General features: G+C 36.9%; 2 protein-coding genes and 1 non-coding gene across 4 annotated transcripts; 2 read left to right on the top strand and 1 right to left on the bottom strand.

Annotated features, from left to right (window-relative positions):
• Window positions 1–9,920: 9,920 nt before the first annotated feature.
• ATP6V1A (ATPase H+ transporting V1 subunit A) lies at window positions 9,921–74,191 on the bottom strand. The gene is given in 16 exon segments (XM_047099069.1): window positions 9,921–12,277; window positions 15,416–15,587; window positions 17,415–17,509; window positions 21,986–22,189; window positions 24,020–24,083; window positions 24,636–24,750; window positions 25,111–25,233; window positions 30,876–30,984; window positions 31,521–31,683; window positions 35,617–35,768; window positions 38,179–38,238; window positions 38,240–38,317; window positions 38,599–38,813; window positions 41,872–42,000; window positions 45,415–45,509; window positions 74,052–74,191. Coding segments are annotated over 15 exon segments (1,857 nt in total). The 5' UTR covers window positions 45,500–45,509; window positions 74,052–74,191; the 3' UTR covers window positions 9,921–12,184.
• A 691-nt stretch (window positions 74,192–74,882) lies between these two features.
• NAA50 (N-alpha-acetyltransferase 50, NatE catalytic subunit) lies at window positions 74,883–101,814 on the top strand. 2 transcript variants are annotated; one of them, XM_047099337.1, is made up of 5 exons: window positions 74,883–75,206; window positions 96,706–96,839; window positions 97,264–97,383; window positions 97,812–97,878; window positions 98,846–101,814. In XM_047099337.1, the coding sequence occupies exons 1-5, from the start codon at window positions 75,199–75,201 to the stop codon at window positions 99,021–99,023; spliced, it is 507 nt and encodes a 168-aa protein (XP_046955293.1). In that variant the 5' UTR covers window positions 74,883–75,198; the 3' UTR covers window positions 99,024–101,814. The 2 variants fall into 2 exon arrangements, with proteins under 2 accessions (XP_046955293.1, XP_046955292.1); XM_047099336.1 differs by having other exon boundaries at window positions 74,884–75,206; window positions 96,703–96,839.
• On the top strand, window positions 90,903–91,005 carry LOC124527402 (U6 spliceosomal RNA). Its single transcript, XR_006965857.1, has one exon. It is a non-coding gene; the product is annotated as a U6 spliceosomal RNA (small nuclear RNA).
• Window positions 101,815–108,135: the final 6,321 nt, after the last annotated feature.

The raw sequence follows: 108,135 nt of genomic DNA on the forward strand, positions 1-108,135 counted from the left end.
TCTGTGCTGACAGCTCAGAGCCTGGAGCCTCCTTCAGATTCTGTATCTCCCTCGCTCTCTGCCCCTCCCCTGCTCACAATCTGTATGTGTGTGTGTGTCTCTCTCAAAAATAAATAAACATTAAAAAAAATTTTTTTTAAAGGAGCTAAATACATGCATTGCTAAAAAGTATTAAATGCTTAAAAATAAATGTCATAAGAATTGTACTTGGCTTCTTTAAAATTTTTGTAATCGATATTAAGAAACTTTAAAGAAGATAAAAATAGGGACGCCTGGGTGGCTCCGTTGTTAAGCCTAGGACTTGGACTCAGGTCATGATCTCACCTGAGATCGTCTGTGAGTTTGAGCCTCATGTCTGTGGTGACAGCTCAGAGCCTGGAGCCTGCTTCTGATTCTGTGTCTCCCTCTCTCTCTCTGCCCCTCCCTGGCTCACATTCTGTCTGTCTGTCTGTCTGTCTGTCTCTCAAATATAAATAAACATTAAAAATTAAAAAAAAAAACAAAAGAAGATAAAAATAAATGGAATGATGTAGTATGTTCACAGATTGGAATACTCAATATTTTAAAATGTCCAACATCTCTCAAATTTAGATTAAATATAAGTCTAATTAAAATTACAATCTTGTTCTAGAACTGCAACGAACAGGCAAAATAAGAACAGCAAAGTGGTAAGATTTATCCTATTACACATCAAAATTTATTAATAAAACTATAGTAATAAAAACAGAGTAGTAATAGCACAGAGATAGACAAACATAAACAATGAAAAATGGCAGGGACCCCTGAAATTCCTCACTTATGTGAACTCTTGATTTATGACAGAAGTGATACTGCATAGTCATGGGGGAAGGATGGACTTCATAGTCACTGGTTCTGTGAATATAGGGCATTCATGTGGACAAATGAAATCAGGTTCTTATACCTTCCACCACACCAAAATGTGACAAATGATTTTTTTAACTTTTTTTAAATGTTTATTTTTGAGAGAGAGACACACACACACATGCACACACACACACACACACACACACACACACACACACACACACACACAGAGCGTGAGTCGGGGAGGGGAAGAGAAAGAGGGAGACACAGAATCCGAAGCAGGCTCTAGGCTCTGAGCTGTCAGCACAGAGCCCTATGCGGGGCTCAAACTCACGAACTGTGAGATCATGACCTGAGCTGAAGTCGGTCACTTGACTGAGCCACCAAAGCACCCCAACAGACAAATAACTTAACTTTCAGAAGGTAATATTAGAGAATCTCTTCATGAATTCCAGGATTTTCAAAAAAATATACAAAAATGTACCAATAATGAAGGATGAATACATTTGATGATATTAAAATTCAGAACTTTTCATGAATGTAGGAACAGATAATTATAAACAAATTCTTAACCTATGTGAATTTCCAGTGGAATATGTGAAATTCAGGCAGAATACAGGGTGATTTTTCATTCCTTTACATTTCAAAATATTTACATCTTTGGTCTTGCCCATTAAATATCCCTGACCAAAAATTCCCCACTCAAAAAACACTCATGTGCACAAACACACGTTCAGGGTGACAAATTTTATTTTCATTTTCATTTTCATTTTATTTTTTATTTTATTTTTAAAAGAAGAGTAGTATCATTTTTTTAATGTTTATTTCTTTTTGAAGTAGAGAGAGCAGGGTGGGGGGGTTGGTGATGAGGCAGAGAGAGAGAGGGAGACGGAAGATCTGAAGCAGGTTCTGTGTTGTCAGAACAGAGCCTGATGCTGCGCTTGAACCCACAAACCATGAGATCATAACCTGAGCTGAAGTCGGATGCTTAACTGAATGAGCCACCCAGGCACCCCAGGGTAACAAATTTTAAAGACCTTCATAAATTTCCCAAACACCCCTAGGGATGATGCCACTGCCATTGAGAAACTCTCAACTTTGTCTTGGTTCATGGCTGCCTGGAATAAAGGTTACATCTCCCAACTTGTTTTACAGATAGGGCTTTGTAACTCAGTACCGGTCAGTTATGTGTTAGAAATGTCCTTAAAGGAAAAGGATATGTTATTCTTATTTCTGTTGGATAGAATATGCTTTGTAGGCTTGATGGCAGGAGCTGGAGCAGCCATCTTGGACTTGAGGATGAAAGACACATATTAAGGATGGAGAAGAGCAAACATACTTGGGTAGCTGAAGATCATTATCTTACTCACATGTGCTTACACTTGTGTAAAAGAAATAAGCTTTGACCTATTTTAACCACATTATTTTAGATTTCTGTCACTCAAGCTAAACCTAATCCTAACTAAAACAGGTAGATATTTTCATCATCCCTATTTTATGGATGAGAAAGCTGAGAGGTTAATTGTTCAAGGTCACACAGCTATCAAGTTGCAGAGCTGGTATTTGGAACTGGACAGTCTATCTTGAGATCTTATGCTCTTAGTGACCATGATATTTTGTCCCTGCTATCGGACAAAGAGGAAAGAGCCTACTGGAACAGGAGCAACTGGTGATAATTTAAGTATGAGATAATTGTTGGAGTGAAGTTCTCAGGAGATGATGAGGATGGTAAGGAGAACAGCTGTTTCAAAGCTCTAGTATGAAATACACATATACATACATTTAGTTAAACATATTATGTAACTGTAATCCAGGAATTCTTTTTTCAAAAAGCAAGCCCATTGTTCTTGTCATGTTTGTGATATCACCTATACTTTGATTCATTTTGCTGTAAATTCAAGGTGTATCTCTCCATTTCGCTCAATATATAGACTCTATAGCCTGTGTTTCTGTTTACAAAGTTTCTAGGGATTAGTTTAATTTCATGAAAATGTGTTTTGAGAGGCACCTGGGTGGCTCAGTCGGTTAAGCATCTCACGGTTCAGGTCTGATCTTGCTGTTCATGGGTTTGAGCCCCATGTCAGGCTTTGTGCTGACAGCTCAGAGCCTAGAGCCTGTTTCAGATTCTCTCTCTCTCTCTCTGTCTCTCTCTCTGCCTCTCCCCTGCTCACGCTCTGTCTCTCTCTCAAAAATAAGTAAAAGCATTTAGAAAATTTTTTTAAAAAAAGGAAAATATGTTTTGAGGATATGGTAAAGTGACTCTTACTATAGGCCATTGAAAAAAATTGTATTCAAGTATAATTAATTACCATACAACATTATATTAGTTTCAGGTATACAATAGAATGATTCTACATAGGCCATTTTTTTAAATGGGCAAAGAATTGTGAATAAAATTATTATCTAATAAATGGAGGGCTCAAATAAATTGATCACCGAATTTGGGGTAAAATACAGGCAGTGTGGCACATCCAAAATTCCTATTGGAAAGTCCAAAAGACACCTCCAAGAAACAAAACAGCTTCAGAAGTACATTGTGTTACTTCTTACTTGAGCAAGTCTTAAATAACAGGAATTTGGGGTGCCTGGGTGGTTCAGTCGGTTGAGTGTCCAACCTTGACTCAGGTCATGATCTCGTGAATGTGAGCCTTGCATTGGGCTCTGTGCTGACAGCTCAGAGCCTGAAGCCTGCTTTGGATTCTGTGTCTCCTTCTCCGTGCCCCTCTCCCGCTCACACTCTCTCTCTTTCTCAAAAATAAATAAACATTTAAAATAATGTAAAAAAAAAAAAGTATTTGGCAAGAACTTACATTTTAACAGGCACTAAACCAATCAGTCTGGTTTTTAACTTACAGGCAGGGTTGCTGAAGTTTCTGGCTTAAAGTCTACCTTCATGATTTTTGTTGTATCTTTTTACTGTCTATAACTTTCTATATTTAAGATTTGTCTTTAAAAATAACTCACTTGGGGTGCCTGTGTGGCTCAGTCGATTAAGCGTCCAACTCTCGATTTCGGCTCAGGTCATGGTCTCATGGTTTGTGAGATCAAGCCCCGTGTTGGGCTCTGTGTTGACAGTGTGGAGCTTGCTTGGGATTCTCCCTCAAAAAAAAAAAAAATAATAAAGGAAGGAACTTAAAAAAAAACCTCACTTAATGTTTACTGGTTTGGCTTCCTCCCTACGTAAATCCTTGAAACCTTGGATATGAAGTATTAAATGTTTGCCTCTTATACGTTAAAATGTATACTACGCATGTCTGTCTCTGAAAACCATCTCACGGACACAGAGCCATGCTGTGCAGATATCCCTTCAAGGAGAGACGTGTGATGTGTCGCTCCGCTGCCAGGAGAGTTCAGCAGTCTCCTGCTGTTAGCTCCTTCTGGGTCAGGTCTGCAGATGCCACCTCACCTGAAGTCATGTCCTCACAGGGCAGCCTCAACCTGGAGTGCAAGGGAGGCAGGACTACTAAGGCCCAGCCATGTCAGCCAGATGCATGTCAACTCTGACAGGCAATATTTGCTCCAGACCTTCCCGGCAGGAGTGGTCAAGGTTTCGTCAGGCCTGCTTTGTCTTTTGATTTCCACTATGCACACCCCGTTTTGCCCCTTCTTTTCTCAATGTTAATTCCAAAGGTACCACTCATACCCCCATCTCCATCTCAGTAGGTTTCCAATGAATCCAACCTGCAACACCATGCTACTGTCCTACACTGTATTTTTAGGACAAGTGTCAAAGGTCTTTCTAATGACTTTAAAATAAAGCATGAAATTTAAAAATAAGGCCATGAATATGATTTTATGTAATTGAAGGCGATCTGGCTTTTATACAGGGTATCCAAAACTTTTAGTGCAATTTTAAGTCATCTAATAAATGCTTGATGTCATTGGCTCTTTGGGAGTTGTAACAGGATAGGAGCTATTCAGATGATGGTTGAAAAATCAAACTAAAAAAATTGTCTTAGTGGATTTTTTTTATTTATTTTTTTATCTAATGTTTACTATTTGAGAGAGAGAGAGACAGAGCATGAGCAGGGGAGGGGCAGAGAGAGAGGGAGACACAGAATCCGAAGCAGGCTCCAGGCTCTGAGCTGTCAGCACAGAGCCCGATGCAGGGCTCGAACTCACAAACAGTGAGATCATGACCTGAGCCGAGGTCAGACAAATGCTATTTTTTAAAAATGGACTAAATTATATTCTTTTAGAATTATATTCACAAACTAAGCCTGTGTGCGGCAAAATTCGAATATGTCACAGAACTTTGATTCCCTTTTGAATTTTCCTGCATATAAACAAATGCACAGGAGAGAAACAGCTGATGCATTCAGTAAATACCCACAACTACTATAACAATCCTGCTTGAAATCTGTACGTGTAACAATTGCGGCTGTTGAAATGTCATGATTTAGGAACATTCTGTCCTACTGTCAGACTATTCTGAATCTAAATCAGTCAGAATACATGGAAATCAGCAGAGCAGTGCTTAAATTAAGGTCAGTAACAAGGGATGGCTCATAGGATAAAGAGTTCAACAAAATTTTGTAACACTGAGACTGTGGTAAACCTAGTTATCATTGGGAGAATACTTATTTAAGCCTCCTTTGTTACTTTTCATATCTAAGCATGAATAAAAATACTTGTTCCACAGAAATTGCCCATGGTAAGAATTACCTGGGACGTTTGTTAAATTGATTCCTATATCCTTTCCCTAGAATAGATTTCAACTCTGTTCATTTGGGGTGGGCCTGGAAATCTCTGTCATAAATACAGCCCCATAGATTTCTTCAGAGCTTTAGAAATAGCTAATTAAGACACATGTGCTTACTTAAAACATCAAAACTTTTTAAAATAGTCATCCATTGCTGCTTTGAGGACCATGATATGTATTCAGGAATGTCTGAACACATACTTGTTTCATTTTTTTTAATTCAAAAATTTTTTAATTTATTTTGAGAGAGAGAGAGAGAGAGAGAGAGAGAATGCGTGGGGGAGGGGCAGAGAGAGAGAGGGAGACACAGAATCTGAAGCAGGCTCCAGGCTCAGCTATCAGCACAGGGCCTGATGCGGGGCTTGAACTTGTGAACTGTGAGATCGTGACCTGAGCCAAAGTTGGACGCTCAACTGACTGAGTCACCCAGGCACCCGGGCACATGCTTGTTTGTGAGTGGCTATTGTATTTTATGATGGTGTGCTTCATTAGCTTCACTGTTTTGATTACAGACTATTCCCCAATTCCTGGTCACCTGTGTGACAAATTAAGTTACTAGTTGCAAAGAGAATGGAAAGTTCCTGAGTTGAAAGATTGAAATCTATCACCACTTCTACAAAAGTGCAAGTTTGAAAATTAAACAAACAAAAACATGATTTTATTATTAGGTAGAATTTAAGAGAATTTTATTTATTATTATTTTAAGTTTATTTATTTAAGAGAGACAGAGAGTGCTTGTGGGGGAGGGGCAGAGAGAGGGAGAATCTGAAGCAGGCTCTGTGCTGAAAGCAGAGAGCCTGAAGCAGGAACCGGGAGATCATGACCTGAGCCGAAGCCAGACACTTAACCGACAGTCACCCCAAAGCATTTAAACCCACCATATTATCTTAGTGCAAAACTACTTTAAACAAATAGAAATCCTTCAGTGTAAGCTTTTTTCTTTTGGTCACCTATTACGTATGACATATATACAGAAAAGTGCGTAAATCCTGTGTGTGAATTTTTACAAAATGAACACCCCATGTAATCCAGACCCACAAAAATCAGAGCATATTCAACACCCCAGAATTCCCCCACATCCTAGCCTCCTGTTGTAACATCCCCTTCCTTACCATGTGTGACTGCTATCCTGACTTCAAACACCATGTACTAGTTTTATGTTTTTGAATTCGATATAAATGGGATCATATAGTATATATTGTTTGGTTTCTTTAACTAAACATTGTATTTTTGAGATTCATGCACCTTGTTGCATTAACTCTGGTTTCTATAAAGTATTTCATTGTGTGAACATGCAATTTGCTCATCCATTCTTCCAAGCTTTGGGGCTTTTACAAATAGTGCTGCTATGAACATTTTGGTACATGTCTTTTGGTGAACATACACGTAATCATTTCCGTTGTGTACAGACCTGTGAATGGGATGCCTACATTAGGCATTCCTAATTCAACTTTGTAGATACTATCAAAACGAACACACAGATTTATGTTCCCACATGTGTGACAGTTCTGGTTGTTCCTCAAACTCACTAACACTTGTATTCTCTGTTCTTTCCATTTTAGTCCTTTGGGTGGGTATGAAATGGTATCACATTGTAATTTTAATTGACATTTCTCTGGTGACGAGAAGCTAAGCATCTTTTTCATGTATCAATGCACCATTAAGTGAGGTGCTTGTTCAAGTCTTTTACCCATTTATCTATTAAGATCTGTCACTTTTTTTTTTTTTTTTTTTGTAGCTCTTTATGTATTCTGGATACAAGCCCTTTGGAAAATATGTCATTGTTTATTCTTGTTCCTCCACACTTCGATGACTTCTTACAATTTTGATTAAAATGGTTATCTATTTCTAGGGGCGCCTGGGTGGCTCAGTCGGTTAAGCGTCCGACTTCAGCTCAGGTCACGATCTCGTGGTCCGTGAGTTCGAGCCCCACATCAGGCTCTGGACTGATGGCTCAGAGCCTGGAGCCTGCTTCTGATTCTGTGTCTGTCTTCCTTTCCTCTCTCTTGCCCCTCCCCCGTTCATGCTCTGTCTCTCTCTGTCCCAAAAATAAACGTTAAAAAAAAAAATTAAAAAAAATAAAATGGTTATCTATTTCTAGACTCACCTCTCTAAACTCTGGCTCAAACTCTAACAGTTTCTCAGTCACATTTTCCTTTTTAAATAAGTGAGTCACCACACTGTCTATGACCACCTTGTTTGGCCAGTCATTTCTCCCTACTTTTCTTCTGGTTTATCTGTCTTTATGGCTCACATTTATTCATACCAACTTCCTGGTTCTTTTTTTTTTTTTTTTTAACGTTTATTTATTTTTGAGACAGAGAGAGACAGAGCATGAACGGGGGAGGGTCAGAGAGAGGGAGACACAGAATCTGAAACAGGCTCCAGGCTCCGAGCTGTCAGCACAGAGCCCGACGCGGGGCTCGAACTCATGGACCGTGAGATCATGACCTGAGCCGAAGTCGGCCGCCTAACCGAATGAGCCACCCAGGCGCCCCGCAACTTCCTTGTTCTGAATGAAACATACATACATAAGGAAAGATATATACAGTATGATTTAGTGTAGACACTAAAAATCAGGAGGCCTGAATTTTATTAAGTAGCAGTGTGACATTGGGCAAACCAGTTAACCTCTCTGGACTTCAATTTGCTCTTTTGTGTTAATGAGAGGGTTGGAATAAATGACCAACATCCTCATTAATGCAAGAAGCTGCTTTAAACCCCACATCTATTTATAACCATACTTGGTGTGTATACTATTTTCTCTTTAAAAAAAAAACTCTTCAAATACAGAGGCAGAATGTAGTGTGGTGATTAAGAGTATGCTCTCTGGAATCAGGCTGCCTGGATTCAAAGTGTATCTAGATCCTTTTATTGGGTGCTTCCTTATTTTGCAGAACAATGGCTTTTCAGTGACTTATTGAATGATCTTTTTCACCCTGGGTTCTTAAGAAGCCTGAAGCAGTTGCTAGCAGTGTCCATCTAAATCTCCTTGGCCATGACTACCATTTTGGTGCACACCAGCCCAACCTCCCCTAACTACCTGCACCCAATCTCTTTGCAGGGGTTTCTGTGGCCACCAGTGCCTGATCTACCTACATGCAAGTGCTGGGCATTGACTCTCCCAGTCTTTGTGGGAACAGCCTTCACTGGAAGACTGACAGGAGCTGGCTATCAATCAATGACTGATGAAAGTCCCCCAGTTCTTTTGTACCACAGGTGGGATACCTGAGGTGCATATACTTCGGTTGTTCCCAGAATTCCCCAGCAGCATTATGCTTAATATTCTGAAGTGTTGACTTGCTTGATAATGAATTTTTATTGGCTTCTTTCAATTTTGTCTGAATTCTCTCCTCGCCTACTGGTGTGTCCTGAGATCACATCCCAAATAAAACTCCCTGCACTCAAGCACTTGTCTCAGAGTCAACTTCTGGGGTAACACAAACGAAAGGGAGGCCCTTAAAACAACTTCAGTGGCATTTTATCACAGCTCATTTGGGAAAGTTACTTTCCTTCTTTGTGCTCTTATATTGTAGCAATATATTAAAAGAATAACCCAAAGAGACTGGGATATTACCAAGTGGACTATAAATTATCCAAACATTCTATAATGAATATGCTTTCCTATGGATTTTTAAGTATTTCTCTAGATAAACTTGACACTTGATAGTAATACAGAGTTGTTCACTTCACACTGTTTCTTTACTCCCTTGGAAGTTGTTAAAAATACATTTAAAGAAATAAAATAGGAGTGCCTGGGTGGCTCAGTGGGTTAAGCATTCAATTTCAGCTCAGGTCATGATCTCACAGCTCGTGGGTTGAGCCCTGCATTGGGTTCTGTGCTGATAGCTCAAAGCCTGGAGCCTGCTTTGGATTTTGTGTCCCTCTCACTCTCTGCCCCTCCCCCACTCACATTCTGTCTCTGTCAAATACAAACATTACAAAAATTTTTAAAAATAAAGACATAAAATATGTCCCAGTAACATGCTGTTACATTGGATCTTAACTGATTTAGCTTGAAAAATCTATGAATGAATAACAAGGTTTTAGTCATTTGTCAAAAATAGAAATGAGAACGATTGATCTCCTTTAATTTGTAAGTGCATTTTTAGAAACGATTCACTTTTTCAACTTAAAGTAATATTCAGAATGGCATGCGATTCTGTGTACTACATTTCCAAATCATACTGGTTATGATTATAGGGCTTTTTATAGTTAGCTTTATATAGTCTATAGTGAGAGTCCCAACTCAATTTCATGATCTTAAGGAACAATCTATAAAGAAAGGGAGAAACAAAAAATTTAAAAGTTCACACTGAGAACAATAAAAAAAAATACAAGGTGGTATGTTTTTTAGCAGATCCTGCCACACGCACACACACACGAAAAAATGTTAATTTAAATCCACTTTTTATTCTTTCATAGATTTTAACAATTATACACAACTTTTAACATAAAGATAGTGAAATCTCAAGGATAAGGAGGCAATATATATGGCCTCTTCTATTCGTTCTTCAGGATGGAAGGAAATTTCCAAAGGGTACAATGTGTGAGATTTAACACTGGAAAAATACATATGAAACTTGTTTAACTGGCTCCACTTAGGACCAGGCATAGCACAATAAATATAGAACTGCATCATCTTTTTAAAAGATTGTTGTAATTTTAACACGTTCTTACTAAAGAAATATGATCAGTGACCAATTTGAAGTTCTACAACATACAGATGAAGGGACACTTACAATGAGTATCAGAGCATCTTCTGTCTCCAGCATCTTCACACCCATACATCAGCATTCTTCAAAGGGAGTAAGAATTACATTGCAAACTCAGAATGACAAAAAACCAAGCTTGGTCAAACTTTCTTCATTATATCACTCATTACTATCATAATCCTGGTTTGCTGGTAGATTTAAGGTAGGAATAGAACATTTTTGAAATCCTTTTCAATTCCACTGGTCTTCGGGCCTCTAGGTGCGAGGCCACATTGGAAGCAAACTGATTAAGCAGCACCATTAAGTCCACATCTCAACGAATCATTGCATAATTTTTATATTTTCCAATATTTGGAAAAGTTAAAAAAAAAAAAAAAAGCTACATATGGAAGAATATCTATCCTGAACAGCAAGCCACTGTAAAAACATGCAGTCTGCAAGACTGAAACAAACCACTGCTGAATTCTCTTACTTTCCTTGACGGACCAAAAGAAATACATGACCTAAAAATTTAAATAATAATATACTGAGGCATAAAATAAATACTTTATTTATGCTATTACATTTGGGTATTTGAGGTTGTTAGGCATGTTCACATGCCCTTTCCTCTTCCTAAAGAGGAAGCAATGGTGCCAGCACTATTGGTCAGAAAGAAGTAATGAGAAACTGTTGCTCTTAGAGCTGTTCTGAAGTGTGCCTTACACAAAGACAGAAATTATTACTTTAAAACATATACTTAAAAGACAGGATGAAATTATCTTTTTTTCACATGACCCAGATTCTGTTATTAGCAGATAAAAGAATTAATTTCATCCTTATTAAACAGGATGAAAACTGCTATGCTATTGTTACAGATATTCTGAAAAGTCTTTTGAGCCAGTAAGCTGGCAAACTGGTTGTTCAAAAGTTCACTGAGCAAACAAACATGCAAACACATGACACACATCATTATCTTGTAAAAATGTAATGCCGCTCTGGCCCCAAGAATCACTACAGTCCAGCTGGTCCTTAATGGTGCAAACAGCCTTAACCACTACTGAATATCTTCTCTGTGGCATTTTACTGCCCATCACACTGCCACATGATTCTTAGAAGCTTCGGCTTCTAAGATGTTTGAGGAAAAGAAAAAGGGCACGAAGTGGATCAAGTTCCCCGTGATTGTTTTAAATGTGATTTTAAAAAGACTTTCCTAGTAATGTAGTAGGGTAGTCCTTGATACTGCATTTTTCATACTGAAATAAAATATGCTTTAACAAGATGATGTTTAAGTTTGACCACCTGGCTCCTTTTCCACTTTTTTAGAGGGTACTGATTCATATACTGTGCTGAGTCCCACAAATGCCTGTTTTAAAAACAGTAGAGTTCCCAACAGTTTCCTATAAACATTCCTGATTTATACTGGGGGAGGCAATGCATAATTGGAACATTAATCATTCATGGTTTTAAAAAAGTAATTATATCCTGCAAAGCAGCTACTTAGCAAAATGCTAAGCTGCAAATAACCTTACCACATAGATATTGAGTCATTTCACAAAGTACCTGTCAAAACGTGTAGAAATCTGGCCTTCCGCTCCAGATCTATTGCAAAGAGAGTACATGCAATAGTCCCATTTACAATTTAATGGTGATGAGGCAAGGGCAAACCTAGGACAAGGAGGCATGTCACCCTACATATGAGTTTACAGTAGTGTAGCCATTATATATCATATTTACTACATTCACCATTCGGAGAAAGGATCAGGGAGGCCCTTCAAACACTGGAACAAAGGAATGTTTGTTTCATAGAAGACCCACCAGATAAACAGGGGAACAAGCGATAACACACATAGGCACTAGTCTCAAAGCTGCACAACAAAGAAGTAAAGGGTTTGGAGATGAGAAATTTAGGAAACTATACACAGAGGAGAGACTGCTGAGGAAAAGAAGGAAAGAAATCACAGTTCTAATCTTCGAGGCTACGGAATGCGTTCTGCATGTCTTCAAGAAGTTGTGCGTAGTCAGCCTTAATCTTTGCTTCACCGTCTTTTACCGGATCCTGAAAAAAGACATTACAGAATTCAATTTACCTTTGGAAAAGAATTTTCAGAACAGGTAGTAAGTTACGTATGTTTAATATATTTTGAGTATTAGGTTAAGTGAGGTACACTGCTAAAACACAGGCAGGGGTCAAAATTATCCTTATTTTCCTATAAGAAGAGAAATGTATAAATGGAGTAATACTCCAACCTAACAGAAAGAAGACAAAATTTTGATTTTGTATTTTGCCTGCTAACTGTATTCAACGACCAATAGATGATTTATCCTCAACAATATGCAAAATATGGGAAAATTATGCAGTATCACACATTACATTCATTCTCTAGCATGTACAAGATAGTTGGAATTAATTTAGTCAAAACATAATTTACTGTTCATGGTCTCATAGTATCACATTGGAACAAAGGAAGTAAAATTTCTAAAATAATCTTAAAATGTGTATTTTAAATCCTTATGGAAAACAACTTAATTGAGTAGTATGTATAAAAGAGGCTTTAAAATATTTAAGCCCTGACTCAATCATTTCACTTCTGGGAAGCTATAACAGGAAAATACACAAAACCAACAACATAAACAAAGCTGTCCATACCAACAACTGGAAATTTCCTATATACCTAACAATAGGCAAATATTATTCTCCAGCCACAAAATAATGTTACAGAAGAATATTTAATGACATAAAAAATTACGGAGATATTAATTTGATACAATGTGCATGTAAATAGAAAAAGAGATATCACCTTGAATCACATGATCAGAAATCATCACTATATTATTTATCATTGCATATATATATATATATATATATATTTATAAATTTTTTTTAAAGTTCACCTATTTATTTTGGGAGAGACAGAGAGAGCATGAGCAAGCAGGGGAAGGGCAGAGAGAGAGGTATAATCCCAAGCAGTCTCCATGTTGTCAGCGTGGAGCCTGACATGGGGATTGAACCCACGAACTGTGAGATCATAACCTGAGCCACGACGAAGAGTCAGCCGCTCAACTAACTGAGCCACCCAGGTGCCCCTTATCACATATATTTTTAATCCTCTTCCTATGAATGTATAATCCATTTATTTATTTAAAGTATAACTAATATACAGTGTTATATAAGTTTTAAATATACAATTATAGTGATTCAACACTTCTATACATTACTCAGTGCTCATCATAGTAGCAGTGTGTTCTTAATTCCCTTCACCTTCCTTTCACCCATTCCCCCAACCCATCTCTCCTCTGACAACCACCAGCCTATTCTCCACAGGAGTCTGTTTTTTGGTTTGCCTCTTTTTTCCTTTGTTTGTTTGCTGTGTTTCTTAAATTCCACATATGAGTGAAATCATATGGTATTTGCCTTCCTCTAAATGACTTACTTCACTTAGCATTATACTCTCTCAATCCATCCAGGTTACAATTGGCAAGATTTCACCTTTTTATGGTTGATTAATATTCCACTATACATGTGTGAATGTGTCTGTGTATCACATTTTCTTTATCCATATGAATGTTTAATCTTTAAAAATAAAATTTGGATCAAATTACATATAGAATTTTTTTGCAACCTGATTTTTTTCACTCATTATACCATAAACATTTGCTCAGATCTTTGGATATTCTTTGAAAAAATGATATTGATGTCTTCATAATACTCTTGCTATAATGTACATGCCATAATGTACTGTTGATCCTGTTTACCCTTGAATGACATTTAAGAAGTTTAATAAACAATCTTTGGGGCGCCTGGGTGGCTCAGCTGGTTAAGTGTCCGACTTCGGCTCAGGTCATGATCTCATGGTTCGTGGGTTTGAGCCCTGCGTTGGGCTCTGTACTGACAGCTCAGAGCCTGCAGCCTGCTTCAGATTCTGTCTCCAGTTCTCTCTGCCCCTCCCCCGCTTCTGCTCTGTCTCTAAAATAAATGAACATTAAAAAAAAAACAACAACAAAAAAAAAACCTTTTACATACATTCATATCAAAAGTCTCTGATTAGGTGCGCCTGGGTGGCTCAGTCAGTTAAGTGTCTGGCTTTTGATTTTGGCTCAGGTCATGATCTCATAGTTTGTGAGACAGAGCTCTGTTGGGCTCTGTGCTATCAGTGAGGAGCCTGGTTGAGATTCTCTCTCTCCCTCTTTCTCTGCCCCTCCCCGGCTTGTGTGCTCCCCTCTTTTGGGAGGCAGCTGGATGGCTCAGCCAGTTGAATGTCTGACTTGGCTTACTTAGGTCATGATCTCGTGGTTTGTGAGTTCGAGCCCCACATCAGGCTCACTGCTGTCGGTGTGGAGCCTGCTTCAGATCCTCTGTCCCCTCTCTGTGCCCTTCCCTGCTTTTGTTCTCCCCAAAATAAACAAACATTAAAAAAATTGTTTAAAAAAATGTTTTTTCTGATTATTGTATGTCAACTATACTTCATTTAAAAAGAAATCTGGTTATTGGGTCATATGTTTTGAATTGAAGCGAAAGGACTCATAGAGTGTGAATATTTTAAAATTCTTGTTACAGTGACTATTTTTACAGATTTACTTTCAACCTATAGTGTAAACAAACACTATATATATAACGCACTGTCACAGAATCGTTCTCAATTTCTCTAAAGGTGATTAGCAAATATACTTGGATGTCTTAATTTAGAAATAATTAAATACAACCCAACTGATCAAATATTTTAAAAACAATCTTACACATTTGGATTTCTACTGATAATCTCATTTAATTACCTATTTATGGCTAGAGTAATTAAGAAAAAAAAGAATCCACCTCAAAGTTAAAAATGATGCGTAACAGGATACTTAGAAGTAAACAGCAGAAGTCATTTCAGGTGAGCATGGGGGTAAATTGGTAATAGGTACTTGAGGTAAAGTAATTGCTGCCCAGCTATGATTTTAGCTCTAAACTGCCCGGCAGTTAAGACAAAAGGGAAAACGTGTCAGCATTTATTTTAGACATGACATACTATAACTTTTATCACTAGAATTCTTATTTGAACATAACTTTAAGGTCTGTTCTGGTCCTGAGCCTGTATGAAAATGATAAACCCAAGTTTCACACATTAGGTCGTGGAGAAATAGATTGTTTGTAAATAGTTAAATAATTCAAAAGAAACATTTCCTACTAAAAAAGTTAAGTAGAAACAAAATATACCTTGAATTTCATGGAGGAAAGTTTATAGAGGATCTCCCCCATGTGCTCACGGATAATGGACCATGTGATTTTATTGTCACTCTGTGCAGTGGTTTCAACAGCTCTACGGGCCATATCATAAAACGCAATCATGTTGGACAGCATCCCTACTGTCTTGTAGAATGGGCAGAACCTAGGGTAAAAATGAAAGTGAAAATAATTAACAAAATAAAATCCAAAGCAGGCTCATATTTCATCTACAAAATAGCAGAGCATTAGCTTCTTTATTTAAATATGCAGACTACTTATATTTATCAGATAATAAGGAATGAAAAAAAAAGTGGTAAACACTAACAACTACGTATCCAGAGTTTTTGGGTAGAGATGGGATATGGAGTGAATGCATAGATGGAGATATATATTCATTTATTTATCTTAAGGTGATGTTCTTTTTTTATCTATTAAAATAACTAAAGATGGGGCGCCTGGGTGGCTCAGTCGGTTGAGTGTCCGACTTCAGCTCAGGTCATGATCTCGCGGTTTGTGAGTTTAAGCCCCATGTCGGGCTCTGTGCTGGCAGCTCGGAGCCTGGAGCCTGCTTCAGATTCTGTGTCTCCTCCTTTCTCTGCCCCTCCCATGCTCATGCTCTGTCTCTCTCTGTCTCTCAATAATAAATGAATGTTAAAAAATAAATAAAAAAAAAAAAGAAAATAACTAAAGAGGAAGAACAATTAAACAGTACTGCTATAATCTAATGACCGAGTACTGCTATAATCTAATCTCTGAGGGTCTGTTTTCATACAGTGCAGTTAAAGGAGTAACCCAAATGGTAAAATAACTGAGTTGCAAAGACTCCCTTGTGATAGTGGGGTGAAGGTTTAATGAATAATAGGAAAACAGAAAACTGTAATTTCCTAAAATGAACAGTAACCCCCTCCCCCATTAATGTGGTCATTTTCACTTACCCATACCTTTTAATAATGAGGACACACACATTAATACTCAACTTGGATCACATGCATTCTTATCAACTTCCTGACACATTCAAACACACTTGCATGCACAATTTCATGAACATTCTGTATTATGCTTTCCAAAGAATTTTCCCCCGGTTGAATTATTTTTGTATGGGTGGCCAGAACTTAACTTCCTGATACAGATTTTTGAGATTTATGTTATCATATTTTCTGCTTGTCCTACATTCTCATAATCCTATTTGTTCAGTTCCTTCTTCAGTCCAACTATGATCTGAGGGAGAAAAGCTAGCCTATGATGAAAGGGCTCAATACTATCAAAGTTTAAAAGAAATAGGGACTTGGGCACCTGGGTGGCTCAGTCGGTTAAGAGTCTGACTTTGGCTCAGGTCATCACCTCACAGTTCATGAGACCCGCGTCGGGCTCTGTGCTGACAGCTCAGAGCCTGGAGCCTGCTTCGGATTCTGTGTCTCCCTCTCTTTCTGCCCCTCCTCTGCTCACAGTCTGTCTGTCTGTCTCTCTCTCTCAAAAATAAACAAACATTAAAAAATTTAAAAAAAAATAAAAAAAAAGAAATGGAGACTTTAAGCCACAGTAGATACAGAGACAAATGGGACATCTAACAGAGACTAGCAGAAAGAAAGAGACTAAGTCTACTGGGAAATGAAGCACGAAAGTAGGACATACTTATTTAGGAAAAGAATAGAAGAGGCATGGGCAGTTGTAAGGGGTATTGAGAAAAGCTTCTGAAGGAGGCAATGATCCCCTCATTCTGCACACTATGCCATAATCTAATCTACTTAAAGATGGCTGGGCAATGAGTGAAAATACTGTCATAACTGCACAAATAAGCAAAATCAAGACAAGGGTACATATTAGATCGTTAGATGTTTGCTATAACAATCCAAAGAACATAAATTGAGTCAGAGTTGCGTCTGCATTTGAAGAAAAAAAAAAAAAAGAATTCTAATGTGAAGGCAGCTCTTTCTTCAAAATCCAACAGAAAATCCTCAAATAAAAAAAGAAAATAATCAGGATAGGTTACCTGTCATAAGGAGTATACCCATTTTGTTGTAAGAAATCATCTTTGATAAGTTTTGCTACTTCCAGAGTGATTTTATCTGTTTCTGCTAGAGAAGCCTAAAAGAGAAAAAAATATATTTTTAAAAATTTACTTCCATAATGCGGGATCAGTGATTATAAGCAATTAAGCAAACAAAAACTATATAATCAATACACAATCACCTATCATTAATAAATTTCACTTTATAACTGCTTGTTAATTTTTTTTTTATTGTGGTAAAAACCATTTAAGATAAAAATTTCCATCTTAACCAGTTTTAAGTGTAGTTCAGTAATGTTAAGTATATTCACATTGTTGTGAAACAGATTACCATAACTGGTCATCTTGCAAATCTGAAACTCTACATCCATTAAATAGCAACTCTCCTTCTCCCCCTCTCCCAGACCCTGGTAACCACCATTCTACTTTCTGTTTCTATGAATGTGACTGCTTTAGACAAAATCATACAATATTTGTGTTTTTGTGACTACCTTATTTCACTTTACATAGTGTCCTCAAGGTTCATCCATTCTGTAGCTGTTAGAATTTTCCTTCCTTTTTAAGGCTGGATAATATTCCATTATATACATACATGCACCACATTTTGTTTATCCATTCATCAAAGGACAGTGGGTTGTTTCCACCCCTTAGCTATTGTGAATAGGTGCTACTATGAACATGGTACGTATACAAATAAATTAACTTTCTTCTTTTTTTTGAAATACTTTCCTCCTCACATCCTGCCTTCCTAGCTTAATTATTTGAATTTTGAGCCTTAAGTTTGTTTCAAGATCTATACATTTCATAAACAGTTAATTTTTAAAAAACATTACATGGTGTTTACAACTATATAAATGCAAAGTATAGGAAGCATGTACTTATTTATGTCGGTGCTATTTTATTGGATTTGCTGTTAGAGCTTCTTTAAATATCACTGCCTCAAAAACTTTAACTCTTGCAATCACCCTAATTAGACTAACAGGTAAAAATTTCTTGGGAATTGTGGGAAAGGGACAGGCTCAGTAAGTTAACTATTTTTTTTTTTTTTAATGACTGGAATGCAGCGCATTTTTTAAAAAATTTTATTTAAGTAATGTCTACATCCAACATGGGCTCAAACTCTCGACTGAGATTAAGAGTCACATGCTCTTCTGACTGAGCCAGCCAGGCGTCCCTTAACTGTAGTCTTTTGTTATCTTTTTACAACTAAGATCCTTAGAGATAAGGATCAGGTCTTGTTTCTTTTCTTTTTCCTGCTTTTTAAATTCCTTTTATCCCTAATCTCCTCTTCAACCACAGGCAAGTATTCAAATGTTTTATGTGTATTCTTTTATGTGCATAAATTCATGTGAAATGGGTATTTTATTTTGTAATAGTATTTTTAATTATGTAAGGCAGTTTTATTTGTGTCTTTGGCACTTTTTCAGATCCAGCCATGTTGCTGTGTGTCACACAGTCTGCTTCTAGCTCTTGCATACCTCATTTTCCACAGTATGCTCCTTCTCTATTTTTATTTTCCATCTTTGCCCCCGTAGAAAGCACTGAGATTTCCTCTAACTCCCTGCCACCACAAACGTGTCCATTTAAGGACCTGTTTGGGAATTTCTTTTGAGATAAATATCCGGAAACAGAACCGCTACATCACAGGATATACAACCAAGTACTGTCACTGCTCTCCACGATGCCAGCCCAGATGACACTCCCACCAACAGCACACCATTCCTCTGTCCTCACACCAGTTGGCGTTATCCAGCTTTCTGATATTTGCCATTTTCACTGGTATGACATGATATTTCATTATCGTTTGAGCATTTCTCCACAGGCTTCTTAATCTTTTGTGTTTTTCCTCTTCTCCTCTTCTATAATCTGTCTGCTACTTCCTTTGCCCACGTCTGTTGGGAGTTCTTATCTTCTTGTTAACTTAACTGTTAGGTAACAGTTCATCAGTTTTAGATGTTGCAAACTCCCTCACAATCAGTCATCTGTTTTGTCACCTCTATCCATGATAGGCCTTTGGTGAACAAAAATCCTTGCATTTCATATAATCAAAATCTTTTTTTTTTAATTGCTTGTGTGTATGCATGGGGGTTTGTTTAAAAAGCCCTTTTCCAACCATTGATCACAGAGATATTCTCTTAACGTTTGCGTCTATTAACTTGAAAGTCTCATCTTTCACATTTAAATTGCTAATCTGGAGTCTAGTTTTGTGTGTGGAATTAGGTAATGCTGCATTTTTATTTTTCTCCAATTTAAAATAGTTTTCCATCATCACTAAAACAATCCATCCTCCCTGCATTCGAATTGTGATACCATCTTTGCCATATGAAAAGTCTATATATACTTGAGTACATTTCTGTTTTCTTTCACTGATCTATTTGTCTGTTATTTCACCAATAACACATGTTTTTATCACAATGTTTTGTATTGATATCCAATAGAGTAAAATCTCCCTTTTTATTATTCTTTTTTAAAGAATAGTATTTGTGATAGCAAATGAATTTTTGAATGGTTACTAATTTGTACAAAAGATGTAACCAGGAATTTGACTGGCATCACATCAAATTTATAGATTAAAGTGCTATCTACCTAATAAGTCTATCTAAGACCTTGGACTGTCTCTCTATGTCTTCAGATTTTGTTTCATTTGTTAGTTTTAAAATGTTTTCCACAGAATAATGTTATTTTTGATTAGTTCCTACATTCTCATTTTTGTTACTATTGTGGACACCTTATTTTTAGTTTTACTTTCTAACTGCTATTGCTAATACAGAAACATTTTCTTGATTTTTTGTTTATCTTGAAACCCTCACCAAACTTCTATTAGTTCTAATCGTTTCTCTATTAATTGTTATTTTTCTTATTATATAATGATATTTTAATTTCTTTCTTTACAAGTTTTCTCTTTTCTTATATCATTGATTAGGTCTTCTGGTATTTGAGCATTAGCAGTGATAGTAAGTATTCTTGTTTTAATCCTGATATTTAAACAGAATGCATCAGAAGTTTTTCCTTTAAGTAAAATATTTTCCCTGGGTTTTAGTATATTACCTTTAACAAATTAAGGAAATTCCCCTCTATTCCTTGCTTACTAAGAGATTTTTAAAAACTATAAATAAGTAATGAACTTCAAATGCTTTTTCCACATTGGTTGAGATATCCCTTTTTCATTACATTAATTACATTGGTGAGTTACAATAACAGATTTTGTGTTGAATCATATTTGCATTCCTGAGATAAACTTTACTTGTGTTATTTTATTCTTTTAATACCCTACAGAATCTAGTAAACAGTAATATTTAATTTAGGAATTTGATATCTATATTCACAAACAAAATCCCCCTGTGATTGTCTTTTCTTATATTGTCTTTGGTTCTGGAGGTATTCTGTTTCTACTTCCTCTTAACCAGGGCCATAGTACTCATTTATAAAAAATGAGTATTTAATATGTGCTAGTTAGCTAATAATACTATCGGTTGTGGAAAACAAATTAGGAGGTGACTTTATAACATATAATAAAAAGAACAGAGCCAGATAGAGAAACGGACATCCTGACTAGCACTGCATACCATCTGAGAAGTCATTCAACTCTAGAATTTAATCTGGCTAAATTTAATTATACCATCCTCCTTTGAAACATCAAGACACAGACACAAGAATACAAGTCACGTGTTGAAGGTCACACAGCTATTATCAAAAAAAAAAAAAACTAGCATCCAATCCTTCTGATTCCTAGCTTTGGTGCTCCTGCAAAAATAAAATTGATCCAAAGCACGGCACTTCTAATTTGGTTGGTGATGGGTATGTTCTATTTCAAGAAATAAAAGTAAATCCAGTGTTTCTTTCTCATCTACAATATAACCAGGACCATGCAAAGCACTATAGAGGATCAAAAAGAATATAAAGGCTCTAACAATTTAGTTCCTCCTTCTGGTTGACCATTTTGAAGTGCAAGCCCCTCTTCTTTAACCTAGGAAAGCTCTGTGCCTGCTTTGACCAGAACATAAAACAGAAGTGATAGATATACTAGTTTGGGGGCCCCAGCTTATGAGGCTGTTGGTTTCCACTTTCTTTCTTTTTATATACTCTGTCTGACAGCCCTAAACTGCGATGTGGAGACACTACATGGAGGGACAAATGTCCAGCTAACCCATAGCCATTCTAGCCATCCCAGCCCAGGCACTAAACCTGCGAGGGAAGAAACTTTCAGATGACTCCAGCCTCAGCCACCATATGACTGCAACTGTATGAGGGGCCCAAGCAAAATCAGCCCCGAAACTATGAGCAGTAAAACACTGTTCAAACACTCAAAAGTATTGGAGTGGTTTGTTACTCAATAGTAGATAATCAAAACAATAATCATCTTTCTACCTTCCATAACATAAATAGGACCCTCAAATATCTACTGGATAAAGGCTAAGCTAAAATTCCATTATTTTAAAAAACATTTAATAAAGACTCATTTTGCTAGAATCCAAGAATCCAAGGTTCTCTCTGTCCTTAAAACACACCAGTATAACTCCTGGATCTGTCCTCCATGGGGCTTAACTACTCACCTTTCCGACAAGTTGTACAATTTCTGCCAGGTCTTCTTCTTCCTGCAGAATCTCCTTAGCTTTGGTCCTCAGAGGAACAAATTCTGTGAAGTGTTTGTCATAGTACTCGTCCAACGCACGCATGTACTTGCTATAGCTGATTAACCAGTTGACAGAGGGGAAATGCTTACGTTGAGCTAGTTTTTTATCTAAGCCCCAAAACACCTGATGTAAAAAAAACAAAAACAAAAACAAATTCAATGATTTTTCTTAAATAAGTAAATAAATAAAGCCTTGAAGTATATTTGCTTGTTCTAAATATGCAATTCTGTAATTTTTTGGTTAAATTATCTTTTTAGTATATACCATGTGTAACTGAAATAGAATAAAACTTAGAATTAAAAAATGTATTTCTTTTAGTTTCAGGAGAATTATAGTCAAATTCAAATTGTATCTGAATTTCCTCAATAGTATGGCAAATCTGATAGAAAAAAAAAATTGACTCCTTTGAAGATTTATTATGGTACAATATAAACAGAGGAACCAGAAAATGTCTATAGAGAAAGAACAGATTCTTCCCTTTGATTAAAAACCTGGAAACATTCTGATTAACTTGGATTCCCTATCATGAAGGGTCAACTCAATAAGTCTACCAATCATTTTTCAAAGGCCAAATGTTCATGTATATTTTAGTCATTTTTTAAAGTTTTCTACTACTTTTTTAAAAAATTTTTTGATGTTTATTTATTTTTGAGAGAGAAAGAGACTGCCCGAGTGGGGGAGGGGCAGAGAGAGACAGGGAGACAGAATCTGAAGCAGCTCCAGGCGCTGAGCTGTCAGCACAGAGCCTGATATGGGGCTCAAATTCACCAACCGTGAGATCGTGACCTGAGCCGAAGTAGGCTGCTTAACCAACTGAGCCACCCAGGCACCCCATTTTGTTTTGTTTTTTAATGTTTATGTACTTTTGAGAGACACAGAGTTAGAGCCGGGGTGGGGCAGAGACAGAGAGGAAGACACAGAACCTGAAGCAGCTCCAGGCTCTGAGCTGTCAGCACAGAGCCTGATGCAATGCTCAAACACACGAAAAAGATGTGAGATCATGACCTGAGCCAAAGTTGGACGCTTAACTAAGCCGCCCAGGAACCCCTATATTTTATACCTTCTTGACTTTACTTCTCCTTTCCCTGCAATTTAAACTCAAAATGTTAGCAAAGGTTAAACACCTTGAGAGCTGTACATTTAGCCTGACATTTCTTTTTATCAGATACTGACAGAAACGTAAGCAAATATTCTTTTTCTCACATGAATAATACTTATGAATATATCAACATTTATTTTCTTTACTATAGTCCTGATTTGTATACATCTTTCACTTAGGCTTCTCTTAATGGCCAAGTTGGCTAGCTATCCACTACCATTCATGCCTTGTCACTGGGAGGCAGCTGCGTAGGCAGAAACTACACTTTCCAGCTTTGCTTTCATCTGGGTGTGGCTAACAGAATGAGTGGGGGATTGCACTGGAGCCCAAAGTTCACAGAGTGGGTGTGCCTTCTCCACAGTTTCCACTTGTGGCAGCAAGATGCAGATGGTTAACAGTCTAGGTGATGATGGTGGAGCCCAAGCTGGAAGGACCTCTGGTCTGTGAATTATTAGTATATGGAAAAGAGCTGCCCTCTGATAGGATCATCTGCTTTAGACCATACTATGAGGAAAAAGAAACTTCTACTGGGTTTTTGTCATTATGCATTTTTAGGCCTATTTGTTTCTACAACCAGGGTTACTCTCATTTAAAGGGTAGTATTATTCTAATACTAATAAAACTTTGCTATTCCAGATATATTTTCCACTTACAGAAATTAAATTTCATAAATCTTCAGCAAAGAGCTAAGAAAGAATGGACAGAATAAAAACTCTCAGTGACAAGAATGTTCCTAAAACAAACCTTCCTACTGCCTACTTTTAATGAGTAAATTTAATACTTCACGATGATTAGGTAACATTAGGGTAAGGGTGGGAAAGCTCAGAAGTTGACTATGCTAGGAAAAGGTATACCTGAACAATACCAAGAGTAGCGGATGTAACTGGATCAGAAAAATCACCACCAGGTGGAGAAACCCTAAATTTAAAACAAAAAAAGTCATTAGAAAAGCTTAAGAAAACACAGCCGGTATATGAAAGTAAAAGTTTTTTAGAAGTTAATTTTAATGTAAATAACTTTAGAACATTTGAAAAGAAAATCTACATACAAATATTAATAAAAATCAATACTAAATTGCAAATAAGAATGGTAACTATTGAATGCCTTCAAGTGCAAAATATGAGAGACATAATCAATTTCATGACTCTAATCGAATAGATGAAGCAGGAAGGAAGAAAAAACTCTAAGAACAAAGTATGGCTTTAGGTAGTGATCATGGATCTTCACTTTGTTTTTCCATACAATCTTACTTAAACATGTCTATAATTTTCTAAGCTACTCGTAAGATATTGTGACTTGAATATAAAAAAATCAGTGCAGAGATAACCTAAACGTGTACATTGTAAAGAGCTCCTCGGGTGACCCTGCAGTGGTTAAGAACCACTACCCTCAGAGGAAGCTGAATATTTTCTCTTTAAAATATATGACTTTTTATTCTTTTTTTGAAGAGTAAATAGTTTAGGTGCTTACGCTCCTACAATGCTGACACTTCCTTCTCTTTCAGGATTTCCAAGACATTTCACCCTGCCTGCTCGCTCATAGAAAGAGGCCAGACGGGCACCAAGGTACGCAGGATATCCACTATCTGAAAAGCAAAAAGAAAATTTTTTCTTTAACTAAAAAAAAAAAAAATTTTTAATGTTTATTTTTGAAAGAGAGAGACAGAGAGAGAGAGAGAGAGAGAGAGAGACAGAAAGAGAGCGAACGGGGGAGGGGCGAAGAGTGAGACACAGAATCTGAAGCAGGCTCCAAGCCCCATGCTGTCAGCATAGAGCTCGACGCAGGGCTCCAACTCATGAACCATGAGATGACGACTTGGGTGAAGGTGGATGCTCAACCAACTGAACCACCCAGGAGCCCCGTGAAAAGAAATTTAAGGGAGGTTCTAAGCCAGTCCTAAAAATCCTATCAGCCTTTTAATATAATAAGCAATACAAAGACTCACCTGCAGGCATTTCAGCTAAGCGACCAGAGATTTCTCTAAGGGCCTCCGCCCATCTAGAGGTAGAGTCAGCCATCATACTGACGTGATAACCCATGTCACGGAAATATTCTGACAGCGTAATTCCTAAATTGGGGAGAATATTACAAGTTATAATTCTATAATGTAGAATCCTGACTTGGCATCATTAAGAAAACTTTAAAGCAATAAATACATGAGGCAGACTGTTAGCTGTTCACCAAAATCCCCCTTCTTTTGTGCATACAGCCAAATTATATTTCCTAGCTTCCTTTGTATTTAGATATGACCAGGTAACTGACCTCTAGCTAACAGAATGAAAGTCGAAGTAATGAGTTCCATCATCAGGCATGCCACACATCCTTCCATGCTCTTTATTCTTTCTGGCTTACTGAGATGGACAGGACTCCCAGCAGCCCTGAAAGTCAGGAGTTGAAAACGGAAGAGTACTTTTCAGCCTGGGTCCCAGCCCAGAATGACAGAATGAAGAAGAGTCCCCCTAACCACTTAAAAAAACATCTGTTATCCTGAGCAATGACAAATTTGGGTTTATTTGTTGCCATAGCCTATTCTAATATTGTGCATTTAATTTTTTTATGTTTATTTATTTTTGAGAGAGACAGAGCATGAGTGGGAGAGGGACAGAGAGAGGGAGACACAGAATCTGTGTCCAGGCTCTGAGCCCGACGCAGGGCTTGAGCCCACAAACCGTGAGATCGTGATTTGAGCCAAAGTCAGAAACTTAACTGAGCCATCCAGGTATCCCAATATTGTACATTTTAAAAACCAGGAAAAGACTTTTTCTCTATTTTTTGTTGAGACAATTAAGTCTGAAATTAATTCCCATTGTAGCTTTTGTCTACGTATCACATACACATATACCAAAAACTATCAACTAATTAGCTTATTTTTCAAATGCAACAAATGTTAACACAAGTAATATCTTAATTATCCAGATCATTCTCCTGTGTATACCAGGTTCTGTTCTGTTAAATCACTTAGAGTAAACCATTTAGAAGAAGCTAATAGACAGAAAGAAGTCCTGGGTTCTAGCTCCTGTTCTCTGATTAATCTCCACAACTAACTTCATTTCCCAGTGTTATTTCCTAATCTGTTAAAATGGAATAACTCTTGTTCTACCTACTTGTGTATAGCAGATGAAATGATATGTATAAATGCCTTAACTAAATTATAATAGTCTCAAAATCTAATGCCCTGATTCCTTTATTTTACCAGTAAAGAAAAAGTCTTATATAAGTAAAACAAAATAGTGCTCGAAAATTCAGCGCTTTACTATTTATCATATTGTACTTTCAGAATAAGAAATCGATATCTGAGGCTTCTAAAAAAATGATTCCATGAACAAAGTCTTTAAAAAAAAATATTGCTTCTCATTATTAAGTTTTTAAAAAAGGGGTGCCTGGGTGACTCAGTTGCTTAAGTGACCAACTCTTGATTTTGGCTCAGATTATGATCTCAGGTGTTATGAGATAGAGCCCTGAGCACTGTGTGGAGCATGCTTGGGATCCTTTCTCTCCCTCTCTTTCTGCCTCTCCCCGGCTTGCACTTTCTCAAAAATAAATAAATAAACATTTTAAAAGGCTTAAAAAAACAATAGTTATCACATCTTTCAATCTGATGATAGGATCAGATTCTCACTTATATGAGCATACATAGCTGCACTTTAAGCCTCTGTGATAATATTCTGTGATAACGTATTAGGGAGACTTGGTGGAAGAAACAGATACATATGAGTAAACTTCAAAGAGTTTTCAGTGCCTACTAGTTAAAAAAAAAAAAAACAAACAAACCTCAGACAAAATAAAAAAATGAACAAACTGGGAAAACACTGGCCAACTCATGACAGATAAAAGACTAATTTCAAAGAGCTTTTATAAATCAGTATGAAAAATAACTCCTATCCAAAAGGAAAATGGACAGAATGCAGCTTTCAATTAGTTAATACAGATAGGAAAGATGTTAGCTGAAAGAATTACAGACTGAATCAGTATCTTTATTTTAAAAATTTTTAAATGTTTTTTAAAATTTATTTTTGAGAGAGAGAGAGACAGAGTGTGAGCAGGGGAGGGGCAGAGAGAGGTGGAGACACAGAATCTGAAACAGGTTCTAGGCTCTGAGCTGTCAGCACAGAGCCTGATGCAGGGCTCAAACATGTGAACCAAGAGATCGTGATCAGAGCTGAAGTCGGATCCTCGACCAACTGAGCCACCCAGGCGCCTCCCTGCCCTTTTTTTTTTGTTTAATGTCTTTTTATTTTTGAGAGAGAGAGACAGAGTGCACTCTGAATACGTATCTATAGAGTAGGGATAGTAAATTGTTAAATCTAGGTGCTGAGTACATCAGCGTTCACTGTGTGTTTGATAATTATCATTAGGAAGCATTACAAAACATAGCACTGGTGAAGATGTGGGGAAACAGAACTCTTGTTCACTCATATCCTTTTTGAAGAGCTATCAATATCTAAGATCCACATTAACAGTTGTATGCTTAGCAATTTTACTTTTATAAACTTACCTTACAAAAATGTACAAAGAAACACATGCACAAAACATGAAAAGAAACTGTAAAAAACATACACAAGGATGCTTTAGTGAATCAAGGTTTGTGATAGCAAAAAAAAAAACCAAAAAAACAAAAAAACAAAACAAAACCCAAAACAAAAACAAAAAACAAAAAACCAAAAACTGTGAATAATTTATGTGTCTACCAGAAGGATGCTGGTAAAATAGATTATGATACAGCCATACAGAAGGGATACTGTGCAGCCATTTAGAAGAAGTAGGTAGACTTCTTGTCTTAAAATAATAGGTGAATATGTCCCTTTTCCCTTCTCATAAAAGTAATCACTAAACAAGGAGAACAAGAAGTATAAAAAACACAAACTCTATTACCAAAAACTAGGGGACATGTTTAGCTCCACAACAAAATAATGAGGAAAGCCACCTAAATGAGGTAAAACCCAAACAAGGATGTGGGAAGACCCCAAGAATTCACCTGAAGCTGAACATCTCAGATTATGCTTTTGTAAAACTGGGGCAAAGCCAAGAATCCTTTGTTTGGAACACTGCACAAGGGATACTGGGTACTGGCAGGAGTTCCTTGGATCCAGTATGGCATCAAGGAGAAGCAGGGTGATGGGGACAAACAAAATGCAGGTAGGCACTCTTTTACAGTGAGGAAAAAGTGGATGAGGCAGGGTAGAAGAGAAAGAATGCACTGTAAGTGACCTTGTGGCAGTAGATTTCTGTTGGCAGAAGAAGATCAAAGTAACTTACACAACTCCATGCCACAACAAACTCCACAGATTGCCATGAAGCAATCCTGTCTCCCTTCCCATCTCCTGCAGAGATGAGTAATAGTAACAATACATATCAGTATGGGAACTACACAAAATACAAGAAGAAAAAGGACAGAAGAGCAAATACAATGATGGCCAAAGAACCTGCCAAGGAACAGGTGAAAACTGTGACCACGATAAATTAATGAAAGAAACTGTTAATAACGCGTCCTACCACACAATAAAATCTCAAGGAATATACAGTAAGGTCAGAAAAGAGGTTTCATGAGCCAGCAGAGCTCAACAAAGAGCTGGAAGAAAAAATAAAGCCATTACAGAAATGAACGTTTCATTAGCAGCAAAGCATAGAATAACCACTGAATATCCTGTGAGCAAATGAACAAAAGGCTAAATAAAAAGGATTAGAAAGGATAAGATATATAAGGTAAACAGATAAAGGAGATCCAATATGTCTAGTTTGAAGAAGATAACCATAGCAGAAGAGAAAAGTTTGGGAAACAATTCTTGAAAATTTTCCAAAATGAAAGACACGTTCATAAGCTGGAAAAGTAACTACGCCTCAGGAAAAATTTATCAAAACTATCAATATTGGCATATATCTTAATAAAGTTGTAAAACTTTATTATTTTTTTAAATTTTTAATGTTTACTTATTTTTGAGAGACAGAAAGAGACAGTACATGATTGGGGGAGAGGCAGAGAGAGAGGGAGACACAGAATCCAAAGCAGGCTCCAGGCTCTGAGCTGTCAGTACAGAACCTGATGCAGGGCTTGAACTCAAGAACTGTGGGATCATGACCTAAGCAGAGTCAGACGCTTAATTGACTGAGCCACCCAGGTCCCCAAAAGTTATAAAACTTTAAATTGAAGGAGAAATTCCTTTGGGGAAAAAAAAAAATCTTCCATAAAAGGAAAAAAAAGCAGGTTGGCTTCAGATCCCTCGCTTGTATTTAGTGCTACAATAAAAGTTCTCAAGGAAACATACATTGATCCAAAATATTTTATACTCAACCAAACTACTATTAAAATTTAAAGGCAGTATTGGGGTGCCTGGCTGGCTTAGTCGGAAGGGCATGCGACTCTTGATCTCAGAGTCATGAGTTTGAGCTCCATGCTGGGGGTAGAGATTCCTTAAAAAAACAAAAACAAAAACAAAACAAAAAAACAAAAACAAAAACAAAAACAAAAAAACAAAAACAAAAACAAAAACAAAAACAGGTGTGCCTGCGTGGTTCAGTCAGTTAAACATCTGACTTAGGCTCAGGTCATGATCTCATGGCTTGTGAGTTCGAGTCCCATGCTGGGCTCTGTGCTGACAGCTCGAAGTCTGGAGCCTGCTTCAGATTCTGTGTCTCCCTCTCTCTCTGCCCCTCCCCTGCTCACACTCTTTCTCTCTCTCTCTCTCTCTCTCTCTCTCTCTCTCTCTCAAAAATAAACATTAAAAAAAAAAAACAAAAAAGAAAATTTAAAGGCAGTAGAAAAAAACAAACTTATGAAGAAATAAGAATTCATAGAATGTAGTTTCCCTGAGACTTTCTTGAGGAAACTTTCAAAAGTCAGATTTTAGCCAACCACAAAATAAATGGAGAAATTATAGCCAAAAGAGTGCCTGTGGGGACTGACTCCATTTTACTCTAGGTTTAAGGCTAATAGAATATTGTATGCATGGTTACACATAGAATGTGAATATCATAAATCTGAAAATGTAGAAATAAAAGTACCAAAAAGCGGGGATAGAAGTGGGAGCAAATATGGGAGGTAACACATAAGTGCACTGATTTTCTTATCTTTTATAACTAGCCATCAAAATATACTAATCCAAAGGTCATCATTAAAGTTACAGACATACAGATTTATTTGGAGTTTAGAACAATGGTAAAACATGTAATGAAAAAAAAATGGTAGTAGAAGATAACATCATTTTCTGGTTATTAACAAGATTGAGACAATTCTAGAAATATACTGACATATCCTCATATGTACATAAAGCTATTTTATAGTACATAAAGCATTTTTTATTTTTATTTATTGATTTATTCATTTTTTGTGCAGCATTTTTTTTAAATTTTTTTTTTTTTAACGTTTATTTATTTTTGAGACAGAGAGAGACAGAGCATGAACAGGGGAGGGACAGAGAGAGAGGGAGACACAGAATCGGAAGCAGGCTCCAGGCTCTGAGCCATCATCCCAGAGCCCGATGCGGGGCTCAAACTCACGGACCGTGAGATCATGACATGAGCTGAAGTCGGACGCCTAACCGACTGAGCCACCCAGGCGCCCCTGTGCAGCATTTTTTAAAAGCTAGGAATATGGTTGTACACACAAAGTATTTTAGAATGAAAGGAAAGTTCTTTGGAAAAAGAAAAGGTTTGGTGCTAGCTTTAAAGTTAAGAACAGATGTACACTGCTTTTATTTCAATTCATATACTCACCAGTATAAATAGAAGCTTCTCTAGCAGCAACAGGCATATTGGAGGTATTGGCTACCAAAGCTGTCCTCTTCATAATTGATTCCACCTTACCATCGACTTCCATCGTGAGCTAGAAGCAAACAATTGATTATGACCCTCCCATTTCCAAACAGAACATTTTAGTCCCCGCTTTTACAACTTACCCATATTTAATCCCTCTTATAATCAGTTTTCCCAAAGTAATATTTCTCATCACTCCAACCTCTCCCCCCTGCCCCACTGTGCTGGAAAGAAGATAGGCATTATTTCCACTGCATAAACGAAATCCATTATTTTATGGAAAAAGGAATATTACTTTAGCAACCTAGTAGATCATATAAAGCCAATATAAAGTTCCCATCTACAAATATTTTGTCTATTTTATCTTTCTCCCAATAACTGAAAACCATCAGACCACAAATAGAAACTTTAAAGTATTTGAAAAATTCAAATTCCTTTCCTGGAATATACAAATTGAATCACAAATATAATCAGAAAATTCTTTAAGAGATCCTTGACAAATCAGAGCATTGCTCTAGGTCCAAGACAAAGCTTTTTTAATTGCCAAAGGAAGTCGGTTAGTGGTATTTTCTCTAAAATAATATTTGAAGCTTTGTATGTACAGACCTCTGGGAAGTCCCGGAGGACTTCAGACATCTCATTTCCTCGTTCACCACATCCTACATAGATGATCACATCACTATTGGAATACTTGGATAGAGACTGCGATATCACTGTCTTTCCACAGCCGAAAGCCCCCGGGATTGCAGTAGTTCCTCCCTGTACACATCTGAGCGGAGAAAACAAAGTGTGGATTACTACACTTGCTAATTACTACTAACAAATAAAGTAGGTAAGTGACACAGAAAAACAAGTTGAAGAAACAAAGCACTTTGAAATATTTTCATCTGTATCTATATATATACAAAGATAGATATACAGATACAGTAATTGCTTCCGCAGCTGGTACCTGTAACAGTGTATGTTTTTTATTGTCGTTAACCATCTCTACCACCTTTAATAGCTAGATTGGGAGGGTACATGCCATAAAGTACTTGGGGAAAAGGAATATGAAAATAAAACAGTACTAATGATACTTGGAATGTTTATATAAATTAGTTCATGTAAGCACAATATAGGAATTACAGCTAAAAGAAAAATTTAAACAACTTTTCTAAGTTGTCTTGAGGCAAAAAATAAGACCTAAGAAAATCGTATCTTGCTATAAAGGTTAATGAACAAAGAATTTTGTTAAGGTGTTATGTCAATCCCCTTTTATACACTGAATAACTATTTATAAAGTATTTCCTAGGCACTAAAAACTGTTTGAAATGGCTGGAGAGACACCAGCAAATAAGATAGCCATGTTTCTGTAGGCAGAGCTCACATTCCAGCGGTGTAAACCAAAGTCAGCTGGTGGTTATAGTGCCATTTAGCAGCTACATTCAAACTTTTCCTAAGAAGTGGCAAGAGAGAGTGAAATATCCTTAAGGGCAGGGCAAAGTGAATGGTGTGGTATGTGTCTGTGTGTGTGTTCACACGCCAAGTGTGCATGTAGAGCAGGAGGGTGTGGGCAGGAGAAATGAAATTTATTGCTAAGGGAAATTTCTTTGCAATACTATTTTATTATAAAATTCACAGAAACATTATGACCTTAATAATAATGACAGACTTCTTCAAAATTAAACTAATACACATTAAACATTTTTTTTCTTCTTCAAACCTTTTTTTTTCTTTTAATACTTATTTATTTTGGGGGGACAGCACAGGTGGAAGAGGGGCAGATAGAAGGGGACAGAGAATCTGAAGTGGGCTCTGTGCTGACAGGCTGACAGCAGTGAGCCCGATGTGGGGCTTGAACTCACAAACTGTGAGATCATGATCTGAGATGAAGTTGGATGCTCAACTGACTGAGCCACCCAGATGTCCCTCTCCTTCAAACCTTTCAGTGACTCTGATAAACCACGAGGGCATGTCCATTCATCCTATGGCTTTGTATACCTCTCTCAAATCACTTTTAACTTGGATGGGGAGGCAGGGCTGGGTGTACCCCAGTTTGGAAGTTCAACAATTCAATGTGAAACATGCTATCAAGAGAACATCCGAGGTGCTAGGGGAAAACACAGGAAGGGGTGCAAAGTCTGACACTGGATTGGAGTAGGGTCAGGAAATCCTTCTGAAGGGAACGACCTGAAAGGAAACAGAAATTAGCCAGACAAAGGGAAATAACATTCTAAGCAGAGGAAATAGCATATCCAAAGGTCCAGGGGCAAGAGGGAGCACTGCTTGAGGAACTAAAAGTCCTTCAGGATGCCTGGAAGATGATGCATAAGGAAGCTGGGCCATCGAGTGGCTGACATGATACTGGAAAGTAAGCAATAGCCAGATCACAGACCAGATGGTTTTATAAGGAGTTAAGGAGTATATATTTTTTTAGTATTTATTTATTTTTGAGAGAAAGAGCATGAGTGGCGGAGGGACAGAGAGAGAGGGGGACACAGAATCTGAAGCAGGCTCCAGGCCTGAGCCGTCATCACAGAGCCCAACATGGGGCTCAAACCCATGAACTGTGAAATCATGACCTGAGCTGAAGTTGGACACTCAACCGACTGAGCCACCCAGGCGCCGCAGGAGTATTTAAGAGCAATAAAAAGCATTTTGGGGTTTCAAGCAAAACAGTATAGGACCAGTTATGTGTTTTAGATGTGTCATTATGTAATATGGACAATCCTTTAGAAAGGAGGCAAGACTAAGGAGAAGTCTAATTAAATGTGATTATGGCAGGAACAAGGGTAAGATCCTTAATTAAAATCATGGAGTAGGGATGAAAGATGTAGATAAAAAATACCTGGGTAAGAGAATAAAAGCACTTCTTCAATAATTAGATGTGAGCAGGTAAGAATGATCCTTGAGAGAAATCATAGATTTTAGATTCAGCATTCACTGGATGGATAATGATAGCCATTGAAACAGGCAACAAAAAAAGATGAACAAGTTTCAAGGAAGGGAGTGGTGATTAAGATGATGATTTTAGCTATGAACATATTGACTTAGAAGTACCCATTAGATGTTCAAAAGGAGAGGCATGATCAGAAGTGAAATGTGAGTCTGGAACTCACACAAAATCTGGGGGAAGATACAGATTTGGAAGTCATCATATGTAGAGGAAGATTTAAGTCATTAGAGTGGACAAAGTTATCCACATAACTTTGGGAAAGGGAAAAATTCTAAGAAATATCAAAATTAAAGGAGAAGGAACTTGCAGTGGAGAATAAGGACTTGTGTATAGAAGCTAACAGGAAGAACAAAAACAGGGTATTTCAAGGAGGAAGGAATCAGCAGTAACATTCAACATTCAAAGTCATAGAAATTAAGGAAATACTAAAACTTATTTATTGAATTATCAGTATGGTAGTGAGTGAGAATGTTAGTGACAGTAGTTTCAACTGTGGGCAAGCCAGCTGGGCAGGCACTGTGAATTACAGTGGGAAAAGTGGAGATGGCTAATTTATTTTTTCAAGGAGTCTGGCTGTGAAGATGAGGAGACAAGTAGTGGAAGACAGAAAGGAGAAAAGGACAGAAGGTAGATATTTTTTCATGAAATGGGAAATAAAAGGAAGATAACCTACAGAGGGAGGTCCCTGAGGAGACATGAGGTAGGATAAGCTCCAGAAAGAGGAAAGATGAGAGGGGACGAATGGAAGTGTACATTAATGGAAGGAGTTTCACATGTGAAGGCTCTAGTATGATCATTTGTTGCTAATGAAGAAGGAAGAGTAGAGCCCAGGACCTGAGGCAGGTGCAGAGGTCTGAAACAGCTGCTGAGGAGAGCAGGAAAATGGGAAAGAGAGAAATGCAGTAGGATTTGGGACCCAGCAGTAAGATTCCACCTTGCACTGATTAACTGAATTTCTCAGCAGCCTGTGTGTAGACTTGGGAGCAGGAGGTGGCTGGACAGATTCAGTTGGGATTTTGCCGGGTGAGTGTGACAGAAAACAAAGGAACAAGAAAATATAGTCCATTGGCCAGTATCCATAAGAGTGACAGACTATTAAGCTTAAGCTGGTTCCTGAAGGATATGGAAACAGGAGGTGCTGACTAATAAGTCACAAGATCGAAGATCTTGTGAGAAATAGAACAACTCAGAGGGTAGGTTTGAAGGGTTTAAGTGGGACGTATGTGGGTTCGTGATTCAGAAGTTGAAGGAGTTACTGTATCACAGCTTCTGTCTTTTCTGTGAAATAAATGATGAAGTCTTTTTGTTGAAAGTAAAGCAGAGTATGGTAAAGTCTGAGATTTAAAGACAAGAGGTTTGAGGTTTTTAAGCAGCTGATGAAGAAAATGGCAAAGAGCAGACTATAAATTAAGAAAGATTCCTGGGCAGCACAGAGAGCCCAGTTGATTTTAGAAACCATATTTATAGTGACACCAGTCTACTAATTCCAGGACAGCTAAATAAAGATAGCTATATTGTTTGGGTACAGATTTTCTGGAAATTTTATTTTTTCAAAAAGTGTTAGAAGTAATGCTCTTTTTGCAACTGTGTCAATGATTTCACTCCATAATAAACATTGGCAATATATGAACATTTTTAACTAATTTACTATTATTTCTCTAGATAAAATTTATTATAGCATTAGCACATAAGATATCTATAAGGCAGGGAAACAATAACCACATATAATCCTCTGAGGAAAAACCACAGGACATAGCTCAAACTTACGGAAAAAGGGCATCAAGGACCCTCTGGCCAGTCAACAAGGGATGATTAGCTGGCAGCTTCTCAGTGACAGGCCGAACTTGACGTACAGGCCACACTTGGACCATGCTAAACTTTTCCTTTATACCTTCAAATTCAAGTTCCAAGACAACATCCTATAGAAATACAGTAGGATGTTAAGTACAGTCAAATTTATGAACATTTCTTCCTCTAACATCAAAGTAACCCCAAATTCCTCTTGGGGGTAGAAAGCTAGTATGTGGAAGTGGAGGAGATTTATATTTCTTATTGCCAATCTTTTTTTATGTATATGTTTATTTATTTTCAGAGAGAATGTGTGTGAGCAGGGAAGAGGCAGAGAGAGAGGGAGGGAGATTATACCAAGCAGGTTCCATGCTGTCAGCACATGGCCCAACACAGGGCTCAATCCCATGAACTGTGAGATCATGACCTGAGCCAAAACCAAGAGGTGGACGATCAACTGACTGAGCCACCCAGGTGCCCTGCAAATCTATACAGTTCTAATTTTTTTTTAACCAGGTGCATTTATTAGTTTTAATGCTTAAAAAAATAGGAGTTGAGAAAGACCTATTTCAAATAATAGAAGAATAGTTAAAAAATTGATACGGATATGCACAGGGACAGGTCTTAAAAAGATACAGAAGATACACTTGGGACTGAGGGAGAAATGAAAGTCTTCGTATTACTCTTTCCTTTGTTTACTTTATTATAGTGCTCTTATACCGATTTAATAAAAAATACTTAAGAACCCTAAAATATCTAATAAAATATTTTTAAATATTTACAAAAGCAAAAAGATAATGAGTAATACTCTAACATTTATGAACACTGAGATGGTTTCAACTACTCACAAATAATCCCAATGTCCACAGACTTATAGCAATCTATAATTTTGTTACTCCATGAATTTGAACTGTCTACCTCAGAGTGTTCCTTCCATGTGTGTGAGTCTTTAAACTGGTAAGGCTAGCTGATTGCCCAGAATCCCAATCTAAATCTTTTGTTCTCTATATTTTGTAGAGCAAAGACTTACTCTTGAGAAATGACTAGAAAATTGTTTTCACTCACATTTTATCTGGAATAGATTATTTGTTACAATAGTCTTAATAAAGTTATCTTCATACCCACAAAGACTATTATAAGTCTACTGTATTTTACTGACTAGCAATAACATTAAAGGACTAAGTTTTAACAAACCTACCCAGAGTTAGAATTCATATAATCCATTATACAATTAATTATGCAAATATAGATTAACAGTTAAAATCAAAGACTACTCTATGCCTAAAGAATCAGGGCTTTAAGACGAGCATAAATTAAGAAGGAGGGAAAATGTTATATTAGATATTGCTTTCCTTTAAAAAAACAAAAACAAAAAATAACTATGTTCTGCTTTTTGTATTCCCAAGCCCAAGTTCCAAAATAAAATCTTTATAAAAAATAATTATGGCAGTTATATACAGGAAACAACAGGTGTTGGCAAGAATGTAGAGAAAGGGGAACCCTCTTACATTCTTGGTGGGAATGCAAACTGGTGCGACCACTGTGGAAAACAGAGTGGAGGTTCCAAAGGTCTAAAAATAGACCTACCCTATGATCTAGCAATGGCATTACTAGGTATTTACCCAAAGGATACAAAAATACTGATTCAAAGGTACACATGCACCCCAATGTTTATAGCAGCATTATTAACAATAGCCAAATAATGAAAAGAGCCCAAGTGTCCATCAACTGATGAATGGATAAAGAAGATGTGGTGTGTGTGTCCTAGCAAGAAGCTAAAACACACACACACCCAGTGGAATACTACTCAGCCATAAAAAACGAACTCTTGCCATTTGCAATGATGTGGATGGAGCTACAGAGTATTATGCTAAAAGTGAAAACAAATCACTCAAAGACAAATACCATATGATTTCACTTATATGTGGAATTTAAGAAAAAAAACCCAAAAAACAGATGAACACAGAGGGGGGGAATAAAGAGAGGCAAACCAGAAAACAGACACTTAACTATAGACAACAAACTGAGGTTTATTGGAGGGGAGGTGGGCAGGAGGAGGTGTTATAAATGGATGATGGGTATTAAGGAGGGCACTTACTGTGATGAGCACTGGGTATTAGTAATGCATCACTATACTCTACACCTGAAACTAACATTATACTGTATGTTAACTAATGGGAATTTAAATAAAAACTTGAAAAAAATGAATAAGGGGATCCAATGTACAACATGATGACTGTACATAACAGTATAGTACTATATACTTGGAAGTTGCTAAGGAGTAGATCTTAAATGTTCTCACTGCACACACACAAAGGTTAAGTAGGTAAAGTGCTTTGATGGAAATGTTAACTAACTCTATGTGTTAATCATTTTGCAATACATAAGGGTATTAAATCATCATGATAAAAAAAATTATGGGAGTTAATTAAAACTCGTACATTAAGTATCATTTCTATGGCTGTTTAGGACACTAAAATGGGTACTCTTGGGACTATCAGGGAGGGCCACACTATGAGATAAAGTGTATATACTACTTACTGAGGTATCATAATTTCCAGGTGGAGCAATGTAAGTTACAGTTCCTCTGTTCCGCGGGGGGTAACATGATTTTGTGTTTGATGAGTGAGTTCTCATTGACAATTCCATAAATATCTCCACCAGTGATGTGACTACCAACCTAGAGAACAAATGTACTGGCTGTTTAATGTTCAAATAAACATCAAGCTGTTTAACATTCAAATAAATATCAGGCAGATTCATCCTTGCTGCTATTACTTAAATCATTTGCTTCATTTATCAATAAAACATATTCTATAATTCTTCTAGCAGATTTAAAGAAAAAATTAAACTATACTTCTGTGGTCTATTTTTATTAGACTAAAGAGTACAAAATAGTTCATTAAACATCCATTTCACATTCTTTCACCAATGTTAGAAATCTTGGTTTCAAAGACATACCCGCAGGTTTTTGCAAGGTGTAAAATCCCATTTGACATCTCTGCTAAGAGCAGACACATTTACTCCTCGGGGAATGTAGATACTTTGGGTCTGACTGCTGATATCTGACAAAGGTCTCTGAATACCATCAAAAATAGCTCCCATGATGCCAGGCCCAAGCTCTACTGAGAGGGGTTTACCAGTGCGGAGTACAGGATCTCCAACAGACACACCCGCTAGAAACAGTAGTTGAGGAAAACTCACTCTGAAAGTTTAGAGACTCTATAAAAAGGAAGTATCACAGTTTAACAGGAAATGATACTTAAGAAGCTAAAACAGAAATTCTCAAACTTTCTCAGTTCACAACATCCTTAGTGTTCCATTAACTTTTTCAGGCCACAGGTCACTGTGACAAAAGATGTATCTAATAATTCCACTTATTAAATAGTTCTATCCAAACAACTTAATAAATATGTATGTCCTAATAACTGAATGACACTCTGAGAGAAAAATATATAGACTGAGAGAAAAAAATATTTTAATTTCATTTTTAAACAACATCAATTCTTACAAATGGGATGTAAGTGCTTACTGGGCACTGTACCATTTTCAAACCTTGGAATCAAACTGAATACCTGTTCCACATTCATTTTTGTACAATACTTGCTTTTCAGCTTAGCAATCACCAAACGCTCAGCTTCCCAAAGATATGACATCATTGACAAGAATACAGTGCGGCCGAATAATGAAAGTGTTTATTAAACTGAAGCTACTGATTCACGTGATGTCTGACAACATGTCTAATACCCCCGTGTTAACCTCAAAACTTTTAAATATCCTGGGGCATCACATGAGTTTGTTGCAGCTGCCCAGTATGCCTTCTGCACAGTCTGGGAACCACAGAGCTAACAACAGCAGCAATATATGGTTAATACATTGTTCCAACTCTCCTTAATACATGATTTCAGCTATACTACTGAGGAATATCAATCCCCTAGAAAGGATACTAGTACATGGCACAAAAACTTAAAATCTTAAGAATTAAGAAGTGGTTTTGGAAAGCAAAAGAATACAACCTGCAAGTAAGCACACTGAAATCACGTTGCTCTCACATACTTGTTGACAAGAGTAAAATCAGCACAACTTTTATTGACAGCAATTCAGCAAAATCAAAAATTTAAATGCATAAATCTTGACCCAAGAATCCAACTTCTGTGAATTCATCCTATAGTTACACTATAACACTGTTTATAACACATATAGATTAGATACAACCAAAATTTCTATCATTAAGGAGATCAATAAATTATATATATTCATATGATAGAATTCTATGTAGCTGTAAAAAAAGAATAGGAGCTTCTATGAATTGCTCTAGAAAGGTCTCCAAAATATATTTTCATTTCCATTATGAAACTTTTCAAACCTAGAGCAAAGTTCAGACTTTTACAGTGAACTCTCATATCTACCAGTTAGATCCTACCACTAACATTTTCCTATACTTTTCACATACCTATCCATCTTGCATAAAAAAAAAGTAGGGTACAGAACAGTGCATATAGTATGCTGTCTTCTGGGGAAAAAAGGGAAGAAAGGTAACCTATTTATATTGGTTCATATATGCAATTAACAACCTAGAAGGGTATACAATAAAAGGAATTAATAAAAATGGCTGCACGCATGCATGTGTTTTGAAAATTGGCTAAATACAGGATGACAATGGTGAAGAGGGTTGTCACTGTATACACCTTCATTTGTTTTTATCTTAAATCTTCAAACCACATAAAAGATTGAATAAAAGATAAAGCTAACAATAGAAAAAGTCTTTTAAAAAAGTCTTTTTGATTAGTCATGATTTCATAGCTACAAAGACTTCTAATTTTATTTAAATTTCCAGATGATTTTGTTTTGATTTAGCACACCAGTACACACACAGAGAGACAAATTACCTGAAAAAATGTATTTTAGTATGACAAAAAAGTTGTACCAAATAAATCTTAGTAAAATAGTCAAAAAACTAATGCCCCTATATTTCTTGCAACATTATTTACAACAGCTAAATATGGAAGCAACCTAAGTGTCTACTGATAGATTTAATGGATAAAGATGATGCAGCATAGCTGTGTGTATATATACATAAAACACTGTAACATATATGCATATGTGTATATTACACAAGAGAATATTACTCAGCCATAAGTAAGCATGAAATCTTGCCATTTGCGACAATGTGGGTGGACCTAGAAGGTATTATGCTACATGAAATAATTCAGAGAAAAATACAAAAAAACAAATACCATATAATTTCATGTATATGTGGAATCTAAAAAATTAAACAAATGAACAAACAAAAACAGAGACAGATTCATAAATACAGAGAACCGGTGTTTGCCAGAGGGGTGAGGGTTGAGTGGATGGGTAAAACAGGTGAAGGAGATTAGAGGTACAAACTTCCAGTTATAAAACAAATTGGTCATAGGGATAAAAAGGTATAGCATGCGGAATATAGTTAATAATATTGTAATAACTTTGGTAAGATGGTAACTATACTTATAATGGTGAGCATTTCATAAAGTATATAATTGTCAAATCCCTATGTTATACACCTGAAACTAATATAATATTGTATGTCAACTGTACTTAAACAAAAATAATAATAATAAATAAGGAGAATTACTACTACCTAAGAGTCAATTTAAGTAAAAACACATAAATTAAGTTGAAAAAAAAGTAGTTTCTCTTCACAAAGTTTAACACATTATCTCTTTTTCATAGAAAACTGAAAATAAATACTATGCCTAAAAGCCAAAATTATGATAACCAAACAAGAAGTAAAGATTTCCTAGTGCTAAAACCATAATGTAACATGTCATCTAGCATTATTTGTTAGAATACAGGCAGACAGTAGTGACTGATTTATTTATGAATTCACTATTTTAAACAGAAATCATGACTGGAGAATTTTAACCATATAAATTGATATTGTTAATTCTGTTTATGCTTTCTTCTACAATATGCGTCACTCTTAAGAAAAATTCTAATTGGTTTCCCCTAAAGTTTGTGAACTACCAAAATACAAAGAGCAATGAACGTTCAGAAGATAATATTAATTTCTTAAAATAAGATCATTAATTCCTAGTACCTTTCCTCAAAATTCCTGTAAAGATCAGGTTTCTTTATAACACCAGCATTTCATGTGTCTGATATCATTGGTTGTTGCTACTTCCACCTTTGCTATAAATCCCTAAATTCTGACTTGTAGAAAGTGGCAAGAAATTGAACCAAAAAGGATACAGGTTTCTTCATACACCTGGATAGTAGCCATGTCACCCTCCAGTCGGATAATCTCTCCAACCAACTCACTGTGGCCCACTCTGACCAGCTCATACATGGCTGCACCTGCCATGTCACAGGCTGTAACCACTGAAAAGAACAAATGAGTGTTTTGAAAACTTAAGATCCTGTGAATAGTTACAGATAATTAAAATATCCGGTTAACCCAAATATACACCTCTCTTACATACTCATAAGAAAAAGAAAACACCCACTATGAAACATACATACAGTTTCACAAAAATATGCATTTTTAGCATCCGATATAGAGGTAAACAAAATGTATGTGTTAGGCTAAAGCTTGTTCATTTACAAAATACAGATGAAAATTATTTTCAAAAAATCCAAAGTTCTCTTTGGCAAACCTAGCAGCATCGAGACACACTTTGATCATGCCGGTTGCTATAATATATGGAATGATGGATTTGGGAATAAAAAAAAAATGTTTAAACTAAAACTGGAACAAGAGCTGCATGGCAGAATGCCACACAAGTATCAGTTTGCTGTGTTGTTTTGAGAAACAAAACTGTGTTGTTTATTCCTTTGAGAAATAATATTTAAAACAACATCTTTACTTTCATTTCTAACACTTCACATTAGTGGCTCTTAAAACTCTTCTGAGACAAGGACCTCTTTGATAAACTAATAACAGCTCTACCTAGAAAAACTCACATATGCATCCAAAAAATTTTTTTCAGGGGTGCCTGAATGGCTCAATCAGTAGAACATGTGATTCCTAATTTCGGGGCTGTGAGTTTGAGCCCCATATGTTAGGTGTACAGATTACCTAAAAAATAAAATCTAGAAAAAAAAATTGTCTTTCATAAGGATGTTCATAATTAGTCATTACCACTAGGTGAAGTCCTGATTAAGAATTCCTATTTCTTAAAATCTGTTTTTACTGCTTATTTGTTTTTGAAAGACAGAGACAAAGCATGAGCAGGAGAGGGGCAGAGAGAGGGAGACACAGAATCTGAAGCAGGCTCCAGGCTGTGAGCTGTCAGTACAGAGCCCGATGCGGGGCTCGAACTCACTGTGAGATCGTGACCTGAGCTGAAGTTAGATGCTTAACTGACAGCCACCCAGGTGCCCCAAGAATTCCTATTTCTTATAAATACTGAACCAGAATTTATACTTACTATTTTAGATCACATTGTCTAGTAAGTAAAAGTTACTTTTCTGGTAGGTGGGGAAAGTTGTACATTTTCAGATCTGTGTAGCAATAACTTTATTTTTATTTATTTATTTTTTTTAACGTTTATTTATGAGAGAGAGAGACAGAGCATGAGCAGGGGAGGGGCAGAGAGAGAGGGAGACACAGAATCCGAAGCAGGCTCCAGGCTCTGAGCTTACAGCGGGGCTCGAACTCACAGACTGCGAGATCATGACCTGAGCCGAAGTCGGACACTTAACTGACTCAGCCACCCAGGTGCCCCATAGTTTTATTTACTTATTTATTTTAATGTTTATTTATTTTTGCGGGAGAGAGAGCATGTGCACATGCATGCACACAAGTGGGGGAGAGGCAGAGAATCTGAAGCAGGCTCTGCACTGTCAGGGCACAGTCAGTGTAGAGCCCAATGCAGGGCTCAAACTCACGAACCATGAGATCATGACCTGAGCTGAAGTCAGATGCTTAACGGACTGAGCCACCTAGGCAACCCAGAATAACTCTATTTTTGATGTATTTAGCCTCCTGATACAATTAATTAGAACCATGTACTAATATCCAAGGGGAAACTATTAAAGTATTAATATTTAATTAACTTGTGTTAGAACAATGAAGATTTGTTAATTTCGTAAATATTTACCTCTATACCTACTATATAAGAGTCAAGATGCACTGAAATGTCAGAGATAACTAAAATTTTAAATCATATTTCATAAACCCAAAAGTATGCCATTTTTCTATCATTTTATTAAGTACTTAAGAATTAGAAATAGGTTCTAGGAGCAGTTTACTACAAGTTTCACACAAATATTTTTACCTAAACTCTTTTGATGGTATTCTTTTTTGCCTTTTCCCTAAAAGTTCTTGAATATAGCCTGCCTTTCCTAAAGACCCTTCTGATCATCAAGGGGAAAACTGTTACTTGGAAAGGCAAAAGAAACTGACAACACTGAAATGTGTTTTTGCCAATGAGTTCAAGCTCAAACACCAAGTTCTAAGCTATAGAAACTTCTTAGGGAGAAATAAACACTGTGACTTACTGACCTCATTTGCATAAACACCAGAAAAGGGTCATTACCTCCACTGTGATTAGAACAAAAAGACTATAGCATGAGGTTTATAAAAAGACATAAGGAGGGGCACCTGGGTGGCTCAGTCAGTTAAGTGACTCTTGATTTTGGCTTAGGTCATAATGCCAGGGTCGTGAGATCAAGCCCTGCACTGGGCTCTGTGCTAAACATGGGGCCTGCTTAAGATTCTCCGTCTCCGTCTCCCTCTCCCTCTCTCTCCCCTGCTTGTGTACACACACTCTCCCCTCTCCCCTGCTTGTGTACACATACTCTCTCAAATAAAAATTAAAAAAAAAAAAAAAGAGAGAGACATAAGGAAAAATAAGTATCCATGGCACTAAGGATTATAAATCAATGAGTGGCTTTTACCATGGAAACTATGAATCATATTTTGTAGTTGGAGTAAAATGAATGAAAACTAGAATGAGATATATTATTTAAAATGCAGTACCCCAAGTTTTGGCAGAATAAAACAAAGTTTTTAACTGCTTTCTATTATCATTCTCATGTCATAAAACTTCTTTCCCACAGATACCTAGTTATGTGAAAATGTAAAATAAACATCCAGAAGCATTTATATATTCAAAGAGCCAAGGTTGATATTGTTGAGAAATGCTCTGAAAAAAATTACTGACGTTCAAACCACATTAACATATATTGACTGAATGCCTATTATCTGCAAAGTATTACATACTAAAAGCAATAAATTTTATATTATATAGTCTTATTTCACCTCACATTTAACAAAAAATTAAGACATATCTAAAACTCTGAACACCAATTACACACATACATAATAAATAGGATATCACAAATTAGTGCCCAATAATTACCAACTTAAGATAATGAATGCAAAAGGGGTGCCTGGGTGAATCAGTCAGTTAAGTGTCCAACTGTTGATTTCAGCTCAGGTCATGATCTCATGGTTCATGAGATCAAGCCCCACATCAGGCTCTGTACCCTGCTTGGGATTCTCTCACTCCCTTTCTATTCCCCTCTCTCTGCTCCTCCCCCACTCACCTGCACACATGCTTTCTCTCAAAATAAATAATAAACTTGGTTAAAAAAAAAAAGGTAATGAATGCTAAAGAAGCTCTTATGATGGAGGTATTACCTCAGTCTTATAGCAACTATGAAATCTTTTAGGGGCAAATAGAACTTCTGTGAGTGAACAGAAACTTGCGTATTTTACCTAAAATGCCCTGAAAAGACATTAATTGAAGTTAGGAATCTTTACTATTGAGATTATTACATATTACTTACCAGGTCCTGAGACCCCATGCACATAACCAAATGTGCTTTCTTTATCTTCATCAAGTATTTTGGGTAGCTTGGAGAAATCCATCATGTTAATTTACCTATGGTTAAAGAAAAAAAGTTTTAATTACAAACCATAAAACAAAAGAACTAAGTTAACTCTCATCATCGGTATTCTTGAGTTATTACCACTTCTTCAGAGAAAATATAAAGTTCTTAAAATTTGCCTAAAAGTACCTCATTCTTGGATGGTCTACAGTTATTATTAAAATTCAAAATTACATATTCCTATGCAAAGTACTCCATAGAAAATACCAAGGAGTGTAATAAACAATGTGAAGTCTTTCCAACGGCTTACCTAGTCCTACAATATCTTGTCCTCTCTGCCATTGCCACTGTGATCTTTCCAACTACTCTTCCCCTTAATCATTCTGTATATAATATATACAAACTATAAATATATATACATATATGCTTACATATAAATACATATACATATACACATACATACATTCTGCCCCAGGGTCTTTGCACATGTTGTCCTCCTGGCTGGAGTACTCTTCTCCCAGATAACCACTCCTATATTTCCTTCAGGTCTTTACTCAAATTTCACCTTCTCTGAGGGGCTTCTCTGCCTATCTTTTTAAAATTGCAAGAAATAGGGACTCCTGGGTGGCTCAGTCAATTGGCTGTCTGACTTCAGCTCTCTCACAGTTGGTGAGTTTGAGCTCCACACATCTGGCTCTCTGCTGTGAGTGCAGAGCCCACTTCAGATCCTCTATCCCCCCGGCACTCACATGTGAGCACTCCCTCTCAAAAATAAATAAAACATTTAAAAGTAAAAAATAAAGAAAATTGCAACTTCCCTGCTTTACTTTTCACCATCTGACACATTACATCTTACAATAAAAAAATATTAATGTATTAGCGATCTTTATCTATCTTTACAATTTTTCTGGGAGCAATTTTCCTTTTTCTTCTTCTTCTTTTTGCAAAACACACAACAGTTTAAGAAATTCAGTTCGCCTTCTTTATTGATGTGCAATCTCAAAAACCAAAGGAATGAACAATTCAAATCCAAACAGAAAACTGATTGCGGATTCCAAAGTAGAAAGTTTATTTTTGACTGCTGGTCTCACTTAATAATTATTGGCAATTTAACAAGGGAGATAAAATACACATACATATAAAATCTAATAATGTCCCAAAACAACCATAAAGTAAGGGTCATGGATCAGTAAGTAATAAAGTACCAAATAACATATACTTATTTACTAAAAGTACAAATATTAGAATGATTAGGGAAGACTTCTTGAAGGTCAGGTAGAATTAGCATCAACTAAGAAAAGAAGGACAGTAAAGGCATTCTAGGTGGAGAAATAACAAGAACAAAAGAATGGAAATAAAAATTTCAGGAACAGTTAATAGACAGTATGAATGGAATAAAAGGTTTATATTAAGGCAACAGTGAAAAGTAAGGATGCAATGGTAGAGAGACTAATGTGTGGGTCTTGAAATGAATGCCAAGTGGACTTTAGCCTATAAACAATAGGAAAATAACCAAGGGAGAGCTGTTATGAGAAGAATGATGCTTAATTCATCTAACAGATTAAAGTAGAGGAGGGGATGGAGGCAAGATAAGAAGCCGGAAAGCTCTGGAAATGGTTATGGGTTGAATGTCAATGGAATTCAATTTATTAAATGTTTATTGAGCTCCTACCAAGGAAAAGGCCCTGTCTTGAACTTAGGGAATAGGATTGTGAATAAAAGGGGCTTTCACTGGCTTTAAACAAAGGACTATAAAGCAAAATGACGTTAGTATTCAAGATGACAACACCCTGGGAGCAGAGGAGAAACTAATTCAGATGTGGGAGAAGTGCAAACCAATGTAGATGAGGTAGGGGGAACAGGTAGCTGGAAAGAATACAGAAAGACAAAGGAAAAACAAACCTTGAGCTCTGGGAATTAATTCAAGCACAGCTGAGTTGTGTTTTTGTCTTTTGGAGCCATGAAGGATCACTACAGAACCATATACTCCATGGGACACAATTTGTAATCCATTAACCAAGATACCAAAGAATTGGGGAGGAGAGTATAACAATGAAGTCATTAACAGTGAGTGGAGTTCTGTTGGATACACTTTGTGGCTTCAAAAGGGTAACCGTGGATACGGCTAACAAGGAAGAACTCAGTGATTAAAGAAACAAATATGAGTGAAAATAACGATGAAAACCACACGGAGATATGGGAGACCTTACAAATGAGAGGAATATGATCAAGGTACCAAAAACTTGAAGATGGCATCAATGATAAGGTAGAGACTATCATCAGGCCGGTAAATTTATGGTTAAAGGTAGGTTATACTTCTACTCATTGGAAACAATGTAAGTGAATTAGAAAAAAATAAACCAGATACCACAGTCACAAATGTCACAATAAAAGAGCAAAGATTTTTGTGTTCTCAATAGGAAAATTAAATTAGAGGAAGGGCAGTTGAGGGAGGAAGTAATGAAAAGGGGAAACTGGCTCACAAGGATTTTCCAGCTTCCTAAAGATGCAGTAGAAGGGGCTGTTAAGTAATCAGGTATGAAACTGCAAAAGACTGGAATACAAAAAAGAGAAGAACAAGGTTTTCTAGAAACCACTTAGATAATAAGGGAAAAAACAAAGTTTAAAGACAAACATTTATTTGGGAAATGGGTTGGGCAAAGTCTTCAAAGAAGTGAACAAACAAATGAGGTCAAATTTTCATCTTCAGAAAATAAGAAAATTTCAAAGTCAGAAAATAACTTGATAATCAGTCTGATTTCTTCCCCAAATATGAGTATTTCTTATATAGCTTGCATGATACATGGTCACTTGCCTATTAAAGTGGAAATAGCATGAAATCTTGAGTCAGCAGACTTTGGACTTTTTTTGGATCTACCAGGGACATGCTGCAGGAGGATCTGAACAAATCAAAATCTCTTCATATCGTCATTTGAAAAGCAGGAAAAATTCTACTACCTACCCCAGAGATGTGGCTGAATTACAAATTTGTTGAATGTTCCTCGTGAAATATAAAATGCTTACAAGAATTTCATCAGTAATACCACTATTCAAACAGGGCTTGAATTATGAAAAAGCCATTCTATTTTTAAAAATCTCTCCTTAGAAAATAATCATATTCCACATAAATCTAGTTCCCCACTGCTTCTACCCTCTTGGCCGTTTCTTCCAACAGCTGTAGCCACAGACTAGAGACCTCTCCAAGGAAATTCTCTTTAGTGCCTTAACTCTCCAACAGTTTTTTTCAGATCTCTCTCTCCAGAGGCTACTCTTTTCTTTTCAAGTAGAGCAAACAAAATAAAAAAATTGTATTCTGAACGTTATATGAGTAAGTACCGAAGAATACTTTTTCACCCATCCTGGCTGCTTCTTTTTATCGAGAGAGACCAAGGCTTTGAGTCAGACAGATTGAGTATGAATTTTTAAGTTGCATCCTTGGGCAAATCACATTCTCTCAACTTTTTGAGTCTCATTTTCATCTATAAAATCTAATGGGGTTGTTGCAAGGCACCTAATGGTAAGCCTAACAGAAAAGTAATAGTGATGGGGCGCCTAGGTGGCTCAGTTGTTTAAGTGTCTGACTCTTGGTTTCGGCTCAGGTCATGGTCTCGTGGTTTCGTGAGCTCGAACCCTGTGTCAGGCTCTGTGCTATTAGCACAGAGCCTGCTTGGGATTCTCTCTCCCTCTCTCTGCCCCTCCCCACTCACACTGTCTTGGGTCTCTCTCGAATAAATAAAATGAAACTAAAACAAAAAATAGTGATGACTATCAACTTTATTCTGTTAATGCAAGTTAATCTTGCCTAACTTCCTAAAAAGTACCTAGTGTAACAAATAAACAGCACTTAGTGTATTCTTACCCTCTTGTTACTTGAACCAAATCTAGTCACTTGGCTAGTTTTTTTCTTAGCTATTATGTACACTTTACTGTAACTTTATTTTTTAAAACAAAATGGATTTTAAGCATCAATGATGTGTTGTGTGTTACAGGTTGAAAACAGAATGGAGTGAGAAGACACAATCTCTCCCCCAAGGAGCTTCTGGCCTGGTGGGATGGATATAAAGACAAATAGGTAGTTACAATAAGTGATACATGTGTTGTCATAGGAGCTGTGCAGGCTGATCTGGGAGAGCATAAAGCAAAGGTACGGAACCTAGACCTGGGCAGGATGGGAATGACTTAGAAGAGGCTGGGCTGAGACCTGCAGGATGAACAAGGAGACACTAGAGTATACAGCGGAGCTTTTTCACAGGTGATTCAAACTTTCTGGGGTTAACCAACATATTCTGGAGAGTTCATAAGACAATAAAGGTTATCTGTTCTGATTTTTTAAAATAAGCATTTACATACATTCCCTTTAAAACAACAGTGACAGCCTCTAAGTGTATGAGCAATGATTAGCGGAAATCAGAGGGTTTATTCATGATTCAGCTACCATGTGGGTTTATCACTCAGCTGAATAATCCTAGCCACCATGGAAACTAGTGTTTCTATAATCTTTAACTTTTTATTTTTAGGCATATATTAATTTATGCCAAAGACAGGAGACCTTAGAAACAATAACATCCAATTAGAGAATTAAGAGCCTAAATAATAATTCTGTAAGTTTACTTAGAGATGCTTTCACTAGATCCACAAATCTGTATTCATCTGACTAATATTCTTATACAGCAAATCAAGAGGATTCTACTTTTTAAAAAGTCAGTGTTAAGAGAAGAAAAAAATGGTAACAATTATGAGTAACTTAGCCTTTTCGATTCTGCTGAGTTATATGCAGAGAAGTGGTTGCAAATATATCCCCAGCTCTTAACACATCTTTCAGGATAAAATAAGAAAATTATGGAAACATCAGTTTTTGAAGTATAAAAAGCAGGAATTCCCAGCACTTTTCTGTCCATTTCTGATGTTTTAACATAGTTAAATTTTAATCTTGGCTCCAGCAACTCAGACCTTTACGCCTGCTGTGCTGCTGCCCAGAATGTGTTTTCTCACTCCCATGAACAGTCTCCCTGTTCCCACTGTCAGCCTCAATGCTCTTACCCTGCTTTTCTTCACAGCACTTATAAACTGACTACCTGAAAGAATATAATTTTTCTTTTTATTTCACTCTTTTACCATCTGTATCACTCCCTAGAATGCAAGTTTCATGATGGCACAGAAAACAATGCCTGGACAAAGAAAAGCTCTCAGTGAATAGTTACTTAATAACTTCCAATACCACCTCCATTTTACAAATGGGAAACCTAAGGAATGGAGATTTAAGTGAGTTTGCCCATGATCACAAAATTGGAGAGAAGTAAAGGTGGGATTTGAATCTCGGCAAACTGACTCCAATGCCTCTGGGCCTTACGGCCTGCACTACTCTGCCTCCTAAATTCACAAGGCTGGTTTCTATTGTCTGCATCTAAACAATCTTATATGGTATGAAGGACAACAGTCTCTGCCTCAAGGCAATAGTTTTATCAAATTAGACTCAGGGGGAGCCTGGGTGGCTCAGTCGGTTGAGCATCAGACTCTTAATTTCAGCTCGGGTGGTGATCTTGCGGTCATGGGATCCAGTCCCGTGTCACCTGCTTGGGATTTTCTCTCTCCCTCTCTCTACCCTTTCCCAACTTGTGCTCTTACTCAAAATAAATACATAAGCATTTATAAAAAAATTAGACTCAGAGATGCAGCATCCAGACCCTCCTTTAAGAAAGGACAGTGGAATGTCATCAGTGGACAGCCAACAGCCACCAGTCAACCCTTCAGGGTCTGCCTCAGTCACAGAGCTGCCTTGCCCACATTCACACCCTTCACAGGGCAACCTGTACCTGGTGACTGAGCAAAACGGAGGTATAAAGACCCAGCCATGTCAACCCAGATGTGGGATACTCTTATAAGTAACACTCACTCCAGATTTCCCTACAGAGTCGGCTAAGGCTTTTCTAGGCTTCAATTGCATTTCAACTTCTTCCCTTCCCAACTTGGAGTCTGTCTCCTTCCTTTCACATGTGTGGATCCCTAACAAAGATCTTATTTATACAATAGACTTTCTAGGCATCTGATTCCAGAGAACCCAAAATGCTCACGTATTGAATAAAGTAAATAATTACTCCCTGGATAACTGAAACTTAGACTCACACTTGAACCACAAAGATCTCTGGCCTGTTTTCTTAGTTATCTTGTAACTAGTTATTCTGTGAAAAGGGAAGAGAGATACAAAAGTGGCTTTAGAAAGCAGAGCACTTAGGGTAATGTTTGGGCTAAGTCAAGCTACTGACACAGAGGTCAGGTCCCCTTACAACCAAAGCCTTAGTTTCTACAAGGAACTTGCTTTTTGTCCTTCAACAGAAACTTAGATAGAGCCCATCAACAGTAGTTAGAGGAAAAGAATTCCCAATTAAGAGTTTATTTAACTTCTAAAGAACTATTTTCTGATAGAGTTGGAAAATATGTTCTCCATGTCCAGAAGTTTTTGGCTCCGACTTCTTAACATTTAAACACTTTGAGAAACTTCCAAGGACTGGTCCAAGGAAATGGGCTCTTCTGAAAATTGAATTTTCAATTCCCACAGCAGTGAGATAAGGGTTCCCATTGTACTTCTAAAATTTTTTCACCAAAGCACCTCAAGAAGAGAAAAACAAGTAAAGAGTGAATAAATACCCACCAAGCTCTTCCCAGTCCTGACAGAGAACAGGATGTTATAGAAGTCTACTGTAAGCAGGGAAATTTCTTTGTATGCTCTTGTACATTCTCTTATTCCAAACAAGTTTTGCACTCCATCGTATACAATATCTATTTTATAAGATAAATAGGAAATTGCTTCCTTCCCACAAATACAATAAAAATTATTCATTAGATAGACATATTATATTCACTTAATCACTGAACAGGGCTGCTAATATAGCAGTTTGATAAGCATATTCATAACATACTACTTTGCACCCATTAATCACCCTTCATTGTTACCTATGAAAACAGTGAAAATAAAAATACCCCAGTATCCAATGGAAAAAAGACAGTCTCTTCAGCAAATGGTGTTGGGAAAACTAGACGGTGATATGCAGAAGGATGAAACTGGACCACTTTCTTACACCGTACACAAAAATAAACTCAAAATGGTTGAAAGACCTAATGTGAGACAGGAAACCATCAAAATCCTACAGGAGAAAACAGGCTGCAATCTCTCTGACCTTGGCCACAGCCAGCTTCTTATTAGACATGTCTCCAGAGGCAAGGGAAATAAAAGCAAAAATGAACTATTTGGACCTCATCAAGATAAAAAGCTCTGCACAGCAAAGGAAACTACCAATAAAACTAAAAGGCAACTGATGGAATGGGAAAAGATATTTGCAAATGATATATCAGATAAAGGGTTAGTATCCAAAATCCATAAAGAACTTAACCAAACTCAACACCCAAAAAACAAATAATCAGTGAATAAATGGGTAGAGGACCTGAAAAGACACTTTTCCAAAGACATCCAGCTAGCTAACAGACACATGAAAAGATGATCAACATCACTCATCATCAGGGAAATACAAATCAAAACCACAGTGAGATACCACCTCACCATTGTCAGAATGGCTAAAATCAGTAACTCAGGAAACAACAGATGTTGGTGAGGATATGGAGAAAGGGGAACTCTTTTGCACTGCTGGTGGGAATGCAAACTGGTGCAGCCACTCTGGAAAAGAGTACGGAGATTCCTGAAAAAAATTAAAACAGAACTATCCTACGACCCAGCAACTGCACTACTAGCTAGGTATTTATCCAAAGGATACAAAAATGCTGATTCAAAGCAGCACATTCACATTCATCCCAATGTTTATAGCAGCACTATCAACAATAGCCAAATTATGGAAAGAGCCCAAATGACCATCAACTGATGAATGGATGAATAAGATGTGGTGTGTGTGTGTGTGTGTGTGTGTGTGTATACACATATGTATACACATATGTATACACACACACACACATATATATACATACACAATAGAATACTATGATCAAGAAGAATGAAATCTTGCCATTTGTAACAACATGGATGGAACTAGAGTGTATTATACTAAGCTAAATAAGACAGTCAGAGAAAGACAAATATCATACGATTTCATTCATATGTGGAATTTAAGAAACACAACAGATGAACATAGGAGAAGGGAAGGGAAAATAAAATAAAATCAGAGAGAAAGACAAACCATAAAAGACTTAAATACAGAGAACAAAAGATTGAGGACTGCTGGAGGAATGTTGGGTGAGGGGATGGGTTAAATGGGTGATGGACACTCAGGAGGGCACTTGTTGGAATGAGCACTAGGTGTTATATGCAACCGATGAATAACTGGGTTCTACTCCTGAAACCAATACTACACTGTATGAAAACTAACTTGAATTTAAGTAAATAAGTTAATTTTTTTAAGGGTTTTTTTTTTTTTTTTTGAGAGAGAGAGACAGAGTGCAAGTAGGGGAGGGGCAGAGAGAAAGGAAGACATAGAATCTGAAGAATTTAAGTAAATAAGTTAAAAAAAATACCCCACATTAAAATCTGTTTCATTATTTAATGCTTATGCCTCTATGTGAAAAAGTATAGGCTTTTAAAGATGTTTAAGACAACATTTTAGGGGCACGTGGATGGCCCAGTTGGTTAATAATCCGACTTTGGCTCAGGTCATGATCTCGTGGTTTGTGAGTTCAAGCCCCATGTCAGACTCTGTGCTGACAGCTCAGAGCCTGAAGTCTGTTTCAGATTCTGTGTCTTCCTCTCTCTCTGCCCCTTCCCCGCTTACACTCTTTCTCTCTCAAAAATAAATAAACATTTTAAAAAGACACCATTTTAACTTGAAATAAGCAAATTACATCGCAAGTTACGTTACACTGAAAGTTAATCTTATCCCAAATCTCCATAATGTCCAAAATAACAGGATACGATTTCATGCTACATTGTTTTATATGCTATTTAATAACTCCTTCCTATCACAAAATACAGCTATTCTTGCTGCTTTCCATCATTTAAAAAATAAAAGCATAGGGGCACCTGGGTGGCTCAGTTATGTGTCAGACTTCAACTCAGGTCATGATCTCACCATTTGTGAGTTCAGGCCCCCACATCAGGCTCTCTGCTGTCAGCACAGAGCCTGCTTCAGTTCTTCTGTCTCCCTCTCTCTGCCCCTTCCTTGCTGGTAGAAGCATGTCCTCTCTCTTTCCCCCGCAAAAATAAACATTAAAAAAAAAACAAAGCACGATATCTACCTTAAAAACAACTGCTTTTATTAAAACAATGTGGTATACATGGTTGCACTCAGAGAAATCAACTCAACGATTACAAAAAAAACCTTGCCTTTACTTTCTCGATTCCTACTTTAAGGATAAAAAGTAAATGCAATTTACAACTAAGATTCCTATAGTCACAAATTGTAGGGTTTTCTACCCATATCTGTAAAAAATTAAAAACAAAACAAAACCCTGCTATAGAAGGGAAAAAATCCAGAAAGTTAGCACAGGCAACCATCTGATCTAATGAGTCATAAGTCTCTCCTCCACACTGCAGAACACTGCAGTAGCAAATCACAACACTAGAGGGTCACTTCTGTTTCTTCCATTTTATAAAGTTCTCTCTCTAAATTGCTACTGCACTATACCTGGTAATTTCATCATTCCAGAAATACTGGGGGCTAGTGGGGGCAAGTATGAAGTGTTATGTAAGGGCTAAATACCAAGGTTTCATGACAATGTTATTTACATATAAAATCCTGAGACACATACTACTTAATTTTGTACACAGTTTACCTTCTTAGAGAAAGGCAAAATAAATCAGGTTGATAGTCTTATGCTTGGTCAAAAAGTTACAGGGTAAGTCATAACAAAGTAACAGTAATAAGCTAATAACATTAACATCACAATAGCATAATAGTAATAAGCTAATAACATTACTTTATATTTCTAGAGTACAGTGTTAAATCATTTTGTGAAACACTTTCCTACTCATTCTACTTAATCAGCCCATCTAGTATCCTCATTAGAAAGTCTTATGCAGCAGATGACTATGCATAACTAGATTTCCATTTGTATCTTGCCAATAAAACCCGAAATTGGTTCAAATTTTGATAAGCCCATGAAAGTAATTCCAGTTCCTTTGCGAATGACTGGTTGGAAATGAGTGTGTAATGATGTTTTCTCTAATAAGAGGTAAGGCCAAGTCTGTTGAAAAGCTTGTGGAAATGATTTCTTTGCTCTTTAAAAGATACAGGTCATGAGAAACATTTTTTGCTTGAGATGTGCTCACCTGCATGGGACATGAGCAAACTTGGGACCTTATAGGGAGCCAACCTAAGCAGACAGGCCACCTTGCATCTGGGTCTTTGTTGCTTTTACTGGTCTACTAAATTAATCAACATTAGAAGAAAGAGTTTTAAGAATAAATATTTTCATGTGTTACACATATTTCGTATTGCTATTTAAAAAAAGAACAATGAATAGACCAAGGGTTAAAAATAAAGGCAAACATAAGGTCATTACTCACATAGTTTACAAAAATTACTGAGATGGACAATGAGGAAATGTGCAGACAAAAGTGGGAACCAAAGAGTAGAGAAGTACAAAAAAATTACTGGTGGCAAACTGGACTAATGGAATCAGGAAAAATTTATTTCTATTGGAATGAAACTTTTGGAGGACATGCACACATGCCTCTCTCCATTTATCAAACTAAAGGCATTTCTGAAAAGGAATAGTAAAGATAAAAGCTAGGGTAGACACTTCAGTGGAAAACAGTCAGTGGAAAACAGAATTCAAACTGTATCAGCTACGCTTTTGGTTTGTTGACAGGCCTGTCCATGAACAATTTTTATAGGATTTCTAGAAATAAACAATTAGATTCCTTTCAACTTCAAATTTTTAATAAGTAAAACTGTACTATATTGACTGTGATAGTTCAAAGTTTTAGCCAAAACAACCCCAAAATACTGGGGTGCCTGAGTGGCTCATCAGTTAAGCACCAACTCTTGATTTCGGCTCAGGTCGTGATCTCACAAGTTTGTGAGATGGAGTCACGCATCGGGCTCTGTACTGACAGCATGAAACCTGCTTGGGACTCTCTTTCTCCCTCTCTCTCTGCACCCCCTCCCCCCACTCTAATTCGTGCATGCATGTGCACTCTCTCTCTCCCAAATAAACTTAAAATTTTTTTTTAAAAACACAAAATACTGTATTTACTGTATAAGTTGTATGGTATGAATTTATAGGCTAGAAGCCTATGATAAATGGTAAGCCATAACATGAACATATTTGAGTATTCCTGCCTTCAAGGAGCATATTTATCATTTTCTTACCCTTCCCTCCAAACATCAAAGTGCCTTGCACAGCAGTAACTTGATAAAATGTCTGAAATTAAAAACAGATAATATCAACTACTATTCATTAAGCACATATTACACTCCAGGCATTATGTTAAAAAATGGGCACATCTCATTTAACACTTAGCAACAGTCCTATGATGATGGTATTGTTTGCTTAGGAAATAGGTTTTGAGACCCAAACAACCCACTGAAGACAACAGTGCTATAAATCGGTGAAGCACAGATTTAGTCCGATTTTAACAAGTAGGCATTTCATAACAAATAATTTAAAAGACCTTATATTACCAACAGTTTTAATCTTCATTACCTCTCTTTTTATTATTTTTTAAAATGTTTATTTATTTTTGAGAGAGAGCGCATGCAAGTAGGGGAGGGGCAGAGAGAGAGGGAGAGAGAATCCCAAGCAGCCTCCACACTGTTAATGCAGAGCGCAATGTGGGGCTCGAACCCACAAACCATGAGATCATGACCTGAGCAGAAATCAATAGCCAGATGCCCAACCGACTGAGCTGCCCAGGCACTCCTATTACCTCTCTTTTTAAAACCACGGGTGTCTATTTTCCATTAGTAACTGAGTCTATGTTAGAATTACAAAGGTTAATATTCTTGCAAAAGAAAACAGATGAAAAAAAGATGACAGATCATTCAAAAGTTAAAGAGTAAGTAGTAGAACAACCAAGAATTGACTGCTCCTAAAATATCCATCTCCTAAAAAATTAATTTTTAAAGAACAGTGCATAATGCCGTATTTTATTAACACCTAGCTTCACAACACAAACCTAACTGGTTATAACAGCAGGAAAAAAAAGTAAATATTAATGAACTGCAAAGTAAATGGGCATATCTCAGAGGAAAATAAGCATCTTTGAAGCAAGTAAGAATATTAACAAAAACAGACTCAATTTTGCTACTGTTAAAAGCAGGGAATAGTAGTAGAAACTTGCTGGTTAACAGACTCATAAATTTGGAACAATGAAGCTACCTAACCAGTACCTGAGTGAGAAATTCCATCTTATTTTTCTTATTTCTTAAACTGGAGGTACAAAGCTCTAGTGAGGCTAATATTAACATCCCATTTGACTTTTTGTGAATTTTTAGAACATTTTCTTAATTTTAGGTTAAGAAGAAATGAGTCCAAGAAGAAAGTCCCTTAATTTATATCCTAACTTACCTAAGATGTAAACAGCCAAGAAGAGAGCCAAATGATATAAACAGTAAAGAAAAAAAAGCCTTTAATACTTATACTTTTCTTTAAAATTTATTTTCAAAAGCAGTATGCTTGCAATTTTTAAAGTATCCAAGGGAAAGTCTCATCACTTAAATATTACTGACTTATCTCCTCATAAACAATTTTTGATTAAAATTGTAATCAATACTGTAATACATTTTCATATACTGTTATTTACAAGTATTGTCTTAAACTGTGTATTTTATTAAATGGATACCATAGCTTACCTAATAATTCTCCTTATTGGGTACCTAGATGGCTTCCCATTTTTTGCTATTTTTATTTTTTACACTTTGCCAGTACACTTTTATTGATTTTAAGTTATTCATTAGAGGAAGCCAAGGTAAGGCAACCAACTAAAAGTCCATAAGGATACTCTTTATGGTGATGTCACCTAAGAGCAATTCTCACACACATACACTCCTATACCTAGAAGTAATACCGTATTCCATCTAAGATACCATCAATTGTAACATACTCTTTTATTACACTGCAGAAACTGCAGGACAGACATTAATTTCAGTTGCTAAAATGTGGGGGGGAGAAAGTATTTCCTAGAAACAATCATATATGGTATTAGAACTAAATACAGTGTAATAATATTTAGATAGGTCAGACTTGCCAACCCTCACTAGAATAAAGACTAAAAAACAGAAAAACAGATTTCTAAACCGATAAAATGATAGCCTTTGAGTTGCTACATATTTCAAGAGACCTTCATACTGTCTTGTTGACTCAATTTATGCACAATTAAATTTTTTTAATCCTTATTTATTTTGAGAGAGAGACAGAGTGTGAGCAGGGGAAGCGCAGAGAGAGAGGGAGACACAGAATCCGAAGCAGGCTCTAGGCTCTGAGCTGTCAACACAGAGCGTGACGCAGGGCAAGATCATGACCTGAGCCAATGTTGGACGCTTAACCGACTGAGCCACCCAGGTGCCCCAATACATGCACAATTAAAAATTATTACTAATATTTTAGATCAGTGCAGATTTAAAGCAACAAAATATCAAATTATTACAGGGCTACACTCCATGAATAAATAAAAAGTAGATAAAGAATGAGATGGTGAATTAACGGTCATAAGGATGACCTATAACCAGGGTGCCTGGGCAGCTCAGTTGGTTGAACATTCGACTCTTGATTTCGGCTCAAGTCATGATCCCAGGGTTGTGGGACTGAGCCCTGCCTCGGGCTCCATGCTGAGTGTGGAGCTTGCTTGGGATTCTCTCTCTCTCTCTGTCTCTGCCCCTTCCCCATGCACATGCTCTCTCTCTCTCTCTCTCTCTCTCTCAAATTAAAAAAGAAAAAAAAAAGAATGACCTACAACCATCAAACAAAGGCCACTTTGGGTTCATTATTTTCTAAAAAATATAGGAAGCAATTTGGCAACTGCAACAAGGTCCTTAAAAATGTTCAAACCCTTTGATTATAAACTGAACTTCTGGGAATACATTTGACACATGGGTAAGTATTTATTTCCATATGTATTTAATGCTGCGAAAGTGAAAAACTGGAACTATCTTTAAAATCTAACAACAAGGGGCGCCTGGGTGGCGCAGTCGGTTAAGCGTCCGACTTCAGCCAGGTCACAATCTTGCGGTCCGTGAGTTCGAGCCCCGCGTCGGGCTCTGGGCTGATGGCTCAGAGCCTGGAGCCTGTTTCCGATTCTGTGTCTCCCTCTCTCTCTGCCCCTCCCCCGTTCATGCTCTGTCTCTCTCTGTCGCAAAAATAAATAAACGTTGAAAAAAAAAAAATCTAACAACAAAAATGAAGCATTAGTTTATCTGAAATCCTACAGTCTTCCCCCAACCCCTAATGTATTTAATCATAATAATTAAATTTCTTGTGCTAAACAGTCTGCATGTCCAAGTTCACAGTATCAAGGACTGTCCTTAGCAAATTCTCTTCCAAGAGGATCCTTAACCTTCATGGTCTCTGAGCATTTTGGATAGGTTGTCTCACACAAACTGCAGATGAAGTGACTTTACCAATTAAAAAAAAATGTCAGCAGTCATGCAAGAGAATTGTCCCCTTCAAAAGTAGTCAACCTAGGAAGTTTGCAACCACTTAAAACTACTGCTCAAAATACTTAGAAAATTCTCTTGACAACTGCCTACAATTACCATATCACTCTTCTAAATGTTAATTAATGAGACATTTTCTGGATTGCTTTGCCAAGAAAACATATCACCAACAGCCAAACTGGCCAACTAAAAACAATACATGTATTTAAGAACAATGTACATACAAGAGTCAGCACCAACAGTGTTGCAGTGAAAATGCTATTACATTTGTGTCATAAAATGATGTTTATGTATTCAGATGGATCCATCTTGTCATTTATTTCATGGATTTGAATAGAAGGGATAGAAGGTTCACAAACTGTGCAAAGGCACATTAACCCAGTATTTATAAAAAGCATCACCATAAACAGGTTCACCTTCAACTCAGGAATTCACAAAATCTCTATAATGAAAATATGACCCAGAGGATAAAGCGTGCACAGAAGTGGAGAAGAATGCTGCCTAGTATAGGTGGAAAACATTTTCAACATGGATTTAAAGATATGACTTTAGTCAGAAGTTCACAGACATTTCCAATTCAGAGGGTAAGAAATCTGCATTTCTAGTGGCTTGCCTAGTATTCCAGGATTAATAACCAGTTATTTAACTAAATTGTCTGTGGGAAGAGAAGGATTTAATTACAGAGATTTTCAAAAGCATAGTTTGCTAAGGAATTAACTTCCTGGTATGTGCTCACAGCCTTCAATATCGCTCCTTTGTCATACTTGCTACCAGTATAATTAAAAATCTGTGAACAGAGCTGTTCAATATCTGTCTCCACTGCCAGTCTGTAAATACCAGGGAAACAGGGACCACACCTGCTTTGTTCGTTGAGTACCCCTAACTGCAAAGTAAAGCATCCTGACACATAGTAGGTAATTACTAAACATTGCTCAGTGATAATACTGGGAAATGTATTGGGAATAGGCAAGCTCATTCACTGAGTGAAAACTGATATAACTCCTTTGAAGTGCACTAAATACACATTCTGGCATAATGCCCAATGGCCAAGATCTAAAAAAACAGTATTTAGCTGAGGCCAAAGCTGAAACAAGATATCATCATCAAAGAATGACCTTCTAATATAAAAACTTATGCTATAAGTTAAAAATGTTATACTGTTAGCAGTTATTTTACTTAATATTATGAATGCTAAAACACCAAATCATTTTACAAAGAACAAATAAAATCTCCACTGTTCTGTCTGGTATTATTAAAATTCTATAAACATTTATCAGCTCAAAAAGGCTATATAACACAGACATAAATGGACAACTGACTTTTGACAAAAATACAAAGGCAAATCAGTGGAGAAAGTATAGTTTTTTTAATAAGTGGTAGTAGATTAAGTCTCTATGCAAATGCAAAAAACAGGTACTTCAAGGGACACCTGGGTGGCCCAGTCAGTTAAGCGTCCGACTCGATTTCTGCTCAGGTCACGATCTCACTGTTCGTGGGTTCGAGCCCCACATCAGGCTCTTTGCTGACTGTGGGGTCTCTTGGGATTCTCTGTCACCTTCTCTTTCTGCCCCTCCCCACTCACTATCTTAAAAATAAAATAAACATTAAAAAAATGTACTTCAAGCCATACCTTGTACCTTATTAAAAAAATAAGCTAAAAACGGATGGTAGACCTAAATGTAAAACCTTGCTTTGTGTTCTTGGACTAGGTAGATTCATTACATACAATACTGAAAACACAATCCATTAGAGAACAAATTGATAAACTGTAATTCATGGACATTAAAAACTTTTTTGTTCTTCATAACATTGTTAGAACAAAAAGCCAAGTTCCATATTGCGCAAAAATATTTGCAAAGCATAAATCTAATAAAGGACCTATCTAGAATATATCTTAAAACTTCCCAAAACTGGACTTAAAGAGCACAATTAAAAGATGGGCAAAGGGTTTGAACATATACTTCATCAAAAAAAATATATGGATGGTAAATAACTACATGAAAGATGCCTAACATCATTAGAAAGACAAATTAAAACGACAACAAAATGGCACTCTATACATAATAGAATGGCTGAAATTAAAAAAGACTTACCATAGGAAATGTTGGTAAAGACACAGAACTAGAACTATCATATACTGCTGTATGCAAAATGATACAACCACTCTGGGAAAAAATTTGGCAGTTTCTTAAAAAGTTAAACATACGCACACACATGATCCAGTCATTCTACTCGGTATTTACCTGTAAGAAATGAAAGCTTATGGGGGCAACTGGCTGGCTCAGTTGGTAGAACATGTGATTCTGATCTTGGGGTTGTTAAGTTTGAGCCCCATCTTGGGTGTAGAAATTACTTTAAAAAAATACAATCTTAAAAAAAAAAATACTTAAAGGGGCACCTGGATGTCTCAGTTGGTTAAGTATCCAACCCTCGATTTCGGCTCAGGTCATGATCTCACAGTTTGTGGGTTTGAGCTCTGTGTAGGGCTCTGCTGACAGTGTGGAGCCTGCTTGGGATTCTGTCCCTCTCTCTGCGCTTCCCCCACTCACTCGCACGTTCTCTCTCTCTCTTTCTCTCTCTCAAAATTTTAAGTGTCTTTGGATCACATTAAAGAATTTGGGTCAGTCAGCCTGCTTTTTGAATTAATAATAATTTTTTCCCTTTCTTGAAACAAATGAAATACAGAACATTGAGCAGACGTATATTGTGTTTAAAACAATTCATGGGCGTGCCTGGGTGGCTCAGTTGGTTAAGCATCCAACTTTGGCTCAGGTCATGATCTCATTGTTCATGGGTTTGAGCCCCACATTGGGCTCTGTGCTGACAGCTTAGAGGCTGGAGCCTGCTTTGGATTCTCTCTCTGCCTTTCCCCCACTCATGCTCTGTCTCTCTTGCTCTAAAATAAATAAACATTAAAAAAATTAAAAAAAAATCTGCGGATGATGTAACTGTTGACTAAAGCCCCCCACTACCTAATTCTGCAAAACCTAAGACTAGGACTTGCAGATTACTGAAAACCCATTTTTCACAAGAAAATATATAATTATTTGTACATTTAACTATCACACTCTCAATGGTCTTAATAATTGGCAATCTGATTCCCTATTTAACTATTTGAAAGCACTTCCATAATTATTAACAATCATAGCATTTTACTTTTAATAATGTACATTGATGATTGCAGCATTTTGCTCTTTCAATGATACGCAAACTACAATTTATAGCATTTCAATGTATAAATCACATAAACAGCATTTCAATTTATATCCAGAATACTTACCATTATTTGAAAGTAACAGGAAGTCCAAAGGTCATACCTTGTTCCCATACTGACATTGTTACATTGATTACACATGATAGGTTACCTATGCTATCACAAGATGGTAGATCACTCATAATTCAGGGATGCTAAATGTAAAGGCCTTTAGCTATTCAGCTTCCCAAAGACTCAAGCTAAATGATTTGGCAGATTTCAGCACAATACCGAAGACAAATGTGAACTTCTGTGCATTGCTAAATTGGAGAGTAATTTGGCCATACACACCAAAACTTGAAATGTACATATCCTTTGACCCAGCTCTTCCATTTCTAGAAATTATGTGTACAAAGTATTCTATTAACAAAATATTTATTATAGCACTGTTTCTTACAACCAAAGATTGGAAATGTCCACTAAAATAGAGACTACATAACTTGTGGTAGGATAAGAGGCTATAATACTCAGTAGTATCAAGATAGAATCTCTGGAAAGAGACTCCCTGGGTTAAAATCCTGAGTCCTATTACTTACGAGCTGTGTGACACTGTTGGGCATTTAACTACCCCATCCCTAATTTGCTTCATTTGTTAAATGGGGGAAATGTAACAACCATCACATAAGGTTGTTGTGAGGTTTCTATGAATTAATATAACTCAAATGTTAAGTGCCTGGATCAGTAATAAGCTCTCAATAAATGTTACAGATGATGATGACGACACATTAGTACAATTTAAAAGAATGATGCAGGTTTACCTGAATGAATGTGGAAAGATCCCCAAGATACCCCTGTTAAATAAAAAACGTAAGGTCCAGAATAATATGTATTCGTGAACAAATACATGTAAGAAAAGAATAAGGACTAGGAGAAAAGGAGAAAACACACATATATATAAATACATAATTTTTACTCATTTGTATGTGTACTATCCATTCAACTTGATTAAAAATATTGTTGGATGATTCAGTGAGTGCCAAAACAATTAAGCCAAGTAATAAAACTACACTGTATATACTTAACTGAGCAAAGAGTACAGTAACTAAATAATAATGACAAATATTTATATAAATCTTCTATGTGCCAATAGGCCTAATCACTTTTCTTATATTACTTTGATCTTCACAACACTTAATGAAGTAAATACTCTTATTTTCTTTATTTTAAAGCTGAGAAAAATGCAGAAAGATAAAAGTAACTTCCCCAAAGTCACACTGATTGGAAGCAGCAGAGCCAGGATGTGACCCAGTCTGTCTTCAGTACTTAGGTCCTTAACCTCCTTGCTATATTGCCTCTCAATACTACTTGAAAATTACTTTTTATTTACATATATCCCAATTCTTTTCAAAAAGAATTTGTACAGTTTGCAATAAAGAACATATATACAATCAAGTTAATAATATTGGTAACAAAAAGAGGAAAACAAAAAGTATCAACCTAAGAAACAAATACAGATGCTTTATACATGCAAGGAATCCAACTCTAAAGCAGCTGCCATGTTCTATCATAGCCTGAATGGTTTAAGTTCAGCCTCTTAAAAGGACTGAAATAAAGTATTAAATAATTGTAAATACTTTTAATTTTGCCTCTTTAAAGACATTCTTATTTGAGGGGCGCCTGGCTGGCTCAGTGGGTAGAGCATGTGACTCTTGATCTCAGGGTCATGAGTTCAAGCCCCACAAGGACAGTGAAGCTTACTTTAAAAAAAAAAAAAAAAAAGAAAAGAAAAAAGACATTCTTATTTGAAGCTTTCCTAAGGAGAATTACTCTTGTACCTAGGGTTTTGTTTTGTTTTGTTTTTATTAACTAAAACAAAATGTTTATTTGCAACCCGATCTGTTAATGCCTATGATTTTCCTACACATTTTTAATGACAATTTCCTACTGGATACCCAATGGTTATCACATATACAAAATTAAGGAGAATTTATGGTGTTATCAGGATAAATAACACACTTTCATCTCAGACATCACACTAATTAAGGCAAAAAATATTTCAGACATTTGCCATTTCTGGTCAAGTGGTATTCCCCCCTTATTGATTCCTTCTTTGACCTATCAGAACTTTTATTTTGTAAAATGTTAATAGTTTTGGGGCGCCTGGGTGGCTCAGTAAGTTAACTGTCCAACTTCAGCTCAGGTCGTGATCTCGTGGTTCACGAGTTTGAGCCCCACATTGGGCTCGGTGCTGACAGCTCAGAGCCTGAAGCCTGCTTCAGATTCTGTGTCTCCCTCTCTCTCTCTGCTCCTCCCCAGCTTTTGCTCTGTCTCTGTCTCAAAAATAAATAAAAACATTAAAAAAATAAAACGTTAATAGTTTTTTTTCTAATAACAAACACTACATATTTGTTGTAAAAATAAAAACACATAATATAGGAAACTGTAAGGAAAAAAGTAAAAATCACCTGAAATGCCCATCCAACCACTCTGAGATGGCTGCTAAACATTCTGGTGACTATCCGTTCCTGCAATTCATCTTGTAGACACACAAACAGGTAGTTTTACATACATATGTTATTGTGGATACCCTTTTTCCTTTCCTTCTTTTTTCTTTTGCTTATTTCCTCCCTCCAATGTTAACAACTGTACAAGCATATACAAAACTCAAAGTGTTTTTCAACTGTTCTATAAAAATGGGATCTCATTATATACATTTCTCTAACTTTGCCTTTGTTACTTAAGATACATGATGGAGATCCTTTCAACTCATCAGTATAGATTTAACTCCCATTTTTTAATTACTGCAAAAATATTCCATGATATGCCTGTGCCATGATTTATACAACAATACCCTATTGACAGGCATTCCCTTTGTTCCCAGGCTTTTGCTACTACAAAACATTGCTGCAATCAACACTCACCTAAATGCATGCTTGGTTACTGGTATTTCTTTTTATTCTTTTTATTTTTGAGAGAGAGGGAGGACCAAGGATTGGAAGTGGACTCTGCACTGACAGCAGTGGGCCTGATGAGGGGCTTGAATTCATAAACCATTAGATCATGACCTGAGCTGAAGTTGGATGTTCAACCAAGTGAGCCACCCAGGTACCCCTGGTGTTTTTCTTTTGTTTTTTTTTTTTGTTTGTTTGTTTTTTTAGTTTTTTTTTAATGTTTATTTATTTTTGAGAGAGAGAGAGAGACAAAGAGAGCACGAGCAGGGTGAGGGGCAGTGAGAGGGAGACACGGAATCCGAAGTAGGCTCCAGGCTCTGAGCTGTCAGCACAGAGCCCAACGCGGGGGGCTCGAACCCACGAGCCATGAGATCATTACCTCAGCTGAAGTCGGATGCTCAACCGACTGAGCCACCCATGCACACCTGGTGTTTTTATTTCTAAGGAAAATATTCCATGGAGTGGTAATGTTCAATGGAAGAACATATATTTTCAATATTAACAGATATTGCCCTAATTATTTACTAAAAAAAACTTGTAACAATTCACATCTCCACTAGCATCTTACGAGAAAATCCTTTACCGCAGAACCCTACGAGCAGTAGGTTTACCACATAATTTTTGCTAGTCATAAAATAATATTTCATTGTTAGCATATCAATTACTAGTGAAGTTATACATTTTCTTTTAAGTATGCTGAATGTTTGGATTTCTCTTCTATGAAGTTCTGGTCATATGCTTACCCATGTTTCTATTGTGTGGATTTTACTTAACATGCAATAGGTCTTATAAGTGTTAACTCTTTATCTGTTACACTCTGTATTTGTTATTTCAAACATTTTTTTTTCAATTCGCCTTTTGTCCTTTATCTTTGCCACTTAAAACTACCACATCTAGACTATATGTATAAAGAAAATTCAATAGATTAATATTTTAAATATTTTATTGTTTACATTTAAGCTTTTAATCCCTCCAAAATTGTTTTGTGTGGGTATGCTGCAAAGCAGCAGCTCAATTTTATTTTCTTCTAGACAGACAAGTTATATCAGTTATATTTATTATATATGCACCATTTTCTCCCAGTGGGTTGAAATATCACTTTGTCAGATATTAAATTGCTTTATATGCTAGGATTTACTTCTGCTTTTAAAATTTTGCTCTGTTTATATAAGCCTAAAAATATGTCTGGACCCACAAAATTAAATAACTTATTCAGTTATCTGGATAAGTTGAAACATTTTCATTTAAGATATTCAGAGAATTAAGAAGAAATCATTATTTAAATGTCTTAATTCTCTATGTCAAATTAAAAAGGAAATGCTAGTGCCCAAAGCAATAACTATTCATTGTAGAAATTCAAGTATACAAAAGGTAAAGTAATAAATTCTAAATCTTTCTTTAATCTCCTAATCCAGAGATAATCACTTATTTTGATGCATTTTCTTCCAACTTCTCCAATAGGTATATACAATTACTACTACATAGTTCTTTTTTTAATCATGCTGTTTCTTGAATTTTATGAATATTTTCCAATTAGTCTTCTCTATTTTACTTAAAAAAAAAATTTTTTTTAACGTTTATTTATTTTTGAGACAGAGACAGAGCATGAACAGGGGAGGGGCAGAGAGAGAGGGAGACACAGAATCCGAAACAGGCTCCAGGCTCTGAGCTGTCAGCACAGAGCCCGACGCGGGGCTCGAACTCACGGACCGTGAGATCATGACCTGAGCTGAAGTCGGACGCTCAACCGACCAAGCCACCCAGGCGCCCCTCTATTTTACTTTAAAAAAACACTCCATTGGGGTGCCTGGGTGGCTTAGTCAGGTTGAGTGCCTGACTCTTGATTTTGGCTCAGGTCATGATCCCTGGGTTGTGGGTGCTCAAGCCCCACACAGGCTCTGTGCTGAGTGTGGAAACTGCTTGGGATTCTCTCTCTCTTTCTCTCTCTCACTCTCTCCCCTCCCCCCTGCTCTTTCTTTCAAATAAAAAAGATAAAATAAAAAAATAATAAAATAACACTCCTATTTAAAAAATTTAAGAAATAACTAAAACAAAACATAAAGTCTGGTTGCTTTTCAGCATTCAGACACATCTGGCGTTCTTCTGCATCATACCATTTGTTATCAATAAAATATGCTTACTTAATTTTCAGAAAAGAAAGAAAACATGACATGTTGTAGGTATAATTTTTAAAAAGGTTTATCACAGGAACAATAGCTCTTTTAAGTTTATTTGTTTATTTATTTATTTTGAGAGAGACAGTGCAAGTGAAGGAGGGGTGGGGTGGGGGGTGGGGGTGGAGGACAGAGAATCCCAAACAGGTTCCGCACTGTCAGCATGGAGCCTGACATGGGGCTTGAACTCACGAACTGTGAGATCATGACCCGAGCTGAAACCAGGAGCCAAGATACTTAAGTGAGCTACCCAAATGCCCCAAAAGAACAATAGTTTTTATAGATAACATTAAGATTCAAAACTGAAAATTTTACTGTTAGAAGCTAGTTATATTGATACCAATAAAAACCAACAACAAAAATCACAGGTTAAATCTGAAAATACCTATGAATACCAATTTTTAAAAATAGTCTAGGGGCGCCTGGGTGGCGCAGTCGGTTAAGCGTCCGACTTCAGCCAGGTCACGATCTCGCGGTCCGTGAGTTCAAGCCCCGCGTCGGGCTCTGGGCTGATGGCTCAGAGCCTGGAGCCTGTTTCCCATTCTGTGTCTCCCTCTCTCTCTGCCCCTCCCCCGTTCATGCTCTGTCTCTCTCTGTCCCAAAAATAAATAAACATTGAAAAAAAAAATAAAAATAGTCTAATGACAGTTGTTAAACTTATTAACTACAGATAACTACAAATATAAAAAGGAGTTTCAAATAAATTAATCATTAATTTCACTCACAGTAGTTAATTTTTAAAATGGCTTTGATAGTTTCAAGTAAAAAGAAGAATCTATACTGTGAAAATATACATTCATTCCAGCTACCTTTATAAATACAAACTCACAAAAAATATATATGTATTTATTTACACTATATATAATATGTATGCACTACATACATAAAAGAATACACTTATACAAACCAGAGTCACTTCCATTTCACAAGAGGAAAAAACAGAACTGTAAAACTTTAAAAGTTTCTACAAAAAGAAATTAAATGGAAAACACTGACAATTTATTTCACCAAATACAGAAGTTGACATTAAAGAAAATTCAATAGTCTCTTAACAAAATCTTTCCTTAGAACAAATGAGTAATAATTTTTCAGGATTAAGGTGAAACATAAACTCATGATAACTATACTTCAATTATTATTTAATTTACTGATATTTTTTTCCAATACAAAGCCACTAATCTTTGTGAATCATCAATGTAGAAGGGAGAATATTTTACTTCAGTTCATGTCTCCATTATATTCTCTCTATACCTGTCTACTTCATCTGAGGATAAAAATAAGATATAAAAACATGTAAAGTAAAAGGCAAAATTTTTAAACATAAACATAATCTCAAAGTCCCTGCTCTATAGCTCTGTACAAAAAAAATTTTTTTTTTTTTTTAATTTGAGAGAAAGAGAGAGAGAGCAAGAATGCAAGCTGGGGAGGGGGGCAGAGGAAGAGAAAGAGGGAATCTTAAGCAGGCTCCATGCTCAGCACACAGCCCGATAAGGGGTTGGATCCCACAACTCCAGGATCATGACCTAAGCAGAAATCGAGTCGGATGCTCAACCAATTGAGCCATGCAGGCACCCCATTAGCTCCATACAATTTTAACATATTTCTATAACACACTGTAGGACTAAAAATTTAGAAACAGAAGAACTACTTCCTTAAATTGATTCCAATGTTAATAAACATAAGCTTTGGAAAATCTCTAAAGATATTAAGTCACTGCAGTTGCCAAAATAATGGGACTTATGTTGATATTTCTCAGCTTCTATTGATAAATCTGTTTTAGAATCTTTGCTGTAAGTACATTTTTCTTGGTCCTCTATTTTTTGGTAATAGCATCATTTCAAATTCTACTTGTTTCTCCACCCCCAAACCTGTTCCTGAATTTATAGGATGTCTTAAGTCTCCTTTAAAAATTCAATATATAAAACCAAGCCAGACATGAGTAAAGTTAACAAAAATTTACAAAGTATGTACTAGGCTTCCCGCATTCATGATCTAATTTAATGGCACTTATGAGATAAATATAAGAAAATTTAAGTTTAAGGGTTCCTGGGTGGCTCAGTCGGTTAAGCGTCCGACTCTTGATTTCAGTTCAGATCATGATCTCAGTTTGTGGGTTCGAGCTCCTCAGCGGGCTCTGTGCTGGCAGTGTGGAGCTTGCTTGGGATTCTGTCTCCCTCTACCTCCCTCTCTCAGAGTAAATAAATAAACTTAAAAAGAATATACATCTATAGAACACTTTAGCTTAAATTAAGTAAATTGTCCAAGGTCACACAGCCTAAAGTAGTGGTAGGGCCAGAACATGCACCCAGGTCTATATGATTGGGAAACCTATTCTCATAAAGCCTACATTATATTGCTTTACATTTAAATACCACTTAGTTTTTAAAATACTTTCACATAGATTATCTAGGATTTATGTCACTTGAACTCACAATACCTGTGAGAGGAGAATTCCTAAGTATCAAATTCTAAGCCCCTACTCCCAACTTTATTTAAAAAAACATGTAACTAAAGTGGTAGGGCTGAATGATGATCTTCTGATTTTTTTTTAAACGTTTATTTATTTTTGAGACAGAGAGAGACAGAGCATGAACAGGGGAGGGGCAGAGAGAGAGGGAGACACAGAATCTGAAACAGGCTTCAGGCTCTGAGCGGTCAGCACAGAGCCCGACGCGGGGCTCGAACTCACAGACCGTGAGATCATGACCTGAACCGAAGTCGGACGCTTAACCGACCAAACCACCCAGGCGCCCCGATGATCTTCTGATTTTAACTCTAGTGCTATAACACTTGTAGCCTAACAGAAAGCCATATTTTTAAGTACAACTCACTGTTCTTCCCTTCCCTTTCATACTTGGATGATAACCATACTTATTAGTAACCATATGCTGTGAAAATAAGTTGGTCAGTGCATTAACAAAACCTATCTGGTTTATCTCCATTCCTCTGACCATGATTTAGATGGTTATTATTACCAATTTATATTTGAAAACTAATACCTAGTGCACAACCTTAGAAGGAGCTATGATTTGCAACAGGTTTAAAAATAGTTTAATCTTCCCGTTCAATTGTCACTCATTCAATAAACAATTTACTAAGGACCCATCGGGTACTTCAGCATCCTGGTTCTGAAGACACAACTGTAGAGACACTATCCTTGAACTCCTAGGAGCTTTATGGTTTACTAAAGAAAAGCCCAGACAACAGTAATTAAATACAATGTGCTAAAAGTGAAAACAGAATAGAAAATATTGTGTAATAGTCTATAGGACCAAATGTCTAGTTCTGCCAATAGGGGGAGAAAACACATTCTTGGTGGTGGTGATAATCTATAAAGGCAGTGAAATATAAGAAAGACTTCAGTGTAAGCACACAAGCAGTGTCAGGGACCTTAACACAGAAACTCTCGTGGGTCATTTACTGTTGGACTACAGCACAATTCCCTAATGAATGTTAAGGCTTCTCCATGTAATACTCATAAACTGATAAAGCTAGTTTCAGAAATGCCTTCCTAGCTTCAGATCACTTGTTTGTTTCTGTGTGAATTATGCATAATGTTAAAGCTCTTTTTCACATTCAACTTGAGCAATTTAGTCACCAATTCCTGCTTCCAATTTCATTAGTGGTCTAAGCTACTGCTTTCATAGTTCCCTAAAATTGGGGAAATTGTGCGGTAAAATTGCAGACTCATTCACAACCTCTTTCATATTGACATTTTTCTCCTCTAGTACTCAATGCTCTTTAGCTGGTTTTCTCTTTCCTACTTTGGTCTCACCCAGACAGGACTGGTTTGGACTTCTAGGGCTCTTAAAAAAATGTGTCCTATTTGATGGAATGTCACCTGGCCAATGAAGCAACACTGCTTATGTTTTTCTCTCCTCTAGAGATCAGGGAACTTCACTCTGGAGCAAATTAATGGATGGAACTATATTTACATTCGTAGCAGGCATGGCTACATAAACACACCAACAGATTAGGAAAATAGCACCAAATGTTGAAACTGTAAATCAGAATAGTGGTCTTCTTTATTACTTAGGGAAAGCAAAAAACATTTTTAAAGTTAAGTTTTCTAGCAAGAAGCATCCATAGATCAGTTTTTCGATTTTGAAATTACTATAAAAATATTTTGTTAAATTAATATTATGCTAGAATTTTTAAACTTTTGTTCACTTTAACAAAATCAGTTTATTGTAGAGAATTTGAATGATATAAAAAACCAAAACCAGTCACATCTACTACTCAAAAACAGATTCCATCTTTCTCACTTTTCAGCTTTTTAATGGATTCTTCCATTACACTGACTAGAAAATTACAAGGTTTAATAGAGAATATGACTTTTCAGATTTTAAAAAAGTGTAATTTAAATTTTAAAAATCAAATCTGTCATTTTTGTAAGGCCTTTCAATTTAAAAGAACCAGAAGATTTCCTGAGTTTGAGGTGTAAATAAAAGAGTTTAACCCCAAACTGAAAAACACTCTTCCCTAAATCACACTGTTTGGGGTCAAAACACTGGTTACTACATTGCATATGAAATGGGATTACATTGGGTTGGGCAAAAACCTAAGCAAAACAGTTTCTGTATTTTCACAAAACACTATTCATCAAAATCTGAAGAAGTCCCTTGGAGTTATACAATAGGGAAAGCTAAGAAGGAATACAAGTGTTACTTAATATAAATTTACTACTGGTCAAGGAATTGATTGGGGGTGGTGATTAAGTAGGATTTTAGGGAGAAATGGCAAAAAAAAAAAGAATGTCAAAGGTTGAAAATATGAAGTAAACAATATCTCGACTTAACCTCCCTACCTTTAAGTTTCAGGTCAAATACATTTGGTTTAATTATATTTCCAACCCATCAGTTTCTTAAGAATTACTTCCCGTTCGGGGAAACCTAGTCACTTTCCCATAGGCTAGTCTGGGTCTCCTGTAGAGCAAGAAGCCGCAACACCATCATCTTTCAACACCTCGCCATTCAATTGAGACTGTCGCATTACCAACACCTCCTGTTTTGAAGGTAGTATATCTTTATTCTTTCAACTGTTTTCTCCCTTCCTGCACCATAACATCAGAGAAGAGAAAGGTAAAAGGCCCTTCCAGGCCCAACCAAAGTACGAGAACATCTACAAAACGCCTCTCGCAGGGATGTCAGATAAAAAACTCAGAATGACTGAGAAAGCACATTCGGAAGAAAGCTTTACAGTGACTCCGCAGTGAGGGCCACATCAGTGACATTCTCTCCCAAGCCTGTCTCATCGGATACGCCTCTGCCTCCAGGGTTTTTCCTACCTCCCCGGCTCCCCAGCGAGCGGCTGAAGATACAGAGTAGGGCCTCTGCCAAAGAATGGGCTTTCGGAAACAGGACCTGAAGACTACTGCAGACCCTGAGAAATGGCTGAACCAAAACCACTACAGTAAGCCCCTGACTCCAAGTAGGGAACCATAATGGCCGCACTCATCCCCAACCACAGGAAAGGTGGACATCTCACTCCTAGGTTGCGGGGGCGACCACAGTAGGGGAAGCGAGGGTCAGGAGAACTGGGGAAAAGAGCTCCCAGTCAGTGCAGGATGACAGCGGGGAGGAAGCCCTGGACAACTGAGGCCTCCGTTCACACTTTCCCTTCTCTTCCTCTTCCCACCCCTTGTCCTATCCCCACCAGTCACCGATTACCGGTCGCCGCTCACCTGCCCGGGCGCGAGGTGCAGAAGCAGTACCGATCACGGAGCAGAGGCTCTGTCACTGCGGGAGGGGAAATCTTCAGCTGCAGAGAGGGGCGGGCCTAGACAGTCACGTGACCTCGAGCTCCGCCCCGCCGTCCCAGGCGGGCGTGATGCATTTTGGGGGCTTATATTTTTGCGGATCGTTGGAACATTAATGTTCTTGCGATTAGAGAAAAAAACACACAAAAAAATCACAAAGACTACGTCGTAAACTGTAATGTAGCAGGCGTGCGTGAAACAGGTTAAAGTGCATTGCTAAGGAAGTGACGTTTATGCTACGATCTAGGGACCGGAAATAGCGATAGCGTTGTCCCACAGTGGCTGGCCGGTGAAATCCCAGGTTTAATCCCAGGCGATCACATGACCTTAAAATTTGGATCGTGCTGGACGGAGGCCAAATTATCCGGCCGATTGTTAATTACGCTAGTCCTAAAAACATCTCATTAGTTTGAGTCTACCCCAGATTTCTTTACATTTAGAAGAACAATCTTTATAAAATCTTATTAGGAGACAGTGTTTGAAGGTCATTCTAGAGACTACCCACTGGAAGAACGGGGTCGAGAAAGGTAGATCTGGTTAAAGTGAGAGAAGAGAGGGAGGGGTGGAAAAATCCGGATTTTACCGCCAGGGCCTACCGGGCAAGCCCCACAAGTAGTGTCGTAAGGGATGGGAGGAGAAAGATGACGCCAGAAGCCACAGCCCAGTAGGAAAATGGAGGTCGTGAAGTAGAGGGGGAAGGGTGCACGGAGAACAGCAGTGCGGCTGCGCGCGAGGCGGCCGGCGCGCCGGCGCGCAGAGGGGGCGGGGTGAAAGGTCACAGCGCGGCGGCGGGTCTGGCTGGCGGCGGCTGCGGGCGGGAGTCGATTGCCCGGTGTGCACGTGTGGAGAAGCGGCGGCACAGCGCGGCGGCGGGAGACACTCCCGCCCCCTTCGGAGACGCAGGGCTGCGCTCGACCTCCGCGGCCTCCGTCATTCGCTCAGCTCCCTGCCCTAGGTGGGGAGGCCGGCTTGTGAGGGTTGAGTGGCCCGAACTGAGGGCGCAGAGAGCTCAGGGCGGCGACGACAACGGCGTTGATATCCGCGGTAACAACGGCCTCAGCAGGCGGGGAAGATGAAAGGGTGAGAAGGGCAGCCGGGCAGGGCCCGGCCAGCGGGGAGAGAGGGGCTGCGAAGGAGGGGAGAGACTCCGGGCGAAGACCCGGCGGAGGGAGATTTCTGGGATTCTCTCTGCTCAGCGGAGGAGGCGGATGCTCGGCGCGGGCTCTTGGCGGGCTGAAGGGCCAGCAGGGGCAAAACGCGGGGAACGCAGGATTTCGGCCCGGAGGACGAGTGTGGGTTGAGCGGAGACTAGCAGCCGAGGGGGGCAACGGGGGAAAGCTCTTGTGAGGCTCCTTGGGCCTCCTACCTGGGAGCGGACGACTGAGCCACCCCCGGCCCGCCACTCCAAGTGGAGTGATCTGGTTGTCCTCTTTAGACCCAGGCTCAACGCTAGCAACTGCGGTCTTTGACACCTTTCAGTCTTATTTACACTTGAGAGCTGGACAGAACCTTCTGGAGGGAGAAGGAATTGGAATAAAGAGCATGGGATGAGTATTAAGAGCTAGTGACTCAACTGGATTTGGGTTGGGTCAGAGCGAGTGGAGGAGGGGGAGAGAGCGTGAGCTCTGTAGTGTTGGGGTGCCAAAATGTTTAAGGAAGTATTGCCGATCAGTAGGTGGAGCTATTGCTCCAGTAGTTTTACTATTGCCCCCGTGCTGTGAGGGGGTTCTTGGTTACTCCTCAGAAGCTTTTTTCAGGTGATTAGAAAAATTAATACTCTTTCATAGTTTTCCTCTTGGATCAAATTAGGGTTTATATTGGTTCAACTCTTCCCATTTGGATGATGTCACCTTACTATTAAATTACATACTGTTAAAATATTAATTACGTAACAGTGTTTGAGAATATTTCCTAAATCAAAGCCATTTTGAAGCCTTCCTTTTATCAGTTTTAAAAGCTTTCTGAGATTTTTTCTATTGTAGCTAGTCAAAGAATTGTAACTATGTTCGAGCTTCCAAACTGTTCAGCCTTTTGAGTATGAAATAAAAGTCAACTTTCGAAATAATCTCATGCTGCCTAAAACAAGGCTCTGAATATTATCTTGGTATGTGTATGTGTGTGGGGTCGAAGAGGTCCAAGAAAGTTTAATTTGGCCTTAGGTCTGTAATATGATTCCCTGCTCTGATTTGCTTTAAATATTGGAAATCCATTCTAATGCTTAATTGTATGGTTTGCACTAAAATTTAGGAATAATGAAATTTTTGTAGTACCTGCGCTATTTGACGTCAAATTCTAAAGAGTTCCAATCAGGATATTAATTGAGGTATGGGAAGTATTTGTAGTATTTGAATCATGAACTAGGAAGTTTGGCTATTTTATATATGATCCAATATAATTTAGTGAGATTTTTCCTTTTTTTCCCTTTAGTATGGACGCTGTTTCTTAACTCATTTTTGTATTCTCATCAGCGAGCAATACTTCTCTTGTTCTGTTAAGAGTACTAAAAATGAGGCTGAATAGTTCCCACGGTTGAGACTCTGCATGGATTTATAAAGGAAGGCCTCCAAGAAATTATTCTGGGTGTTTAGAGCCAAAATCCTTGGTCTAACTCTGTCTTGCTAGGGTGTAATGTTCTTTCTGATACCTAACTTGGCAATAGAAATGGGGTCAAACAATGATATTATTCACAATCTTCCTTCAGTTAATACACTCATGAGGCAATTAGCTCTTTATTTAAAATGGTGTTTTATATGTGTAACAACATGATGGTAACAAATCCCGAGAAACGAGTAACTGGCCAAATTTAGAGGATGAAGAGTCCTTAAGTCTAGTTCCTATCACTTAAGATTGGGAGCTTAAAGTTGCGTTCCTCGTAATGGTAAATTTTTAAGATGATTTCACTATTCCTGTGAATAGTCCCTTTAACTTCCCAAATGAACTAACTCCCAGGTAAGATGGGACTTTAAAATGTTTTTCACTTCTAAGTCTTGATTTAAGGCACTGAACAAATGAAGATAATAGGTATTATTTGAAAGATTCTAAGATCCTTGAGTTCAAAGACTTGTATCATTATACACAAGGTGGTTAGCGTTATAGTCCTGACTCTTGAAGAACTTCTAATTCTAACTCAATCTACTATTTAAATGTTTTATATTGTTGCCTATATTCACTATCATTTTCAAACTTTTTAAAGTTACTATTTGATTTTTCTTCATATTTTTACTTAGTTTTTATTGGTAGTAGCAGGAAGACATTCCATTGTGTTGGCATGCATTTGCCTTTCCTCCGTAGGAAAGTAGATAAATTTCCAGTTTTTCATTACTGCATGTATTTATTTGCATGGTCTAGAAATTTGAGGTATATTACAAGATACTGTTTCCTTTTTATCTATTATTCCTCTCTATGGAAGGTGATATTTAAGCAAGAAGTCACAGCCATGACAGAGATGGCAATATAATTAGTATAATAGAAAGTAAAACTGAATTCATTTACCTTTCAATTGTAGCAAAGGGGTATAAATTCTAATAAAAATGTCTTTAACAAGATGTGAATACATGCAAAGATGGGAAACTAGAGGACAATAATATAAGTATAGTATACAGAACAGTGTAGTTTACTAATTAAAATATTAAAATCAAAGATTCTGCAGTCAAAGGAATCTATGTTGAAAAACTCAGAATAATCTATCTTTGATAGCACAAGGGAGTTTTCTGAAGTGCTAGAAATATTCTCTATCTTTACCTTGGATATTGATTGCATGGATGTATATGTATGTTTGAAAAATCATTGGACTGTGAACAAGATTTGTGCCCTTTACCATACAAATTCTGTACTTCAATAAAACAGGTTTTTTAAGGTTGTATTGCTGTTTTTGTTGGGGGACAGGCAGTGAGTCTGAAGGAGAATTCAGGAACCTTTGTAAACCTCCAATTTGTACTCCAAGCTTCTATGAAGCCAATAATTTGTGGGATGTGGATGGAAATACTGGATTTTAAAATATTTTGTAATGTTCCTTGCTGTATTGAGATGAATTCACATAAAATATAACCTACCTGTACCATGATTTGTTTTAGAAAATCAATAAAATGACCTAACCAATATAAGGGAGAAATAAAGGGAAAATAAACTATAAGATTTCTTTTTCAATAGGTAAATGACCAGGTACAACTACATCATAAGTCATAAGATTAGATGTTTGCATCTGTTTGTAAATAGCATCATTATATAATTTAGAAAGTAGATCTGTTACCAATACAGATGTGTGCACTGGTGACTAATGCAGTGTTGACATCAGTGTTGTGATTTTTTTTCCCCAAAATCATGGACAGTTGTTGGTAAAATTCTGAACACACGAAGAATAATTAAGAATTTCTGGGTTGAAAAAGATTTTTAAAGGTTATCCATATAAAGCATTATCTTTCAAAGATAGTGCTTTTGCTGGACCAAACTAACATCTGTATTAACTTTCACTTTGCTTACGTTTTCCATTTTGGCCTGTGGAAATCTTTTGACTTCTGATTTTCTCTTCTAGGTATTAGCTATGGTTTCCAGCTTTGTGCCATCTAAAAAGATAAAACTTCTCAATTCTTTATTTAAATACTTTTTTTTTTAAGCACAGCCTACAGAAACCATTAAATACCAGTTGCAACTGATAGAAACTTCCTTTTCATCATAGAAATGAAAATTGTGTGTATTACTACAAAATTATGTAATTGTCCTATCATGAACACTGCTTTCTCTTGATCTGATCTCTTCCATCAGTTTCTATATGCATTCACTGCCTAACTTATTGGGAAAATGTTAGTCCTGTCTAATACAGTAGTGACTAGCTACATTTGGCTGTTGAGCAGTTGATATGTGGCGTGTGTTACTGAGAAACTAAATTTTAAATTTTAATTACAATTTTAAATTTAAAAACTGATACTCAAAGTTGTTGGACAATTTTTTGGTATGTTTGGAACAATGTGGATATGTGAATCTACTATAAATTTTGTGAAATGTAAATATAAATAAAATATTTGAGAGGAAAATTAGCATCTGAATTGAGATGTGCAGTGTAATACACACTGGATTTTTAAAAGACTTGGTATAAAAAAAGATTTTTTAAAAAAGGGAAATTAATAATTTCTATTTTGATTACACGTTGAATTGATTTCATCTGTTCTTTTTACCTTGTTAATATAGGTACTAGAAATTTTTAAATTACATTTGTGACTCTAATTGTATTTATTTTGGACAGTGCTGGACTAGACTCTGAAAATAAAAATTGTGTAAAACATGATCTTTTTCCTTAGGATACAATTTTCAGATGGAGTTTCTAAATAGTAAATGTGCAGTTTGTGGACCAACAGATAGTGTATGACTGGTTATGCCTCTGATGAAGGATTCTGAGGTCACTCTTGGTTTTAGATTAAAATATTGTAATCCACTTACTTTGTCTGCTATGGATGGAGAAGGGATAAATTGGAAGTATGCATTTGCCTTTCCTGAGCTAGGGTGATCTGTAATTCTGCCTCTATCATGGCTGAAGCTGTTAGTAGAAGACCCTTGTTTTTGAAGTCCAGAGGCTTTTCTCAGTCCTCGATAGTATGGCAGTAAATGCTTGTGTATAAAACTACTTGATACACATTCTTATTTCTTTTGAATAATTCCCTAGAAGTGAGTTTTTTGGATCAGAAGGTGCTGGCATTTTAAAATCTCTTGATATTTGTTGCCAATTGACCTCTAGAAAGATAGTGGCAGTTCATACTGCCAATGGTGTGTGAGTGCCTTTTTCTTCTCCAAGGGCTAATGGGGAAGGGGAGGGGCACTTGCAGAAAATAAGGAAATGGAGGAAGATGTTTCATCCATCAGTGGTATAAATTACCTTCTTCTGGGATGAGTAGCATACATTGAGCGTTTGTAAAATGATAGAAATAATTTCTTTACAGGTTGGATTTGGGGACATATTCACATAATAGTCTTAACTCTTAATTTTGCTTTGCTGATTAGATGATAAATGGTATTTCTCCACCTTTTTTGTTACTGTTAATTTGATTACTTAGATTGGATATTTCCCACTTTTACTGGCCATTTGTATATCTTTGCGACTTACCTGTTACTTGTATAGCTTATCAATTTGGATATTGATTGTGTTTTGACTTCAAATTACAAAACAGTCAAATATGGTATTTAGAAAATGGGGTTGAGACATTCAAATTAGTGAGTATTGTCAGAGTGATGCCAGTTTAGGATCTAGAACATGAGAAGAAATTTTTTACAGAGCTTGCTAAACTAGTGTAAGCAAAGAGAATTGTACTTAGCAGCATTTTAAACATTTATTTCTCTTTCCAGAAAACTAAAATATATTTAAATATATACTTGGATCCCCCCCATCTGTATAGATTGTTATTCATAGCATAATTTATTTTCATAAAGGAGACTTACTTTTAATGCAAAAAACATTGAACTAAAAGCAACCACGTTTTATAGTTCAGTGTGCCATTAACGGTAGTTAGCAGTAGGGTCTCTGGTAGGTTTTTTTTACCTCTGGGAGTTGGTTTCTTTGTCTTTAAAGAGAACAGCTTGAACCTGAACAGGAACAACTAAAGGTTGAAATTCATGTGCCCTTTCTAGTCTGTTGATAATATTTTATCAGTATTTAATCTGCTGATAGCTTTGATGAATTTTCAGATTGCCAAAAAAAAGTGATATCATTGACTATTAATACCTACCATGACTGCTATGGCATGTGTGTCACTCGTTTGCCATCCCTGGTTTCTTATCAGCTGTAACTTTTCTGTGATACCAAGAAACAAAAGTTTGGAATCATGGGGCATATTTGAACTGTTCTTTTAAGTCGCTTTCTTCATTTTGCTCTTGTGTCTGCCTTTTGAGACCTGCTCTCCCATCCCTCCCCCTCACGGCACTTTTACTTTTTTTTTTTTTAATAGGTACCTAATACCAGACCATAGATTCTCAATCCCACAATAGCTCTAAGATAGCACCATAGTCTACTAATATATTTATAGGTATAGTATCTTTAGTTTACTAATGAAAAAACCATTACAGAGGTGAATCAAGAAGGCAAGGAAGCTCAGTGAGTTCTGGAATTTTTGAGTAGCTTTATATGGCCAAAAACTGGTGGGAGAGAGGGAGGGTGAGGCCAGTGGCCATACGTAGGTGATGAGGGCTTTATTTGCAGTGCTATTCGGATTTCATTTGGCAGATTATATGCAGCTCTTAAAAGATCTTAAGCATTAGAAATAAAGTGATCATATTTGTATTTCTGAGTGTGTTGTGATGGCTTTGTCTCCGTTCTAGTCTTATTTCCCTTAAGTAAGCCATTAGAATTTGTGTTGAAATGATGCTCTGAAGCATACTGCTTAGAGAAGGGGTATAGGTAAAAATAGGTTATGAAGATATTTGGGGAGCAGAATTAACAGGGATTAAAATGGGATGTAAGAGTACATCTAAAACTAAGTTTTTTATATTGGATGGGTGATGGGACTATTCCTAAAAATAGAGAATAGAGATATGTGTTCCAATTTCCTATAGAGGATGATGAGTTCAGTTTTCAATGTGTTGAATTTGAGATTCCTGTAGAGATAACTAGTAAGCAGTTGGGAATATGTGTTTGGATTCAGAGATTTGGAAGTAAAAACATTTAGGAAGTAGTAAGGGAAAAGCCATAGCTGGGAAGGAGTTCTCTTAATTGAATGTATGGATGGATGATCACAGAACATTTTTTCAAAGGATAATTTGGTTATTTTCAGGTTATTTAAGTTATCTCATTTCAGGTTATTTAAGTAGGTTATATCTGATGTGTGTTTAACACTTCTAGTATCCCAGCAAATAATTGCTGAGATTTTTGCACACTTGATTCTTGCACTCATACAGCTTGCAGAGCTAATCCACTCACCACCACTTTTTTGATACTTGTAAAACCTCTAGAATAGTAAGTCTCAAGGAGGGTCACACCTTCCCCCCTGCGTATCTGGTAATGTCTGGAGACATTTTGGTTTGTCATAATGAGGTGGAACGGTTAGTGGGTAGAGGCTAGAGATGATGCTGAATATCGTACAGTGCTCCATCACAGAGCCCCTCACAACCAAGAATTATCCAGCCCAGAGAGAATATCAGTAGTACTAAGATTGAGAAACTGCTCTAAAATCTAGATGAGAGAAAGCCCATCAGTTAAATTAAAGGCCTAGAGATTCTTGGACTTACTGGGAGTAATTCATCAATTCCTTGAAATATTTGAGGTCCTACCCTAAGTCCTATAGTTCAGTAGAAGAGGTAAGGTATAAAAATAAATGCTTAGAATGGTACAGAGGTACTGTGCCTAGGAAGGGTACAAACAGTATAATATAGATGAGGTGGAAATCTCAGCGGGATGACAGGTTAAGACTTCTTGAACAATTAGTATTTAAGCTGTGCTTTGATATATGCTCAGTGGACTTGTAAGTTAAAGGAATTTATCTTTTATGTAATTTATTTGAGTGTAGAACCAGATTAATGCTAGCTAAGGCAATTACCTACTCTAAGCCCAAGTTTTATGCAAATCCCTTTTATCATTAGTATACCTTAGATAAGTGTTTCAGGTTTGGTATTTCTCTCAACCTTGAGGAGTAGAAAGGACTCCTTTGAGGGGAGTCATGGGTGGCTGATCTTGCACTATAATGGTAATGTGTAGACATAGGCCTGGTTCTGGCTTTGTTGATAATTGGCTGTATAATTTACAGGTACATCTGTCTCTGGGCTTCAGTCCCATCATCTGTGAAATGAAGGGGAATGGACCCAGTGGCTTCCAAGTTCCCTTCCAGATCAAACACTCTGCACAAGAAATGACCAAGCAGTTAAAATTTTGTGCTGAGGTGTACTCAGTACTCATTTAAAATATAAATGGTTAGGCTTTAAGCTTTATACAGTTCTTCATTTTCTCTTCAATGTAACTTAAAAAGTCAGACTTTATAGAGAAAGGCCTACTTTTGTGTAGTCATATCTCCATCTTGTGGCCCTTCAGAATATTGCCACTAAATTTTGTTTTTATAATTATGGGCATAATTGACATTACTTTTAATAGCTTAAAAACATTTGAGTGCTTATTATCTGATGTTGCTGTGCCAAATACTTAATATGCATTATCTCATTGTGACACAGTGTTTGTTTTAAGCCACAGGTAAAGTTTTGCTGCTACCACAGGGGCACCTAGTTAAGCATTTGAATTTCCATTCAGGTCATGATCTCCTGGTTCGTGAGTTCAAGCCTCATATCAGGCTCTACACTGACAGTGCAGAGCCTGCTTCGGATTCACTATCTCCCTCTCTCTGACTCTCTCCTGCTTGTGTGTGTGCGCTCTCTCTCTCTCTCTCAAAATAAATGGAAAAAAAAAAAAAGGTTTTCTGCTACCATATTTTAAGTGCAAAGATGGTATGAGATTTGACAGAGTAACAGATTCATCTTCTGGTGCTGATACAAATAACTAATAAGCTGTATAAAGTAGGAGGCCAGTAGCTGTGTTCCAAATCTAAGGACTTGATATACAAGGGCACTTTTGCTATATCATTCACCATCCTCCTCCCTCTTTTAGATCTTATTCTAAAATCTTTGGTATGAAGAAACATTGGGGTTTGTTATGGATTTGAAAAACAAAAAAATAACGTGTCACATGAATTTACTTGAGCCAAAAGAATAATTCAGTTTGTTTAATCACTACTGTATTCAGTTTTTTACAGTTAGGGTTGTAAACTAGTGCCAACAGGAACCCAGGAACAGGCAGATAAGGTAAATGAGTAAAAAAAAAAAAAAAAAAAAAGGCCAGAAATGTAGGCTTTATGTAAAAGCTTCTGATTTAAATATTAGCAACCAACTTTAAAAACAAACTGTTGAGTCTACTAGATGTAGCAGATTTGACTTTTAGTACAGGAATTTGAGGCTTATCTACAGAATAGAGGTCCTAAACTGATAAATTAAGATAGTTTGTGTTGTTAAATTACATTGAAATCTTACCCGAAGTAAGTAAACAGTGTAGTGATTAAAAACCATTTTTCAAGAGTCAGGCTGATTTGAATTTGAGACTAGCTCTCAATACTAGCTACAGTGTAATACACTGTTAACTTACATAAGGAAAATGATTCCATATTTTATGTGAAATCCACTTCTCTGTGACCATCGTTAGCCTTTTTCCCTCACTGGAATACTTGGATATGGAAATTTAAACATATGCAGTGCAGTGGGAAGTTTATTAACTTAGGTGGGTATTAAATGTGTGTGGTTGATATAAGAAGCTTTAATCATTAAAGATTCCACGGTGGGATGTGGAAATCTGAGTTTTTAACTGGCAAGGTGATTCTGGTGTATAGCCAGGTTTGGAATCCGTTCTTGGCTTTTGTGACACTACTTCTCCAGACCTTATCCCTCCTCTCTTGAAAATTGTTTCTCAGACTTCTTCATGGGCTCTTGTTCGTTTACCCCTAAAGTTCAAGTATTTTTTTTAGTAGTTGTGGTTTTAAATGTTCTAATTCACTATGATACTTTTTTTGAGGAAGGGAGAGAAAGTGTGCATGAGCAGGAGAGGTGTAGAGAGAGGGAGAGAGAGAATCCGAAGCAGGTTCCTTGCTGTTAGTGCAGAGCCCATACAGGGCTCTGTCTCATGAACCATGAGATCATGGCCTGAGCCAAAATTGAGAGGCAGATGCTTAACCGAGTGAGCCACCTAGGTGCCCCTCACTATGATATTCTTGGTAATGTGATATGTTCACATAATTAGAGGATGTATATTATGCAGTATTTTTATTCCAGGAAATAACTCTCAAAGTGATGTGTTACAAAAGGAGATTTTTCCTTATGAGTTAAATTAATGGAAAAACTCTGGATGCATTCCCTCTAGTATCTGTTTTTATCTACCTAATATCAACATTGCTTCTAATCACATTAGGTAGCATTTAAACTACATTATATAGGGGCGCCTGGGTAGCTCAGTTGGTTAAGCGCTGGACTTCGGCTCAGGTCATGATCTCACGGTTCATGAGTTAGAGCCCCGCATTGTACTCTGTGCTGCTCAGATGGAGCCTGGAGCCTGCTTCAGATTTTGTGTCTCCCTCTCTCTGCCCCTCCCCCCCCCAAATAAATATTAAAAAAAAATTTTTAACTACATTTTGTAAATAATTTTTCAAATGATCTTACCAAAACAATGTTTGATAGTAGTTTTAATGGGGAAAAAAATGTCAGAACATGTAGGCCATTTACACCAAAAGTAAAGACTGTATAACAGACTATCCTGAGACTTACGAATTTATAAGAGGAAGCCTATATCAGAATGGAAGGCTCATTTTCATCCAGCTCTCATTCAGCTTTTCTGCAAACTGGAGGCTTGGTACAGCTGGCAGTTGAGGGGTTGTGGTTGTTAAAGGTTTGAAATTCTTGCCTTTTACTGTTTTTCAAATAGTAGAGAATAAAGCATCAGATGCTTTCTGCTATGAGTTTTAGTATCAAAATTAGTGTTTGTTCTTTCTTGGACAGAGTTGACTACAAAACAACATAAATGCAAAATATTACAGCTTGTAGTTCCTTATATAATAAGTAACGTATGTTTGTTTTATTTTTTGTTACGGAAATTTTCAAACATCTTCAAAAGTAAATAGTGCATTGAGCCCTCAATGCATTCAATTCCAATGAATAATATTAATTCTCATGTTCGTTCATCTTTTATTAGTAGTTTCCCTTTTTTGCTGGAGTACTTCAAAGGAAATTCTTGACATACTATCCCATTTTTTTTTTTTCAACGTTTTATTTATTTTTGGGACAGAGAGAGACAGAGCATGAATGGGGGAGGGGCAGAGAGAGAGGGAGACACAGAATCCGAAACAGGCTCCAGGCTCTGAGCCATCAGCCCAGAGCCCGACGCGGGGCTCGAACTCCCGGACCGCGAGATCGTGACCTGGCTGAAGTCGGACGCTTAACCGACTGCGCCACCCAGGCGCCCCGACATACTATCCCATTTTATCTGTAAATACTACTGTATGAATCTTTATCATGGAAGGACTTTTTAGAAAAAGTAATTCTAATACTGTTACATCTAATATCATCTTAAGATCTGACACCCAATCTGTATTTGCTTTTTCTCATTTGTCTTGTAAATGTCTTTTTCAAATCAAAATCCAAAAAGGTCCACACGTTTTCATTGGCTGAAATATCTCATAATCTTTTTTTTTTTTTTTAATTTTTAGTGTTTATTTTTGAGAGAGAGAGAGAGAGAATGTGAGTGGGGGAGGTACAGAGAGACGCGGCAACAAAGAATCCAAAGCAGACTCCAGGCTCTGAGCTGTCAGCACAGAGCTTGATGTAGGGCTCGAATTCAAGGACCACAAGATCATGACCTGAGCCAAAGTCAGATGCTTAACTGATTGAGCCACCCAGGCATCCCTTTATCATCTTTTAATCTGACAGTTCCTTCTTCTTTTTTAAAAAACAAAGTTACTTTAGAATAGTTTTTAGCCAGGGGCGCCTGGGTGGCGCAGTCGGTTAAGCGTCCGACTTCAGCCAGGTCACGATCTCGCGGTCTGTGAGTTCGAGCCCCGCGTCAGGCTCTGGGCTGATGGCTCAGAGCCTGGAGCCTGTTTCCGATTCTGTGTCTCCCTCTCTCTCTGCCCCTCCCCCGTTCATGCTCTGTCTCTCTCTGTCCCAAAAATAAATAAACGTTGAAAAAAAAAATTAAAAAAAAAAAGAATAGTTTTTAGCTTTACATTTATGAAGATGATACTGAGAACTTCCAGTTCCCCCTATAAGTAACAGTTTACACTAGTATGGTACACTGTTAGAATGAAAAGGCAAGCCAAAAATTGGGCAAAAATAGTTGCAAATTATATATCTGATAAAGGGCTTGTCCCCAAAATATATAAATATAAATAAATATATATATATATGATATAAAGAACTCTTACAACTCAATAAGTAATCTAGTATAAAAATGGGAATTCTTTTATTAATTAATGTTAAAATTGTAGGTTTATTCTTAGGCCTAGACCGGGGACAAAATACTTAAATAGATATTTCACCAAAGAAGATGTACAAATGGCTAATAACCATAAAGAAGGATGTTCTACAGTATTAGTCATTAGAGAAATGCAAATCCAATGAGATTATCAATTCACACTAGTAAAATGGCTATAAAGAGACAATAAAAAGTGTTGGTGAGGATGTGGAGAAACTGTTATTGGTAGGAATGCAAATGGTGCAGCCACTTCAGAAAACAGTTTAGCAGTGTCTTCCATTACTACCATAACAAATTACTACAAACTTACTGGCTTAAAAATGCAAATCTGGGACGGTGACTCAGTCGGTTGAGCATCCGACTTTAGCTTAGGTCATGATTTCGTGGCTTGTGAGTTCGAGCCCCGTGTCAGGCTCTGTGCTGGCAGCTCAGAGCCTGGAGCCTGCGTCAGATTCTGTGTCTCCCTCTCTCTGTCTGCCCCTCTCCCACTTTCTCTCTGTCTGAAAAATAAAAATTAAAAAATTAAAAAAAAACCCCACAAATCTGTTACCTTGTTCTTGAGGTGAAAAGTCTGAAATGGGTTTTACTGAGCTAAAGTTAAGGTATTAGTATGAATGGTGATTTTATTTTTTATTTATTTATTTATTTATTTATTTTAATTTTTTTTCAACGTTTATTTATTTTTGGGACAGAGAGAGACAGAGCATGAACGGGGGAGGGGCAGAGAGAGAGGGAGACACAGAATCAGAAACAGGCTCCAGGCTCTGAGCTATCAGCCCAGAGCCTGACACGGGGCTCGAACTCACGGACCACGAGATCGTGACCTGGCTGAAGTCGGACGCCCAACCGACTGCGCCACCCAGGCACCCCTGAATGGTGATTTTAAATAGTACCCCTGCCCCCATTCATGTTTATTTGGAACCTTGGCACATGACCTTATTTAGAAATAGGGTTTTTGCAGATGTAATTAAGATGGTCATACTTGATTAGGGTAGGCCCTAAATCTGATGGCCATTGTCCTTAAAGGAAGAGGAGGCGGGGCACACACGCACAGAGCACCATGTGAAGATGGAGAAACGCATTAGTTGTTACTGCTACAAGCCAGGAAACATCTGAGGCCACCAGGAGCTGGCAGAGGCAAGGAATTCTATCCAGTCCAAATCCAGAGAGCATGGCCCTGCTGGCTTGATTTTGGATTTCCAGATTCTGTAACTTCCATAGAATAAATTTCTGTTTTAAGCTATCAAGTGGTAATTTGTCAAGGCGGCTTTAGGAAATTAATACAACATTGTGTTTCTTACAGAAGTTCTAGAGGAGAATCCATTTTCTTGCCTTTTCAGCTTCTGTAGGCCACCTGCATTCCTTGTTTTGTGGCCCTTCATCTTCAAAGCCAGCAGTGTAGCATCTTGAAATCTCTTGCTTTTGCTTCTGTTGTCTTACACTTTTAAGGACCTCTGTGATTACATTTTGGGCCCACCCAGGTAGTCCTGGTTAATCTTCCCATCTCAAGGTATTAGTCACATCTGCAAAGTGTGTTTTCCATGTAAAATAACATAGTCAAGATTGCTAAGATTGGAACATGGACATACTTTGGAGGTTGTTATTCTACCTACCAAAGGCGGTTTCTTTAAAAAGTTAAGCATATTTGCCATACAACCCAGCAATCTCATTTCTAGGTATCTCCAGAGAGAAAGTAAATTTGTGTCCACACACAGACTTGTATGCAATATTCATAACAGTGCAATTTGTAATGGCCCATGAAGTAAATATTATTAAAATGGCCATCAAGTGGTGAATGCATAAGCAAAATGTGGTATATTCATACAATGGACTATTGTTCAACTGCTGACACATTACATCATGGATGAACCTCAGAAACACACTACATGAAAGAAGTGCAGTGCAAAAGATCATGTTTATTGTATGATTCCATTTATATGAAATGTCCAGGAAAAACAAATCCATAGAAAGAAAGTAGATTTAGTGACTGACTTTGGGTAGGAAAGGACATTTGCTTCAGATTTGCGCAAGGGATTTGGGGGGTGTGATGTGAATGTTCTAAAGCTGAATTGAGGTTATGGTTGCACATGTCTGTAAATAGTCCAAAAATCACTGAATTGTGCGCTTAAAACACGAATTTCAGGGGTGCCTGGGTGGCTCAGTTGGTTAAATATCTAACTCTTGGTTTTGGCTCAGGTCATGATCTCAGGGTTTGTGAGTTTGAACCCTGTGCTGGGCTCCACACTGACAGCATGGCACCTGCTTGGGATTCTCTTTCTCCCTCTCTCTGCCCCTCCCCTGATTCACCGTGCTTGCTCGCGCGCGCTCTCTCTCTCTCTCTCTCTCTCTCTCTCTCTGTGTCTCTCTCAGTAAGATTTAAGGGAAAAAAAAAAACCATGAATTTTATGGTTTATAAATTATACCTCAAGGCTATTTAAGAGAAAAATAGGGGCACCTGGGTGGCTCAGTCAGTTAATTAGTGTCCAACTTGGGCCTGGGTCGTGATCTTGCGGTTCGTGAGTTTGATCCCTGCATTGTGCTCTGTGCTGACAGCATAAAGCCTGGAGCCTGCTTCAGATTCTGTGTCTCCCTCTCTCTCTGCCCATCCCCCACTTGAACTCTGTCTCTCTCTCAAAAATAAATAAAACATTAAAAAAAGTAAGATGTAAAAGGTAGGAAGGGGCTTCAGGTTATTTGCAGTATACTAGCTTACAAAGGACATGTGTCCATAATACACTTGAAATCTACTTTTTTTTAATGGGCAAAAGATTTGAACAGCTCCTTTACCGAAGAAGTTCTGCCAATGGCAAAGAAATACATGAAATAATGCTCTACATCATTTGTTACTTAGAGACATGCAAATTAAAACCACAATGAAATGTCACTACACACCCATTAGAGTAGTGTAAATTTTTAAAGGTTGACAGTGCCAAATTCTAGATGCAGAACAACTGGGACTCTGATACATTTATAATCCAGTGTTACCTCTCTTTGGTATTTATTCAGAAGCAATTAAAAATTTATGTTCACACAAGAACCATAGAGAAATGTGTATAACAACTTTATTCATAATCACCAATAACTCTAAACCTAAATGCCTTTCAACACAAGGATAAACCATAGTATATCCATACTGTGGAATATTATTTAGCAATAACAAGGAATGAACTGTTGATAAAACAGTGTGGTAAATGTCAAAAGCATTATGTTGAATGAATGAAATCAAGCAAATGGCTATGTATTATGTAATTCCATTTAAGTGACATTCTTGAAAAGGCAAAGATATGGGGAACAGAAAACATTAATGGTTGCCTAGGACTGGTGGTAAAATTGAACTACAGAGGGTCATGAGAGATTTTGGGGGTGATGTATCTATATCTTGAAAACTATCATTATACATGTTGTAAAAAGTAGAACTATACAGGAAAAAAGTGGATTTAATTTTATGTAAACTTTAAGACATGTTATTAAGTTTATTTGGGGGGGGCGTGGTTAAGCAGAGAGAGTGAAAGAGAATCCCAAGCAGGCTGTGCACCGAGCCCAACACATGGCTCATCTGACAAAAGGTCATCATGACCTGAACCAAAATCAAGAGTCAGACAGACACTTAACTGACTGAGCCACCCAGGGGCCCATAATACTTTTTAAAAGCTGAGAATGAAAGTTGATCCCTCCCAAAAGGCTTGAAAAATAAAGAACAACTAAGAGTTGTTACATACAGAAAATTTGCAAGCTGGTGGATTGGAATAGACTACATCAATAATTATATTAAGTCTGGACAGACCAAATACTTCAGTTGTCAAGTGCTTGCTTCGGCAGCACATCTACTAAAATTGGAACGATACAGTGAGGATTAGCATGACTCAATGTGATGACATTTTCCCTTTTTTCTTTCATGCTATTTTAATAAGTAAAAGTAATACATGTACATTGCATAATATTTGAAGAATTATGTAAAAAAATATACTCCAGTTGTCAAATTAGAGGAATGAAACTCTATAGTATATGCTGTTCACAAAAGAAACTTGAAATATAAGGATAAAGAGAGGTTGAGAGTAAAAGATGGTAAAGATACATGATGCAGCATTGATTAGAAGAAAGCAGTATGTCTGTATTGATGAACAGGGTAGACTTTAAGACAGGGAATATTACAGCAGTTCATCAACTCATAACAGTCCCAAATTTATGCCCTTAGTAATATAACTTGAAAATACATGAAGCAAACATTGACAGAACTGAAGAGTAAGAAGGAACACTTTGAAATTTTGTTCAAGGCTAAACATAATCCTGATTGATAAGAAAGCCTATCAGGAATATAAAGAAATAAAAACAGGTTTGTCAGAATAAGCTTTCTTGGGGGTATCATTTAAATAAAGATTTAAAGGAGGTAAGAGAGTAGTAACCTGCAGCTAAGGATAAAGAGGCTATCGACATAGAAAGCTGCAGGTGACACAGATTTTGGGAAGATCAGAGATCTCGTTTTGGATAGGTTTAATTTGAGGTGTCTACTACAGATGCTTTGGAGTTCAGGAGTGACCTTTAAGCCAGAGAGAGATTTGGAAGATGGCAGCATTAAAGCCATAAGATTATGATATTGTCAACCTAGAGAATAAGTGTAGATAGAGAAGACCGGCAAGTACCATCTTGATGTGCAAGCTCCTCATAAAATTGATTCTCCTTCCTCTCCAATCCCAGCTTCCACATTTACACAAAGCACACTTTTTTTTTAACTTTATTTATTTATTTTGAGAGAGAGAGCGAGCGTGAGTGTAAGAGGGGCAGAGAGAGAGGGAGAGGGAATCCCAAGCAGGCTCCATGCTATCAGGGCAGAGCCTGGCACAGGGCTCAGTCTCACAAACCTGGAGATCATAACCTGAGCTGAAATCAAAAGTCAGACTTAACTGACTGACCCACCCAGGCGTCCCCCCCCCCGTTTTTTTTGTAATTTTATGGTTTTCTTAACACAAATGTGACATACACATAAGCTATCTATTCATTTTCGTTGCTGCACAGCTTGGCTTTGGGATTGGTGGCTCTGATGGCCAGCTGGCTACTCTTTCCCCAATGGCTTTGTGGCTCTTGGGGGAGACGTAAGCAGTCTCTGCACAATTAAGATTTGTTGCCCATCAACAAGATTTGTTGCCCTTCAAGCTCCTTGACATTGTGACCTAGGAGCTTCCAGAAGCTACTAGGCAGCATGTGCTCTGTTTTCTTACTGCTCCCATAAGCAGCGTTGGTCAGCAGCGTCTGGCCCTTGCACCCTATTGTCAGTGCTTCTGAGTTTCTGCCAGTTGTGCTTAATTTTGACACATCAGCTGACTGGCGCTGGATGAACTTCTTGGTCCACTTTTTAAGCGTCTTGGGCTTCACCAGAGGTCTACGGGTGGCCATGATGCCAAGTAGGAGATGGCTGCCACCTCTGCAGGCAATGCATTGGTGAGGAAGACTGTCACAGAGTACACACAGTAAGCTTTGTTTTACCAAATCAGACTGCCTGTAGTTTGGAGAATACATCGTTGCTATTTTGTTCATGTTCTATGCTCTCCTTAGAATTCATTTCTTACCCTCCTACAGAACAAACTCTTAAGTCACCCTTCACATCTGTTTCCAGGATCACTTTTATTCTAGTATTACTTTTGTACTGTGTTCAAGTGCTATTACTAAGATATTGTGTTTCATATATATATACATAATTATGTATATATGTGTAATGTGTGTATATATGTAATGTGTGTTAATATATGTGTGATCAATATATACATATACCTGTATTTCCTACTAGGTATAAACTCCTTTGCATTCCAGGTTTTAGCACATAGGTGTTCAAATATTTATTGAAATAGACCCGGTTTATGCTTTGAATAGGCAACTATTATGTTCATTAAAACTTTAGAAAATTTCAAATTCACAGAATTCATGAAACCTCTGTTTAATTTTCTAATAGAGACTTTGGAATTCCTTTTGACTTACTTTAGAAGTTCTTTTCACTTCTAAATCTTATTGTGTGCAGTCATGTTCTCATTTTCTTAACATTTCTGCATAGCACTCTATGCTTTTGATACACGTTCTTTGCTAAATTATAAATTGCTATTACTCTTGATATATTTAGAATATCCACATCTTAAAATAATTCAGAGCTGAGTGGTCAAGATTACAGAAATATTACATTTCAATTAGACATATCATGTTCATGAAAGTTAAACTGTATTTGAAGGTGAATTTTGCTGACAAAGTTATATTTAATAGATGCTTAAACAGCCACCAAACGATATTCATAGTATACCAATTCTGTTTTGAAGTGTGTACACACACACACACACACACACACACACACACAGAGAAAAATATAGGGAGACTATATACATCAAACTTATTTCTCGTAGTCTTACAGGATTTTCACTTCCTGAGTAATTACTATGGTGATGGACATTTTTTTTTTTAATCAAGACATGCTATTTATTTATTTACTTGATTAGACAGGGAAAGATTAAGCTGGTGTTCCCTAATGATTTAATACAGTGTTCTGTATTTAAGCTTTTTCTGCCTACTCTGCTGGAAACTTTTTTAGTAGTTAACTTTTATTTGGTTTAATTCTAGCACATTGTACCATAACCACCTTTTCCTTTTGTATGAAGTCAAGAAATACCTGATTGTTATTTTAAAAATTATAAAGATGCTTGAAGTGTGGTGATTACCTAGAAATCATTCTTTTTTTCTTTTAAGTGTTTATTATATGCGTATGTATGTATTTATTTTAATCTCTGCACACAATGTGGGGCTCAAATTCACAACTCCAAGATCAAGAGTTGCATACTCTTCCAACTGAGCCAGCCAGGCGCCCCACCTAGAAATCATTCTTAAACTTTGAAAAACACGTGTTCTTTCACTATAATTTAGGAGGTTGGCTTCCTAGGTTATGTTTTTCTTTATTGTTTACTATTAGACTTCATAATGTAGTTTTTCAGTGATTGTTTTAAAATACGGAGACTGACTCTTTGATTGCAATGGATAAAATACGGAGACTGACTCTTTGATTGCGATACTCAATTTGGTGTGTTATACTCAGTGAAAGAGTAGCATTCTGCTAAGTGAAATAAGCCAGCCAGACAACGGTATTGCTTACATGTGAAATCTAACAACAAAAAAATCAAACTCATAGAAACAAAGTAGATAAGGGGTTGCCAGGGTGGGGGGAATAGGAAGAGGTTGGTAGAAAGGTATAGACTTGCAGCTATAAGGTGAATAAAGTCTGAGGATCTAATGTATAACAGGGTGACTGTAGTTGATACCACTGTGGGTATAATTGAAACTTGCTAAGAGAGTAGAACTTAAATGTTCTTACCAAAAAAAAAAAAGTGATAGTTGTATTAATTATGGGAGGAATCCTTTTTCTAAAAAAAAAAGAATAGTGTAGGTAAGATGTGATCCCTGTATTTTAATGTTCTGTACTTTACAGCATAACACTATCTACCAGTAAAAAACCTGAGTGGTAGATGGTGGTAAGTGAGCCTAAGTAGGTTTTAATTAGAAGAGGACTTAGGGTGAAACGTTATTTCCTTCAGCCTTAAAGAAGACAAAGCCAGGGTGTGCTTTTATGAAGAGGGGAGTTGTTCTTAGGGAGATAAAACCTAGTTAAAGAACACCTGAATCTCACAGAGGGAAGTCATTTTAGTTGTAAAATACTTAGGCCATTTACCCATATTTAATTATATGTCTAAAATTGGAAAAGAGTGTAACAGAGAAATCTCTATTTTTTACTGTGGTGTTGGCCTCTTAATTTTGTGTGGCCACTAAGAAACTGTGTGCTCAGATCTTAAGAAAATATCAAGATACGCAAGAGTGGTTGCACAGTAAGTAATAAAAATGAAATAATTGAGACAGGAAGGCTAAAGTTCCAAATGAGCATAATGGTCTGTAATAAAGTTTTTGTGTTATTAAGAACTATAATTTATTCATACTTTCTGATAATCTGAATTGTAACATTTCAGAGAATAGTGTTTTTAAAATTATACACAATTAAAAAAATTTTTTTAAAGATTGTATGTTTAAGTATAATCTTTATACCCAACATGGGTCTTGAACTTAACAACCCCAAGATCAAGAGTTGAATGCTCTACCCAGTGAGCCACCCAGGCGCCTCTCACAATTCTGACTACACATTTTTTGTATATGCTTTAAAGCTTTTTCTGTATATTAACAAAAGCTATTTTATTATATGTTATATATATTTAGATTGTGCCCCTCCCTCCCCCCCCCCAAAATAGTATATCAATGTTTTTGTGGTAATAAGATAAACATATCATGCATGCTTTATTTAATCAGTTCCCTGCTGAGGACACTTAGTTTTGGTTTTTTTTTTTTTTTTTAGTCATTTTAGAAGTGTGAAGATTAACATTCTCATTTAGTCATTTCTCCCAACAGTTTTCAAAACCTATGTACATATGATGCAAATGATCAATTAGGGTGTATTGTCTGTACTTCCCTGCTATTGACTAATGCCATTGTGATCTGGAATTAGCACCCAGTGCGTAGGGCCCACATTATCTAGCTGCTTGGTTGACATCAGATTGTTTTATTTTTCAACTCATTTTTATTTCAGTTTGATTTTCTTTTCTTTAAAGGATTTTATCATCTACTGTTGTGGTTTTTAAGAAGGCCAATAATGCATGTAAGCATCTCCACTAATGACACTGCTAGTGGTAATAGGAAGAAATATATGCGTAGATGCTGTTCAGGTTTGTCTTGTCACATTTGATCAACCTTGTAGCTTATGGTGGAGAAATGGACTTGAGCTATTAAAAAAATCCTTTTGTTGACAGAATTATAGGCAAAACAACTTTTTTACTATGAGCCTGAATCATTTTAGATTTAATTCCTTTTCCCACAGAACCAATTGTTTTGATTACATAATGGTTTTTCAGAAATGCTACCGTTGCATTCTTGATAAGTAGTTTTCAAATAGATCCCCCCCCCCATTCCTTTGTTCCACTGCCATAGATTCTACCTCTGAATCTGTGGGGTGTGAGGTCTAGGAATCTGGATTTTGAATACCACCCCATGTAGCTGATGTAGTGGTTCCTAGTTCAATGTATATAATTTTTGTCCATTTGGATTATTTTTCAGAATAAATTTCTAGGATAGACTTGGACAAAGAAGATGTACCTTTCAGGTTTTTGATACATAGTACTAGATTGTGTTCCAGAGATACTGTATCTATTTACATTTTCACCAGCAGACTATAAGAATCCCATTTGCCACCCCCTTGTCAATATTTGGTATCATCAGTCCTTTGGATCAGTAATAGTTGTCTAAAAACTGTAAACTACAAGGAAGATTTTGGCATTTGTGTAGATTATTAATCTGGCCTTCTGAGTAATTATTGTTTATCATATTTGTCTCTAAATATATAATCATATGAGTGCTACAAATTGAATCTGCATAGAATGGCTGGCAGAATCTTATAAATGGTAATCTTTGTAGGAATATAAAGTCAGTATGAAAGGTTGGATTTATCAATTATGTAAAAAAGACTTGGTACTAGTATGTTTATCTTAACAAATGAAGCTAATTATATTTTATTGAGTACATTTTGGTTTGTTCCAGTAGCCGGATCGAGCTGGGAGATGTGACACCACACAATATCAAACAGTTGAAGAGATTAAACCAGGTCATCTTTCCAGTCAGCTACAATGACAAGTTCTACAAGGATGTGCTGGAGGTTGGCGAGCTAGCAAAACTTGGTATAATAGTTTTTTCTTTTCTCACTTCATTTGTTTTGTTGGTGTTCTTGACCCTTAGTTTTTAATATTTGAGCAGAGTTAACTAATTTAATCTCTTTATTTTACAAGTGAGGAAATGGGGGTGATCCAGGTTTTGAGAAGGATCTCAGAGAAATCAAGACAAAATATTTGAATTTTAAAAGAAAATGCTAAATACCTTCTCTCTTATTTAGTATGTGCCTGTATGTTTCACATATATGTCTACTCTAGATGCTTAAATCTGTAAAAAGATGTAGAAAATTTTTGAGGCTTTTGCTATTCAGAGTAGTTGATAAAATTTATTGCTATGATAGCAGTAATTTAGCCCTTATAGAAGGGGAGGAAGATTCAATAAAATGTGTTATTCTGTCTTTTGAACTTAATATTTTTATATTTTCCATGGCAGCATATTTCAATGATATTGCAGTAGGTGCAGTGTGCTGTAGGGTGGATCATTCACAGAATCAGAAGAGACTTTACATCATGACACTAGGATGTCTGGCACCATACCGAAGGCTAGGAATAGGTAAAATTATTTGTTTTTTTGTGTGTGTATGTAAAGAAGCATAAATACATCATTACTGTTTCTGACCCAGTGAGTGAAACCATTTCTTTTGAGAGTATTGGGAAAGAGTTACTGAATTATATAAGGTGGAAAATAACTTTATTTATTAACCTAATTCACCTGGAAGCCCTATATAGATTTGTCATCAATGTCCCTTTTGCTTTTTCTGTTTTCCTTTTCTCTGGAAGGACTTGTATGTAAAGGTTGCTTTTCTACTAGCAGTTTTTAACATATGTAGATAGTAGGGAGAGAACAAATTTTTCAAAAATCAGGTGGTCTAGTGTTTACCTCAGATTCTTTTAGGATTCAATAAACATTAAGATGGCATTTAGATGTGTAATATAAACATTATTTTTCTAAGATTACTTACTTGTTTGTCTTGTTAACAGGAACGAAAATGTTAAATCATGTCTTAAACATCTGTGAAAAAGATGGCACTTTTGACAACATCTATCTGTAAGTTAAATGATATTTATTGTTCTTATGTAAAGAATTTAATAAATTGGCAATAGAAATCTTTACTGGAAACTTTAAAATCTGGTTCCTTATTTCATTGCCTTTTGGAAAAAGCATGGAAGTAGTGATTATGAAGTTTTTGTTTTGTTTCAATAATAGATCAGGAACCTAAGATAAAACTTTCTCATTTTGCTTTATTGTGTTGGGGTGGGAGCTTCTGAAGTCACAGGGATGAAACCAAGATTAAAACTAAAGTCTTCAGAACTGAAGAATTAGTATCATTAATACTATTCTTGTGCCATCTGTTTGCTTTCTGGGTTTTGTTTAAGGTTCTCAGTGACATGCTTATTAGTAGTAGAGTTTAATAATCAAAATCAAAGAGTATTTATCTGATAATACCAATGTTAAGATTATTCTCATTTTAACTTTGGCACTGGGAGAGATTAAATTATGTCATGCTGTTCTGAGGAGTAATTGACAAAGCTCAAATTTATTTTTAAAATATAGCATTTTTTTTATTAGAGGCTATATTTAGGCATTTGAGACAATATATCATTTTTCTGTCATGTTTTTTCTGCATGTGTTAATATGGTCATTGGATCATCCCTGTGGTTATTTACCCATTTATAATTCCAGGAATCCTTTCTCTCCTTGCAATGAGAAACGTTATGCTAGCTAGGATACTTTACCCTTTCTCGATTGTAAGAGTAAACCCTATTTCTGAGTCTCCTAAATTCAGCCAGCTGTCTTGAAGATGTAACAGGTTAAAGGTGTAAATTTGTCATCCAAGTTTTTCTGAAATGAATACTCAGTCTTTGTTGATAACTAGTAATTGTGAAGAGAATCTAACAAATGTCTGCAGTATTCCAGCTCCAACCAATATGAAGCTATTTGCAGAATATGCAAAAGCTGATGAATTCTTAATTTTTTTTTTTTTTTTTTTTTCTGATACCCTCTTATATCTTAGGCATGTCCAGATCAGCAATGAATCTGCAATTGACTTCTACAGGAAGTTTGGCTTTGAGATTATTGAGACAAAGAAGAACTACTATAAGAGGATAGAGCCCGCAGATGCTCATGTGCTGCAGAAAAACCTCAAAGTCCCTTCTGGCCAGAATGCAGATGTGCAAAAGACAGACAACTGAACAAATTAGAAATGAACTTTCTTGCACTTGCTTGTCGCCAAATAAAAGAGAGGCCCATTGATTTTTTTACCCCATCTTTCTTTTCCCCCTCCTACCTTGTTCTTGTTTGTCCTCCTTTCTTTCTTTTTCTTTCCTCTAAAAGGTTTAATACTTCCAAGGACTTTCAAAATTAATCATGTTTGGATTGTTTTAGTTTTCTTATTTTTGTGAGGTGGTTTGATTGTAGGAAGGAGGAGGTATAGATCTGTTTGGTTTCATAGTTAAGATATATATGGTCCCAAAAATTTGGGTGTCAGTGTCAATTTTTTTTTTTTATGTCCTGCTTTCACATTGAAGGGCAGAGCCTACGAAATGTTGTATATATCAAAAGACAAAAAGAAACAGCAGCAATATCTTGTTCTCTAATTCAAAGACAAGTTTAGTGTGTTTGTGGTACTTTGGGTTTTCAAGACTGTGGGATGCTAATCCCTAGACATTGCCTTCACTCCACCTTTTGTCCTTCTGAGTGTTATCTCAGGAGTTGGACCATTGTTATCCTTGTAAGAAATACTAAGCTTATTTTGTTTTTTAAGCAGTTATTTCTTTCTTCCTTGCTGAGGGTGGGTGGGACAGTTTGGGTAGGTAGTGTTTTACTTTGGTCTCCGTATTTGAGTTACATGAGTGGGCTGGTTGTTGGCAGGTTTATTTTTCCTGCTGTTGATTGTTATTAGTGGCATTAACTTTTAGAGTGTGGGCTGGTGAGATTAATTTTTTTTAATATCCCAGCTAGAGATATGGCCTTTAACTGACCTAAAGAGGTTTGTTGTGATTTACTTTTTTTTCCTGTCCTTTTTCTTCAGTACACCCACAATAGTTAGTCTAACCTTAAAAATGGGAGTTGATGTCCTTATAGGTCAATACCCCTAAATAAATCTGAAGCAGGTATCGTCTCTTGAACATATTAAAAAACACCTAAAAGGAAGCTTAGATGGATTTGTGGCACGATAAATGCATTTAATGTCAGCTAATGCGGACTTAAAAGTATGGCCACTGAGCATTTGATTATATAGGAGAGAGTATCTAGACAGTATTTTTGAGAATAACATAGCTGTGCTATTGCTTATCTGTTGGAGAACATCCCAGATTTGCTTATTTTCTGTGCCTATGATAATGAGTTTAAGGATTTGGGGGAGGGGGAATTGTTAAATAAATTGCTTCTATTCTTGGAAAAGTAGAAGTTTAGAAGTGTTAATAACACAGATTTCACTGTGACCTCCTCTACTGACGTGACTGGTTTATGCCAGATCATTTTCTGGCACATAGGGAGTGGCTTGGATGGGTTGATAACTTTTGTAAGATAGGAGACATCTGAAGTTTTCATGTTTTCCTCCATTGTCCCATATCCAATATTTAAAATTCTCTAGATTGCCAATACTGGTGGCCCATGAAATGTTCTCATTAGACTTTAAAACAGTGCACAGGGCTTGAATTTTCTTGTCATTTGTCTTTAAAAGAAAGTTTGATTCGTAATATTTATCCTCATGTAAATTCTGATAATATAAGTCTCATCTCTCCAAATATATTAAATGACAAAATTATTTTACACAGTGTTTATGCACAGTTTGTAATCTTTTAAGTTCTTATTTGAGAATGTGAAAGTACAAAGTATAGTAGACTTCAATGGTCTTAATTGAGTGCCAAGAGTAATATAGAAAAGGAAGATAGCTGAATGAGTTTATTCTAATCTTAAGATAGTAAAAATGTAGAAAGACCATGCTGGTTTCTTGGGTATCAATTTCTTAAGCAGTCCAAATACAAGTTTAGAAAAAAAGAGCATTAAGCACCTTTACCTTCATGGATAAGCTTCAGCTTGCTCTTGCCAACAGAAGAGTGCTTGAGTTACAGAAGGCATACTTAGTTTGAAGAATTCAGCCTTTTTGTAAACTTCCAGATATCAAAATAGATTTTGATATATAAATGAGTTTTCTGAGATGACACTGCCTCTATTTCTATAACCATTTCACCTGGACTATCTAATCAGTCCAATGAATGTATCCCTAAATGTGGTTGTTGAAAACTGAATAGCTGCCTCATGACAATTAAGTACATGTTATTTAAGGAGGGAAAAAAAATTACATTTTGAATTGAGTATGTAGGCTTCTTATCATTATACTTTCTTTTTCCACACTAGATAGTGACTTTAAATTGTAAATGTTTGAAAAGGGTTAATTGTCCTACATCAAACTTGTATTAAGTAATTCCATCCATTTAAGGAAGAGGAGGATGTAGAAGCCGTAGGAGCTGGGCACTAGTTCATACGCCTGTGAGTCGGTAAAGACTCAAATAACGTCCCATGTTGAGTTGGTTATTTTGGAACGTAAAAATTGTTGAGGTAAAACAGTCCTATTAACTGGAAGATCAGAGAATATATCCATATTTTTTTGGACAGATAGTTTTTACTGTGGGGCAAGTAGGTAAAAATTATCCTGTTTTGTTATTGCATTTGGGTTCTAAAGAAAAGAATCTGCAGAGAAATCTATGCAATATATAATTTGTCCAGATTAGTTTTAATTTGGGGAAAGAAGTTCTAAAATATCCCCAAAGCAATTTATTCATCAATTGAAAGTCCTCCAAAAATAGAACTATTGGGAAACTGGTTTGTGGGTGGAAAAGAAAAGCTCCCTCAGTTTTTTGGAGGGAATAACTTTAAAAATACTTAAATGGCTAAGTTTACTTGGTGCAGTTAAAAATTAAACTTGTTGATTTTAACATTGCTGTTACATCTGAAATAAACTTATGTGATGTTCTGGTAGTAATCTGTGATGTCTGATAAATGTCAAAGAAAACCCTGCACTGTGTTGAATACTGAGATCAGCAGTTTTACTAGTCATTGTTTACTTTTGGCCATACTCTTTTATTTACTTTCACATATCTTTAAGATCTAACTTAAAACATTAAAATAGGCCAAGGGCAATCAAGGCCTCCTAATTCAGACCTTTTGGAACTTGCTAGAAATACTGCTGACTTTCTGCAGTTCCGTCTCTAGAGAAAAAGTAAGATCCAAGGAGAGGTCTTGCTTAAGTTGTGAAGTTTTGAATGTAGTTGTTGAAAACAACTGATACTTTTAAGCTATGGTCTAATCAGTAGTGTGCATTGACTACGGGTAATGTATATTTAAAATTTTTTTTGTTATGAAGGAGTTTAGTCATTGAGTTTTGGGAATTACTTAAATTTTTTTCTGAATACCAAAAACAAATTTAAAATGTTGTCGTTTAACTATATTCATTGTCTTAGAAGTTGTAATTAGAATTTTGCTTATTCAGGAAACAAGGGTGATCTTTGCCCCATATGTCACAGTTATCGTTGTATAGCCCATCATCCCAAAATTTAGCAGCCTAATCACTAATGTGTATAGTCACCCACAGTTTTCTAAGTCAGTAATCCAAGAGCATCCCAGCTGGGTGGTTCTGGCTTGCGGTATCATCAGGTTGCAGTGAAACTCAGCCAGGGTCGCATCATTGAAGGCTTGACTAAGGCTGGAGAAGCAGCCTCTAAGATGACTCGCTCCACTGAGTCACTGAAGGGACTCAGTTTTTCACTGTATGGGTGTCTCCATAAGACTGCCTGGGTGACAAGCGGTGCCTGCCTTCCTCTAGAGCAAATGATTCAAGAAAGTAAGTAGACACCATACTCTTGTATGACCTGTCTTCAGAAGCAACATACCATTTACTTCTGCCACATTCTGTTGGTCACACAGACCAACCATTGTACCATCCTGCTACAGTATGGGAGGGGAATACACAAGGATATAATTAGCAGTAGGTGGGGATCACTGTGGACCTCCAACCACATTATGCTTGGAGAAAATGTTGGGCTTTGTTGACAACCAAGGCAAGGTAGTTGGAAAGCTGCTTACTCTCCGAAGGGTTTAGTTTCCTAAATAGGGGTTAGAATGTACTGTAATTTACCATTGAGAGTGTAAAATAAAGTAGCAAGTGGGCCTAAAAGTTCTGTTAATGGTTGAATTTGGCAGGGGCTGGGGTAGGGGGGCAGGGTGTATAGTAATCTTCCTAGGGTGTGCTTTTCTAGCTGGGTGATTTGAACATTCCTAGAAGTTGGGTGCAGCAGTGATAAGGAGTGGTGAGCCTACAAGAATTTTCAGGGAATAAATCATGGCAGATGGTTCTGAATTAGATTTCCCTTATAAGGCTATACTGTAGGAATTAAGTCCCAGTTTATGATACAACCAAGTAACAGCCATATGGGGGAAAAAAGGCCTTGAGTCAGAGTTTTAAATGTTGATGTAGTTATCTTGATAGAACATTGGGGAATGTGAAGCCAGAAAATAATCTGTTATTGGGGAGAAATTCTCAACCTTTCCAATTCTCCAAAACACTGGATTCCTTAGGTAGAAATCATTTATCTAGAATTAAATTGAAGAATTAATGGCCTATTTTCTATTAATTTCTGATGAAAGCTTAAATCCACCATTTGGGAAGCTACCCTAACAGGAGGAAATACTTTGCAGTTTATGAACTTTGATATTCTTGATTTACTGAAACTAATTTACTACAAAGTTTTCTATAAAGATTTGAGCAATCATTCAAATGCTGTTTGTCACTAGCAGTCTCCTGAAGTATGCTAAAACTCTTAGGTACCATATACTTACTCAAGTGAAATTTGAATACACAACTTGAAATTATTATATATAACAAAATCTGGTAGGGTGAGGGCTTTATTATAGCACCCTCAAAGCAGTTTCACAACTTTCTTTGTCCTTCTCTTCCTCAGTGAGAAAGCTATCTGCCTTTTACTGATTAAAAAAAAAAAGTTATAAATTGTTCCTACTAATTTATTGAGCACCTACTATTGTAAGCTCTAGGAATATGTCAGTGAGCTAGGCAGATAAGAGTTGGGGCCTCTAACAGGAAGTAAAATTCTAATTATTTGGAATTCATGTCTAAGTAGAGTCCTGCCTCTTTACTAAAATAATGATTAGAGCCTCCGAGGATGTTGACTTTACCTTAACTTTGGAAGGAACTTGGAGTGGAATATTTCCTTATACAGACTTGATTTCTCATAATAATAATAGTTTAAATGAAAAAACAAAACTAATTCCCATAGAAGAGCCGAGACTAAAAGTATGAGAGGGAGTGCAAAAGACTAAAAGGAGGAGGAGTGCAAATTAGGAATATGCAACAGAAACCATCTAATTTACATTGTAGAGATTCTGCTTGTCTCCTTGGACTCAGCCTATTCCACTCTCAACTTCCTGGAGGAAGCTACAATTTAGAAACAGCAGACTAGCCCAGACTGGCATCTTAGCTGGAGATCATACTATCAGCCAAATTAGGCATGACCTTCCACACAGCTGACCTTTTGCACCAGACTCCAAAGCGGAACTTCTGCATCCCTCGGTCTTCCTTCATCATTTGGTTTCTGAGTGTTAACACAGGCTTCTTCGAACCCTGATAACTGATGCTAGGAATGACCACCTATTGGAGACTTGATTCAATTAATTTATTTTACATATAAGCAAATCTACATGACCTTTGTTTACGCTTTGTGTGAGATTCCTCATACCTTGTCTTACATACTAGGTTGTAGTTAAAACACTGGTAACTCCTGCAGTTGTAACTACCACAACTATTCCATACTTACTGGCTTCTCTAGAGTTTGGGGGAAAATATTTAAGGCAATTTGACATTGGTTCTCAATACAAAATGAATAATTATTGTTAATATTGTTCTTTTTGTACCTAAGTGTGAAAAAAAGCACTGTAAATGTTAAAATGCTTTGGAATTGAAAAACCCAAGATATCTGAACATTTCAATACAGAGCAAACTAAGTTTAATAGAAGCTAGATACAAATATAAGCAGCATTCTGCCTGCACTCACCAGCTAGAAAATGGAAAACTATCACAAAGGATGAGGAGTAAATTAGTAAAATCTATGAGTTGTATATATAACAAGACATGAAGTTCTTTGGAACTTACTGAAAAAATTAATGGAAGAAAAAGTGATGGTATATAGCACATTCATGGATGTAAAGAATATAAAGTGCTCCTAAAAATGCAGAACAGGAAAGTCTAACAGGCATATTCAGGAAAATTCCGGAAATCACAAAGTTTTAAAAAAATACGGTCAGAGTGGAGCAGCTGGGTGGCTCAGTCACTTGAGCCTCTGACTTTGGCTCAAGTCATGATCTTGCAGTTTGTGGGTTCGAGCCCCTCATCAGGCTTTTGCCCCTTCCCCACTCTCTCTCAACAATAAACATTAAAAATTTTTAAAATATGGTCAGATTTAAGCAATTACAAATGTATATAGTAAAAAGACTGGAAAATGTTAGTTAAGAACTTACTCTTTAAAGAGCTCATATCTAAGAAAAACATTGAGATTTTGATGATAAAAACAATTTACAGAGGAAATTATCACAAAGGAAATGTAACTGGGGTGCCCAGGTGACTCGGTTAAGCATCCAACTTTAACTGAGGTCACGATCTCACGGTTCGTGGGTTTGAGCCCCGTGTCCGGGTCTGTGCTGACAGCTCAGAGCCTGGAGCCTGCTTTGGATTCTGTGTCTACCTTTCTGCCCCTACCCCGCTCATGCTCTGTCTTTCAAAATTAAACATTTTAGCAAATTAAAAAAAAAAAAAACCCCAAAGGAAATATAATGATGGAAAAGGGAATTCTAATAAATAGGCAATTTATAAAACTATGCTTTATTTTACCTAATGCTGAGAATTTGGGAACATTTATGTCCTGCCAGGCCTAACCTACTTGCTTGCACTGGATTCACTCATTGCTTTAACACTTATCGAAAGTTTACCATGTATCGGGCATCGATCAGTGCTCCGTACATTTTATTTAATTTACACAGCAATCTTTGGTGGTAGGAACTTTCATTAGCTTCATTTTGCAGTTTTAGAAACAAGCTTAGAGAAGGTAACTTTCTCAAGGTCATAACTAGTTAATGAGCTAAGCTGGGATTAGGGTCCATGTTTTGTGACTCCAGAGCCCAAGCCATAACCACTCACAACTTGAGTTTGGAGAAATAAATCTTACTGACATAATTACCAAGTGGGGGGAAGTCACCTGTATAATAATGTTCACAATGAATAACTGGAAGCCACCAAAATGCTGAATGATAAGGGTAAGTATGTCAATATTACGTAGCTTTTAAACAATAATATGATTAAAGTGGAAGAAGGCAAGATACAAAATTGTACACAATGAAGAATAGATGGGACAAATAGAAAACCAAGATGGAAAGAAAAGGCACATCACTACAAAACTTACTGACAATAAAAGGATATTGCAAACAACTTTATTCATAAACAATTTAGGGGCGCCTGGGTGGCTCAGTCAGTTGAGCATCCGACTTTGGCTCAGGTCATCATCTCCTGGTTCATGAGTTTGAGCCCTGTGTCGGGCTCTGTGCTGACAGCTCAGAGCCTGGAGCCTGCTTCAGGTTCTGTGTCCCCACCCCTGCTTGTGCTCTGTCTCTGTCTTTCAAAAATGAGTAAACATTAAAAAAAAGTTAACAAAAGTAAATTCAACAATTTAGACGACATGGACAAATTTTTTGAAAGACACAAATCTCTCAGGACACTTTAAGAAGAAATCGAGTGTAGCAGTTCTGCAAAAGGTTAAACATAGAGTTACCATATGACTCAGCAATTCCATTCCTATGTATATACTTAAGGGAACTGAAAACATATGTCTACCCAAAAACTTATACATGAATGTTTATAGCAGTGTTATTCATAGTAGCCAAAGAGTAGATGAAACCCAAATGGCCATTAACTGATGAATGAATAAACAAAATGTACCATATCCCTACACTGGAATGTCAGCCACAATGGGTATATTGTATGGTATGTGAATTATAACTCAATAAGCTGCTTATATAGGTTATATATAGGTTATATTGCATATCACATATCTAATAAAGAATATGTATCCCAGGGGCACCTGGGTGGATCAATCAGTTGAGCAACTGACTCTTGATTTCGGCTCAAGTCAGGATCCCAGGGTGGTGGGATCGAGCTTTGCATAGGGCTTGGTGCTGACAGCACAGAGCCTACCTGGGATTCCCTCTCTCCTCTCTCTCTGCCCTCCCCTGCTTATGCATGCTCTCCCTCTCAAAATAAATAGATAAACCTAAAACTCTTGGGGTACCCGGCTGGCTCAGTCAGTAGTGCATGTGACTCTTGATCTCAGGGTCATGAGTTTGAGCCCAACGTGCTTGTAGACATTACTTAAGAAAAAAAAAAAAAAAAGACTTCAAAAAAAAAAAAAAGGCTTGAAAACTCAATAAGTAACAAAACTCAATAAAAATGGCCAAAGATTTTGAACTACAGTTCACAAAAGATACACGAATGGCTAGTAAGTACATAAAAAGATGCTCAATATATTAGTTGCTAGGGAAATGCAAATTACAGTCACAATGAAATACCACTACACACTTATCAGAATGACTAAAATTTGAAAAGAATCACCATATTAAGTGTTGACAAGGATATGGTATGATTCAGATTTCAAACCTGCGTATTCTACTGGTGGGAACACAAAATGGTACAACTTTGAAAAACTGTTTGGCAGTATTTATGTGTGTATGCATTTTAAAATTATTTTTAATTGCAGTATAGGTAACATACAATATTATAGTAGTTTCAGGTGAACAACATAGTGATTTGACGTTTATATATATTAAGAAATGCCCACCACAATAAGTGTAATACCACCTGTCACCATAAAAAAAGTTATTACTATATTATTGACTATATTCTCCATGCTATACTTTACAGCCCTTTGACTTATTTATAACTGTAAGTTTGTACCTTTTAATTCCCCTTCACCTATTTCTCCCATTTGCCCACCTACCACCCCTGTGGCAACCACCAGTTTGTTCTCTGTATTTTTGAGTCTGTTACTGGATTTTGTTGTTATTGCTGTTTGTTCACTTGATTTGTCTTTTAGATTCCACATTTAAATGAAATCATATGGCATTTGTCTTTCTCTGTCTTTCTTATTTTACTTAGCATAATTCCCTCTAAGTCCACCCATGTTGTTGCAAATACCAAGATTTCATTTTTTTATGACTAAGTTTGTCAGGTTTTTTTTTTTTTTT

The sequence above is a fragment of the Lynx rufus genome, unplaced genomic scaffold, assembly GCF_022079265.1.
Source record: "Lynx rufus isolate CCGP_SWC_20201006 ecotype Redwood Valley unplaced genomic scaffold, mLynRuf1.p SCAF_5, whole genome shotgun sequence".
NCBI lineage: Eukaryota > Metazoa > Chordata > Mammalia > Carnivora > Felidae > Lynx > Lynx rufus.

Excerpts from the sequence above, each read along its gene's own strand:
- NAA50 (XM_047099336.1), top strand. Across the intron at positions 97,384-97,811 it reads ATACCGAAGGCTAGGAATAG|GAACGAAAATGTTAAATCAT; the intron begins GTAAAATTATTT and ends TCTTGTTAACAG. Across the intron at positions 97,879-98,845 it reads ACTTTTGACAACATCTATCT|GCATGTCCAGATCAGCAATG; the intron begins GTAAGTTAAATG and ends CTTATATCTTAG.